Below are 111,861 nucleotides of genomic sequence, written 5' to 3' on the forward strand. Positions count from 1 at the left end.
TCTCTAAAAAAGAAATAATAATAAATTGAAAAATAATAACTACTCTTTGGGGGGGGATCTGCCTTCAAGACCGTTATCCTACCTTTAAAAAGGAAACAGGGATTCTTTAATACCAAGTACCCAAGTGTTCAGATTTCTTCAGATTTCTCTTAAAATCAGAACCGAAATAAAATCCATGGCCGTCGGTTGGTCTGTCTTTTAGTTTGTGTCCGAGGATTTAAGACCAAGAATGTGGGGCAGCCTGGGGGGCTCAGTGGTTGCATGTCTGTCTGCGGCCCAGGACGTGACCCTGGGGTCCCGGGATCAAGTGCCACGTTGGGCTCCCGGCATGGAGCCTGCTTCTCCCTCTGCCTGTGTCTCTGCCTCTCTCTCTCTCTCATGAATAAATATATTTTTTAAATAAATAAAACCAAGCATATAGCAGGAATTGAGAAGTATCGTTTATCATTTATTGTCGCAAAAAGGAAGACACACCCCTGGGAACCAAGGGGAGTCTGAAAAAGACGGTGTTAAACCCTTAGGGTATATAGGCTTCGATTGAATGATTTGGGGAAGACTGTCGGAGATAGCAGTGGAAACTTCGATCATACTTTTCGAAGTCTCAGCGTCAATAAGTATAGGTCATTCTGGATCATTTATCCCAGGTACCGCAATTATGCAATACATCAAATATGAGTTTGAGAGGGGAATAGGAAATCCTGAATTAATGTGTGCCTATAGTTTCTTATATCCAATAGCTCAAATGTAGCACATGATCATAAATTTTTTCTGGGCAGCCCAGGTGGCCCAGCGGTTTAGCGCCACCTGCAGCCCAGGGTGTGACCCTGGAGACCCCGGATCCAGTCCCACATCCGGCTCCCTGCCTGGAGCCTGCTTCTCCCTCTGCCTGTGTCTCTGCCTCTCTCTCTCTCTCTCTCTCATGAATAAATAAAATTTTGTGTTTAAAAAATTTTTTTTCTAATTTAATGATGCAGCGAGAGTCTGGAAACATTCCACAGCTGTTCATTTCAATACACTTAGACTGTAAGTGACTAATACAAATTTTATATATCATAGGACAAGAGGAACTGCAAAACCCAAATCAAAACTTTTCAGGAATCACACTGATGGTGATATATTTTATTTGTATTGTTATTCTGAGACTTGCATGTAGGGTGGGATGAAGCAAGTGAGTGATTATATTGGTGTCAATGGGAATGGAAGTTTGCAGGAGGAAAAAGGAAATAGATTTGAGTTAATGTGTTAAGAAATACATCATGAAAGAAAAGAAATACATCATGAAGAAGTGGATAAGAGTACAAGAAATTTTCAAATTAAGAAACCTATTGGAATCCCTAGCAATAATAAATTAGAGAAGATGTATGATCATTTCCACTGAATTTGAGAAAATTCAACTCATTTATTATAAAAATTCTCGGGATCCCTGGGTGGCGCAGCGGTTTAGCGCCTGCCTTTGGCCCAGGGCGCGATCCTGGAGACCCAGGATCGAATCCCAGGTCAGGCTCCCGGTGCATGAAGCCTGCTTCTCCCTCTGCCTATGTCTCTGCCTCTCTCTCTCACTGTGTGCCTATCATAAATAAATAAAATTTAAAAAAAAAAAAAATTCTCGATGACCTAAAAGGAAATTTCCTTAACCTGGTAAAAGGTATCTAACAAACAATGTAGACATCATAATTAACTTGAAACATTAGAATCCCAAGAAATTCCCAGTTTGGTCAGAAACAGGTCAAGTATACCCACATATAGTGCTCCTGTCCAGCATTATGCTGAATTGTACAATTGTGCACTGTACCTAGCAAATGTACTAGGATAAGAAAAAGAATTTGAACATGTAAGAACTACAAAGAAAACTGCCACTGTTTGTAAACAACATAATTATATACTTTGAAAACCAAAAAAGAACCTACAATCTTTGTGTCCAGAAAGGTTGCTAAATACGAGTTCAATTTACAAAATTCAGTAGTTATCTTTCATCAATAGTTGGAAACTGTAGTTTCAAAAAAGGTCTCACAACAATATTTTCTAGAATAAATCTAAATGAAATGTGCAAACCTCTACAAAGAAAACTACAAGCCTTTCTACTAATGCTTCAAGGCAAATTCACCATTTCTTCAGTGAGGTCTTCCTGCAGCCTTCCTGTTCTGTGGCCCTTAAGCACTCAGAACAGACCGTACCACTTAGTCACCATATTTCATTGTAATCAGTTATTACTCTGTCAGCCTCTTCTGCTCTTAGCTGAGCCTGGCAAGGGCAGAGACTCACTTATCCATGTAGCCCAGGTGACCAAACAGTTCTTGTAATAGTAACAATGAGAACAAAATGAAAACAAACACTATCAAGCTACTACTTAATCAAGCGTCTACTGTATACAAGGTGCTGTTAAGGTCTCTACCTATATTATTTTTACTTATATCCTCTAAGAAATGAATAGGGAGGGGGTGTCGAGGTGGTTCAGTCAGTTAAGCCTATGCCTTTGGCTCGGATCGTGATCTTGCAGTCCCAGGATCGAGCCCCGCATGGGCTCCCTGCTCACTTGGGAGTATGCCTCTCCCTCTCCATCTGCCCCTCCTCCAGCTCATGTTCTCTCTCACTCCAATAAATAAATAAAACCTTATTTGGAAAAAAAAAAAAAAAAGAAAAAACAAAACAAAAGAAATGAATGAGAAGCCAGAATTGGAATGTAGGTAGGGAAGATTGTGGAAGGTCTTAAATGCAGGGCTAAGCAGTTTGAATTTTTTTTCCTATTAAAAAATGGGAGCCATTAGAGATTGGTGGTGTTATCAAAGCACTATCTTCAGAAGATGGATTAGTAACTGTGGGTAAGATTGAAGTAACAGATGTCTGAAAGATGGGAGTCCTATATAACTCCCAGAGAAAGTTAACACAGAACAGTTACTGCAAACCACCGGGCATAGTTCAAAACTAGGGCACAAGGAATAATGAGACTTGTGAGGTTCTTGGTCTTAAAGAAGGTCATGATTGGGTAAAGAATATGTTTCAAGTGGGACCAATGAGATGTGCAAAATAGGAGCACCTGGCTGGCTCAGTTGGAAGAGCATGTGACTCTTGATCTGGGGGTTGTGAGTTTGAGCCCTACATTGGGTGTAGAGATTACTTGAAAATAAAATCTTAGGCCGCCTGGGTGGTGGGGTCCAACGCTTGGTTTTGGCTCAGGTTGTGTTCTCAGGGTCATGAGATCAAGCCCCACATTGGGCTCTGTGCGCAGCGTGGAATTTGCTTGAGACTCTCTCTCCCTCTGCCACTTCCCCCAACTTTCTCAAATAAATAAATCTTTTTTAAAAATGTACAAAAAATGTAAGTGGGGAGTCTCATTAAGCCTAGAAGGTTTCCACTGCTGGTGCTCAGATGTGTGGGGTGTGGCTGGCAGACCCATTCCTCCTCCCAACGAGGCTAAAAAGATGGACAGGTCTGAAAGTCTTAAAATGAGGCACAACATTGGAACCTCAGAAGCACAGCTTTTCAACAACCATCTTCCAACGAAAGAATATACTGCGAAGAGATGAGAGATATTCTCCATGTTATCCAGAGACACAAACTGTGGCACCTTAAGGGCCCTAGCAAGCATATCAGGGTTGTGATAAACTAAGCGTGCCCGGATTCTGACAGAGACCCCAGTGTCAGTGGAGTAGCCTCGGTGTGCCAGCGGAGGGCATGGTGTCCAGCAGAGGCAGCAGATCTATGCTGTTGAAATGCTCCACAAAATTGACTCCTCTTCTGGTAAAAGTGCTTCAGTTTCTCTTCAGGGGACTAGTTTTGACCCCCATTGCACACAGTCTTGTCAATTAAGATGCCCCAAAACTTCCCCAGCCAGAGCTGTGCAATGTCCAAAGCCAAAAACTACTGAAGCTGATTAATTCTGATGAAAGAAACCTGAGGACGGTTCTAGACCTCAAACTACTTGGGTTCCCTCTCATCTTCAGGGCCTCAATCTATGTCTTTTCATTTGAATCTGTGAGTTGTAACTTATTTTGCCTCTATGTTCTTCCCAGCTGTGGGACATTCTGGAAAAGGCAAAAGTATGAAGACAGGTAAGATGGTGATTGTCAGTGGTGGGAGCAGGATGATGAATAGGGAGAGCAGAGGACTTTTAGGACAGCCACATGGCTCCGTATGATACTATGTTGGATACACGTCATTACACATTTGTCCAAACCCACAGAATGTACGTCAAGAGTGTTGTATGTCATGAAGCCTCATTAAACTATAGATTTGGGGTGATGATGTGCCGATGCATTCATCAACTGTGACAAATGTACCGTGCTGGTGGGGATGTTGACAATGGGGGAGGCTATGCATGTGCAGGGGGCAGGGGATATATGGGAAATCTCTTTACCTTCAGCTCAGTTTTGCTGCGAACCTAGAACTGCTCTAAAAAAGTAAAAAAAGAAGAAAAAAAAATCTTCCTTTCCTCAGAAGCTGCCAACCCAGATACCGTGGCAGTCTTGTTAGGGTCAGACACTATCACTTCCTCCTCCAGGGAGCAAGAGGATGTCTATAAAACAAAGTAGACTTTTTTTTTTTTTAAGATTATTTGTTTATTCATGAGACACACAGAGAGAGAGGCAGAGACATAGGCAGAGGGAAAGCAGGCAAGGAGCAAGAGGATGTCTATAAAACAAAGTAGACTTTTTTTTTTTTAAGATTATTTGTTTATTCATGAGACACACACAGAGAGAGGCAGAGACATAGGCAGAGGGAAAGCAGGCTCCATGCAGGGAGCCGGATGCAGGACTTGATCCTGGGACTCCATGGGCTGAAGGCAGATGCTTAACCATTGAGCCACCCAGACATCCCCCAAAGTAGACTCTTTAGATTAGATGGAATTCCAGTAGCTTCTGTGCAAGGCTGGCTTCATGGGTGTGAGTCGATTTCACAGGACTCCGTGCTTAGAAGGGCCTGCACACTGGGCACCTGGCTGGCTTAGTCGGTAGAGCACGTGCCTCTTGATCTTGGGATCATGAGTTGGTCCCACCTTGGGGGCAGAGTTTACTTTAAAAGGGGAGAGTGTCTGCACTCAGCTTATTAATGTTTTGTCTTCACCATCTTGAAATTTTTATTTTTGAACCAAGAAACTCCACATTTTTATTTTGCACTGGGACCATTACTTCTTTTTTTGGGGGGGGGGGGGAACCATTACTTCTATGCCCAAGGTGTATCACTTCTCTACCATCATTACCAAACTCTTTCATTGCCTGTGTAAAAGGCAAACGTCTGCTTATGATCCAAACATATTATTATAGGGCGCCTGGGTGGCACAGTTGGTTAAGTGTCTGCCTTTGGCTCCGGTCATGGTCCCAGGGTCCTGGGATCATGCCCCATGTCGGGATCCCAGCTCAACAGGGAGCCTGCTTCTCCCCCCGCCTCCATTTGTGCTGGCGTGCTCTCCTTGCTCTCTCTCAAATAAATAAAATCTTAAAACAAAACAAAACAAAACCCAACATATTATTTCATCAATAAATACACATGGATTGTCTCCATGATACACTTAGGGGTTGGGGGGAAGAAGCACAAGCCAGAGACTTCAGTCAGGTTCCCTAAGTGGGTATTAGGTGACCAAGGTGGTGAGGATGGAGGCAAAAACAAATCAGGTCAGGCACAATAAAATATTTTGTCTGGTGATATCAAAATTCTAGGATCTGGCTTCAGTTGAACACAGAAAAACAAAACTGCGTAGGAGTAATTTTGCCTCAGAGTGGAGATGTAAGCAGCTCTGCTTCGGTTAGGTTTACCAGGACTCTAAAAATGCAGCTCCCCTTTCTTTGAAAAGGAACTAAATTCCTAAGGGATTTCTTAAGGTATTCTCCAGTCATATAGTGTTTGATCTGGAACTATCTCAGGGTTATCTAGTACCTATTTCTTCTCCCAAGTATGCTCACCATCCCTCCATCCCTCCCCAGCTCAAATAAGCAACGGGGAGGTTGCTTGGGTGTGATGCCTCTGACCCAATTCCGGCGTGTTCCCTTTCACTTCTCCCTTGCTTTCTCTCTTCCTCTGTGCGTCTCCTGTGTATCTTTGTAATACCTTTTTCTTTCCCTACTGCTTCCATTTTTTGCTTAGTGATCTTGGAAAAAAAAAGCTCTCCTTCATTTGTAAATGAATAGATAATCTGGTAATTATCTCAGTTGTAATTAAATTTAAGAATTAGTGAAAATTTGTATCGAGGAAAAGAGAAGGTACGTTTGTATGTATATAGTAAAACACGAGTAAAGCACACAAAAATGACCAAAATCATCCTTAGCAATAATCTTAAAAATTATTTTTTTCCTTCATTTAAATCTGCTTTCAAAAAAAAAAAAACTGCTTTCTTAAAATAGTGGCATTCAAACTTTTTTTTAAAATTTTGTTTATTTAATCACGAGAGACACACACACACACAGAGGCAGAGACATAGGCAGAGGGAGAAGCAAGCCCTATGCAGAGAGCCAGACGTGGGACTTGATCCCAGGACTCCAGGATCACACCCTGGGCCGAAGGTGGCGCCAAACCGCTGAGCCACCCAGGCTGCCCGCATTCAAACTTTCTAAAGGAACTCTCATTCTGTTTATATATATTTCTTATTCTGGCACTAGTTTTTAAAAATTAATTTTAAACTGCCTTAAAGAATGTATACACAGTTCTTCCTTTAAAGTCCTTATGGGCTCACCTGAGCACCAATAACTAGTTACATTATTACCTCTCTGGGAAAAAACATCCCACCCATTCTGTAAACATTTGACCTACAAGTAGCCTCTTGGAATAGGATTCATTTGTGGCCAATAGATAACTGACAGAATCAGGAGAATGGTAGAAATAAGTCTGATGGCAAGAGGTAAAAGGGATTAATTCAAGGAATTTGGCAATGAAAGAAGAAAGAACAGCAAACTAGTCTGGTTAACTTTTAAGTGTGTGAACATATTTTCCAGATTATGTTGTAAAATTTCTGATTCTTTAATTTCCATACACAGTGCTCTGATTTCTGGAACCCTCTAGTGGCCATATCAGGAATTGTCTGTGTAAAACAAAAGGTTTTTAATTTTCAAATTCACTCCAAATATGATTACATAGATAAACTCTTAGAGGCGTGTTTTTCTCACTCCTAATTTAAGACAGCAAAACGAGCATATGGATTTGGCGGTCTCCTATCTCAGGATCTTAGAGAAATGCCAGGAAAGTGGCACAAGCAATAAATCTATGGTAACACTGGAAAGAAGGCAGTGGTCTAGAAACAGTAAAAAGTCTGGAAGTAGGTGGAATCATACTAATTGGCTTACCTATCATCTCCACAAAGTACCAAGCAAAAGGTGAATTAAAGATAGAAGCTGGTCAAGCCTCAGAGAGGTTCCAGGAACCAAGCAGAGCAATAGAAAGGGGAGCAATGCCTGTGAAAAAGCAAACTGAGCAGCTAATTCGAGTAGGTGGTCAGCCCTGCATTAAAAAGCTTTCCACTGTAAGTAAATAGGTCCTTACAACTGGAGCAGTCTTTCCATGCCTGACGCCTACCCTACTGACTCTGCGGGGCTAAGCTGTCCCTGGAGAGTGGTAATACTGCCGGGGCCTCATATGGAGGGGTTACAGACCATCTCAGCAGGACTACGGCTGTAATAGATTGTGTCTTTAGGTAGACAAAGTCAGGATTAAAATGCATACCTTAAAATTTACTTTTTGAAAACTGAGTATCTTACTTTTTTCAGACTTTCTGATATAAAATTTCTTTTTGGAATTTATACATATTAACTTTTACTTGCCAAAGGGTATAAATTCTTCAAGTATTTAGTTAAAAAGTAATACAACAGTTTCTCTGAAGCGGGCTAGTTGCCCACGAACTCCTTTTTATCAATCTTTTCAACAATAGCTTAAATGGTTCAATTGTCCTCAAAATCAATCAGGCCCATTGCCTTATTTATTTATTTTTTAAAGATTTTATCTATTTATTCATGAGAGACACAGAGAGAAGGCAGGCAGAGACACAGGCAGAGGGAGAAGCAGGCCCCATGCAGGGAGCCTGACGTGGGACTCGATCCTGGGACCGCGGGATCATGCCCTTAGCCGAAGGCAGATGCTCTACCGCTGAGCCACTCAGGCGTCCCTGACTAATTTCTTAAAAAAAAAAAAAAAAAAAAGAAAAAAAAAAGATTTTAGGCCATCTTGCATCCCTGGGTGTGTGAAGCTAATCTCAGCTGGTCAGCTCCAGACCCGTTTTAGACTTTCCAAGCTACATAGTCTGTTGCAACTACTCCACTGCCGTTGAAGCATAAAAGCAGGTATAGCTGTATTCTAATAAAACTTTAAAGACACAGAATCTGAATTTCATATAATTTTCATGTGTCACCAGATAATCTTTTGATTCCTCAAACAGTTAAAAATGCAAGAACTATGCTGTGCTGCACAGGATTTAGCCCACGTGCTATCATTGCTAAGCCCTGGTCTACAGGATCTTTTTTTTTTTAAGCCTGCATGGTACTCCATCCCACTACTAAAAACTTTCAGTTATAAATATCACACATTTTTGCAGACATTTATTTCCCTCTCATGCTACCTCAGATTATTCCGAAGAGTAAAGGAACTTCACCCAATCGCTGTAACACTGAGTCCTTATCTTAGAAGTGAAAGGTGTATCTGCAAGAAAACAATTTCTTATTCTGAAGTCCAGTCTCAGTTTATTATGATTTTTAAACTGTACAAAACTATAAATCTCCTTTATACGAAAAAATTAAACATAACTAGTAAGGCTAACATTCCTTTTGAACACCCTCCACTGTAGTCAATGTCATCCATTTAGTGTACGGCCTCACCGAACTTTTTCTATTAAGTTTATATGCTTAAATGTACCCATAGAAACTATGGTGTTAGTTTGAAAATCTTCAGTAGTTTATTTTTTCTCAACATACACAGCATGTTTTGACACAAATTATCCCTTTATTTCTTTTCTAAGAAAATAATTTCTTTTTTTTCAAATGATAGAGTTGGGTTTTGCTCTTTTTCTCTTCCCTCATTAGGAAGCTTGCTTAACTCATGAAAGATAAGGAGAGCCTTTATGTTAAGTGCCTCTCCTCAAGATTACATATGCCCTTCAAAGATGCCTATGGTAAATACCAAATACATTTTCAAGATCATTGAGTAAGGGAGACTTTTTTAATGAGAATCCAAGATTTATAGATTTTCCTTTATAATGAATACACAGCAGTGTATTTAAAATTTCATTTTCAAGCAGATTTTCGTCACTTTATCCTTTTTTTCCTATCACCTTACCCTTAATCCCAGAGGATAATATGTTTAAAATAAAAATCAAACAAAGTAGGTAGTCAAAGAACACATCAGTGATTTTTTATGACATATGCTCAGAAATGAAACATTTTTTTGGAAAAAGTTGAATGAACTAAATGAATACAGAAATAAGGACATCTCCAAAAAAAATGAGCCTAAGAATTTTGGTAGGAACAGTTAGCCTGGAACAATTTAAATGCATCTGACTAAAACAAAAATCAATGGTACTATCTCTGAGATAGACATTTTAAAGATAATAATTAATGTTTACTATAAACCCTGCTATAAATGAGTAATTAATATTTTTAAAAAATTGTTTGGCTGCCAGGGCAAAAAACATTACAATTTGATATTTGTTAGAAAAACAATTTTTAAGGTAATAAATCATAAAAGTAAGCTATCTGCTTAAGTTTCTATTATCAGAAATGAATTAATGTTGAAAGCAGTTATGTGTGCAAGTGCACACATACACACTCCCATATGCACACACCTACACACATACACTCCACACACAAAACATTTAAAATATTACTCAATTGTAACAAATTACCAAATCTTAGTAGAAACTCTAGGGGGTCAGTAAACTCAGTTATCTGTTTTTGTCTCTCAAAGTGCTTCTGGATTCTTTACCAATCAGTTTAAAGATTACCTCTGGCAAATGAAAACCTGTATCAATGCAAATGAAATAAGTTTCAAATGTTAGGGTGCCAGGCTGGCTCAGTCCGGAGAGCATGTGACTCATGCGTTCAAGCCCCAAACTGGGTGTACAGATTACTTAATCTAATTAAAAAAAAAAAAAAGTGACTTCAAATGTAAATCTGATAAAAAAAATTTCATTGTAATAGACTCTAAAACTAAATATAATTTTCATAGGTCAGTGCTTGCATTATCATTACATCTTTTTTCATCATATGAATAAACAATCAAAATAATCAAGACTCGAATATAGCAAAATAATCATAATTCATGTTTCAAAAATAATTACTTCATCCTTAAATCACTAAATTATTTGAAATATCAAAATAAAATGTTTTACCATTCTTATCTTTAAAGTCCATATTTACTTTAGAACTAATCAGAAAAACTATTTCAAATACTACAAATGATATAATCGATTTAATACATTTAGAGGATCAGATTTTTAAGGCTTTTCTTTAAAATTTGGACAATACTTTAGGATAAAAAATAAAAGCCCTATTATATAGTCAAAGGAAAAATTTCCCAAAATTGTCTTATTAATAAATAAAAGACTTGTTAACCTAGGAACTTATAACAAAGCCAACAACAATTAGATTTAAATGCTTTTATTTACATATGTGGTAAATACTGTCCCCTACTAAAAAACAATGACATTGCCTTTCAATCGGTCAAACTTATTAAAAAGTTCATGTATTTCTTTTCTATATCATGTGTGGACATGGTACAGGATGCAGGATGTAAACATCAATTTAATAGACATTATTAAATAATTTTGCATATATGCAGAATCTTGGCTAAATGGTTAAAATTACAGATGAGCATTCAATGCGGGCACATGGATATTTCATGTACACCAATGTGTTTAACAGAAAATGTGTCTGCACTGGTTTCTGGAAACAACTTGGTTTCTGTGAATCTTTAAATACCCAATTCCAAATCTTCCAGCTCCTGGAGAAGGGCTTTCTCTTTTTGAATTTTCTCCAACTAGAAAAGTTTAAAACAACCAAGTTATTAAACAGGAAATGAAATAATTGTTGGATCTATAGCTAAAATGGCAAAGCAGAAAAAATTTGTAAAGAGAGAATTTCTGATACTTTAATAATAGGTCTACCAGAAAATACAATTTACAAATACAGAGAAACAAGCTCTGATTTGTTTCTTGGTAATGAAGCAGTGGGGAAAAAGATGGGTACTGTCATAAGGCAACACAGATGGTCCAATAAATTCTTCTTTCTACATTTGGGCTTCCCTTAGAAGGAGAGAAAGGTGCAAGCAAGCGGGGCAGTGCACTCTGAGATACAAGGAAGAGAATCCTAGGTTTATCGATTTTAATAAACTGCCTTGAATTTTATTTTATTTTTAAGATTTTATTAATTTATTTATGAGAGATAAAAAGAGAGAGAGAGAGAGAGGCAGAGAGACAGGCAGAGGGAGAAGCAGGCTCCACGCAAGGAGCCCGATGTGGGACTCAATCCCGGGTCTCCAGGATCACGCCCTGGGCTGAAGGTGGCGCTAAACCGCTGAGCCACCCAGGCTGCCCTGCCTTGAATTTTAGTAGCAATGGTCATCATATCTTCCCCATCCTCAACTGGTTAAGTGTAAAAACATTTTACACTTTACGTTTTACCTAACATATGGCATATGGTTTTCAAGTGTTTAAATATATGTACTCTCCCACTTGATTAAACAATTTTTATAATAAAAAGAAAAGTAGTAGTGATTATAGGAACAAATAAAATGTATAAAAATTACCTGATTTTTTTCTAGCTGTTTTCCAGCTGCTGCTTGTTCTTTCAGTTGCTCGATAGCTTTCAGTTTCTGCGAATGTCAAATATGTCATGAGTCAAGAGGAAGGAAGAGTAAGTAATTTCAGAATGCAAATTTTGTTAGTAACGGCTCAATCACACAAATGGGAAAAATGAGGAGAATCAACCATCTTACCTTTGCATCAAGGACAGTCGGTTAAAATGCTAAGGTAAAATTTTTTGTTTTTTAATTTAAGTGTAAAATTAAATATGCTAAGAACATGGGATTTGGCAAAAAAATTTTCAAGCTTTAAAGTAATGATATTCTATATGTACATGTATGTGTATGAAATATATCACCAACTTCACCATTTATTCCAGCACTTCACTGTACCTAGACAACATCTTTGGCAGCCTGGGAAGGCTCTAGAAACCTGGTTTTACCCCAGGGCCATCATTGCAAACTGGATGCAATATGACAAATTAATGAACTTTTTTTTTGTCTCAATTTCTTCTTCATCTTTAAGGGATAAATATCTCTTCCTACCTATCTGACAAATGTCTATGAAATACTGAGTATCAAAGTGTTCAGCATAGCTCTGTACTAATGATCATTTCTTATGACTCCAAAAATCAATAATAAAGACTAATATTAGCTGTTAGACATTTGTAAATAGAACTAAAATCAGTGCCATTCCCAAATTATAGTATTTCATAGTGAGAAAGCAATAATCAGAACTGCTACAAACTTCTTTTGCCTCTCTTTATGTATTTCTCACAGATCTCTTTCAATAAACACATCTGGTTTTTACTTCAATATCTCACCTTCTTTAGGTTCTTGATTTTTTTGTCTATTTCAGGGTCTCCAGAGGTTGACTGTGAGATAGTATTTCGTGGTGTGCTCTGTGGGGCAGGAGTAGGTGCCAGATCTGGACTCTTCTCATTTCTTGCTTCCTATAGGAAATATATTCAAAATTCAGTCTTCTAAAAAAGAAAACATTAAAGTACTTCAACCAACATAGCCTTGGTATATAAAATGCAGAAACCAAAATGTGATTTTATCTTTTATACTACATTTTATATAAAAGATCTGAATTCAAGGTCTCATGAAGGATGCCACATTGTCCCATGACAGAAAGATACAATATAGCTTTTAAAAAAAAAAATCAGTTTAAGGAGACATCCAAAAGGTTTTTTACTATGTAGTCATCATAGGGAATAGTTTGTTAGATCTAAAATTTAGAGGTAAAGTAGCAGAATCATAAAATAAAGAACTATATTAGTATATTAGTAATATAATGAAAGGACAAATGAAATGAAATTACTTTAACAGAAAAAACCAGGAGGTTTCTGTGTCAGCCAATAAGCATTCCAAGTTTTTGGATATCTTGGGATGTGCCACTATATTAATGGTTTAGAAAGGGACTTTTAATATAAGGTGTTTAAAGTTTCACTTTTGTGACGTCCTCCAATTCTACTAAGTATGTTTGATCAAGTACATGTAACGGATAATGTTACCGGATAAGTCCTGCAGAGATTTATTTATAATCAGATCCCTTCAGCTCTGCAACAAAGTGCCAAGGAAAACTCAAAGGGATACTATATTGCTCCCAATGGGATCATATCTCTGATTCTGAACCACTTCCATTTCCCCTAAGGTGCTGTACACCTGTTTCCCAGTCTTTGTGTGTGCTGTTCCTTGTGCCTACAACTCGAGGTCACCTGGCTGACCCTAACTTGTCCATTAGGCCTTTTGGGAAATTCTCTCCCAAACCAAAAGATTAGATGAGTCGCACAACACATGGTATGTATCCCTACTGAAACGTGTACTGTACTCTCTCCTGTTAGATTGTACCTGAGGTTTCTTTGTTCACTGTTCTGTTTGTGCCCCCAGCATAAGACTTGCTTTATTGCAGGGCTAAATAAATGAAGTAGTCAAAGAACTACTCCCCTTTTGTAATTATGACAAGACATACATTTTGACAACAGGGGGAAAAGAAGGCTTTACTGGCCCCAGGATAACACTTCTATTTCTTTCTTATAGAAATCCCAGTGGAATACATAAAGCCCCAGGGCCAAAACTCCTCCTACTCAGAGTTCTAGGTAGAATGCTCTGAACACCAAAGCATCCCATGGGGACATGAAACGGTATCATTCTTGTATCTTTATATCTAGACATGTCTGCTTGAGAGTTTTTGGAGAGTATAGAATTGGAGTAATTTTCTTTTTAATATGTTAGTTGTACTTTTTATACATTCCAATGCAATGAACATTAATTTCTAACCTTCTAGGTAAAAATGCATTACTGAACAAGCATTTAACAGAGTAGTTAGAAAGAAACTATTTAGATTCTACTCTTAAGAAGCCTGTAAGTTCTGACAATATGCAGTTTGATATTTCCATAATAGATAACTAAAGGAAAAGAGTAAAAGAAGAGATACTTTGCCTATCAAAATTCACTTTTGACATACATCAAATAAGAGTTTTTCAAATTTAGGCAACCCTGGGTGGCTCAGCGATTTAGCACCGCCTTCGGCCCAGGGCCTAATCCTGGAGTCCCGGGATTAAATTCCACATTGGGCTTCCTGCATGGAGCCTGCTTCTCCCTCTGCCTGTGTCTCTGTCTCTCTCTGTGTCTCTCATGAATAAAATAAAAAATAAAAAAAAATTTTAAATTTCAAATTTAGTTTGTAATGAGCCAAAAAAAATTTTCCTCTAGGATAGGTTAATGTCAATACATGTGAAAAAACCATTAAAGTTAAGTGAAATATAAAATATAATTTTCCACCATATTTTGAGCAACCAAGAGTACGTTAAAATGTCTGCATTATTATACTTAAATTCTGGTCATTCTCTGAAAATGATGCATATATGGTAAGATTAAATTCTTAGTTTCAATTCCTTTTGGTAAAGTTCATAATCTTATAAAGTCATCACCAGATTATAATTAAATACTTGGTTAAATTACATACATCTGACTCCTTTATCTTTGATTACTTAACTCAGGTCAGGAGTGAGAAGGTGGATCCTGTCATGGACCATTTACTTTCGTTCTATCACACAGCCATAACTAGCCAACCAGTCATCTCAATAGACATTTTTCCAAAGAAGACATACAGATGGCCAATAGACACATGAAAAGATGCTCAGCAACACTCATCATCAGGGAAACAAATTAAAACCACAATGGGATATCACCTCAAACCTGTCAGAATGGCTAAAATCAACACTACAAGAAACAACAGGTATTGGCGAAGATGCAGAGAAAGGGGAACCTTCTTGCATTGTTGGGTGGGAATGCAAACTGGTACAGCCACTCTGGAAATGTGTGGAGATTTCTTAGAAAGTTAAAACCAGAACTACCCTTTGATCCAGCAATCACACTACTAGGTATTTATCCAAAGAATACAAAAATACTTACTCAAAGGGATATATACACCCCGATGTTTACAGCAGCCTTAATTACAAGAGCCAAATTATGGAAACAGCCCAAGTGCCCATCAATTGATGAATGGATAAAAAGGATGTGGTATATACATACAATGGAGTATTACTTAGCCATAAAAATGAGTGAAATCCTGCCATTTGCAAAAAGAATGGAGCCAGAGAGTATTATGCTAAGTGAAATAAGTCAGCCAGAGACAGACCAATGATATAATTTCATTCATATGTGAACTTACAAAACAAACAAGAAAAGGGGAAAAAGAGAGAGAGAGAGAAAGAGAGAGGCAAACCAAAAAACTCTTAACTACCGTGGAACAAACTGATGGTTATCAGAGGAGAAGTAGGTGGGGGATTAAATAGGTGATAGGGATTAAGAAGGGCACTTGTTTTGATGAGCACTGGGTGACGTATCGAAGTGCTGAATCGCTATATTGTAGATATGAAAGTAATACTACACTGTATATTGTGTACACTGTATAATATATACACTGTATATTGACTGGAATTTAATTTTAAAAACTATTTTAAAAGATTTTCTAAAATAATTAATCTTCTAATAAAGAGGAAGAACTATCATTTATAAAAATAAGACTCTAAGTTGAGTAGGTTTCAGAAGGCCCTTAAATCTCAATGAGTAGAAATCTTGTACTGTCACTATGGAAAACAGTATGGAGGTTCCTCAGAAAACTAAAATAGAGCTACCATATGATCCAGAAATCTCACTTCTGGAGATATACCAAGGGAAACAAAATCATTATCTCAAAAGAGATACCTATATTCTTGTGTTCACTGCAGCATTATTGCCAATAGCCAAGGTAGAAAACCTAAGTGTCCATCAGGGATGAACGGATAAAGAAAATGTGGATAATATATATAAAATGGACCATTATTCAGGGGCACCAGAGTGGCTTAGTTGGCTAAGCAACTACTTTCACTCAGGCCCTAATCCCAGGGTCCTAGAATTGAGCCCCACATCGGGCTCCCTGCTCAGTGGGGAATCTGCTTCTCCCTCTGCCATACCCCCTGCTTGTGTTTTTCCGCATGCTTTCTCTCAAGAATACATAAATAAAATCTAAAAAAAAAAAAAAAAAAAGGAACTATTATTCAGCTATTTGAAAACTATTTGCAACAACATGAATAAACATGGAGGGATTGCACTAAGTGAAATAAGCCAGACTAAGAAAGAAAAAACTGCATGGTATCACTTATACGTGGAATCTAATAAAAATAAAGTCAAACTCTTAAAAACAAAGAGAAGAATGGTGGTTGCCAGGGGCTATGGAGTGGGGGAAATGGAGACAGACTGGTAAAAGAGTACAAACTTTCAGTTATAAGATGAATAAAGTCTCAGGATCTAATATATAACATGGACCACAGCTGATAATACTGTACTGTGTAACTGAAATTTGCTAAAGAGTAGAACTTCAGTGTTCTCATCCCTCAAAAAGTAAGTATTTTGTGATGGATGTGTTAACTCAATTGTAAGGATCTTTTCACAATGTATACCTGAAACACCATATCACATTGTACATTTAAAAAATTTTTGTTTAGGGATCCCTGGGTGGCGCAGCGGTTTGGCGCCTGCCTTTGGCCCAGGGTGCGATCCTGGAGACCCGGGATCGAATCCCACGTCGGGCTCCCAGTGCATGGAGCCTGCTTCTCCCTCTGCCTGTGTCTCTGCCTCTCTCTCTCTCTCTCTCTCTGTGACTATCATGAATAAATAAATAAAATCTTTAAAAAAAAAAAAAATTTTTGTTTAATTTTTGTCAATTATACCTGAAAATATTAGCTAGGGAAAAAAAAAATCTTACCTACTAGTACTTCAAAGGATAGTACTAACTCGTAATATTCACGGCAAATTAGAGGTCTGATAAAGATAATTCCTTTTACACAAGCAAATAAAGACAATTCCTGCTTTTACACAAGTAAGTACATGGAATAGATCATTATGCTTCGGCTGATCTAAACCTGACCCATTTAAAGATATTTCTGGAGATGAAATATATTAACTACAAAAGAGCACATTGATTCTTTTTTTAAAGCTCAGATTTTAACAGACTACATCTACCTAATGCAATTCTATATCTTAAAATAGTAATTGCCTACTGAAACATATAAGCAACCTAGAATTGTCAAAATCCAAGCATTAACAGCAAGACTGCTTTGTCTGAATCTTAAAAAAATGTGATCATGAGGATTTCATTAACCAGATACTCTTAGCCTAGCTGATTTCACTATCACCACAAACCATACACAATCATAATTTGTTAATTATTACACTGGTATGGTTTTGCAACTATAAAATCACATAAAAAATTATTTTAGAAGCGCCTGACTGGCTCAGTTGGTTAAGCGTCTGCCTTTGGCTCAGGTCATGATCACGGGGTCCTGGGATCAAGCGCTGCATCAGGCTCTCTGCTCAGCGGGGACCCTGCTGCTCCCTCTCCCTCTACCTGCCTCTCTGCCTACTTGTGCACTTTCTGTCAAATAAATAAAATCTTTAAAAAAAATTATTTTAGATCAACTCCATTGTTTTGGGTACTTCTGGTGTTTAGATTCCCAGCTGAATAATTTTTTTTTAAAGATTTATTTTTTATTTTATGATAGACAGAGAGAGAGACAGACAGACAGACAGGCAGAGGGAGAAGCAGGCTCCATGCCAGGAGCCCGACATGGGACTCGATCCTGGGACTCCAGAATCGCACCCTGGGCCAAAGGCAGGCGCAAAACTGCTGAGCCACCCAGGGATCCCCTGAATAATTTCTTATACTGATGTAATACTGATTAACAAAATGGCTTTATTGTCACATAACTTCTGATCTCTCTTAACAGATGCTTTCAGGGAGCAAACTATACCACTTCACACCGGCTCCAACAGAAGAGTCTGTTACAAGTAACATACTATACAATCCCATTAGGGTTTTCGGTTTTAAGGTCAAGTCCAGTTTCCTCCCTTCCTTATTATACAAACAGAACTACTCAGAAATTCATAGGCAAAATCAAAGGAAAGGCATTCTGGCTATTTAAGTCTAACTCTGACTATGTAACATAATAGTCAAGTCTTGGGGTGCCTGGGTGGCTGTTAAGTGGTGGACTCGATTTCAGCTCAGGCCATAATCCAGGGGTCCTGGGATCAAGCTCCACATTGTCTGTGTGTTGTCAGCCTCCATGCTCATGAGGGAGTCTGCATGAGGAATCTCTCCCTCTCCCTCTGACCTTCTCCGTGCTCGTGTGCACACGAAAGTGGGCATACACTCTTAAATAAATAAATAAATCTTAAAAACCCGTAATAGTTATATTTTTAGGACTATAATCTTTAAACTTTGAGATTTAAATTAAGCTAATTTAACTTGTTTATTTTGTTTTGAAAAGATTAGTGTCCCAAATACCTGTTTTGCAGCTTTCTTAGCCTCGTGTTTCCTTTGGTTTTTAAGGGCTGTTTTTGATAATGGCTTATCATTTCCTGCTTGTGGCTTCATATTCTGAGGTGGTTCCTCCTCATGCTGTGGAAAATATAAAATAAACAATTGTGAAATGGAATCCATGTTTTAAAAAACATTTATCATAAACTATATAATTTTGTTAGCATGGGATAAGCTTATTTTATTAAATTTATTTTAAGATCACTGGCAAAGAATATTTCAAAACTCTTATCAGTAGTAGGTATACTCCAATTGTCAGGATGGATTTAATGAGGATCTTCCTATTCTTTCAGTTATACAAGTACTAGAAAAATACAGTATAGTTTTGTTAAAATAATGGAACTTTTCTTAGTACTACTACTGACACATGCTTCTTATGAAATGAGATACTAACAACAGCTTCTTTCGGGGTCTGTTTGGATCTGACTATGGCCAACAGAAACCCAGCTGCCTCATTTGCACAAAGAATTACTTGCTAGGTCTTTACATGCAAAACCAGAGATTAGAAGGTTAAAAATAAAAGCAAACTGAAAAACTAAGACCAGAAGAAAAAAAAAACAAATAGGAAGTGGTAACTGCATATTTATAAATCCAGGATTAACATAATGAAGAGGTCCACAAAAAACTAAATGACTGGTCAGACTAAAATAATAAAAACAGATAATCATTTCCATCATGAGATATTTATACAGCCATCCATCAACTATATTCCAGAACAGAAAGGGCGGATTAAGGATAGGATCAAGGAGGAACTAGTATAAAACATACTATGGTTGATAACAATGTATTGTATAATTGAAATTTGCCAAGAATGCAAATATTCTCACCACACACACACACAAAAAAAAGAGGCAACAGATTTGTTAACTAGATGGGTGGAATCCTCTCACAATGTACACAATATATCAAATCACCATGACGTACCCTTTAAATATCTTATAATTTTACGTGTAAGTTATAGTTCAAGAAAAGAATATACATACACAGGTTTAGGTCATCTCAACAGTTGCTTGAGGCAACACAGAGCACGCATGATAGCACTACGGCTTATCAGGTTCTCATCTACTTATTGATTTCCCTCCTAACTTCTGTTATCTCAGAGTTAGCTGTCTCTTAGACTCTATCATATTAAGCACATCAGAAGAATCAGATCTCCATGAAGTTTCTTAAGTACTAGATCTCAGATCCAGGTGATACTTACAAATGCTACAAGGAAATGGGCAGGGGCTCAAACACTGAAGATACAGAAGAAGCAGGAAAGCATACTGTGACTTTATTTTAGCTGCAAGAACTATTTCAGGTCATTGAAATTCTGTGTGCGTACATGCTCTACCTGAAGTAACTGAATATGTGAAAACCTATATTTGTGGAACAGACAAATCTGACGGCAAGTCTCTTGCACTTGTTATCCACACTGCATACAGCGTTAAAGACATAGCAATATTGGCTGAACATCTATTTTATACATCAAAATTCTTTCAATAGCAGGCTCTTCTATAGTACCTTGCTTTGGGTAAAAAGTTTCTAGTCGTAAGAACTTCAAGAACATGACAAAGCAATGAAAAATGATGTAAGAAAGGATGAGTTACAAGGCTCTTCTATACTACAAACACAATGCAGTCACTAGCAGACTCATTTTAGACAAACACAAGAAATCCACACAGCTATTATGGATCATAAGCAGAATTTTCTGCCTTTTAGTACTGTGCCCACCGTATATAATTTTATCCCTGGTAATAAAACTTGTTTTTTCATTTATGTCAATTATTATGGGACTGTTTTGATGAATACATTATATAAGGGAAAATATTTTTTTGGAAAGCCAAGAAATACTTAAGTATAATTCATATGTGGATTTGTATTTATAAAAAAAAGTAAGTTTTTTCTTGAAAGAGAATCCCACCTTGTTTTCCCTTGTGCTATATAACCCTCCTCCTTTGTGAAGTTCTTTCCTAGAATGTCTTTGTTTCCAGTAATTTCTCGACAGTATTTTTTTGCCATTTAGCTCATCTCTGGAATTTGATACAAACAAAAATTTCTCATTATTGGCCATGTGGTTCCTTCAACTAAAATGATTTGATAGGATCACATAATCACTACGCCACATACAAAAAAGAAAATTAAGTGGAAATCTTAAATGTTAAAAAACAATGTTGGTTTTAAGACCTTACCAAGTTTTAGCATTATTTTCAAAGTAGATCTTTCTCTTCCTTTCCCTATCAAAATAAGTTTTATGGATCAGAGAATAAAAATATATAATTCAGAATTTATTCCTGTTGAGATACCTTACAGATATTTAGAAAGCAGGATATGTTGAGGTTACTTCTGTTTTTATCTTAGATAAGGAAAAATTTAATTTAGAGATAAGACAAATCCAAAGACTACTATATCTTTTAAATCTAAATGCAAGTATTATAAATGGGGTTTGTTCATACGTTTTTATATGTTTTTAGGAAATAATACAACAAAAATGTTTAAATAGAACATTTCAGTAAAGTCAAGAAGTTACAGACCACTGCTACATTTTGCGGAGGAGGAAGCATTATTCTTGTTTTTGTGTCTGAAAGGGTGAGGAGTGGGACAAAGGAGGCATAGGAATGTTTATCCTTTGAAAAAGTACCAACTTCCCTGAGTGCCTGATATTTAAGTGACTATATATTCCTGCTTACTTGGTCCCAGTTTACACCTATTATATGGTCACCTTTATAATACCAACGATATTGTTCATTTTTATAGAGCTACTTTATTCCTTAACATCATCCCAGAGACTCCGGTCATTAACAGATGCTTCCCCTGAGCTCTGAAATGTTAACATTTTAAAGCAGATCAGAATCTGACTGATGCTCTGATCATAACTTTACAATACAGATGGGAACTGACAGCCTAAGGAAAACAAGTATGTTTTGTTTGAACAACAGTGTTTTAAAAATCAAGAAATTTTACATAACCATCCAGACTTGTTTTGTCTTGGCAACCTGGGCCTAAATCTCCTATGGAAACTATCGGCTACTCCTGTGCAGTTGTTATCGCCTTTCCAGAGGGCATGGTCTCTCCCTTTCACCATTCTCTGCCAGTCACCAAAGCCTTACATTACCAGCCTATTCTGACAGGCACTTGAATTTGAGCCCACGATCTCCCTAAAGCCAATATGTCATACTCCATTCTTTTCCCCACAAATGTAAAATGTGAACTGCTTTAAATTGACTACTTTGTCAACTTAACTATGTTAGCTGTTCACTAACTTCAGCAGTAGGTCCTCCATGGTTTCTACTCTAGAGTTTATATTCTAATCAGGTGCTAAGTAATGCAAGAATACGCATGAGAAAAAGGTCTCGAGAACTCCACATCTGAAAAACCTTGTTTCACCAAAGTAGTAAAACTTTACTTACCAGTTTGGAATTGGTGATTGGCTTATTTCTTAAAGCTGGGGGTCTATAAGCTGTTGCAACTTTAGGTTCTTCACTGGGTACGTCACTTGGAACTGCTTGGTAAGTTATTGTTTTTACTGGAAATATTCCATCTAAAAATGGCTGCCAAGAAACCTGCCATAACTCTGCATTTGACGGCATGTCATACTTGTGCAAGACAGAGCCAGTATAATGCCAAATCTTGTACCCATTATTAACTCGTAACCTGGGAGCACATGTAGCTGTTAAAATATGCTCCCCATCAGGGCACCAAGCAAAATAGGTAGAATCAGAGGCCACTGGTTTAGAAATAAGTTTGTAGTTTTTAACATCCCACACTTCCATTTGTCCCCTCAGATTTCCAAATCCAGCTAGTACTAATATATGTCCATGTGGGCTATAGTAGGCTGCATTACGAGGACCAGTTCCAAAGTCAAACACAGGATCACACTTTAAGTTGAAAATCGTTGCTTTTGCAGGCATAAAACCATATACAGCACAAAACTCAGTAGAACTAGAATTCCAAACGACATCATAAATGGGGCCATTTTTTGCTAGAAAAAGAATATAAAACCCAAATTAGCAATAAATCATTACATAAATACAGTATTTATTAGCCAAGTTATAACTGAATACTCATAAACATATCAAGCAGTAAAAAAAATCCAAAATTTCAAGATACGTCACAATTAAAATATTTTTATATGATATATTATGGAGATTAATGCTTTATCTTAATTCCTTTAAAATATTTTGACAATGTAGGTTGATAGAAATATACATTATTAGTACCATTAATACACTAGTTTTCATTAGAAGGGGTAATGTAGGCAAGTACTAATAAAAATACAAATTATAGAAAATGATATGCCACAAAATAAGTCCATCTTCACAAAGGCAGCCCTCTACTGTATTCCTTGTATATGCTTTCAGAATTTTTTTGTTGAAATTAAGCATCTCTCTTAAACAAGATACACACACACACACACACACTCACACAAAGTTCTTTATAGTTTCATTTAGTGTACTCCATTTTGGAGATTTTTCCATATAAGCACATTAAAATCTGCCTCACTCTTTCCCAGAGGTATCATATTCCTGTATATTCTCAATTGTGAGTGTACACAAACACATCTGTAGGAGTGAACCTGGCAGCTCAAAGGCACCTACATTTATTTGATAATGCTAAAATGTCCCACAGAGAAGCTGTACCATTTTATATAATCAAAAGTTTTAAGATTATTCTTTTCTTTTAAGCAACCTCTACCTCCAACATGAGGTTTGAACTCAAACCCCAAGATCAAGAGTTACATGCTACGCCGACTGAGACACCCGTTGCTCCATCAGTAGTTCTTACGAGTTCATATTTTCCCTTCACTCTCCCTTCACACTGTGTAGTTTCATACTTTTATCTTTGCCAAGCTACGAAGAGAAAAATTGTTATCTGGTCTTCCTTTCTATCTTTTTTTATTATAAACTAAGCACTACTTAGTATATTTATATCGTTTCTGTGGTCTATTTTTTACTGTCTCATGCCTATTTTTCTCTCCAGGTATTGGTCTTTTACTGACTTACTTGATATAGTGACAAAATTCACCTTTCTCATTCATCCCTTGTCTGTCTAAAAAATTTTTTCCCCAAATTTTTATTGTTTTAATTTATGGACTTTTCTTCCCCTGACACAGAAATCTATATCTTATATATTCACTTTTATCATTTTGCCTTGTTAGAAAATCTTTTTTCACTTTTAAGATTAGAAAAAAAAGGTTGGGGCACCTGGGTAGCTGAGTCAGTTAAATGTCTGACTTCAGCTTAGGTCATGATCTCTGGGTCCTGAGATTGAGCCCTGCATCAGGCTCCCATCTCAGCTGGGGATCTACTTCTCCCTCTCCCTCTGTCCCTCCCCTTGCTTGTGCTCTCTCTCTAATAAATTAAAAAAAAAAAAAAAGAAAGAAAGAAAGAAAGAAAGAAAGAAAGAAAGAAAGAAAGAAAGAAAGAAAGAAAGAAAGAAAGAAAGAAAATCAACTTTAAAACCAATTTATCTAGTTCAAAAGAAAACCTACTGGCATTTTAATTTTTAGGTTAATCTGGAGAGAAATGACATCTTTATAAAGATCACATTTTATCCCTTAGAAATTTTAAAGTTTTCTTCCCATTAGTCCTATATACTTCCTGCCTTTTGTTGTTCTGTATGGGATCTTTTCTTCTGTTATGTATTTTAAGTGGCTGTTTATACTGTGACTTCATGTATATGCAGATATGATTGTTTACTCCTTTCAAAACTATATGTTTATTCTTTTGATCAGTTACACTGACTAGGTCTTTCAAAATGTTAAATTATGAAAGAAAGAGGACTTTCTGACTTCCTTTCTGACTTCAGAGGGAATATATAGTCCTTTGTAAGGAAGTTTATCTTACTTTTACAGGTTCAATTCAAAATGAAAAATCAAGGAGTTACCAGAATTTTACAATTGTATTATTCTACAGTAATTTAGTCATCAAAACAAAAGATGAAATGGTAAGTAACATTTGTCAGTTTTGAAGACAGTGCCAAACCAACTTACTGTCATGATAACTAAGTTCACAAAGAGCTATTATAATGAAATTACCTTACCCAGCAAGTTCCCCACTAAAGTGCTGGCATTAACTAAATTAACTGGATTTTGTCAAAATAATCGATGTCTGGGGATATTTTAAGTTTATTAATTAAGAGAAATTTTACTTCAAGGTTATGAAAATATATGAGTTTTATCATGTGATCAAGAATTTGGATGAGATCACATTTACAGTATTGTGTTCTTTCCATTGTTTTATCACAGGAAGACCCCTGGAATACTCACGCAATTGCACAACAGCACTTTCTCCATTCGCTGCAATGTAGTGCAGAGTTTGTTCCCCATAGTAGGATGCTCCCGTCTTGTCAACGTCTGTACTAGCTATTACTAACACAGCAGTAGCTAGAACAGCAAAAACTTTAGTTAGATTTAAAACACAAATTAACCTAATGCTGATAAGAAAAATATTAAAAATATAATAGCACATTTTGATTAACTAAGCATGGTATTCTTTTTTTCTAGACATACAGGAATAAAAGTCTCAAGACCTAAAAAATGAGATAAAGTATATTTGTCATACCTTTCTTATTCCATAGCATTGTAACCTTATCAGCTTTAAAGAAACTTTTATTAGCTAAAGCCGCATGAGGTCCATCGAAATTGGGGTACTGGTACAATCTAACAAATGAGGGTGCACCCTTACTTCCTGGAACATAGACAGCCACCTGAAATACACACATATAAGTCACTATTTAATTTTTTGAGTCATATAAACTATGATGGACATGTTTTTATAGTCACTAAGAACTAGGAAAAGGTTTAATCTAGTAATATTCCACATGAACAAAAACATAGAAATTACCTTGTATGGTTGGGGTCCAGGTGATAACACAAAATCATTAATTTTTTGCAAATGTAATTTATTTGCGATTGTGTCTAAAAAAAAAAAAAAGCAAATAGTGTTAGATGGAAGAGAGAAGCTAACAGGAACACAATCAATTCTGAATGCATTATAAAAGATTAATGTAATTACTGATACTGCTCCCTGTAGTCTCATTGTAGGTAAGACAGCATATTGGAGAAAACGTGGAGTGAGGACAACACAGACCTACGCTTGAATTTCCTACCCAGTCCCTTACTAGCTGGGCAACCTTGAGTAAGTAATGGGACTGCATATCTAACTCCCATTGATTGATTTGAAGAGAAGAGTGCCCTTTCTTATATAAATGGTATCACTAGATAACAAGCAGTAGATAGGGGAATTTCTCTTGATAGAAGAAATATACCTTATAAGTGATGGGGAAGCAGGGAGGCTTGGAAATCACCAACTTGTATCTACTCATGAAATGATGGATCTACGCATTGAACATTAATGTCAGGTAATCCGACAAAATTAAAGACAATAAGATGTTATATTCTTCTTGTTAAATGAAAGGAACACCACTTATGAGGTAGACTTGCCCTCATTTCCCCAAAAAAGAATCTGAAGCTGACCAGTTCTAGATTCAAGGAGCTATTTAGGGGACAGATGAACATGTTAAACTATAAGATAGGATACAATAGCAAGATTCAACTATAAGAAAATATATGGCAAGCAACTTTGTTTCTTTAATAATAAATTTAAGGCCTCAAGGTGGGGGTCAGAAGAGATGGAGAGGGAACCTATAGCTTAAAAAAACCTTAAGATATATCAATTTGCAATGTAAGGAACCTTATTGGGAGCCTAAGTTTTAAAAAAAAATTATAACATTTACAATAATTAGAATTTGAACAATGACCAGATATTTTATATAATCTGTCATAATGGTATTGTGGCTAAGTCTTAAAAAATTAAAAAGCCCTAATCTTCAAAGATACATATGGAGATATTTTAGGAAAAATGATCTGCTTTAGCAGAGTAAGAGAGATGTTAGGTAAAGAGATGTATGGATGAGGTAGCATGGGCAATGGGTTGAAGGTTATTGGGGCTAGGTGTCTACTTTTGTTTCAAATTCTACAATAAACATTAAAAGATTTTGTATCACAGAATTTCAATAGCAACTAAACTCAGAAAGAAGTATGCAAATGTCTTAATATCAATTATTAGACAATAAAAGCTTATTAAAAAGAAAATTGGGATGCCTGGGTGGCTCAGTGGTTGAGCATCTGCTTTTGGCTTAGGTCATGATCCTGGGATTGAGTCCCACATCAGACGTCCTGTAGGGAGCCTGCTTCTCCCTCTGCCCGTGTCTCTGCCTCTCTCTCTGTGTCTCTCATGAATAAATAAATAAAATCTTTAAAAAAAAATTAAAAAAAAAATAAAAGAAAATCTATATTATAATTTCTTTAGTCAACACAAGTTATTCAAATGAATTAATAAAACAGCAATTATTAAAATAGTATTTAGGAGAACCCTATGATGCCATATAAGGCAGTAAAGCTATATGCATTTATAGAAAATAATAAATTTATTTCATATATCTTTCCATACTAAAATTGTTGTTTTCAAAGAAGTGAACTTCGTTGTTAACATTTCGGGCACAGATAGTTTCATCTTCTGACCAAGATGGACACCTATGTTAAAAAGAAAGAATAAAAAAAAAAATTAGACAGGTATAATGTGTCACATGTTAAAGTTTGTGATATTGCTTACTATTTAAAGAAAAATACTTATAACCGTGATGTCAAGTCAGATCCTAATAGTTTTAAGTTAGCATTTGTACTAGAAAGATATCGTGATATCGTTCTTTTGCATTCAAATACTAAACAAAAGAAACATCAAGTTTTTACTCTATTATATGCCCACATACAAAATTCCTAGGGATGTAGATTTTGGTCTGACAAGTTATTTTCTATACGAATAGCTGAGGAAAAATGTTATACTATGAAGATATTTAAAGTATTTTGTAAATAATTAGTATTTTAAAGCATTTATTTACCAATTTTGCATTTTTTTCTGGATGAAAGACTTCAAACATGTACCGGTTTTCACATCATAAAGTTGTAGGTTGGGTATCCCAGCTGTGCCATCTTTAGAAGCTAAAATAAAAACAAATTTTTTTTCCACAGTAATTGTCTTCTAACACTAGTGAAAAGAATTCATTCTTAGAATAACTTTGAACAAGATTATTTAAAGTAAAAGAGTTGCTTTAAATCAACTTTCCTTTTTAGCTCTAATTATGGATTTAATTATCTATTACTAAAGCTACAATATGAGAGCTGTTTGAGAAAATTTCAGCATTTCTGAAATGAGTTAATTACTTTAGTTTTTAAGTATACTTAAGAGACTTGTTTATTAAGCTTGACATGGTTTGCAGTTAAATGGATTAAATTATTATGAAATCTTGAGTCTGTAAGTCACACACATAAACACACAAAGTTACATAAACTACTCATGATTCTCAATTTCCCTTTTATTTACTTGGAAATAAGTCTATACCTCTTGAAAAACCAAACCTAGAGGGCTTATAACCCGACCATGGACTATTACATATTTAACTCAACAATACCCACATTATTAAAACATGTTTAAAAAGCCCCTATACATATGTTTTATTATTCATCTATTTGAAGCAAAGCCACATAAAATGTGCATATAACATACTGTTCTATCTTTAAATGTGTTAAAAAATGGCATGCCATTTCCTACTCTGTCATACTATACACATTTCTTACATGTTGTGTCTCTTGTACTTCTCTGATTTACAATGATTATTTTAAATGTTTTTCATTTAAAGGTCATCACTATTCTTAATTTTTGAGATCTTCATCCAGTGGTTATTCACTTCCTAAAACTTTCCTAGAGCTTTTACTTTTTCTCTATCTCATGCTGGATCTTTTCACTAACTTACTATACCTTGAAATTACTTAAAGTACATTATATATTAGGGCAATACAAGATTCATTATTGAGTAAAGATATTCACAAATACTATTTACTATCTAAAGATTAATTACTTTCTTAAAGATTATAAACCTTCTCTTTTCTTCCCACTGAATTGAATGGATTCCTGTCAATATTTTTACAACTGGAAAATACTTACTAGTATAAGGCTGCCACGTTGCCAGGACAGTGTTTTTTGGCGAGAATTCAAGGCAAACTGCCTTTGGGAGGTCGAAGGAGTGCAGTAGTTTCTTGTTAGTGACATTGATAACATTTATTCTGGTTTCAAAAAGAAATTACTTCAGCAATGAAATACTGTTTTGAAATACCAAGTACTATCCAAAACATTTATACCTCTTTTCAAATATAGATTGCTATGAAGTGGTCATTTTCATAAAAGCCAATTTTCAGTTAGCTCTAGAAAATAGCCAATAAACACCTTAACAACAACAAAAACCAAGTGTACATTTTACCAAAATATCCCTATAAAAGTTTGATAATGGGAAGTACAAAATCAGCAGAAGAATGTAATAGATGATTACACTTTCAGTTGAAAAGAAAACAGGCCTTTAAGTGGACACAGAGCTAACCTACAGACAAGGTGACTGACGTGTACCAAACCAAGGGAAAATAGAGGTACTAAATCAAAAGTATATTTTTTAATTTGACTAATGAAAGTAGTAGCAGCTCTGAAATCAACAAGGAGACTTTTGATGTCTACTAAAACCTTAGAAGCAATCTCCAAATGATAAGACTAAAACTAAGAATTATTATGATATAATAATGATAACAATTGTAACAACTGTATAATAAAAGCAGTTCCATTTTTTGGGATGCTTTCTATAAACCATGTTCTGGTCTAACTACTTTACCCACATTTTCTCATTTAATCTTCATAAGAGACTTATAAGATAGGTATTATCATCTCATTTTACAAATGGTAGAAGTGAGGCTTAGAAAAATTAAATGATTTGATGATGGGTCCAAGATACTACTGATAAATGCTAGAGCCAAGTTTTTTGTTGTTGTTGTTGTTGTTTTGGTTTTTTTTTTTAGAGCCAAGTTTTAAAACCAGTCTGACCTGACTCTTATGTACTCTTTGGGGTAAAAAAAAAAAAAAAAAGATACTCCATCTTACTTTAGAAATTGCTTAAAGTTACTTTGTTCTACTCAAGTTTGCGACAGTTTTAGGATAAGCAGAAATTGTTTAAGAATGATTATTACATATTGTTTAAACACAGGACCCTTTACAAGTTACTATAAATTACGTATTTTAGAATTACATGGAACTTTCTTTTTTTGTTATTATTGATAGCCTTTAACAGTTATTCTTAGTTTAACAAAGAGTATTTACTAAAAAAAATCTACAGATTTAAGGAAAAATCAGTTATAGTTTCTAATTAATTTGACCTCAGCAAAGACCACAACACATCCGTTTCTTTTGCCCCCAGGAACATTAGATGTTGTTGTGGCCATAGCACTTTAAGGAAATAAATGCTAGAACCAGGAATAGAAAATATTCATTAAAAAAGACAGATACAACAAATGGGCACATATTAAAAGAGTTCAGAGTTGAATCCAATAGAATGCCAAGTGGGGATATGAAATATATAAAATACATAATAATTGTGAAGATGAAAACAGACCTATTCAACAAACTCCAAGCTAGTAGAATAAGGGATACATCAAAAAGATAAGATGATGAAAGGAAGTATGGTATGTCCCATACTCATAGTATACTCAAGTATAAATTAAAATATGGGTTTTAAAAAATGAAACTCAAACACTGACAATAGTTTATACCAAAAATAAGAAAATTTGAGAGCACATTCTTTGAGACTGAGATTAAGACTGTCAACACTGAGATTACTCCTTTCTGCCCCTGGACGCCGCCGAGTAAGCATCGTTAAAGTCTCCCCTCCCACCGCCGTCATGTCTAAGTCAGAGTCTCCCAAAGAGCCCGAGCAGCTGCGGAAGCTCTTCATCGGAGGTTTGAGCTTCGAAACGACCGATGAGAGTCTGAGGAGCCATTTTGAGCAATGGGGGACGCTTACGGACTGTGTGGTAATGAGAGACCCCAACACCAAGCGCTCCAGAGGCTTTGGGTTGGTCACGTAGGCCACCGTGGAGGAGGTGGACGCGGCCATGAACGCCCGGCCGCACAAGGTGGACGGAAGAGTCGTGGAACCAAAGAGGGCTGTCTCCCGAGAAGATTCTCAAAGACCCGGTGCCCACTTAACTGTGAAAAAGATTTTTGTCGGTGGCATTAAAGAAGACACTGAAGAACATCATCTAAGAGATTATTTTGAACAGTATGGGAAAATCGAAGTGATTGAGATCATGACTGACCGAGGCAGTGGCAAAAAGAGAGGTTTCGCTTTTGTGACCTTTGATGACCACGACTCTGTAGACAAGATTGTCATTCAAAAATACCATACTGTGAATGGCCACAACTGTGAAGTAAGGAAAGCCCTATCGAAGCAAGAGATGGCTAGTGCTTCGTCCAGCCAAAGAGGCCGAAGTGGTTCTGGAAACTTTGGTGGTGGTCGTGGAGGTGGTTTTGGTGGGAATGACAACTTTGGTCGTGGAGGGAACTTCAGTGGTCGAGGTGGCTTCGGTGGCAGTCGAGGTGGTGGTGGATATGGTGGCAGTGGGGATGGCTATAACGGATTTGGTAATGACGGAAGCAACTTTGGAGGTGGCGGAAGCTATAACGATTTTGGCAATTACAACAATCAATCCTCAAATTTTGGACCCATGAAAGGAGGAAATTTTGGAGGCAGAAGCTCTGGCCCCTATGGTGGTGGAGGCCAATACTTTGCCAAACCACGAAACCAAGGTGGCTATGGCGGTTCCAGCAGCAGCAGCAGCTATGGCAGTGGCAGAAGGTTTTAATTACTGCCAGGAAACAAAGCTTAGCAGGAGAGGAGAGCCAGAGAAGTGACAGGGAAGCTACAGGTTACAACAGATTTGTGAACTCAGCCAAGCACAGTGGTGGCAGGGCCTAGCTGCTACAAAGAAGACATGTTTTAGACAATACTCATGTGTATGGGCAAAAAACTCGAGGACTGTATTTGTGACTAATTGTATAACAGGTTATTTTAGTTTCTGTTCTGTGGAAAGTGTAAAGCATTCCAACAAAGGGTTTTAATGTAGATTTTTTTTTTTGCACCCATGCTGTTGATTGCTAAATGTAATAGTCTGATCATGACGCTGAATAAATGTGTCTTTTTAAAAAAAAAAAAAAAAAAAGACTGTCAACACTGTGGATAAGACCCAGTATGATTATATTCTTTTTTTAAAAAGATTTTAGTCATGAGAGAGAGAGAGCGAGTGAGTGGTGGGGAGGAGCAGAGGGAGAGGGACAAGCAGACTCTGCCAATCACACACCCGTATGCAGGGCTCAATCCCAGGACCTGAGCCAAAATCAAGAGCCAAATGCTCAACTGACTAAGCCACCTAGATACTCCTAATATGATTATATTCTTAATAATTTATGAGTAGTAGTATACTGGTTGGATTCAATAACTTAAAAAAAAATAAAGTGATTAACATTTTTAATTACAAACACTTTAGTTTCTAATTCTGCCAGTTACTCATAGTCATAAAAGTGTATCATCGGGGCACCTGGGTGGCACAGTTGGTTAAGCGTCTGCCTTCAGCTCAGGTCATGATCTCCAGGTCCTGGAATCAAGTCCGACATCAGGAGAGAGTCTGCTTCTCCCTCTTCCCCTCCCCTTGCTCCTATGCTCTGTGCTCACTCTCTCTTCTCAAATAAATAAATTAAAAAAAGCTTTTTTAAAAAAGTGAATCATCTAATTCATCACAATCTTTGTAGCATTAATTTTTAAAACACATGTGTTTAATCTGACTTTAGAATCCATCACTACTGTGTAAAAATAATTTAAAACGTACTTTTCGTACTAACGCATACATTTTTTCCCTTTAAAAAAACCTAAGATATTACATCTGCTTAAAAACAACAAAAATAACTTTAAACCAAGCAACAAATATTTAGGCATTTTCCTGGTTCTTTAAACTGAAATGTAGTAACGATGGAAAAATTAAAAAGGAGTGATTTTCTTAGTGAAATCATGAGTATTTAGTATTTTTTTTGTGAAACCAATTTTGTAATCTGAATATTTAATGAAATATAGACTATACTAACCATACTTTTGAATATTTTATAAAATACTTAAGTGACATTTTTCTAAACAATAAAACTCACAAAAATAACTAGATAATTGTTACTAGTTTAATAGCAAAGATATAAGTACTAAGTCTAAGGTAAACAAGCAAAGAGAGTTATTCTCTAAGTGTTGGTGCAAAACTTAAGAAACCCTAACCAGGGATCCCTGGGTGGCGCAGTGGTTTGGCGCCTGCCTTTGGCCCAGGGCGCAATCCTGGAGACCCGGGATCGAATCCCACGTCAGGCTCCCGGTGCATGGAGCCTGCTTCTCCCTCTGCCTGTGTCTCTGCCTCTCTCTCTCTCTCTCTGTGTGACTATCATAAATAAATTAAAAAAAAAAAAAAGAAAAAAAAAGAAACCCTAACCAATAACGCAGAGCACTATTTAAAACAACATCTCAGGTTCTCCAGCATTAAACTAATTGCCCCTTTTCAAATGTTACTTTCTAATTCTAAGAAACTAGGTAAATCAAGTCATGGCACATAAGTAGAAGCTGCTAACTTTAGAGGTATTCTATGGAAGTTGCATTAGCTAACTATATCAAGACATTAAAAGATGGACTTTATTAATGACAACCAAACACATGTTATTCAAATGTCATTTATGTTTCATACTGATGATACACACATAAAATATGTTACATAAAGAAACACTAAAAAAAAAAAAGAAACACTAACTTTTCTCCGTTGCCCCAAGCAAACAAGGTGCCATCCTTACTAAAGGTATAGACTTTGCAATTTTTCCCCGATTCCCTGAAAATGATAAGAAAAAAAGTTTAATAAGCATTAATACTTTTTTAAAAATGTGATTAAATATTTACAATCTTATTAATTTAATGATTATGAACTTACATAAATTTAAGAAGTAATTCCAAAATGCTTTAGTCTACCAAATGCCTTATCTCTTAAAATACAGTGCCAAAAGTTTACAGAGCCACTGTAAAGTAAGGTGGAAATTGATGTTACATCAACAGATCAACCTTAAGAAGAAAATAGAGGCTTTTTGAATAACTAGTTTGCGTGAAAACTCAAAAATGTAAGTGAACATGGAAGTCACTAGCTGTCAACCCTAATCTTGAGAAGGCTGAAGGATTTCAATATGGAGGCTTTGCACCAGGTCACCAGCATAACAAAACAGGTATGGATAGAATATCCTCTAGTAATCATGAAGTGCCCCCGAACTTGAGGGACAAAGATCTTCATCAATTTCTGATGTGTAGAGACAGGAAGTATAACAACAGTAAGAGGATCTTCACATTAAATAAGTGTGGATGCAGGATGCTCTATAAAAGCAGACCTAGGAAATCAGACTTCTTACCAATATTCTATCCAAGGATCAAAACTCTAAGTACTGTATCTCTCAACTGGAGATGGCTACTCTACGTACATCTCCCAGTGATAAGGAACACACAAACAGAAATGTGCATGTGGGCACATGGAGGAAGTCCGTATGTCTAGTCACACAAAACCAGAACTTCATAGCTAATAAACATTTGAATTATTAAATAATAAACACTGAGAACTGACCAGTACACTCCTTTTAAACTGGATATTATCTTTATATTAACTCACCTGAGGATATTTGTGTTTCTGTAATCATGTACTAATGATAGATTGTAGCTACTGAAACATTATTTTTTATTATAGTTTATCCTCTTCTACAAAAACAACTATGATCAAGAGGTCCTTTATCTTACACTTGTGCTACAACTTATTTAATACCCAGTCCTTGGATATGGTTTTTAAAAGCTCCCCACGTCATTCTAGTGTGCAGCCAAATTTCAGAGCCACTTACCTAAAAGCCTAAAATCAAGTTGTTTTTTTTCAACCTGCATATATGTTGAGTATCATGTAGTTCCCATTACTACCCACCAGGAGACATATAATGTCTCCTCGTTCTACTCTTAGTGATGCTGAGACTGTGGTGGACTCATTTTGGGCCTGCTCAGACTCACCTTACCTTTCCTGCTTCCGGGAATCAGCTATTCAATGAAGAGACTTGACCACCTCATTTGCTAACACCGCTGCTTGTCTCAGACTCTAGTGGTGAGGCCCACATTTTAGCATGGCTTCCATTATGGCTAACTGCTGTGGCAGGAAGAGGAGTTCTGACACTTAAGTTCAACCTGAATAGACCAAAAGAGGCTCTGGCTGCAAAAATATATTTCTTATACTTCCTCTCCACGACTGATTGTTCTGAGGCACAGTGGTTCCATACAGTCTCTCCAGACACATTTTGCGTGACTAATCATGAGTTCATATTGATATATGGACAGCTATCCTTTTATTCTGATGCTAAAAAATATTGGTTTTTAATGACGTTAATGTAATTATTTATTTGTTTTATCCTACAATGGGTTTAAAATGACAATATTAATTTTCTGTTACCAATAAAACCAATGAATGCATTTCAGAATTTTGTATGTCATCATATGGTTATGCCACCAACTTAATACTTTCATTAGTTTTCGGTTTGCCTTTTGTTTCTTTTTAGAAAAAAACATATCTATATCTATCTAGTTATATGCATTTTATATTTCCTTCCTTTCTTAAACCTTTTTCATTTTCCGATTTCATAAAGACTATAGGCAGCGGTTTGGCTATCACATCTGCAAGTTTTTCTTCATCTTCCAAGATAAGATTCGTTGAAATTAAAGGCTTGAACTCAAATATACTGTCTACACTTTTAAACATGCTGAAGCTATTACTTTCAAATCTAAAGATCAATCAGTTTTCTTGGTAAAGAATATGCATTCTTTCTATCTTCTGTTAATATTATATAACGTCCCAAGAAAGCAGCCTGTTCTTTCTTCTTCAGAATATAACAAAAAAATAATTTAGGATGTATTGTATAGTTAGTTCTCTATAACATCAGTCAACAATAAAAACCATACCTTGGAAACAAAGTGCTTTCTGTAAAATGTGGCGGTCCATTTACCATATACAGTCCTTCTGATCCTCGGACTAAAGAAACAAAATGAAAGAACCACCATTAGCTTGTTAATACTCAGTAATCACAAACATTTTAAAAAACAAAAAGCTTTCAGGGGCGCCTGGGTGGCTCAGTTGGTTAAGCATTTGCCTTTGGCTCAGCTCATGATCCTGGAGTCCTGAGATGGATCCCTGCATTGGCTCAGCAGAGAGCCTGCTTCTTTCTCACTCTCTCAAATAAATAAATAAATAAATAAATAAACAAAATATTTAAAACAAAAAGCTTTCTGTCAGAATATCAATGAAATTATTAAACATTTCATAGAACAGAATATTAGCATTAAAAGGGTACATTTTTCAAAAAATAAGCAAATACTAAAGTATACACTTTTCTTGACCCTATCACATGAAATCATGCAACTGCTGGAAAATCAATAGGTAATGCAACAGAATAAATGTTTATGTCCCCCTACAAATTCTCACATTGAAACCCTAATCCCAATGTGATGATATTTAGAACTGGGGCCTTTGTGAAGTAATTTGATCATGAGAGAAGAGACCTCATAAATGGGATTAGTGCCCTCCTAAGAAGAGCCACAGGCAGCTAGCTAGCTCTCTTTCTGCCATGTAAGGATACAACAAAAAGTTGGCAGTCTGCAATGGAAGAGAGGAAATACTAGAACACAGGGTGGCTGTGTGCTTTATACTAAATAAATAAATAAATAAATAAATAAATAAATAAATAAAATACAGAATATATTCAAGTTCCTAAAAAAATGTAAGGCATTAAGATATTTACAATTTCTCAAACTAAGAGAACAAATGGGATGAGACACATTCATTTACTAAGTTTCCAATGACAGTAATATCCTAAAAAATTAAGTGGGAACAAAGTTCAAGATTAGGGAAAAACATGTACAGAATTATGTATTTTTAAATGGCTAAATTAGAAACTTGTACAGCTCAATCAAACTGATTCGTTCATTCAAAAAATGCTGAGTAAAAAGTAAAAACTACCTCCCAGGCCCCATGTTGAGTACTAGAGATACAATAAGAGGAAAATCAGCCTTGTCCCTCACCTCATTAATTACATAATTAGTCAAATACATGGAATCCTGTAAGTGTGCTTAGTGGTACAAAGTAACGATCTATGGGGCTAATCCAATGAATAGGGAGTTTTGATCTAAAAATGGAAGGTTAGGGGAAGTGTTCTTGAGTACAGGATTTGTGTGCTAAGATCTGGAGGATGAACAACACTTCTCAGTTTTTTGGCTACGATCAAGTGTAGCATCAAAATTCTCTTACTACACAGGCAAAACAGTGCTATTTCTTATTTCTCATCACCAAATCGTTTGCTGTGGTATCATGTATCACACATTAGGATTTAGAAGAAAATATAGCATTCTTTCCTTAATACTAGAATAACAGTTTTAACAAACATTTATTTGAAGGATTAATAAAAAGTGAATTTACCAAACTAGGGAGTTAACATATTAGACTTTATTACATAAAATTACATAAAATTGTGTCAGCCTGGTGAGGCACCTCTCACAAGCTGCTCTGGTAATTTAACATATTAGGGCTCTCTTACAGAATTTACATACAGACCTAGGAAATAAAACAGCGTATCATCAGTGAAGCTCCAGTGAAGCTGTGGCATAATTAGAAAATGTGCTCTATGATGATGCAATCAAATCATGTTCTATGGCCTTAACTGATGGCCCTGAGAACATATGCCTGAAGTGACTGGAAAAAAAGAAAACGCAAAAGTGTCAGCTTCTTGCATTCTCATGAACTTGTAACTAGTGACCTTGGTCCTCTCTATTTGTTGATTTTGCTGTTATCATCAACGACAATGTTTACCTGGGGTAAAATTCAAAGCTTTTGTACATTATACAGTTAACCCTTGAACAACGCAGGGTTAGGGGTGGGTGCTGAATCCTGTGCAAATGAAAACTTGTGAATTACCTGACTCCCCCAAATACTTACTACTGCTAGCCCACAGTCTTACTGATAACATAAATGGTCAATTAACATGTACTTTGTATATGTATTATACACTGTAGTCTTGCAACAAAGTAAATAAGCTATAGAAAACCAAGTGTTACTAAGAAAATCATAAGGAAAACATGGTATTGTATTTATTTTTAAAAAATGCGTAAGTGGACCTGCACAGTTCAAACCAATGTTGTTCAAGGGTCATTTGACCTAAAGGGACAGCTATACCGCAGAAAGCATGAAGGTAGTAGCCTTCTGACCGCAGCCGTGGGAACTTTCAGAGTATTCAGGACAACCAGTACAAGGTTTTCCTTTTCTAAAATTTCTACGTCATACCTACATACAAAACTAAGACAGGTAGAAAACTTCAAAGGATCTACTGTAAACCAAATGTTTACCACCCACCTCCTCCGTATGTTGAAACTTAATCTCTACTGTGATGGTATTTGGAAGTTGGCCTTTGGGGAGTAATTAGATCAGGACAGCAGAGCCCTCATAAATGGGATTACAGCACCCTTATGAAAGAGATTCCAGGAAGCTCCCTTGCCCCTCTGCCCTATGACGACCCAGCAGACAATGGCTGTCTTTGAATCAGGAGTAGGCTCCTACCAGACACCAAAACTGCTAGTATCTTGACCTTGAACTTCCCAGACTCCAGAAGTATGGGAAATAAATGTTGTTTAAGCCACCCACTCTATGATATTTTTGTTACTGGAGCCTGAATGGACTAAGAACAGGAGTGAGGAACAAAAACTACTTAACTCACACTTTTTCATACAGATTATTAACTCAAAATTTTGAAACACAACACTTGACAGAAAAAAATCAGTGTGAAAAGTGTCACTCTTTCCTGCTCAAGTAGCATCAGTCTCATGTGGTTTTTACTTCCTGGTTTTAGTAGGTTTCTGGAGAAACAAAATCTTGAGTCAAACTGATCAACTGCTTTTCAACATGCACATGTTCACATTCTAAATAAAGACTAGTTTTAACACAAAAATCCAAAAGTTATATTTTCTGATTCCATTTATATAACACTCCTGAAATGACAAAATTATCAAAGACAGATCACTGACTGTCCATGGTTTTGGTTGGAAGGAGGGTCTCACAATATAAGTGTAGCATCTTCTTTCTTTCTAAGATCTTATTTATTCAAGAACAAAGAGAGGAGGGGAAGGGGCAGAGGGAGAAGCAGACTCCCCGCTGAGTGGGGAGCTTGATGTGGGGCTCGATTCTGGGACCCTAGAAGGCAGATGCTTAACCAGCTGAACTACCCAGGCGCCTCCTCCTTCTTTTGAGAGAGAGAGAGAGAGAGAGAGAGAGAGAGAGAGAGAACATGTATGCACCAGCAGAGGTGGGGTGGAAGGTGCAGAGAGAGAATCTTAAGCAGCTCCACACCCAGGGCAGAGCCTGACATTGCACTTGATACCATACTTAACTAGAGGAGCCACCCAGACACCCCAGGACGGCATCTTTTTGATGATGGAGCAGTTCAATATTCTGATAGTGGTGGTTATATGAATCACATATGTGATAAAATTTCTTAGTACCATATATACACACAAATTGGTGAAATCTTGGGCAGCCTGGGTGGCTCAGTGGTTTGGCGCTGCCTTCAGCCCAAGGCGTGATCCTGGAGACCCAGGATCCAGTCCCACATAGTGTTCCCTGCATGGAGCTTGCTTCTCCCTCTGCCTGTGTCTCTGCCTCTCTCTCTGTCTCTCTCATGAATAAATAAATAAAATCTTAAACAAAAACTTGTGAAATCCAAATAAGGATTATAGTTTAGTAAATACTACTGTACAAGCACCAAAGAGAAGGCTAGGTGAAGGCACTTGGTAAGACTTTTGTAAATCTTAACTCATATAAAAATATAAGGCTTTTAAAAAAGACCATCGTTTTTTATAATGCTTTGTTTATAATACAGCAAAAATTAAACCAAAGTTTGAAAAAAAGTTTTTCAGCATTTCTCAAGAATGGATTTGCTTGGGAATACCAAACAAAAATGTTACATCAAAATAAAAAAAATGAATAGACCAAGATTTTTGTACTAAGGTAAAAACAAATCCTGAAATGAAAGTACTAATCAGAGCTACTTTAAAACCAGTGATACTGTTGGTGATATTCTTCATAACAGATATGTCTATTTTAAGGGGACTAATTATCAATTGAATTCATCATAAAAATCATATTGAATCACTACATCTTGTTCATACATATAAACCACTACTTACAACAAATACTTTATTTCACACCTCCTTACACAGAAGCATGACTATGAAAAAGTGCTGTAAGACATTTTGGAAACACCAAGATACTTTACTGGATATAATCAGTTTGAGTAACTTATACAAGAATAAATAGATATACAAAGTTTATTAGAAGACACACAAAATCGGATTCATAACAGAACATAAACTGTATTACAAGTTAACAAAGCAAAAATAAATAGGGATCCAAAAGTTCTTTTCAATAACAAAAACAATTTTTCCACATGTGGCTTTCTAATGAGGAATTCATTTTAATTAGAAGTGACCAAATCTGAGAAACATTGAAAAGAATACAGAGATAGTTTAATACAGTGTACTGAGAGTTAATGTGATCCCTTGTTTTTAATGATTTTCCCCTTTAATCAAAGGCCATCTGGAAACATGTTTTATTAGGGAGAGAAACCCAAAACGCGAACAGTTCTTATCAATAAAGTGATAAATACCAGAGTTTCACACAGAAAAACTGTTTAAAAACAATCATATTAAATATTGCACTTAAATAATCTTTTTAAATATTAGCAGCCTTTCTGGTTACTGTATACCATTTATTGCTCTAGGCCTGAGTTAATGAGAAAACTATTAGGCTCCAATAAACAAGGGTCCTATGCCTGGGACATAAGGATCACTATAATGGAAAACTTTCCAACCCTTACATCCACTGCAGTACCTATCAATGTAGGACAATGACTCTATTTTGAATAAATTATCTCAGTGTCCTCAACCAGGCAAGCTGATCAGATATATGGGTTTCATATAAAGCCATCAGAATCTGGAAGATTCTAATTTTCAGGGGAAACTATCCTAAGGTGAGAACAGAATTTGGTTCTGGTGATTCAAATAAAAGTTGATTCAAAAATGAGAAAGATCTAGCCAAGCCAAGCCAAAGACAGCCAGCATGCACTGAGACTGGCAAAAAATGTGCTTCCCTTTAGGTGGCCGAGCTGGTTGAGTTCCAGGTAAACCTGGAGAATGTCAGCCTGAGAATGAATTTTGTTTTAAAAATTGATTGTTTTGAGAGAGAGAGAGAGAGAGAGAGAGAGAACGAACATATACAAGCAGGAGGAAGGGCAGAGGGAGAGGGAAAGAATGCCAAGCAGACCTCCCACAAAGCGTGGAGCCCCAAATGCCAAGAGCTAGAGCTGGATCTCACAACTTGGGAGACCATGACCTGAGCTGAAGTTGAGAATCAGATGCTCAATGGAATTAGCCACCCAGGTATGCTCTCTCTGGCCTTGTCATTTCCAATAAAAATTGTGATAACAGAATTTACTGGACAATGTCCAAATTATTCCAAACTCCAAAAATCCCACAAGTCTAAGTTTAAAAAACGATTCTGAAAGTAAAAGAATCTATTATTTAAAAAAATTTTTTTATTGGAGTTCAATTTGCCAACATACAGCATAACACCCAGTGCTCATCCCACCAAGTGCCCCCCTCAGTGCCCATCACCCAGTCACCCCAAACCCCCCCCCGGCCACCTCCCCTTCCACTACCCCTTGTTCATTTCCCAGAGTTAGGGTTCTCTCATGTTTTGTCACCCTCACTGATATTTTCACTCATTTTCTCTCCTTTCCCTTTATTCCCTTTCACTAATTTTTATATTCCCCACATGAATGAGATCATATAAAAGAATCTATTATTCACTGAAATATCTATACTAACAGTGTTTAAAGAATTAATCAGTGTGTTCAAGTAAAAGAAAAATGGACCATGGAGTTGCATGGCTGAGTATAATCCTGATTCTGCCAATTTACAATGTATCTCTGGGCCTCTATGAATATGAGAATCTAAGGGATAGACTGACTAGCTAACCTTCAAGTTCTTACAAAGTGTCTGATTTTAAGCATCGTTAAGAAAAGTGTCATTCTTTGTAAATCTGACTATAAACGAAGTGGTCATCCTTTATGAATTTGCTCTTCCATCAAACACTGAGGATGTCTGTTGTTTACCATGCACTGTACTTGGTACTGAGAAGACAGGGATGAGTAACACTCTGCCCCCACCAAGGAGTTCACAGTCTAGCAAGGCAGAAAAGCCTCTAAGCAACCAGGTAATTAACCTAAGCGAAAAGTGAAAAAAAAAAAAAAAATTTAAGTATGTATGTACACATATATATATACACACACATATATATATGTACAAAAACAGCCTGGGATTAACAGATCATATGAGGAAAGTGGAGAAAGGCTTCAAAAAGCAATTATTTTTGAAATGAATTTTATTCACTTACTTTTATTATCTATTTATTTATTTGAAAGTGAGTGAGAGAGCCCACAAGCAGGAGCAGAGGGAGAGGGAGAAGCAGACTCCCCGCTGAGCATGGTGCATCATGAGGGGGGCTCCACCCCAGGACTCCCAGGATTGTGACTTGAGCTGAAGGCAGACACTTAACCAACTGAGCCACCCAGGGGCCCCTGAAATGAATTTTAAAAGATGAAAAGAAGTAGGCCAAATCAAGAGGAACAGCATAGTCCTAGACTGAAGATGTAGATTTTTTGAGGGTTTTATAAGCAGTAGGATATTGATGGAGTACGAATTGGGGGGGGGGGGGGGAGGAAATGCAAAGAGCTTTTCAAGGATTATGAAGGGTTCCACACGCTATGCTAGACAGGATGGAATTCACCCTGTAAGCATGGAGAAGACCCTGTAAGGATTTTTAAAGGAGAGGAAAATCTACCAGATATTTTTTTTAATGTACTATTTTTTTTATTAGACTTCAATAAGCATTTAGAATTCCAAAACTGTGAATAGCATACTAGTGATCTTTATGAAGGGGCGGGGGATTTCACTTAAGCATGTAATTAAGCCTTTTAACAACATCGCCCGACATGTCATCTAACAAGTTATAGTCAGTATTTGATAGATATTTGATGAAGGAATTGCGGATAGTCAAGACTGATAGGAGCGGATGTGGTGCTTAACAACAAAAGTCTTAAAACGGGGATCCCTGGGTGGCGCAGCGGTTTGGCCCAGGGCGCGATCCTGGAGCCCCAGGATCGAATCCCACGTCGGGCTCCCGGTGCATGGAGCCTGCTTCTCCCTCTGCCTGTGTCTCTGCCTCTCTCTCTCTCTGTGTGACTATCATAAATAAATAAAAATTAAAAAAAAAAAAAAAAAGTCTTAAAACGGAGGATGCCAAAAAGTGCCACAGCTTTTTAGGATTCAAGTCTCAGGGGGACATAACCCCCATCTTCAAAAGGAGACAACCTTCCGGGAACCTGGGTGGCTCAGTGGTTGAGCTTCTGCCTTTGGCTCCTGTAGTGACCGGAGGCAGGGGGGGGGAGGGGGGCTGGGTTCGAGTCCTGCATCAGGTCTCGATGCAGGTCTCGGCCCAGGGCGTGACCCCGGAGTCCCGGGATCGAGTCCCGCGTCGGGCTCCCTGCGTGGAGCCTGCTTCTCCCTCTGCCTCCATGTCCCTGCCTCCCTCTCAGTGCATCTCTCACGAATAAATACATAAAATCTTAAAAAAAAAAAAAAGTAGACCTTTCTGTTTATAACTTTTTCCCTTCTATGTAAGCTATCCATGCCTTTTAAAAAGCCTCTACCCTTTTCTCTCCCGACCTCCCCCTTCTTTACTTGATACTCATACGAGAATCCCAGCCCTTACCCTAGTCCAGTGTCCCCGGACACAGTCCAAAACTCAAGTTTAATCATCTTTTCCAGAATTATAAACTCTGCCTCCGCCTTCAAAGTGTCAGGAATATTCTCATGTTCAAATTCGAAAATGCTCATGACCATGTCAACCTCAGACGCTTCTTTCTCTTTCTTTCTATTTATTTGTTTGTTTGTTTGATTTTCTTTACTTATTCATGAAAGACACAGATTTATTGATTTATTGATTTATTTATTTATTTATTTATTTATTTATTTATTTATAAGATTTTCTTTACTTATTCATGAGAGACTCAGAGAGAGAGGCAGAGACCCAGGCAGAGGGAGAAGCAGGCTCCGTGCGGGGAGCCCGACGCGGGACTCGATCCCGGGACCCCGGGTCACGCCCTGGGCCGAAGGCAGGCGCTCAGCCCCTGGGCGCCCCCCGGGATCCCCTGCTAGGCCGTTCCTATCACGGCCACTGCCACAAGCCCAGACCACACTTCCGTCCCTTTGAACCCACACTCCCGCCGCTCTGCTCTGTCTATTCGGTCCTGCAAGTCTCACTACAGCGAGGAGCACAGAATTCGGCATCACTCAGGTGTATTTAGTGCGTGTCGCTCGCTCCGGCGCTTAGTCGTTTGCTGATGTGTCTTCCTTATGAGAGACCACGACGTCTCCCTGTCACCTGGGTCCGTCACCAGGTAAGGGTCCGTGTGAAACCAGCGCGGCGGCCCCGGGGCAACAAGGCCGACTAGCACCTTCTGATCTTGTCCCCCTCCCTCAATTCCAGGGGAGCTTGACGCGACAGAGAGGAAGGACGCGGAGGCGAAGGGGAGGGGGCGGGGGATGCTGGAGGCCGGAGGCGGGGGGCCTCACTTCCGATTGCCACGCTGCACCAAGAAACCCAAAAGGCCCTCCTAAGCGCTTCCACAGCCCGCAAGGAAAGGCGGATCGGACACCGGCGCTTCTCGGGTTCTCCCCCACAGCGATCAACCCAAAAAGAAACCGCTCTGAAGAACAGTCCCTTACTCGGCCAGGACTCACCTGTCAGGAGCGGCGTGGACGGCGCCATCTTGTCCCGGAAAGAGAAACCCGTGCGCTTGGGTCAGAGTTCACGAGGGCCAAACCCGGCCCCTACACGTCTCCCCGGGCGTGGAAACCGCGCGGAGCTGCTTCCGGTATCACGAGGCCTCGGGGCCGATTCACTTCCGGGGGTGGAGAGAGGAAGGCCAAGGCGCCCGAAGGCGCACGCGCAGCTCCGGGGCCGCGCTTTAAAGAGCGCCGGGCGGGGCGGGGCGCGGGGAGGGGGGCGCGGGGCGCGGGGCGCGGGGCGCGGGGCGGGGCGTCCGCCTTCGGCCGCGGCAGGCGGAGCCCGCACTTCCGCGGGGCGGAGCCCGTGCAGTGCTGACGTTGGCAGCCGAACCCGAAGTAGTTCGAGGCTGCGGACAGCGCTGGCCGGTTGTTGCGTTTCCGTCGTCGCGGGCTCCACGCTCCCGGCGGCCTGCGGTCTGTGGCCCCCGCGCGCCCGCGTCTCGGCCGCCCGGTCCGGCGTCGCCAGGCCTCCCGCGCTCGGCTCGGCCCAGGCCCGGCGGTCGGAGCCAGCGCCCCGGCCTGAGAGCCTCCTCGCTCCGGCGGCCCGAGGGCAGGCGGGCAGGCGGGCGGCGGGCGGGCGAGCCCGACGGCGGCTGGGGCAGGTGGCGGCGCCGCGAACATGGTCGCCAAGCAGCGAATCCGCATGGCCAACGAGAAGCACAGCAAGAACATCACCCAGCGCGGCAACGTCGCCAAGACCTCGGTGAGGAACGGGGTCGGGCCCGGGTCGCAGGGCCGCGTGGGGGTGTCCGCAGCCCGGAGCGGGACGCCGGGGGGGGGGGGGGGCGGGGGGAGGGGCGGGAAGGTGGGTGCGGGAGCTCGGGGCTTCGGGGGGAGGGGGTCGAAGCGGGGTTTTTTTTTTTGGTTTTTTTTTTTTGCATTTGAAAAGGGAATTTCCATTTTTGCAGAGGAACGCTCCCGAAGAGAAGGCGTCCGTAGGACCCTGGTTATTGGCCCTCTTCATTTTTGTTGTTTGTGGTTCTGGTAAGTGGTTTTTGTTTTTTTTTGGGGGGGGGGGGCGGGTAGGGCGTTTGGATGTCGGGTCTGGGATGACGTGGTGGCCCGTCAGCGGTGAAGCCTCCCAGCGGAGTTCCCAGCTCACCTGCCGGGAGCCCCGCCGCAAGTCCCTCTCTCGTCCGAACCGACTCGCTTGGTCCCACGTTTGCACCGAGGGTGGTTGGTGCTCCAGAAACTTCTCACCGCCCTGGGTCGTGCTCGCAGGAGATCCGAAAGGAGGAGGTCAGGTCCTCCGTAACTTACGATCACGTTGGGAGAAATTTAGACTCAGAAACAAAAGAAAAACCTTCACGGGATGAGAATCCGGAATGTTTTTGCAGCCTCATTATAGAAACGTTTGCAGAAACGCTTATGAACGTGGACGTTGAACTTTTCATTTAACGTGTCCGGCGATCGCATGTCTTTATTATTGTCAGAGTCGGGTACGTTTTAGAAAGTGAAGCTCTTGCAGAGAATTGATTTCCATATAAAGGAAACAGACCTGATTTGGCAACTCTTAATACGTGAGACCAGTGTTTTTTAGATTAAAGAAACGTTTGACATATGGCAGGAAACCATAAGTTATCAAGTCGGCCTGCTGTTAAAGTGATAGATTCCTGCCCCTGCAAATTACAGAGGATCTTTTTTTTTTTTCCTCTTCGTTTATTATCTTAATATGCAAGTCTTCGATACTGAAGTACCGGTTTCTGTCTTTTACGCGCTGACATTCTTTTTTTTTTTTTTTTTTTTTTAATTTATTTATGATAGTCACACAGAGAGAGAGAGAGAGAGAGAGAGGCAGAGACATAGCCAGAGGGAGAAGCAGGCTCCATGCACTGGGAGCCCGACATGGGATTCAATCCCGGGTCTCCAGGATCGTGCCCTGGGCCAAAGGCAGGCGCCAAACCGCTGTACCACCCAGGGATCCCCGCGCTGACATTCTAAAGTTACTGAGGTTCCTCTTTCACCTTTCAGTTTGCCTGCCTCCTAAACTGACTCGTTTGAAGCTTTCTTGATAAATGGCCAAGAGCCAAGCAATTTATATAACCTGAAGCTTATCGAATTTCAGCTTTGTGAAAATGAGGAAACATGGTTATATCATAGTCCAGGCCTTAGAAGGACATTTAATATTTTGGGGATAAACCAAAATAATTCTTGTGCCGGAAAAACCTGTTTGCTTCAGTGCTTTAAGTTCTTTCTAAAATGTGCACTGCAAAATCTGTTAGACATTCAGACATAAAACTCAAGAGAGGCTGAAATTAAAAAAAATAACTTACAGACATTCGCTTGTTTTATTAGAGAGAGTAGGCTTGTTTTCATTTCTTATTTCAATGAAGTTATGTAGCAAAAAAAAAAAAAATGAAGTTATGTAGCATTTGCAAGTAATGCTAAAGGTGCTCTTGGATTCTTGTGAACTGCCTTAATAAGTATTTGTCAGTTGCCAGACCTATTTTATTCAAAGCATGGTTACTAAAACATGTGCTCTTTCTCTTTACAGCAATTTTCCAGATTATTCAAAGTATCAGGATGGGCATGTGAAGTGACTGACCTTAAGATGTTTCCATTCTCCTGTGAATTTTAACTTGAACTCATTCCTGATGTTTGATACCCTGGTTAAAAACAATTCAGTAAAGCATCCTGCCTCAGAATGACTTTTCATATCATCCTTCATTTGTCATTCCAAGGTTTCTTCACGAGTCATTCCAGGTTTTCTAGTCCATACCACAGTGCCTTGCAAAAGCACCACATGAATAAAGCAATAAAATTTGATTGTTAAGCTATAGTAGTGGACCCTACTTATTCAGTCAGTAAAGAGTAAATTTTTTTTGATGTGGTTATTAAAACAGTATCCAGTATAGATAATTAGAGTAAATCTATGTAGACAAGGTCTAGGTTTTGTTAACTCTAATGTGTAAATGCAATTAGCTTAATTTAAAATTTGGAGTTGGTTTTTATATGGCTAGGCACTTTATTACTATATCTTGAATTGAAAGCACACTCCCATATAGGGTCCTGTAACTGTCCTGTAATAAAGTGCTTATAAATGGAACCAACTATACAGTTAACCTAGTCTTCCCATGATCTTTAGCACCTAAATTTTTTAAAAAGCTTCTAAATGCTTAATATAAAGGGAGATGCTTATAGCTACAACTATTTTAACAATATTATTTCTGTTACACTACCTTCAATTTTGCATGACTAATTATACTAACCTGAAATGCTATAAGAAAACAATGTGGTTGAGCATTTTGTAACTTAATGAGTCACTTCATTTTCACTAAAATTACCATGGTGGAGTACAGTCAGGGAAGGTTTATGTCACCATTGATTTCACCAGAATTACTTTAATATATCAAAGGGGTCTACTATGCTAGACAGCATTTTAGGGAAAAATACTACTAAAAATGGGTGTCTCATCAGGGCATACTGATGAGTCCCAACGTGCCATAAGACATCTTAGCACGTTAATAGCACTTTTAATACCAAAAAAGGCACATCAACTAAAAAGCTACTTAGTTTGGAAATAATTTTCTAGATTGAGGATTAAAATTTTGTTAGGGTACTAGATACGTCAGACGAAGGTGCCAGCTGGAATTAAATGGATTCACTGATAAGGATCAGTCTAGTCTTCCCTTTGTTGTATGATTTTGTAGGTTAAGATTGATCAAAGTTTCATTTTACTAATGGTAAGGGTGAGAAGGCAGGGTTTGGGTTTTCTGGTACTGTTGAAAATTTTAAGTTTTGACTATTTAAATACTTGGTCATAACTTGAATTTAAAAAAGCACCTGAGAGGTGTCTATGCATCAATGAATTGGAAAGAAAGCTGCTCATTTGTTTTGTTAATCGCCTCAGGATATCTCTTTTAAAATAAGCTGTTTTAAGAGGAACAGAAGGGAAATCTGCTACCTAGTCTTACACAGTGTGAACCTCAGAGAGAGCTTCTGATACCCCTAACTATAGGGGAAGAATGAGGGAGAGGAGCAGTTTAGGATGTTTAGGAACTTAACTATTCAAGAATAGGGAAGGAGTCAGCCAGCCTTGGGCCAGCAGGTTTTTTACCTGCATTGTTACCTGCCTTTCTCACCCAGGAAATCAACCCTGTACTTGTTTCCCTCTTTGAAGCAAGTGTCTTGGTTGACTAATACTATTTTATTGTAACTTTAAAAATGAAAGTTATTGTTCTAAATTTATAGCAGGTGCCTTATTTTTGCTTTGAGTCAAACCATTCCATATTAGAATTTCCCCTGGTTTACTATAGACAATTGGCTTTAAGTAATTAGGGTTTTGGGCTGTTTTTTTTTTTTAATTGTACAATGTCTTCATTAATTTGACTGTTAAATTTCCATAGCTAGCAATCATTTTACATATGTAAAAGTTGCATTCCCTTTGTATTTCACGTGTAATTTCCTAATTGAGAACATTTTATATTAAGGATGGATTATGCATGTTTGGGTCAATGAAAGCAATGTCTTATTTGATTTATCCTTTAAAAAATAAAGTTCCCTGATTATTTGATGCCTTCTAAAAGGTATGATTTTACAGAATTCTTATCTGAGTGTGCTTTTTACAGTTAATAGAAAATTATTTTAAAGAATGCCTAGTATTGTACTTAAGTTAAAAAGTACCTTGAGACACAGATAAAAAGTTTATAACTGGGAGTAAGTAGCAAGAAGTACATTAAAAGCACAGTGGATTAAATACTTCTCTTCCTAGGATTTACCCTCATTATCCAAGTCCCATTCAAGGGAAAAAAAATCACAGTTCTTTCCCAGTTGAATTTTTATGTCATCAGTGTTGAACACAGAATGGTAATAATGTCTATTGGGGGATTGTCTACATTATCCAATAACTCTTTGTCGTTTAACATTTCAAAGAGTTGTCCATGATTTCATTGTATCTGTTGGGTTGTATATAATGTTACTCAAAATAATTGAGTGGGCTTCCAAAATAAGGAAAGATTTTCACTGTAACAGGATGTATTGTAATGGGCTTTGACTTCTATCAAAGAAGTATGTATCCTCAACTGCAGGGCCAGGGCTCTTCTCACTAAGGTTCCTGGGGTTTTGTTGGCACAAAGGAATGCCGTGTAGAACTGGATTGTGTTCTTGGGAGGTTCGTCAACAAAATTTTATCACTGTTGTAGCATCTGTATAATTTAGAACATCAAATTTTCCACTTAGAAATTGTTTTAAAGTTTGTCTTTGAGTACCTTTTTAGTTTTTAACTTACTGTTTTAAGTAAAAACCAGAACTTTAAGAAGCAGGAGTTGGGTTCAACAGCAAATTCAGTGTCACTTCGCAAGAGAATCATTTCCTGTCAAAACTTCATCCTACTCCAGGTACTTGTACTGCTTTATCTTCAGGTTGAATTAGGACAAAAATGTCCTATTTTGAAGAGTACTAATGAGCAATAAAAGGCTTAGAAGACTAGCTGAAGGGGAAAAATCAACTGTCTGGACTTAGATAATACAAAGTAAATTCATGCATAGCACAGAATCATAAAAATAGAGACATGGGCAGTTTAGTCCAACTGTCTCAATTTACAGATTAAAAAATTCATTTATTTTGTGAATATTGAGTTACGTGCCAGATAGGGAGGTAGAGCTGTGACTACAGGGTCCTGGCACTCAAGTATTTTTCAGTCCAGTAGTGGGAGAAAAGATAATAAAATGAAAATTGTAATCATGATCAGTATTTTAAAAGAAAGATAAAACCAGGTAAATAGCGTATGCTCTGACAGAGCTAGTTGAGGTAGAGCAGAAATTAGAAGCAAGTTTCTGGACTCAACAATACCCTAGAGAAACCATAAGAATGATTGTAGAATGTCCACACAGAACACTTCTGTTTTCATGAGCTCTTTACTTCTGCTTTTAGAGAAACTTGTAGTTTTAAAAATATGTTTGCATGTTGCCAACTCAAAAAAAAAAAAAAAAAAAAAAACTTGTCCTTTTATAGATGCAATTTCTTTTGAAAATGAATTTAAGTGACAAATTTACTATTGATATTTCCTGTACAGCACAAAAATAGATCAAATCGGTAATGTTATCCACTGTAACATATTCAAGAGTACATTTTTAAAAAGTATTTTGTTATATAATCTTACTGTATTTTGTTTTAAAAATTTCCATCTGTGATGTTGAAAAATCTTATTTGATAGTCTGGTAGCCAAAAAAAAAAAAAATGTAGTCATGTGCTCTCCATAGATTCTTTTTATTACGAAACTTCAGTGAATAAATCATGTGTGACTTTTTTTCAGTGTGCAAACTTCTACCTTGGGATGCAGAACAAATCTACAAATTTAAATAAAACTATGATTTCAATATCATTAAAAGCATTAGTAACAGGTTTTTCTTCTTTTCTCATCGTTATGAAGAAGTCTGAACCAGGGGAATGAAAATAATTGATTTTAGAGCCAGAGGGAACTTTTAGAAATTACCTTGGTAACCCATTTATTTTACATTTGAGGAAATGATCGAGTGAAGTTATCTCTCCCATCACCAATGAACCAGTAGCAGAACCAGGATTAGAAAACTAGTTTTATGGTGACCAAATTGGCTCTTTAATATGTCGAGTGCCAAGGAATTCTGATTCTTTAGGCCTGTCTCCTTTTAGTTTATATATTAATCTCATAAAACCCCATTAGAGTTCTCTGAAGGTATAATCGGAGTGTTTACTAAACTTCAGTGGCTTACCGCTGCCCTTGGAATGAAATAACTGTAGTGTTGAATTTTTTCAGGAGATTTCACAGCCTGGCACAGTCTACTTTTCAGCTTTGCCCCCCACTGCCTCTCTGTAGCCAGGTCAGCCCCAAAAGTCTACTTTCACTTTTCTAATACCTTGTGCTCTAGGTGTTTTTGCTCATTTTCTCTACGTTACAGTACTACTGATCCTTTGAAGTCTAGCTTAAATTTTACCTTTCCCTTGTCAGGGGAATTAGAATCCCTGTTTTTGGGATTGATCACTCTGGATGAGTTAGCATTTATTATGTTGCCATGTTTATTAGTTTTCTCCGTTTCTCGGCTAGAGTATAGAATCCTTAAGAACAAGTGCCATAACTTTTTTTTTTTTTTCATCTATTCTCACCAGCCTTGAGGCTGCTATGAAACTACACACTCAAGGGGAGCTCAACATTTTAGATGAAAGTGATAGAGCACCAGATGCCCTATCATAAAGTAAGAACATGTCTTGTAAAATAATGCATCCTTGATACGACAGTCATCCCAACTACTTTCGATCTTGGCAACCTCTGCTTAATGGCCGGGCTCGGCACCATCATCCGAGTCTAGCCTTGAAATGAACTCTCAGGATAAGCTTGATATTTGGAAATACATCAACAGTGGGATTTGTCCTTCAGGCATATTTGAGAACGGTTCATTATAAGTGTCATTGAGAAAACTATAAAAAGTGCTTTATAAAGAAAGTCAACACCTCACTACACCAGTCTGTCCAGTTATAAGTCAAACAACCACACTGTTCAGAGCAGGTGCCTGTGGGCTGTCAGCTGCCCTCTGTCCCGGGCCCCTAGATCATAGGGAAGGGACAAGGATGTCACAGTGGTGCATCTTTCTCCAAACTAGACCACAAACCCAGATGGCTCTGTTCCTCCCAAATCAGATCCAGCCCCTGAAAGGGAAAGCTTGTTCTCTTCACAAATTCCCTATGGCAAGGCCACACCACACTGATGAGCATTTACGGTATCATGTGGTTACCAAACCAGATCTACAGTAGACCAAGGAAACTCTCAGGGTCCACTGGGAACATGCCATCCATTCGGCCATGTGGAGCTCGGGAAAACCACCTAACTCCTGGCAGCCAGGAGTGCCACAGGACCAGGATGAACCACCAAGGGCCTACAGATTTGTGTTCTGTTACTTGAGGCACCAACTAATGAACAACTGTAGATGCCAAGGTCCAAATGCACCTGGATAATTTCTGACAAAGACTAAATCATAAAGCTAAATAAACTCTGGCAGTATCCAAGCGTGTTTCCACCTAGCTCCACCCTCGGTGACTTGTGCACAACTTCCTGTTCATTACAGACGAGTTACACGAAGAAGGAAAGTGTAAACAGTCATGTCTGCTCGATTGAGAACAGCGTCAGAATGCTTTTCAAGGAAGGGGGACCTGGCTGGCTCAGTGGTAGAACATGGGACTGAAGCCTGGGGTTGTGGGTTCGAGTCCCATAATGGGTATAGAGATTATTTCAAAATAAAATCTTAAAAAAAAAAAAAAAAAAAGGTTTCCAAGGCCAGATCCCTTTCTTTGCTAAACATTAAAGTCCATCTACACTGACCTGGGATGCACGGGGAGGTTGGACCCACAGAGTTTAACACCCAGCCTGTGTCAATGGTCTATTATTCAGAGTGTGGCCCACAGTAACCTGGAACCTTGTTAGGAATACGGAATCTTGGCCCTCACCCAAGGCCCCCTGAATCAGAATTTTCATTTTCACAGGACCCTTAGGTAATTCATATACAAATGAAATTTGAGAAGTGTTGAAGAGGGCTCAGAGTTCTGGTTCCATGGCGTCAAACAAATAGCTAACTTCCTTGGCCCTTGTTCTCTTTGCCTACAGAGAAGGAAACACTTGCCCTCCTGTTTCATGCAACTGTTATGAAACCTTAATGGGAAAATCATGTTGAAAATCTTAAATGCTCTCCGTAAATAGGATTCACTAACTTTGTAAACTGCAAAACCAAAACATCTCTCATAGGGTGAGGGACCTTCCTCATCAAAAACAGTAACAGTAGCCTCTGTATTTGACGTGGCAGGAAGTCACCTATTTTTTAGGGTCACTTGCCAGTCACACATCTCGAACTATAATTTTACTTTCCCGAAGAAGATCTATAGCATTTGGAAAGCTGAAGAGAAACCTTGGGGTTTCCTTGGGATACCTTGGTCTCAAAGACCGCTTGTCCACACAGTAATCCCTGCTCTAGAGCCTCTTGTGACCTCCCTTTTATTACCTCACGTTGAAATTGCCGTAGCAGTACAGCAGTACAGTACATGTCTACCTCAGACATGAAAACGGCCCTTGGTAAATATATTGGCTCATGAAATTTGTCCTTTGAAAAGACTTGAATCCCTGTTAGAAAACAGAAAAACACTTAGAGAAAATATATGGAATTTGATACCTTCACTTATTTCAAAAACAGATTTACGGAGAAGTTGCAAAGATACTACAGAAAGTCTCTTTGCACCTTCACTCAGCTTCCCCTAATGTGAACATCTTACATAACCACGGTCTACTTGTCGAAACTAAGACTTTAACACTGGAGTGACATCATTAACTAGATTAGGACTCTATTTGGATTTCACCAGTTTTCCCACTAATGTCCTCTCTCTGTTCTAGAATTCAGTCCAGGCTACCACATGGCAATTTAGCCTTCACTCTTTTTTTTTTTTTTTTTTTTTTTAATGAGCAAACTGTGCTTAATATAGGATATTGTGCTTTGGGTTTTTAAATACTGTGGTTATAAGAAATTTCCAACATACAAAATAACATGTCTACGTGCCATCATCAATATGCCACAGTTATTAAAATTTTGCCACATTTGCCTTAAATCTCTTTTTTAAGGTATAAGTAAAATGTTAAAGATAGGACAAAACACCTCTTCTTTGCCTTATGAAGTCAACGTAGGTCATTCACATGTATTTTTGTACCTTTACTACACATAAATAAATAATACATACTCTTGTGAACTTTTAAGATTTACATAGGTAATGTCAAACTGTACATTTTATATGCAATTTTACTTTTGACTCAACGTAATTTTGAGGTTTCTCCAGTAGATCTGATTCATTCATTTTAATTGCCACCTGGAGTATACTCATTATGAATAAGCCGCACTTACGTATCCAGGCTCCTGAGATGCTGAGGCTGTTTCTACTTGTTCATTGTTGTACTCTGGGCTGTAATGAATGTGGATGTTTATACATTGTTCCCTTGTATAAATATATATAGAATTTCTCTCATCTAGGAATGAACACTGGGTGTTATACTATATGTTGGCAAATCGAACTTCAATAAAAACAAATGAAAAAAATAAAAAAAAAGAATTTCTCTCATCTAGAAGTGGAACTTTTTATAAGATCTTATTTATTTGACAAGGAGAGAGAGTACAGAAGGGAAGGGGCAGAGGGAGAGAAAGGATCTCAAGCAGACTCCCCTCTGAGCATGGAGCCTGATGGAGGGCTTGACCTCAAGACCCTGAGATCATGACCTGAGCCAAAATCAAGAGTCAGATGCTCAACTGACTGCGCCACCTAAATGCCCCTAGAAGGGGGATTTCTGAGCATGAGGTATGTGCATCTTCAAATGTATTAGGTATGATAAACTATCCAAAAAATATTCTGAAAAGTTAAGTTTCTTTTTCTTTTTTAAGATTTTATTTACTTATTCATGAGAGACACAGAGAAAAAGACAGAGACACAGGCTGAGGGAGAAGCAGGCTCCCTGCGGAGAGCCCAATGCAGGACTTGATCCCAGGACCTAAGCTGAAGGCAGATGCTCAACCACTGAGCCACCCACGCGTCCCAAAAATTAAGTTTCTGTCAGCAATATGTAAGACTTTTATTTGAGAGCTCACTAAAATTTTATTTTGCCAGACATTAACTTTTGCCCTTCTAATAAGAGGGTAAAGTTGGCTCAGAGTTGTTTTAATATACATTTCTCTAATTACTAGCAAGGTTGAGCAACTTTTCAAGTGCTGATTCTGAAGCCTGGATTTGTACCTAGTTTTGTTTTGTTTTTGTCACTTTATCCCTGTCTGATCTTGGGCAATCTTTTTGATTCTATTTTTTCAATTACAAGTGAATTACATGAGCAAATACAGGCAAAGCACATAGAAAAGAGACTAGTATTTTGAGATGCCCCAGATTCACCTGATATTTCCTTCCCTAGACTTGGAACCATCTGCCATGATTCTTTTTACCAGGGTATGGTATTTCGAGATTACTGTCTGAACTCTAGGAGTGCTTATTGCAATTGTTTTCTCATTGTATTCACATTGTTTCTAAGGCTTTTAGCGAATGAAACTAAAAAATATGTATTTTTAAGGAAAGTACATCACGATTTTATATTGGTATTTCTAATTCAAATTTAAGATGACACATTTTCACTTGTGTCTCGTATTCTTTTTTTTTCTTAAATTGAAAATCTTGGTTCCTAACAACAATCATGTGATTACTTAGTTGCTTTATCCTACTAAATATACAGCAGTTTCAAAATATAATAACAATTTTATTAACAATATGATTATTGAAAACAGTCTTCTAAAAACGCGGTCTTTGCAGTTCTTTTTATAACTAGGCAGTGTTTCATGAGGGATATGGAGCCAAATTATTAGCTTTTAAATTATGTGAAATTTCTCTGTGCAATTATGCCACTAACTCGATATGCACTTAGGTTCATATTTGGCTAATCTTTTGTTCTATTTGGCTTTTCTTTTCAGTATTTTTTTTAAACAGCATTATTGATATATAATTCACTTACCATAAAATTCACCTATTTAAAGATGCACTTAAATGGTTATCAGCATATTCAGTAGTGCAATGATCACCACAGTAACATTTTCATAGCTTCAAGAAGAAATCTAGTACCTCTTGGCTATGACCACTCAACATTTCCCCACAGCCCCCACTCCATAACCTAATGCAACCACTAATTTATTATGTCTCTATATTTGCCTATTACGGACATCTCATATAAGTGGAATAATTTAATACGTGGCATTTTGAGACTAGCCTCGTCCACGTTAGCACGTATCAGAACTTCATTCCTTTCTAAGGCTGAACAATGTCCCATTATATGGATATGCCAAATTTTGTAGATCCATCCATCATTTCATGGAGATTTAGTTTTTTTCCACCTTTGATGATTATCAATAATGCTGCTATAGACATTTGTGTACAAGTTTTTGTGTGGACATATATTTACATTTCTCTTGACTATATACCTAGGAGTAGAATTGCTTGGTCAAATGGTAACTCTGTGGTTCAACTTTTTTGAGGACCACTAGAGTGTTTTCCAAAGTGGATGTATCACTTTACATACCAGCAGTGTATGAGGGTTCTGATTTCTCTATATCCTTGTCAATTCTTGTCAAAAGATGTCAACATCCTTTGTTATTATTGTCTTTGTTATTCTAGCCATCCTAGTGGATATGAAGAGATATGTCACTGTGGCTTTGATTTTCATTTCCCTGATAGTTATGTGCATTTCTTCTTTAGTGAAATATTTTTGGAGATCCTTTGCTTATTTTAGTTTAGTAAGAACAATCAATATAAGATTTCTTTGTCCTCTTAAAAATTAAGTAATTTATTTCTTGTTATTGAGTTGTAAGAGGCCTTTATATAATTTTAGATACTAGTCCCTTATAAGATATATGATTTGCAAATATATTCTCTCAGTGTATTGTCCTTTTAACTTTTTTGATAGTCTTTTGAAACACAGAGTCTGAAGTCTAGATGCAGTTCAATTTATCTATTTCTTTTGTTGCTTGTGCTTTTGTATCATATCCAAGAATCCATTGCGAAATCCAAGGTCATGAAGATTTACCCCTATATTTTCTCCTTAGAATTTCATAATTTTGCCTTTTATGTTTAGGTCTTTAATCAATTTTTAGTATATGTGCTGCCGAAGTGAGCACTAGGTCTTTAATCAATTTTGAGTTAATTTTTGTATATAGTATGAGGTCACGGTCCAATTTTATTATTTTATGTGTGGCTATCCAGTTGTCCCAGCACTATTTGTTGAAAAGGCTACTGTATCTCCATTGATTGTCATGGCATCCTTGTTGAAAACTCAATTGACAATATATGGGTTTATTTCTGGACTTTCAATTCTATTCCATTGATCTATATGGCTAGCTTTATGCCACTAACAATGTCTTGATCACTCTTGCTTTGTAATAAGTTTTGAAATCAGGAGGTCTGATTTCAGACCAATTTAGGTCCAACTTTGTTCTTCCTCAAGATTATTTTGGCTATTTTGGTTCCTTTGCATTTCCATATGAATTTTAGGATCTGCTTGTCAGTTTCTATAAAGAAGCCAACTTGTATTTAGGTAGGGATGATGTTGAATCTGCAGATCAATTTGGGGAACATTTCCATTTTAACAATATCAAATCTTCCAATCCATAAACATAGGACATCTTTTCATTTATTTATATTTCTTTCAACAATGATTTGTAGTTTTCAGAGATCTTATTTTATTTTTTTAAAGATTTTATTTATTTATTTGACAGAGAGAGAAAGAGAGAGAGCGCAAGAAAGGGGAGCTGCAGGGAAAAGGAGAAGTAGGCTCCCTGCTGATCAAGGAGCCCGATGCAGGACTGGATCCCAGGGCCCTGGGAACGTGACCTAAGGTGAAGGCAGACACTTGACCGACTGAGCCACCCAGGTGCCCCTCAGAGTATATATTTTAAACTTTTGTTAAATTTATTCCTATTATTCTTTTTGATTTCATTATAAATTGGAACTGTTTTCTTAATTTCATTTTTTATTTGTTCAGTGCTACTGTATAAAAATACAATTTCTTTATATTGACCAGTGTCCTACAATCTTACTAAACTCATTCATTAGTCCCAATAGTTGTTTAGTAGATTCCTTAGGATTTTCTACATACAAGATTATGTTATCTGCAAATAGAGATGGTTTTACTTCTTTCCTTTCCAATCTGAATGCCTTTTATTTCTTTTTCTTGTCTAATTACTCTGGCTGGAACCTCTAGTACATTACTGACTAGACATGGCAACGTGGCTATCTTTGCCTTATTCCTGACCTTAGGAAGGCATTCAGCCTTTCACCATTAAGTAGGATGTTAGCTGTGGGTTTTTTGTAGATGCCTTTTTTTCAGGAAGAGATTCTTGTTTGCTACTATTTTGTTAAAAATTTCTGCATTGATATTTATAAGAGGTCATGGGATAGTATAATTTTTGTTTCTTGAGTGTACTTGTCTGGTTTTGGTATCAGGGTAATAGTGGCATCAGAGAATAAAATGGGAACAGTTCTTTCCCCTTCTATTTCCTGGAAGAGTGTATGAAGAATTAGTATTAATTATTCTTTAAATATTTGGTAGAATTTTCCAGTGAATTGTAATAAGTTTGCAATATATACATACCTCAAATCATTATGTTGTACACCTTAAGTTTACATAATCTTCTATGTCAATTATATCTCAATAAGGGGGATCCCTGGGTGGCTCAGTGGTTTGGCGCCTGCCTTTGGCCCAGGGCGCGATCCTGGAGTCCCGGGATCGAGTCCTGCCTCGGGCTCCCAGCATGGAGCCTGCTTCTCCCTCCTCCTGTGTCTCTGCCTCTCTTTCTCTCTATGTCTATCATAAATAAATAAATAAATCTTAAAAAAAAAAACTGGGGGAGAAAAAGGGAATTCACCAATGAAGTCATCTGAGTCTGGACCTTTCTTTGTGGGTAGTTTTAAAATGACAAACTCAATCTGTTTTCCATTCATATTTTCTATTTCTTCTTACTCAGTTTTTGTCTTCTTAGGAATTTGTTCATTTTATCTAAATCATCTAATTTTTTTAGCATATAAATGTTTATCATATTCCCTTATAATCTTTTTTATTTCTGGAAGGTGAGTAGTAATGGTCCCTCTTTGATCTGAACTTTCTCTCTCTTCTTCTTGATCAATCTAGCTAAAGGTTTGTCAACTTTGTTGTGCTTTTCAAAGAACCAACTTTTTGGTTTATTAATTTTCTCTATTATTTTTCTACTCTCTACTTCTTTCATTTCTGTTACATAGCCGCTGATATTCTTGGCTTGCTTGTCTCTGCATGGAAACTCTGCTTTATGAATGAGCTGGGGCAAGAGGAATCAGACCCCAGTACTTTTGGTGTGCCAAACACAACATAGAGTCTCTGTCTCATGAGTGGGAGCTGGGTAGGAGAAGGAAAACCCTGTGTTTTTGGCTGTATCCATCTGGAATGGAGTTTCCATCATTCTGAGTTTCAAAGGAGAGGGAGAGGGTCATGGTTCAGATGTCACAGATTCTTACTGTTATTACTAAGCTTTAGCGGGTTTTGTTGAATAAATGTTTCTTCATTTGCTAAATGGCCTAATGACCATTTCTAGAGAATGAAGATTTAAAAGTGATTTCCACCAATGTCACTGTGGAGAGGGAACACAGAGGTCTTAATATTGCCATGCCAGAAGTACACCCTTAAGGGTTCCTTTTTAATTTTTAAATTTGATTGTACAAATATATCACATATTTACACAATTCTAAACTTAAATCTATTGAACAAAATATATTTAGAGAAATCCATTCCTATTCCTGCCCTTTCCACTCTGTTGCATCTGCCTACTGATAAAGTAAATTTTTAAAATTGAGATATAATTAATATGTTTTAACATTCATCCTTTTTAAAGAGTACAGATTCAGTGGGTTTTAGTGTATTTTAAAACTTGTGCAGCAATCGCTAACTAATTTTAGAATACTTCACTTTCACCAAAAGAAATCTCCTTTAGCAGTCCCCTCAAATTCCCCACTCCTCCCAGCCCCTGGCAATCACTAATCTACTTTGTTTCTTTGTGAGTTTGTCTATTCTGAACTTCTCAGATCAATGGAATTATATACAATATGTGGCCTTTTGTGATGGACTAATTTCACTTAGCATAATGTGTTCAGTGTTCCTTTTCCATGGCTGAATAATATTCCATTGTGTGGATATAGCACAACTGTTTACTCATTCATAAGTAGATGGACATTTGGGTTGTTTCCATTTTTGGCTATTATGAATAATTCTGCTATGAACATTCATATTCAAGTTTCTGTGTGGACATATGGATGTTCTTTTCTCTTCAGTATATATCTAGGAGTGGGAATTGCTCTTTTTTTAAAAGAGTTTTTGTTTTATTCCATTAATTCTATCTATCCTCTACCTATCTAGATATGCATCACATCTACTTTCTTAGATAAATGGTAGCATTATACACATATGCTTTTCTTCACTTTCTTTTTTTCATTTAAATCATATCCAGGAATGGGGCACTGGGGTGGCTCAGTTTGTTTAGCATCGGCCGTTAGCTCAGGTCAGGATCCAGAGGTCCTGGGATCGAGCCCTGCATTGGGCTCCCTGCTCAGCAGGAGAGTCTGCTTCTCCCTCCCCGTCTGCCTCTGCTCGTGTGTACTCTCGCTGTCACCCACTCTATCTCTCAAATAAATAAATGAAATCTTTAAAAGAAATAAATAAAATATAACAAGGAAGACAAAATTAAAAGTATACGTGCTGGGCATCAGGCCATATCAGTATATAAAGATATTCCTCACTTCATTTTACAGCTGAATGATCAGGATGTGCCATGATTTATTCACCTTCAACCAAAAACCTTTTCATAGATATTTGTTTTATAGTCTCTTGCTATTAAAAAATGAACTGGAATAAATTGCCTTATAGTATATGCCTTTTGCAAATGCATATTTTCATTCAGTTCTTAAATTTTATTTTTTATTTTTTTTAGTTCTTAAATTTTAATTCCAGTATAGTTAACATATAATGTTATGTTAGTTTCAGGTGTACAACAATTTTTTTTTTGGTGTACAACAATTCTATGCATGACTCAGTGCTCATCATGATCAGTGTACTCTTTAACCTCATCACCTATTTCACCCATCCCCTCTCCAACCTCTGCTCTGGTGACCATCAGTTTGTTCTCTATAGTTAAGAATCTATTTCTTGGTTTGCCTCTCTCTATTTCCTTTGTTTGTTCTTTTGTTTCTTAAATTCTACCTATGAGTGACATCAAATGGTATTTGTCGTTCTCTGACTTATTTCACTTGGCATAATACTCTCTAGCTCCACCTATATCACTGTAAATGGGAAGATTTTATTATTTTTTATGGCTGAATAATATTCCATTGTATCTATATACCACGTTTTCTTTATCTAGTCATCTATCAATGGACACTTGGGCTACTTCCATAATTTGGCTCTTGTAGATAATGCTACTAAAAACATCGGGGTGCATGTATCCCTTTGAATTAATATTTTTGTATTCTTTAGGGAAATAGTAGTGCAAATGCTGGGTTGTAGGGTAGTTCTAATTTTAACGTTTTGAGCAACCTCCATAGTGTTTTCCACAGTGGCTATATCAGTTTACATTCCCATCAACAGTGTAAAAGGATTCTTTTTCTTCACATCCTTGCCAACACTTGTTGTTTCTTGTGTTTTTGATTCCAGCCATTCTGACAGGTGTGAGGTGATATCTCCTTGTACTTTTGTTTTTTTTTTCCTTGTACTTTTTTTTGTTTTGTTTTGTTTTGTTTTTTCCTTGTACTTTTGATTTGCATTTCCCTAATGATAAGATGAGTGATGTTGAGCATCTTTTCACGTGTCTGTTAGCCATTCTTCTTTGGCAAAATGTCTATTCATGGCTTCTGCCCATTTTTAAATTGGATCATTCATGTGGGAAATATCAGAGAGGAAGACAGAACATGAGAGACTCTTAACTCTGGGAAACGAACAAAGGTCAGTGGAAGGAGAGGTGGGCGGGGGATTGGGGTGACTGGGTGACGGGCACTGCGGGGGACACTTGATGGGACGAGCACTGAGTGTTATACTATATGTTGGCAAATCGAACTCCAATAAAAAATATACAAAAAAAAAGAAAAAAGAAATTGGATCATTCCTATTTTGGGTGTTGAATTTAAAGTTCTTTATATGTTTTGGGTACTAACCCTTTATTGGATATGTTACTTGCCCATATCTTCTCCCATTCAATAGGTTGCCTGTAGGTTTTGTTGATTGCTTTCTTCATTGTTCAGAAGCTTTTTATTTTGATGCTTATTTTTGCTTTTATTTCCCTTGCCTTAGGAGGCATATCTAGAAAAATGTTGCTGTAGTTGATCACCGAGATATTACTGCCTGTGCTCTCTTCTAGGATATTTATGGTTTCACGTCTGACATTTGGGTCTTTACTCCATTTTGAGTTGATTTTGTGTATAGTGTAAGACAGTGGTCTCGTTTCATTCTTCTGCGTGTTGCTCTCCAGTTTTCCCAACACCATTTGTTGGAGAGACTTTTTCCCACGATATATTCTTTCCTCCTTTTTCAAAGATTAATTGACCATATAATTGTGGGTTTATTTCTGGGTTTTCTATTCTGTTCCATTGACCTATATGTCTATTTTTGTGCCAGTACCATACTATTTTGATTACTACAGCTTTGTAATATACTTGATGTCTGGAATTGTGATACCACCAGTTTTGTTTCTCTTTTTTAAGATTTCTTTGGCTGTTCAGGATCTTTTGTGGTTCCATACGAATTTTAGGATTGTTTATTCTTAGTTCTGTGAAAAATGCTGTTGGTATTTTGGTAGGGATTGCATTACGTCTGTAGATTGTTTTGGGTAGTATAGACACTATAGCAATGTTTGTTCTTCTAATCCATGATTGTGGAATGTCTTTCCATTTCTTTGTGTCATCTTCAATTTCTTTCATCTTTTATAGTTTTATAGTTTGAAAAGTACGGGGCTTTCTTCTCCTTGGTTAGGTTTATTCCTAGATATTTTATTGTTTATTGGTGTAATTGTAAATGAGATTGTTTTCTTAGTTTCACTCACTGCTGCTTCATTATTAGCATATAGGGATACAACATATTTCTATACATTGATTTCATATCCTGTGAATTTACTGAATTCATTTACCAATTCTAGTAGTTTTTTTGTAGAGTCTTCAGGGTTTTCTATATATAGTATCATGTCATCTGCAAATAGTCTAAGTTTTAAGGCTTCCTTTCCAATTTGGATACCTTTTATTTCTTTTTGTTGTCTGATTGTGACTAGTACTTCCAGTACTATGTTGACTAAAAATGGTGAGAATGGACATCCTTGTCTTGTTCCTGACCTTAGGGGAAAAGAATACCCCATTGAGTATGATGATTGCTGTAGGTTTTTCATATAAGGCCTTTCTTTTGTGGAGGCATATCCCCTCTAGACCTGCTTTGTTGAGGATCTTTATCATGAATGGATGTCCCAAAGACTTTGGACCTATGTGTTTTCATTTTTATTTGTTTCCATGTATTTTTAAAAGTTTCTTTGATTTCCTGGTTGACCTATTCTTCGTGTAGTAGCATGTTACTTAACGTTTATGTATTTTTCCTCTTTCCAGATTTTTTCTTATACTTGATTTCTAGTTTCATATCATTATAGTCAGAAGGTGCATGGTAGAACTTTGTTCTTTTTTAATTTGTTGAAACTTGTTTTGTAGCCTAATGTGTGATCTGTTCTGGAGAATGTTCCATGTGCAATTGAAAAGAATGTGCACTCTGCTGTTTTAGGGTGGAATGTTCTGGATATATCTGTTAAATCCATCTGATCCAGTGTGTCATTCAAAGCCACTCTTCCTTGTTGATTTTCTGTTTGAATGATCTGTCCATTGATGTAAGTGGGGTGTCAAAGTCCCCTATTATTATTGTATTACTATCAATTAGTTCCTTTATGTTTGTTATTAGCTGCTTTATGTATTTGGGTACTCGCATGTTGGGTGCATAAATATTTACAATTGTTACATTTTCTTATTGGATTGTCTGCTTAATAATTATGTGGTGTTCTTTGGCTTTGGTTACACCTTTTGTTTTAAAGTCTATTTTTTCTGCTATAAGTATTGTTACCCCAGTTTTCTTTTTACATCCATTTGCTTATAAAAGTTTCTCCATCCCCTCATTTTCAATCTGCATGTGTCTTAGGTCTGAATTGAGTCTCTTTCAGGCAACATTTAGATGGATTTTTTTTATTCATTCAGTCACCCTATGTCTTTTGATTAGAGGGTTTAGTCCATTTACATTCAAAGTAATTACTGATAGGCATATATTTATTGCCATTTCATTATTTGAGGTTGTAGAATTTCTGTGTTCCTTCTTGTCCTCTTCTCTCACCATATGTTGGCTTTCTGTAGTGATATACTAGGAATTATTTCTCTTTTTGCATATATATTATTGGTTTTTGATTTGTGGTTGCCATTAGGTGTGTATATAACATTTCTTCATAAAGCGGCCTATATTAACTTGATGGTGCTTAAGTTTGATCCCATTCTTTTGTCCTCTTCTCCCCACACTTAGGGTTATGGTGCAATACTATATATCCTTCTATTTCGTGAGTCCCTGGACTGATTTTTACAAATATATTTAGTGTTTTTTTTCCCCCCTTCCTACTTTTCCTACTCTAACTTATGGTCTTTCCTTTTCACTCCAAGAGTCTCCTTCAACATTTCTTGTAGGGCTGGTTTAGTGGTCATGAACCTCTTTAGCTTTTACCTGGGAAACTCTCCATTTGTCTTTCTGTTCTGAATCACAGCCTTGCTAGATAGAATATTTTTGGAAGTCCTGTCAGCACTTCAAATATATCATGCTACTCCCTTCTGGCCTGCAAAATTTTTGCTGAAAAATTTGCTGATAGTCTTATGAGATTTCCCTTGTATGTAACTATCTTTTCTCTTGCTACTTTTAAAATTCTCTCTTTATCACTACCTCTTGGCATTTTAACTATATTTTGGTGTGGACCTCCTTGTATTGATTTTGTTGGGGGATCTCTGTACCTCCTGGATCTGGATGTTTCCTTTCCCAGATTTGGGCATTTCTTTAAATGAAAATTCTTTAAATAAATTTTTTATCCCCTTTTCTCACTTCTTCTTCTGGGATCCCTATAATGCTAATGTTATTATGCTTGATGAAGTTGCTGAGTTCCCTAGGTCTATTCTCATTTTGTATAATATTTTTCACTCACCTGTTCAATTTGGTTACTTGTCATTACTCTTTCAGGTCATTAATTCATTCCTCTGCTTCTTCTAACCTGCTATTTATTCCATCAAGTGTATTTTTAATTTCATTTATTGTGTTCATCATTGATTGGTTCTTTTTAATGTTTTTTTTAAGGGTCTCCCTGATGTCTTCCACTCTTTCCCCAAGTCCTATTAGTATCTTTATGGTCGTTACTTTAAATTCTCTATAGGGCATATTACATACACCTGTTTCACTTATGTCTCTTGCTGTGGTTTCGTCTGTTCTTTTATTTAGGACATGTTCCTCTGTCTCCTCATTTTCTCCACCTCTCTGTGTCTCTTTCTCTGTGTTAGGAAAGTCAGCTACATCTCTTGCTTTTGAAGGTAATGGCCTTATGAAGAAGAGGTTCTATGGTGTCCTGTAGTGTAGCAGCCCCTGTTTCCTGAGACCTGGCAATTCAGGGAGTATCTCTTCTGTGTGTTGTGTGTACACTGTTATTGATTCCTTGCCTCTATCCTTTAGTTCAGTCATCTGCAGAGGCTGTCTTTGCCTATTGAGGGCAGTGTTTGCTCCCTGCTGTGTGGGGCACATTTTCACAAGGTGTGCACTGGTATTCTTATGATATGAGACCTGTCACCATTGTTGCCAAAACAGAGGTCCTGCAGAAGGCAGGTCAGAAGACAGTGCTGGTGAGATTTGTGCTGGTCTTCTGGGAGGGTCTGCAGTGCCAGGACTGAGGCAATCATGACTGGTAAGGGTGGATCTGCCAAAGTGCAGGGGGGCGGAGCTTGGTGTAAGCAAGCAAATGCTTGCATTAGGCAGCGAATGTTCACACTGCACTGGTTCCTACAGGTGGCCCTGTGCTCACATTGCAGGGCAGGGGAGGGAAATGGCACCTGCCAGTTTTTTAGTTCCCAGAGGGGCCTCCCTGTGATCCCTGCTTTTTGGGGCAATGCGCAGACATGAGTAAATCACTCTCCATCTCACACGCCACAGATGTTTTTCAAATTGCTGCTTCTATGCTGTATCTCTGCTGGCTGTGAAGCTGTCCCTTTAAGGGTGGGGACCCCACTTCTTAATGCCCTCTAGGTTCTCCCACAGCCCATTAATTTCATAAAGTTCCAGGCTTTAAGTTCTGCTGGTTGTAAGAACTCATGAATTTCAGCACTTCTTGCCTTCAAGGCCAAAAGTTATAGGGAATTGTCTTCCCTGTGTGGGCTCCCTGGTATGATAGTCTGTTTCTCACCCTTCTCTGAGACCTGCTTGTGTCTCAACCATGAATGGCCATGGTCCCTTTTGCTCCCAAACCACATCTTAACCCTTCTTACCTTTTTCAATATGGCCTCTTCTCTACCTTTAGTTGCAGAGTCTGTTCTGCCAATCTTCAGCTCATTTTCTGGGTTATTTACACTGATGTGACTGTTACCTAGTTGTATCCATGGGATGAGGCAAGCTTAGAGTCCTCCTTCTTTGCCATCTTCCCAGCATTCAGATGTGTAAATATATTTTTGGGATAAATTCTTAGAAGTGAGGATTTGAGGTCAAAGAATATATCCAGTTGGACATTAGCAAATTTCCTTCCATTCTATTTTACATTCCTAGCCAGTATCCCTATGTAGTTACCTTGTGATATATAGGATTGGAAAATATCAATGTATTCTCTATTTTTGGTGCCAGTCCTATATTGTTCCTTTGGTCAAATTGTTAATTATGTTGTTAAGGAACGTTTTTTATTAATTTTTTAACTTCTTGGTAAAAATTTATGGGTCTGTAAATTTTTAATGTTTCTGTACACTTTTACTCTAAATATTTTGAGGATATGTTAGGTGTATTTTAGTTCAGGAATATCTTTTTGATAGTTTTTTTCATTATGTAGTATATATACTAATAATGCTTTTTGACTTAGTCTATTTTATTTCATTTTGTGTGTAAAAAAATTTCATTCACCTTTGTTTTGGATGTTGTTTGTGTAGTGTCTTTTTCTATCCCTTTATGTTCAATCTTTCTATAGCATTATGTTTTGTGTCTAGTTTAAATAGCATATACTTGAATTTTGATTGTTTTAACTTTTGTTATCATCATATTCATTGTTTTATTTTGCTTACTTTTAACTTCCATTCCTACCTTCTGTTGGATTGTTTGGGACTTCAGATTCCTGGGGCTTTTTAAGGGTAAAATATACCTTAGTGGCACAAAATTGTCTTTATTATAATTTTTACCTGTGGCTCTTCTATTTCAGAAATTGGAGACTATCTTTTCATTAAGTTGTAGTTCCTTCCTCCTTTTCCAGCTTAGGGAAAATTTGAGAAAAACTTATTTTGTAGAAGTTATTTGAAATTATTTTCCCTTTAAGTCATAGTTTAAGTGTACATAAAACACACAAGTATCTTACAGTGTATAAGACTTTTGGAAAAAAATAACATTTTTATTTTAATCTTTTATACTCTATAAATATTCTATAAATACCATAAAAAGGACTCTTGAATATTCCTACTAGGAAATACACACTGAAATATTTATGGGTAAGATTCATGATATATGTAACTTATTTGAAAATGGTTCAGGAAAATAACTATACATACATAGATTTATTAGAAAGAAGGGGAGAGAGGGAATGATAAAAGTGAATGGTATATAAGAAACAAGAAATGTTGGTGAGGATGTGAAGAGAAAGGAACCCTCTTGCACTGTGGGTGAGAATGCAAACTGGTGTAGTCACTATGGAAAATAGTATGGAAGTTCCTCAAAAAGTTAAAAATAAAACTACTTTACAATCCAAGATTTGCACTACTATTTCCCTAAAGAATACAAACATACTAATTCAAAGGGATATATGCACCCTGATGTTCTTAGCAGCATTATCTACAATAGCCAAATTATGGAAGCAGCCCAAGTGTCCATTGATAGATGAATGGATAAAGAAGATATATGTAGATACAATGAAATATTATTCAGTCATTAAAAAGAATAAAATATTCCTATTTGCAACAATATGGTTGTGCATGTTGTGCATATTGCCCAACTGCAAAATAAGTCAGGGGAGGCCTGGGTGGCTCAGGATTTGAGTGTCTGCCTTTGGCCGAAGGCGTGATCCTGCGGTCTGGGGATCGAGTCCCACATCGGGCTCCCTGCGTGGAGCCTGCTTCTCCCTCTGCCTGTGTCTCTGTGTCTCTCATGAATAAATAAATAAAATCTTAAAAAAAAAGAAAGAACAAACTGATGGTTACCAGAGGGTAACCAATTGGGTGGTGGAGATTAAAGAGTACACTTGTCATGATGAGCAGTGGATAATGTATAGAATTGTTGAATCACTATATTGTACACCTGAAACTAATATAACACTGTGTGTTAACTTTGTTGGAATTAAAATAATAAAAACATTTTTTTAATTAAAAATTTTTTTCTTTAAAAAGTAACAAAAGTAAATAGTATAAAATGTTAATAATAGGTGAATCAGAGTGAAGACTATATGTATGTTTTGGATATTATTTTTATTTTTGCAATATTTTATGACTTGGAAATTATTTCCAAAGGAGGAGTTCTAAACTTCATACTTAATAAAAGGTTAGAAAGGTAGTTCCTTTTGTGAAATTTTTCATTCATAGCAAGTGAAACAAAAACACCAAAAACCAAACCAAAACACTAATACATTAATATTTTTGATGATTGGGTGCCACCCAGTGTTCAATTTCTGCAACTGCGAAACTAACAAACCCAATTTCTCAAAACTGTTTTTGGAAATAGCTTTTGTTGATTTCTCTATGATGGAAACATAAGATTATGAAAAGAATGTGTGCAGTATCAAAATTAGTAAAAAAAAAAAAAAAGAAAAAGACACAAGCTACTAAACTATGAAGAAAAAATCCATGTATTGTGATATCAAATGTAGATTTCTGCCTCCTTTAAATTTTATCAGTCTCAAGAAGACATCAACGTAAATAGAATATTCAGAAGGACTCTGATCAGTGGACAAACTAGTCAAAACGAAAGGTTTATACATAATCCATGACAATTATATGGCCTAGAATTTCTTCAAAACATCCATAGACTCAAGGTGAAGTGGCCACAGCAGGAAAACTAGTAGTACGTTTTTTTTTCCCCTAAATGACAGATGTTGTGGGATATTGGCCTAAGTAAATTCCATTACAATACAAGAACAAAGTTAACATTTGATTGGAAGTTAATTTAGTATCATAAATTTTTAAAGGAACAGAATCCTTTAAAACAAACATCGAAGATCAATCTGTTGAACCAACTTCGCTCAGGGCAGCAATGTTTCAGGCTTCTTCATGGATCGTGGGTGTCATCCAAATTCCAACCCTCAGAAAGACCAGAATGTAAAATGTGGAGTTCAATTTAGATACATTCAGTGTCTTCACCATCATCCCCATCGTCAAACAGGATTCTGGCACCGTCTCCAGGATCCGGCCTTTGACTGTAGCTTGTCCTGGAGGTTGAACATATGCCTTCACATCTCTGGCTTTATCAGCAATACAGTGTAAAATCCTGTAACTCTGCTGTCTAGGAGTCTTGGAAACTCACTGATACAATGTCTGAAGTTCTTATCCTCACCTTTCTTTTTTATTTTCTTCTGACTGTCAAAACCTATTGCTTCCCATTGCCCATTTCCCAGCATTTAGATCACGTGGGCCTACTGGTCCCTTGTCCTTGAAGGCTACTTCTCTTATTTCAGGTCCACTCTCATTCTGACCTCTGCACCTCTTTTCACCTTTGTTATTGGGCAGGGCTGCAATGGAGGTCTGGGTCTCTAACTCCCTCCCTTGTACCAGAGGAGCAGCAGCCATGAGGGGCTGCGTGCCTGGTAGGGGAGAGCTTCCAATTAGGGCTTCCTTACTCCCCATTTGCGCCACTCCACGTTTTTCAGAGTTAAATCTTCCTTTTCTGTTGTTTCAGCAAACACTTTGAAAACTTAACCTGGTGTATTTGATGAAGTCTAAAATTAATCTTTATTTCTACCTTCTCGAAGGAAGACCTTAGAATGCTTTGACTTCAGTCATCTCCCTCTTCCATAATTTATGCTAATATTGTAGAGTGAAGTCTTGTGCTTTTCTTTCCCCCCAAATTAGTCATTATTGTTTTGTTTTGTTTTTTTTTAAAGATTTTATTTATTTATTCATGGGAGACACAGAGAGAGAGAGAGCGAGAGGCAGAGACACAGGTAGAGGGAGAAGCAGGCTCCTTGCAGGAAGCCGGATGCAGGACTTGATCCCGGGTCTCCAGGATCACGCCCTGGGCTGAAGGCAGGCGCTCAACCGCTGGGCCACCCAGGGATCCCTTCATTATTGTTTTTTGATGAGCGTGTTTTTACACTGCTCCATGTTTATCAATTTCTTTGCTCACTGTTCTTTCTTGCATCTCATTCCTCCTGGGTTCCATTTCCTTCTTCCTGAAGTACATCCCTCTGTAATTCTTTCAGCAATTAACAGTGAGTGATAAATTCTCTTTTTGTTTATATGAAAAGGTTTTTATTTTTTCTTCTCTCTCGAATGAGTTGGTTTCTGATGTCCACAGTGACACTTATTTCCCTCTCACAGTCAGAAGACAGTGTTCTATCATCTGGCCACTCTAGCATTGCTCTTGTAAAGTCAGCTCTCAGCTCATTGCTCTTTCTTTGTGAGGTACATGTGCTTTCTCTAAGGGATCTTAAGTCTCAAAAGACTTTCTTTGTGTTTTTGGTGTTTTCCAGTTTCACTACAGTGTTTTTTTCCTGATTTCCATATCAGAATGATCCTTAAATCTGGGCATTTATGTCTTTTAACCAAGACTACACATTTTTCTGCCATTTACTTCTTCAAATTTCTCTCTCTTCATTCTTTCCTTCTAGAATTCCTATTCCAACGATGCTTAGCCTTCTCACACTATCTTCTATGTCTCCTCATTTTTTGGTCATAATCCCTTTTCTTTATCTCTCTGTATTTATCTTTTACCTCGTTTTATCTCTCTATGATATTTTAGATCATTTTCTCACATCTATCTTCTAGCCTGATAATTATCTCTTTAGTTTTGTTTAATGGATTTTTTTACTTATCAGTTGTGTTAATATATTTTTTTTATTTCAAGAACTCTTTTTCACTTCTTTTTTTTTAAAGATTTTTTTATTTATTCATTCATAAGAGACACACAGAGAGAGGCAGAGACATAGGTAGAGGGAGAAGCAGGCTCCCTGCAGGGAACCTGATGTGGGACTCGATCCCAGGACCCCAGGGTCTCGACGGGAGCCAAAGGCAGACGCTCAACCACTGAGACTTCCGGGTGACCCCCTCCCCTTTTAAAGATTTTATTTATTTATTTGAGAGAGAGAGAGTGAGCAAGAGAGAGAGCACAAGCCTGGGGGTAGAGGCAGAGGGAGCAGTAGATTCCCCACTGAGCAGGGAGCCCAACATGGGGCTTGATCCCAGGATCCAGAGATCATGACCTGAGCCACAGGTAGATGCTTAACCTACTGAGCCATCCAGGCACCCCTTCTTTTTTACTTCTAAAATTTCTATTTAATTCTTTCTCAAATTTTCTCCTCAATCTGCCTGTTTTTAATAAATATTTATTTAGTTTTGATTATTTAAAAATATTTTTAATAATTTCAAAGATAATTATTTTATTCTGCTTCAGTTTGTCTTTTTAGTCATGTTTTTGAGTCCAGAACGAAGACAAACTTCCTTGAAATCTGCCTGAGTTGGTAGACAAATTTCATTCTGATCCACTCTTTCACCCTTAGGGATCCCTTTTAAAGGGCTCAATGTATTTACCTCTACCTCCTTCACCCATGTGGCCCATGTGGAACCAGGTCCCTTATAGCCTGTAAATGTATTGGATTATTTTTATAGTTTATTTAGAAATTCTTTGATTGGAAGGGTAGATTTTTCTAGTCCTCTTTTTGGAAATGAGAGACTGGACTGTGTTACAGGATATTTAAGACTGATGAATTACTGGCCCCTACCTCAGAAACTAAAAATGCATTGTGTGTTAATTAATTGAATTTAAATAAAAATTGGGGCACCTGAGTGGGTCAGTGGTTGAGCTCTGCCTTTGGCTCAGGGTGTGATCCTGGGGTCCTGGGATCGAGTCCCTGCATCGGGCTCTCCGCAGGAAGCCTGCTTCTCCCTCTGTCCCTGTCTCTGCCTCTCTCTCTGTGCCTTTCGTGAATAAATAAATAGAATCTTTAAAGAAGAAAAAGACTTTAAATAAAAATTAGATAAAAAGGCTAAAATCAGAACTTTCATGAAGATACAATATGAGCACATATTAAAGACTTATTCAACTTATTGTTAATGAAGTAGTCAGTGGGATGTTAACTAGTTCAAAGAAGTCAAATGAGAACAAATTTATATGGAATAAGGCAATGTTTGAAATGAATTTACAAATGAACAGGAAAACTGGCTTTTTCCATGGAAGGGAGGGAAATCAATCCCAAACATCCGCAGAGTATGTTTGCGTTTCTATAGACAAGACCTACTTTGCCCAGCTATCACTAGTCCACGGGTTTAGAGCTGTAAAAGAGCCGAGGGGCAGTGAAAGGCTGGAGTCAGATTACCTGCACAAGGGGGCTCTAAATAGGGCTTAGTTTTGCCTTGAAGAATCCCAATCATCTTTTCTGCTATTTCCAAATATTCTTAAAACTGCCAGTCTCTCTTTACTGAGTCTCCTCTCAAGTGTCTTGTTGTGGACTGCATGCTGCATCCTCTGCAATCCAGATGTTGAAATTCCACCCCCCAGGGTGATGATATTAGGAGGTAGGGCCTTTAGGAGGTGATTAGGACAGGAGGGTAGAGCTCTTATAATGAATGGGATTAGTGCTCTTATAAAAGAGGCCTCAGACAGTCCCATGACCTCTTCCACCATGTGAGGACACCTTGAGAAGATGGCCATCTCTGAACCAGAAACTGAGCTCTCATCAGACACCAAATGTGCTGGCACCTTGATCGTGGACTTCCCAGAATCCAGACTGGGAGAAATAAATGTGTAAGCCACCTAGACTGTGACATATTTTGTTGTAGCAGCTCAGACTAAGATATCTCTTTTCAGCTAGCATATGACTTTTGGGCTCCTGTGTTTGCCTCTTCATTGTTCAATTTTAGCAAGAGTCCTGCTAAGTTAGTTTGGCCAAATCCCCTATCCTTGATATGGGGTTGGCTTCCTTGGCCTCCACCATCCCCCACGTGATGTCTGATTACCCAGCCTCCCTTCAGCAAGAATCCTGCCAAGTAGGCTTAGCCAGAGTCCCCCTGACCCCTGATGTTTCCTCTTAGCAATTTTCCATTCACTGACTGCTTCCCACCCCATACTTGGCCATAAATTCCCACTTTCCCTTATTTGGAGGAAACTGTATTTGGAGCGGAGCTTGAACTCTCTGGCCCCCTGCAAAACCCCATTTCAGTGGTCCCTACAGCTGTAGAAATGGTCCGAAATAAAGTCTACCTTATTGTTCTTTGATGAGTGTCATGAATAAATTTTGTTAAACACAACCTTGGATTTTAAGAGTAATTTTGCAGAGAAGACCTTACCTTCATAATGATTTCTTTATCTTCATAATAAAACCACCAGCAGTATGTCTTCAATCTTTTGCTCAGTCGACGGAACCTAACTTGAGGGTGGGAGTCAGGGATAAAGAAAGAAAAGGAATTCCTTTAATATTTCTTCCATTGTCCTCCTGAAATTTCTGAGAAAATAGAATACATCAAATAAATATTTGATTGTAGTCAATCTTGGGACCTTAATATATCAGGTTCTTTATTTATAGAAGAGTGGGTGACAGGCAGCAGGGGGGCAATTGTTGGTTTATAGAATACACACAGGGTACAAATACTTTAGGTTCTGGGGACAGACACTGCATTCTCCATCCACCTACTAGTCTAAACCATTCCTTGTGAAGCATATTTTGAAAACCATGATAGGAGTTTGAGAGATGAAATTGCATTCAGGGTTTTCCTTTAGATTTCAGGGCTGGACCCTATGATTTTGTTTCTAGGAAGGAGGATTAAGCAGATTTGGCTCCTATATTATTACCAGAGGGCTGAAAGCACTGCGGGGTCACCCTTCCTGCCCAACCCTGGGAACTCTAAAGAAATTCCAGGGATGAAAAATCCTTGTGGGGTGGGATAAGTCAGGAGAGATGACTTCTTCCTCCAACAATGGGAGAGCAGTGGGCACTGCTTTTCACTGATTTTATGCCTTTGTCTGTGGGCCAACAGCAGCGTCCTGCTCAGAGAGGCACTTGACAGAGGCCAGTGGTAGTTCAAGTAGAAGAGATTAGGGGATAGGGTCAAATGTGGAGGCATCCCGTTTTCTTAAATGGGGGGAGCAATGAAAAATTGACAAGAGAAGACTGTTAAGTTTGCTCTGAACACGTGTGTGAAGTAGAATTCCGAGGGGCGGAATTATGAGGTTGAAGGATCTGTGCCGACTATAATCAGTTTCCTGCAGACCCTGTGAATTAATGTAGGAACGTTTATAGGGTAACATGGAAATCATTAATAAGTGCAAAGAGCAGGATGTAAGATAATACGTGTACTGATATAGCCATACTAAAATGGGAAAGAAATGTGGATACCAGTAGCTTGGGTGTTGTTGTTTTTTTTTTTTTTTTAAGATTTTTTGTATATTCATTTGAGAATGAGAGCCAGTGCAAGCACGAGCAGGGGCGGGGGCAGAGGGAGAGGGAGAAGCAGACTCCCCGCTGAGCACGGAGTCTGATGATGATGATGTTGATGATGATGATGATGATGATGACGATGATGCTGCTGCTGCTGCTAATACTGACCTGATCCCTGGACCCTGGGAACATGACCTGAGCAGAACGCAGACACTTAACTGACTGAGGCACCCAGGTGCCCTCTTGGTTTTTTTGTTTTTTTTAACCAGAATAGGGTCATTTGCATATTTTAAAAAATTATTTATATTTTGATCACTGTGATCAAATAATAAAATGATAATTTTAAATAGCAAAAATAAAGCACAAGAAAAAAACATGCATTTGCTTATCGTTATCCTAATTATGACCTAGAGTGCCATCTTCCACATTCTGCCCTTGCATATAACCTTGACGTCTAACGAATAATACATATCAGGCTATCTACGTGATAGTGAGAAATACCTATGGCAAGATAATATATGGAGTTTAAAAATCATGTTTGTTCTGTCTGAATTTCAGGTCCTTAGGGCTTTGGGGCTTCAGGGATTCTTGCAGGATTAAATGCAGAAGCAACCAGAAGTCAATGTCCTTCAGTTCTTTTGTAAGAGCCTAGAGGAGCAATAGAGCCAGGGGTTCAGGAGGGTGGGAGTGCCCAGAGGCACGGCTCCCTGGGGTCCCTCGGGCTGGCAAGGACCCTTTTGGAGGAGATGGCTCAGTGCTTTGCTGAGAGCCTGAGCAGACCCACTGCCAGTGAGGACCCCGAGGGAATCAGTGGGGTTGTGATGGACTGAAAGTGAGACCCATTTCCAGTTCCATAGACGCTTCTCAGGAGCTGCATCCTTCAGGAAGGGGACAGACCCCAAGGTGACCAAGATGGCATCTCCCTCCACCGCAGTACTGCTGATGGTCTGAATGAAGCTGACAGAAAATAAAATAAGCCAGGGTTTGTGACTTGAATCTCTTTGAATTGAGATCCAAACTGCAGAGCAGATACTTTGGCAGGGAACTAGGAGAGAGAGTCTGAGAGTCTGTGTCCAGTGGGTGTGAGCTGAAAGCAGATGCTTGAAATGTTGGATCATCGATTATACCCAGAGGTCACTGGGTACAGCTGTGGTTCTCCAACTTGCGGGTGTTCTGGAATCATCTGGAGGGCTCCTTAAAGCATAGAGTGCTGGGCTCCACTCCCAGAGCTTCTGCTTGGGAGAGGTCTGGGTTGGGCCTGAGAATTTGCGTTTTTAACAAAATCCCAAGTCTGGCTGATGGTGCAGGCCGCAGGGAAATACTCTGGTAACTGGCGAGTGTAACGTGTTGTTCAGATACTTTGATATAAAACATCTTGACGCTGCCACTGTCTAATGCGACGTGAAAGTAGTTTTACCGGACATTACTGTCCCCTAGACTTGGCTTATTTTCAGATCTCAGAATGGGACTTTTGGAGCTTCTTAGATTCATTTCAAAGGCCCATTTTGGAGGAAGTGGTTGCAGGGCTTTCACTGCCTTTATAAAGGACCACAGTGTTAGGAGACTTCGATGACATAATGAAAAGGGTCATTTGTGGGACCTCTATCGGTGTGTGAAGCTCTCACACATGCTACGTGGTCAGGGTATTTCTCTTAATGTAAACTTTCAAAAATATGTCTTTGGGTCTTTTTAGTAGCAGTCCCATGAGCTAAACCCAGGAGTATTTTTTCCGTTTTATGGTCATAGTCACAGAGCTGGGATTAACTCCATGCTGTACGTATAGGTGTGACATCAGTGATGCTACAAAGGGGGCATGACCAGGGAATAATGAGGGGGGACCCCACACACAGCAAAGGCACCTGAATCACCTACCTCTGTAAAGAGGCCTCATAGACCCTGGCTTCTCCAGCCTGTCTCCTCCCAACCGTCTTCCTGATAAGCCTTCAACTGGAAAAAGGAGGAGGCCTCAGCCACAGGGGAAACACTCTCAGATCAATTCCGACACCTCAGGAACGATATTCCAAAACTGAGTGGGGCCCACCACTGTTTCCATAACCCAGCCCGTCCCCTGGAAGCTCCGTGTGCCCTGTTTGTCACCTCAGGGCCTCTCTGATACCTCGGCGCCTGCCTCCTGGCCAGCTTGGGAATCAGAACCCCACGCGTGCTCTAGTCTTGAACTGAACAAACACATACAGGGTTGGCCTTTTCTGCAGGTGGAGGCAAAGAGCAAACATAGGGGAAAGGGGCCCAGCGAGCAGCAAAGAAGTCGGTTTGGATTGAGGGGAAACGGAATGGCTTGGCCTAGCGGAAGGCAATTCCAAAATTTCATTCACTACCTGAGCTCTGAAATGTGAAGAGAAAGGACTCGAAGGCAATGGGCCGTTCCTAACATTTCATATAAATGACATCACACAGCCTGCGGCCCTTTCCTTCACTCAGCATGTTTTCAAGTTTCCTCCGTGGTGTAGCAGATAGACCAATACTTCTTTTTATTGCCAAAAAAAGATTCCATTGTTTGATACACCACACTTTACTTTTCCATCCATCAGTTGACTTCCATCTCTTGGCCACTATGAATAATGCTGCTATGAACATTTGTGTAGAAGTATCTGTATGGACAGTGAATATACATTTTTTTTCCTTGGGTTTATTCCTAGGAGTGGAATTGCTGGATCATAGGATAATCCCATGTTTAACTGTTTGAAGAATTGCTGAACCGTTTTCCGAAGCAGCCACAGCATCTTACGTTCCCACCAACAGTGTGTGAGGGCTCTTGTTTCTCAGCGTCTTCACCAACCCTTGTTATTATTTGTCTTTTGGATTTTAGGCATCCTAGTGGGTATGAAATGGTATCTCATTCTGTTTTTTTTTTTTTTTTAATTTTTATTTATTTATGATAGTCACAGAGACAGAGAGAGAGAGAGAGAGAGGCAGAGACATAGGCAGAGGGAGAAGCAGGCTCCATGCACCGGGAGCCCGATGTGGGATTCGATCCCGGGTCTCCAGGATCACGCCCTGGGCCAAAGGCAGGCGCCAAACCGCTGCGCCACCCAGGGATCCCTCCCATTCTGGTTTTAACTGACGTTTCCCTGATGGCTAAGAATGTTGAGCCACCTTTCAGGTGCCGGTTAGTCATTTCTGTATCTTCCCTTGGGGAAATGTCTATTCAGATCCTTTGCCTATTTAAAAAAAAAAAATTAGTTGTTTGCCTTTTTATCACAGAGTTGTAGTAGTTTCTTGCACATGCTACGCAGAAGTCACAGAAGTCTGTTATCACATATAGGATTTGCCAAAGTTTCAACCCACTCTGTGGATTTTCTTTTCACTTTCTTGATAATGTCCTTTGAAGCACAAAAGTTTTTCATTTTAATGGTGTCCACCTCATTTATTTTGCCCTTTGCTACTTAGCTTTAGGTGTCATGTCTAAGAAACAAGCCAGAAAGTCTTATGTCTCTGAATCATTTTAAGAGTTTTACAGTTTCAGATCTTACATTTAGGTGTTTGATCCAATTTTTAGTTAACTTTTGTTGATGTTGTGAGGTGGAGGGGGAGATGCTCTTGTATGTGGATATCAACATGTCCTGGCATCATTTACTGAAGACTATTCTATTCCTATTTAGTCTTTTTGGGACTCTTGTTAAAAACCAATAGACTGTAATCTTGAGGGTTTATTTCTGGGACTCTCAGTTCTACTTCATTGATTTAGCATGTCTACTCTACACCAGTACCACATTGCCTTGATTATTGTAGCTTTGTTGTAAGTTTTGAAATCTAGAAGTTTGAGTTGTCCAACTTTGTCTTTTTAAAGATTGTTTTGGGGCAGCCTTTGGGTGGCTCAGCGGTTTAGCACTGCCTTCAGCCCAGGGCGTGATCCTGGAGACCCAGGATCGAATCCCATGTTGGGCTCCCTGTGTGGAGCCAGCTTCTCCCTCTGCCTGTGTCTCTGCCTCTCTCTCTCTCTCTCTCTCTGTCTCTCATGAATAAATAAATAAAATCTTTTAAAAAAATAAGGATTGTTTTTGCTATTGTTGGTCCCTTGCAATTCCATATGAATTTTTAAATTTTTGCAAAGAAGCCACTTACTACTTTGAATTTTTTGCCTTGAATCGGTAGATCAGGGTGGAGAATGCTGCCTTTTTAACAATATTAAGTCTTCCGACCCATGAAAACATGATGTCTTTACATAGGTTTAATTAGGTTTTCTTTCATTTCTTTTCTATAGTGTTTTGTAGTTGTCAGCGTCTAAGTCTTACATTTTTGTTACATTTATTTGTAACCATTTTTTTCTTTTTGATGCTATTGTAATAGAATTGTTCATTTCATTTTATGTTGGCTCATTGCAGATGTATAGAAATATAATTAATTTTTATATATTGATTTTTGTATCCTGTACCTTTTTGAACTCATTTATTAATTCTCATAGTTAGGATTTTCCACATATAAGATCATGCCGTCTGCAAATAGAGATAACTATACTTCCTTCTAATCTGCATGTCTTTTATTTCATTTTCTGGCTTAACTGCTCTGGCTAGAACAGTGCAATCAATAAAATGTTGGATGGAAGTGTTGAGACTGGACATCTTTGTTCTCTTCTTGGTCTTAGGAAAAAATCACTCAGTTTTTCACCATTAAGAATAAGCTGTGAATTTTTTGTAGATGTCTTTAATCAGGTTGAGGAAGTTCCCTTCTATTCCTAGTGTGTTAAGTGTTTCTATCACAAAGGGCTGTTGAAATTATGAACATTCTTGTACATTACTTGGGCTGAACCTGGGTACGCATTAAGGACTCACTTCTGTTGTGTACATACCAAGAAGTGGAAATGCTGAGTCATAGGGTATGCGTAAATTTAGCTTTCATAGACACTGTCAAACAGTTTTTGTAAGTGCTTCTATTAATAAACACGCCCATCAACATTATATGAAGATTCCAGTTGCTCTATGGGATGGTGCTTCATTAAACCACTGGCTGAGATCTACTTCCTCACCTTTGCCATCAAAACTCCCTACTTCCTAGTCTCCCTGTGTGGGCAATGGTGATGGGAAATGGTAACCAGACTTTGACAAATGTAGGAGTTGCCCTCATTCACCACTCCCATGGCAGCTTTGGTGGGAATTCAATCCATAGGATGGAAGAAAAGGGTTTATAATATCTGCCAACACAAGATGTGAAAAAGAAGTCTTTTAATTTTCTATTTTTATTAGTACTAATGTTAAGACAAATTTTCATAGTTTTGTCATTTGTATTGTGTGATTTTTCTGTTCAGATCTTTCACTTTTTAATTTTTTTTAAACAAAAATGTGATTTTTGAAATAGCTTTAAGCCCTCTTTATTTATAAAGACATTATCTATATTTTCATATTTTAAAATAATATTTTTCCAGAATCACTGTCTATCTTAGTGGCTTTTCATTTTTATGAGTGTAGATGTACCTGTTGTTTACTTATGATTTTTGGCATCGGTGCCATCTTAAAAAAGGCCTTTCTCATCCACAGTTATACAAAGATTATTTTTCTTAGTATTCTTTATGTGTGTTTTAAAACATTTATTTTATAATGTAACTGAATTTATTTTCATGCATGGTGCGAAGTAAAGATTCAGCTTTATGTTTCTTTAATATGGTGTTAAAATTTTGACAGTGCAAAGAATCCACAATGGTCTGTGACTTCATCACTTGTGATGGGGGCCAGGGTAATCTCTGTGCACTTATTAATAATAAGAGAGCATTGCTGCAGATTGAGAAGGGGGTCTTTTTTCCCCAAGCAAAGTAATACGTGTTCATTGTAGGAAATTTGAAACCATGGACGTAGCTAAAATCTAAGTCAAAAAGGGGAAATTACACTCACCCTTATTGCAGCCTCGTCTCAGGCCTGGCTCTGCTCCTGTGTGTTGCTCACATACACACTATAGTTGTGTTCCATGACACCAATTTTAACTTTTCTTCCCTGTTCTCAGGTGGATGGGTAACTGCAGTGGCTCCTGCTGACTTCAGCCTAAGTCCCTGAGGATATGAATCACCTTAGTTAACAAAAGAATTATGGAGTTAAAAGGGACTTGATGAGGGGCACCTGGGTGGCTCAGTGGTGGAGTGTCTGCCTTTGGCTCAGGTCATGATCCTGGGGTCCTAGACCGAGTCCCCCATCAGGCTCCCTGCATGGAGCCTGCTTCTCCCTCTGCCATGTCTCTGGCCCTCTCTGTGTCTCTCATGAATAAATAAATAAAATCTTAAAAAATGAAAATAAAAAGAGACTTGAGTGCTTTTTCCCTTTTGACCTTGCATAGGATTACGCTTCAGAAAAACTTTGTTCCAGAGAATTCCAGCACCTCCCTCCAAAACTCTTCCCTGGCTAATTCTGGAGACAGCAGTTTCTTGCAAACATTCACCCCAAAGCTCTCCATGAAATTCAAGCTCACCCCTTCTGGTTCCTTCCTCAGATCAAATAGGCAGCAGCTGCTGACCATCCCTCATAGGATATTCATGCACACACATCCAGATGGTAGCTGTGCTCAGGGTCAGAGGCACAGTCGTCCCCTCTCTGCAGGGCAGCAGTGGGGGCCCTGGATTGACTAGTTTTTTTTTCTTTTTAAACTTGTCTCTTTTTTTCATAGCAAGAGCATTGTTTAGCTCAACATTTACGAAAACAGATGCTGAGGCAGACTGCCCAGGTTATATTTTGAGGGCACTTCAGTCAGGCTAACCGTTCTTCCTCAGCTTCTGTTTCTTCTCATTATTCCATTAAAAGCCACTGTCTAATAGGACTTTTTTGGAATCCAGGTATAAAGAAAAAGTACAGCATTTTTATGTGGTACTTTGGCCTTTTGGATTATTTCTAATTTTTTTTGCCTTTTATTTTTAATTGTGGTAAAATATGTATAATTTACCATTTTAGCCATTTTTTCAAGGGATGCCTAATTTTTTTTTTATTAAAGGTATATATATTTTTTTCATTAGAGATTGAGAGAGAATGTGTGCACAAGTGGAGGGAGAGGCAGGGGAAGAGGGAGAGGCAGGCTCCCAGCTGAGCAGTGAGCCTGATGTGGGGCTTAATCTCAGGACAGGATCGTGACCTGAGCCAAAGGCAGACACTTAACCAACTAACTGAGCCACCCAAGCACCCTGAATTTTCTTTTTATTGTAGTAAATAACACATGGCATAAATCCACCATCTGATTTTTAAGTGTACGTTTTAGTAGTGTTGAGGACATTTGCAATGCTGTGAAACAGACCGCCAGAATTTTTTTATCTTGCAAAACTTGAACTCTATATTTATTAAGCAATAACTCCTCATCTTCCCCTCCTCTCAGACCTTGGCAACCACCATTCTACTTTGTTTCTATTAAGTTGACAACTTTAGATTCCTCATATAAATGGATCATATTATAGTATTTTTCTTGTGGTGACTGGCTTATTTTAACATACGTTCTTAAGTTTCACCCATGCCATAGCATGTGCCAGGATCTCCTTCCTTTTTTTTTTTTTTTTTAAGATTTTATTTGTTTATTCATGAGAGACACACAGAGAGAGACATAGGTAGAGGGAGAAGCAGGCTCCATGCAGGGAGCCTGATGTGGAACTCGATCCCGGGACCCCAGGATCTCACCCTGAGCCGAAGGCAGATGCTCAACCACTGAGCCACTCAGGCCTCCCATCTCCTTCCTTTTTAAGACCACCATATGTCTATACCACACTTTGTTGAACCATTTATCCACTGATTGGCACTTGATTTGCTTCCACCTTTTGACTTTTGGGATTTGTTTTTGCTAGAAGGAGTATTTTTGTGTTTGGGGACAAGATAGATTTGAAGGAAAAGTAAACAGAAAAGGGAGTCTAGGCCACAGAGGTTATTAGTGTATTTACTCTAAGCAGCTATAGAGCCTTAGAAACTCTTTCCGTACCAGTACATTGGGCTAGACTTTGTGGGCCTCTGATCATTTGTGTTACCAACCTGGTATAGTCTCCAGTTATTCTGTGCTTAATGTCTAACTAAACATGACTCATTTGGCTAAGTTGGGACAATGCAGCCGAGAACAAAATGAACAGTTAACACAGCAGCATCAGATATGGACACTTAATTAGAGGTACTATTTCTTTCTAGTTGAAATTTTATGCAATACTGCATGTTTGCAAAGTACTGTGTGATCAGTTTGGCCAGGCAAGCATCTTAAAAATCTTCTGAGGATTTACATTTTAATCAGTTCAATGCCCTACCTAGGACAGTGAAATTTCTAGATCTAACAGGAGATGAAAAGATAGGGTTACTCCTGGCTTGGCAGCGTTGGGGGTGTGTGGGAGGGGAGAGAGACATGGGATGGAGAGGGCCTTCTTGATACTCTTTTGTGAAATTTAGATGCTACAAAGCAAAATTTCCTCCAAGGCCACAAAAAATGAAAAAGCAGCATTTGGACACATCACTTTGAGTCTCTAATCAACTCCTCAGCCCCTGTCTAGAGTTCAGTAAACTCTACTTTAAATCATTTCCAGTGGCCATTCTTCATCATCACCAAGGGAAGCAAATATAAGTCAAGTGCATCAAAAGAATGACAGCCAATGTCCAACTAACCCAGGTCAGATAACCAAGGAAACTAATCACACATTTCCAGGAAGGAATTCATCCCCAGACCCTAGAAGGTAGCAAATGCAGCAGCCTTAGTAGTTAGCCACAGACCTTGTCAATATGTTGATCACCAGTGACCTCGATTTTAAAGGCACCTGTCCCCAAAGAATAACTAAACAAAATTCACAGTAGGGCTCACTGTGAGCTAGGGAAGTGTTAATACAACACAATTTAGCTGCTTTGACATCTCTGGCCATTTCATCTTTTCTCTGGCTCATTTTGCCTTCTTACCTGCTTATTCACTGCAGTAGCTGTAATCACGTGTTACTGTTACACTCTTACCATCGGATTTTCTAGCTGTCCTTTAAGTACTTTGGGGACTTTGGCTTCCTGTGGACTTGGCTTCTCTTCTTCATGCAGCGTGATCTTTACTACACTCTGCTTTTCAATCCCTTGCTCCTTCTAACTTAAGTGCAGTGTTATCAAGCTTTCAGAGTAGGCCTGCACAAGACTCTAAATTGACTTGCTGTCTCCACTGGCTCTTTCCATCATGCTAAAAAGCTAAAGAGCAGGAAGCTGAAGAGTTAGGAATCTAAACTTCATCACCACAACTATAGGGCTAGTCCCCTATGTCAGCTACTCTCAAATTTTAGTCTGCATCAAACCAGCTGAAGGGCAGGTTGAAGCAAAGGGATGGAGGCCCCACTCCCAGAATTTCTGATTGAGTAGGTCTGGGTTGAACTCAGAGAATTTGCATTTCTGACAAATTCCCAGGTGATGCCAATGCTGCTATTCTAGGGACCATACACTAAGAATTAATGCTCGAGGCTAAGAATATTAATATCAGAAAGAACCACATCTCACAGTTATTGGCCACTCATTATATGCAAGACACTATTCTAAGTGCTTTGCACATTTGTCTTTAAAACGATTTTGATTCTTTTCTGTTTTCAAATGACAGCACTGAGTCAGAGAGGTTAAGTAGCTTTCCCAAAGTCACACAATGAGTAAGTGCTGGTGCTGGGCTATGAAACTTGGTAGTCAGTTTCAGAGCCCACAGGCTTTAAATTAACCTCCATAATATCAAGCAAAGCATCTGAGGGCTTCAAATGAATATATTTGCATACATTTTGTATTTACCTATGTATGAACCTGTAAAAACTCAGAAATGATTAAGAAAAACAATCACTCTTAATAATAAGCCAGTTATTCCATTTCCCCCCAATTCTGTTCATTTTACTTACTATTCCCCTCCCCCCGTTGTGGGCCAGAATGAATAAAAGAGGAACATCATAAAATTTTCTAATTGAAACATTTAAAAAGATTCACCTGTCAAGGTAAAGAGCATCTGTACATATTTCTTCTTCCTTTCTTTCAAATCTCCCATCAATCTTTAGTCATAGAAGCATTTCTTGCATGGACTTTGATCACTTGTGAAGATGTGGCTTATTATTTTGCTTCTTCCCAGAGAAGGGCCTTTTGTCTCTCTCTCTGCTCCACTGATGCTTTAATCTGAGCTTTTCCAGGAGCTGAAACTGAAAAACATTATTGATTTGAGAGTTTGCTGCTTGAGTGACTGTAAATTGTGATAAATTAGCTCCACTTGGGTCTCCACACCTGTGACCATGATAACTTAGAGCAAAACTAAGGTCTTGAACTAATACTAGCCGTATTCCCTCAAATCTAAGATGCCACTGTTTGTAGGAAGGACCATTATTTTACGAATCACTAAGAATGAAAAAGAACGCTGCCAATTAGGCTGTGGCAAAGCTGAAGTCCTTATGCAATAACTGAGCACACAAACCTCTCGTTACTTTGACAATTCTTTCATCACTTGGCAAGATCTCCAAATTCATTCAGGTGCGTATCTTGGTGTGCGAAATGCCAGTGCTTCTCAGACTTGACTGGGCACACGAATCTCCTGAGAGTCTTGTTAAAATGCAGATTCTGATTCAGTAGGTCTGGGATGGAGCTGAAATTCTGCATTGCTAATAAGCTTCCAGATGCTGCTGCTGCTGCTGCTGGTTGTACACCAATTTTGGGGTAGCAAGTTGACAAGCAATCTTTACACAGACCTCCTTAACAGAATGGAACTTCTCTTCATCTGTTCATGGATATCTTCCTTTCTTAAGTCTCCTAAAGCCCTTGCTTGTTGCTTTGCAAGAAAATGTAGAGCTGCGGGGCACCTCGGTGGCTCAACTGGTTGAACTCAGGTCCTGGGATCAAGCCCCTTGGTGGGGCTCTCTGCTCAGTGGAGTGTGCTTCTCCCTCTCCCTCCTCTTGTTCTCTCATTCTCAATCTCTCTCTCCCACATCAAATGAATAAATAAAATCTTTAAAACGTATTTTTTTAAAAAGGAAAGAAACTATAGAGCCGCAGTAACTCCTCCAACAACAAATATTTGCTCTACAAATATCAGACTTAAGTCCCACACCTATACCACGAGGCCTTCCTTGGTAGACAATGACTTTTTGTTTCAGTATTGAATCGTAGTGTAAAGATTTTGAAGACACTCTGAAAGGCAATAAAGCTTAACACATCTAGTAGGACAATGCACACAACTCAACAGAAGTGAAGGTAATATGGACAGCCATGACCAAGTTCATTAACGCACGGGCCGTGACAACTATGTCACAGCTGCTGCCAGGAAGATAGTGAATACAAGATGCCATCATTTCATAGGACTCATTCTGATCTCTCTGCAATAATAAAATATGAAAAAATAGAATATATGAAAAATATAATGATAGTACATTAAAAGAACAAGAACAATGGGAGGGCAAGGAAAGACATTGGACATGAAACTGTATATCAAACCTTGCATTTATCCATTTGTTCACGATAGATTTATTAAGTATTTAGTACAGATAAGGCACTGTGCTTCGAGAAATTACAGTGAACAAGCAGAGCCACAGTTCCTGCCCTCATGTAGCTTACAATTCAGCAGGGAGGCTGATGTTAAAAAAAAAATACGGTCGATCCTCCTCAGAAACACAGTCAGTTCTTGTGGATCCTGTATTTGCAAATTTGCCTGCTAGGGCCATTACAAAATACTACAGAGGGGACGTTTAAATAGAAATTTGTTTTCTCAGAGTCCTAGAGGCTACAAGTCCAAAATCAAAGTGCTGGAAAATTCCATTTTTGGTGAAGTCTCTCTTCCTCGCTTGCTGATGACCAATTTCTCATTATGTCCTCACACGACCTTTTCTCTAACCACCTGCAAAAACAGAGAGAGGGTGTCTCTTCCTCTTCTTATGAGAGCACCGGTCCTATTGGGTTAAGGCCCCACCCTTTTTTTTTTTTTAAAGATTTTATTTATTTATTCATGAGAGACACAGAAAGAGAGAGGCAGAGACATTTAGGCAGAGGGAGAAGCAGGCTCACTGTGGGGAGCCCGATGCGGAACTTGATCCCAGGACCTGGGGATCACAACCTGAGCCAAAGGCAGACACTCAACCACTGAGCCACCCAGGTGTCCCAAGGCCCCACCCTTATGATCTCATTTAATCTGAATTACCTCCTTAAAGGCCCTAGCCCTATATATAGTCACATTGGGAGTTTGGGCTTCAACATATAAATTTTGCGAAGTCTCAATTTAGTCCATAACAGCCTATTTCCTAAAATCTATCTGTAACCCCCAAATCAATGCTTGCCATGCTTTCATAGTCATTAATAGACATGCAGGGCTTCAAAAAATTTGTGTTGTGAGGCACATGTTTCCAGTTGAAGTTGAACAAGGTGACTGCTGTCTTCTTGTTTCAGTACTCATACTCGGAACAATGTCTTTTTCATGGCCTCTTAGGGCCACTATTTTTGCATTTTTGTGCTTTTTGTGGGTGATTCTACTGTTTGAAATGAACTTTAAGTGCAGCATTGAGGTGCTGTCTGGTGCTCTGAGTGCAAGAAGGCCGTGATGTGCCCCATGGAGAAAATGCATGCGTGTTAGATGAGCCTCGTTCAGGCATGAGTTGTATGGGTCCAATCTTAACGAATCGACAAGATATATTAAATAAGGTGTCTTTATTTATTTTTTAAAGATTTTATTTATCTATTCATGAGAGACACAGTGAGAGAGGCAGAGACACAAGCAGAGGGAGAAGCAGGCTCCATGCAGGGATCCCAATGCGGGACTTGATTCCAGGACCCCAGGGTCACGCCCTGAGCCGAAGGCAGATGCTCAACTGCTGAGCCATCCAGGTGTCCCAAAAAGGCGTCTTTAAAGGAAATACACGGCACACAACATTATATATCCATCAGTTGATGAAAATGTGATCCGAGTCTGGCAGGAACCTAACTCTATACTTCTAGGAACAGCGGTTCGGTATTCACTAATTCAGAGTTTATGGCAACTTCATAGACCCTAACTAGGAGACTTATAAGAGGGATCCCTGGGTGGCGCAGCGGTTTAGCGCCTGCCTTTGGCCCAGGGCGCGATCCTGGAGACCCGGGATCGAATCCCACGTCAGGCTCCCGGTGCATGGAGCCTGCTTCTCCCTCTGCCTGTGTCTCTGCCTCTCTCTCTCTCTCTCTCACTGTGTGCCTATCATAAATAAATAAAAATTTAAAAAAAGGAGACTTATAAGAATCGAAGTAATTACACCATTAATTATTTAGTTATGATTGTGATATGAGGAAGCATCATAAGTTTCTGTGAGAAGGCTCCATAGGCCCTCATATAAGGGCCTGTATTTAACAGAGTGTTCATTCAACATATTTGTAGAATGAAAGAAAATATTGCATACCAGGAACACAGAATAAAAGGATAAGAGAAAAATTAGCATTGGAGGCTCACTATGCAGTATATATGCTCCCTGCATTCGAAACGTGGTGGTCTTCCAAAGATATTTATTTGTTCATTTATTTGTTGGTGTTTTCAACAAGAATAAGACTTATACACCAGTAGGACTTTCAATGCTGTGTGTTTTGAGTTACAAATTTTGGATCTCCATTAAAAACTATAAACATATCCTGGGGCACTTTTAGATGAAGATTGGTGGTTTGGGAGACTATCAGACTCTGGTAGAAAGTAATCCCAGGAGTTGAAAAATTAAGATGCCTTCCCCATTCTTGGTTCCTATAAAGAAGCAATGAAGAAGAAGAAAAGAAGAAGAAGAAGAAGAAGAAGAAGAAGAAGAAGAAGAAGAAGAAGAAGAAGAAGAAGAAGAAGAAGAAGAAAAGAAGAAGAAAAAGAAGAAGAAAAAGAAGAAGAAAAAGAAATAATTAAAAAAAGAAAGGCATTGATCAGTCTTTAAAATTTTTCATATTTAATTACTTTTTCTTTCCAGTTTGAAAACATTTTCTCATTAAAGAATTTGATCTCATATACCCGAAAGAGGAATTGAAACAATTGGTTTTTCCAGTTCCATTAATGGCTTGTGTTTTGATTTCCAACCACCAGGTGGAGACCAAACAAAAATAATTAAAGTATTTCCAGTGTCTTCTGCTTGATAGGGAATGCGAGCGATTCCGTAATCTAAATTGGGAGCACAGAGAATTTTTTTTCCTCTTGTGAATGAGCCCCTGATATCTTAGGGAATAAAATCTCATAGATCAGAGACCACATGCAAACTCAAAGCAAACATAATTTTTGGAGGAGAACCATCAGGTGTTCGATGGATCACTTTTAAAATTAAAATCGGAAACATGTATATTTTAAATAAGTTTAACAAAAGTAAACATATTTACATTTCTTGCTACATTATGGCCAGCTGGAGGATGGGCGAGATGAAGTAGAAAAAAAAAAACAGAAAAAAAAAAGAGAAAGAGGAAGAGAGGCAGAGAGAGACAGCTACACAGAGTGAAACACAGAGCGGATGAAGGCTGAGCTGAAACACGGAATAGGAGCCCAGTCGGGCTGTGGGTCCAGGGGCCAGCCCCTTGTTGGTCCTTCTTGTCCCTATGCACGGAGGGTACCCAGGTCAGCAATCCCATAGAGCTCTTTCAGAGGCTGATTAACCTTCAAGCATCCTCTTTCGGAACTGGGATTTGTGTTTTATTGGCAAACCTCAGAGTTCAATTTTCAAGTGAAGATTTTTTTTTTCCCCATCAAACTTGTAAGATCTTCCCAGCTCATATAAAGAAATCCTTTGAGTTTTTTTTTTTGTTTTTTTTTTTTAACTTCCCTCTGTAACTTTACAAGTGTCTTTTGGGGTAAGATATTTACTATTCACAAGCAGTCAGATAGCTTTCTGGTTTTTTTTTTTAAGTTAGGGGTTTCTCATCCCATCATGTTTGAAAGTTATAATTAATTCTAGTGGCCACATAATTATTCTGAGTCTTATTGCCAATCAAATGTATTGTCTGCGCATGTGTGAGAGCCATAGTGGGTCACATGCATGCTGCCTAATTAGAGCCTTATGAAGATGTTCTATGACAGGAACAAAGATAAAATTTCTCTTCTCGGAACATAGAGTAACAGCAGATCCTGCTTCCTGCCTCTTGGGGGATCCAAAAGTTTCAGTCACTACAGCTTACCACAAAGAGGGGGAAATGGCCCAATGTCTGTAGCATACTTCTCCTTATTTACCAGGAACTGGACACAAGAAAATTAGGAGCCAGATCCCAGCTATGGGCAGAACTTCTCCATGAGGGTCTCATTGTTCAGATGAAATGTAGCCAACTCTCTGGCACAGTTGTCATTGTAACTAGAAAGTAGTGGGGACACTGGAACCAGTCTCATCATTTTAGAAAAGCCCATCTCATAGGTACTCATCTCATAGGTACTCATCTCATAGGTCACCACCATGTATCACATTTAATGCTTCTGTGAAATTACATCATATGAAAGTTGGTAGCCTTTTTAAAAAAGTGGTATGGTATTCACATATCTTCCTATACCTTTTGCAGATTTTTAAAAAAGGAGCAAAAAAAAAAAAAAGCCACTCATTATTTAACCAGCATCTACTTACTTTTTAAGTCCTTTAAACAAAACAAAATTGCCTTATCAGAAGCCAGTTGTGTGGCATTGGAAGTTTCTGGGCGTCTGAGTCTCCAAGGTGGAGTAGTTTGGGAAGATGATATACTCAGAAGCCGGAAGAAGTGTCAGAACCTTTATTTGCATTTTTCCCCCATCTGAAATGTAAAGGAAAATATGAAGCTCTACTAATATCTTATATATGGATCATGAGAGTACAAGTATATAATTTACAAACGTACAAATTTGGCGAGTGCATGCTCAAAAATGTTTTACTTTTAATGCATGTGATCAAAAAAGTGTGTCACTGATCTAAACCTTTCAAAGATTAGGTTAGCTTTAGGTTTTTTTTTTTTTCAAATTGCTGACTGCAGCCTATTGCTGGGACGTGCAATTCATTTAGTGGATTTTTAAAGAGTGAAGTAAAATATAAAATACCCGAGTGTACTGCTCATAGCAAGAATAGCAAGAATGAGTATTTTTCTATGAAACTTTTCAGGTCAACACGTGTGGGCACGGGGTCCAATGTGAAATGTTTCTCCCATTGTGGCTTGTGGTTAAAACAGGGGGAAAGCAACTGGACTTGAGTGGTTCTCAGAGTCATCCCTGGGGCCGGCAGCAGCATCATATGGGAACTTATAGGCAAATCCTTCAATCCCACAATTGCAGATTGACTGTATCAGAAAGTGGGAATGGAACCTCACCATTGTGGTTTAACGAATGCTCTGATAATTCCGAGGTTCTAAGTTTAGAGCCACTGGCCTAGAGCATCTCTAGGACACATCTGGTCATAAAAATTTAAGACCCAGCTAGATATTTATTAAACTGAGGCAACATTTTTCACATTCACCTGATCCTAAGAGTCACCTGGGTGACCTAGAATGGCTTCAGGGGTCCTAACCAAACAGGTCGGTGATGGGGCCTTGGGATCTTATTTTTAACAAATGTGTCTGGTGATGCGTGTGACCAGATGAGTTTGGGAGACACTTTACCAAGAAACGTGGAGAACAGAGCCTGCAGAACCTATTCTACAGAGCAGAAACAGTGTTGTTAGAGAAATCAAGGCTAAAGCAGGGAAATAAAGCAATTCAAACTGGAACCCTATAAACTAAGAATTATCTAAACATTTCTAAACTGAACGAAATGACTTTTCTTTCATTCTGAGTGAGCGGAAATGGAGATTCTCTTCTGAAAAGCTTGCCCTGGAGTTCTGTGCAGCACTTTGGCTCCTGAACACAGAGGATGCTAACAAAGTGCTAATGCATCAAGCCTTGCATTCCTACGACATGTGGTCCCTGGGGAGGCAGGCAGCTCCTGGACTCAGAGTTTGGAGTAGATGTTGGAGGAGATGGTCTCAAATTCCTCCACGGCTAAAGCAGGCAACATTTCAAATATATTGGTGGGATAGACTCCCTTTTATTTTTTGTATTATTATTATTATTAATCCTTTTATTTTTTCTTAAAGATTTTATTTATTTATTCATGAGAGACGCACAGAGAGAGAGGGGGGAAGCAGAGACACAGGCAGAGGGAGAAGCAGGCTCCATGCAGGGAGCCTCATGTGGGACTCGATCCAGGGACTCCAGGATCACACCTTGAGCCAAAGGCAGATGCTTAACCACTGAGCCACCAAGGTGTCCCGAGACTCCCTTTTAAAAGTAACTCTCATAATCGACTTAGTTTTGCTACTGCTAAAACTACATTCACTGTTGATTGTAATTAAAAATAAAGTGTAAGTCAGAAAAATAATGCCTGCACATTAAATATATTTAATAAAAATGTGTATAAAAATCTGAAAATTCTCTGACATCCTCTCTCATTTTCAGCCCCCCGGTCCCCAAGTAGCTATTGCTAACAATTTGGAGGGGATTTTCTGGCTTTTTAGTATACAAACATATAGTCTTTAAAAAACAAAATTACTGTTGATGTTATTCTATAGTTTTTCAGGAGACAGTTGATCGTGAATGTTTTCTCGTGTTCTTTTCATATCTAGCCAAATCTGAACACCAGCGGATTTTAAATGTCGAATTTCATATACCAAACTTACTTTACCTCAGAACACTTTTAAAATTAGAATATATTTTGACTGAATATCCACAAGAACTCAAGGCAGCCAACATGTGCTTGGATTAAAGGAAGCAGCTAAACAATGTCTCCTGAACACATTAATACTGCAAGAAATGATATAAATTTAATTTATTGCATTAAACAAGTTTATAACAGGAAGAATAATAAGAGTGGAAAAAATTAAATCATTGCATTTTACAAAGAACAAAGCATACTAAGATTAAGCAAAATGTTTTCATTTTATATGTTGTTATAAAATGTGACATAAAAAAAATCTTAAAAATACCATTTTGGGGTTATTTTACGACATAGCTTAATAGCCTCAGTACCGTTTTGGGGTAAAAAATCTTACATGTGATAAAAGATCTGTTGCTAATATGCTGTCTCAGCACAATGTTTTAGAAAATCCCATTTTAATTTTTTCAATTAATTTTTAAAGATTTTATTTATTTGAGGGAGAGAGAGAGTGCGCACACAGGAGAAACCGAGCACGTGGGGTTGGGGGGAGGCAGAGGAAGAGGGAATAGCAGACTCCCCCTCCCCCTGAGCAGGGAGCCTGATGCAAGGCTCCAGGACACTGAGATCATGACCTGAGCAGAAGGCAGATGCTTAATGACTCAACACCCAGGCGAACCTAAAAAATCCCATTTTTAAATATAGGAACATTGTAACCAAGGAAAGAAGTGCATAAACAGTACCAACATTTTACAGTCTCTGTATTTTTTGTTTAGATGCTCTGAAAATCTTTCATTATCTCCTGTTTGATAGCTCTCTGATGATTTTTCTAGAAACTGTACAAGCATTCATTTTTATGTTGACCTATTCAAGCACTTTGCTCTTTTAATTTGCACAAAGCCTTTGAATCACAAGACTGGTTTTCATTGGAAACTTTCTTTTTCAGCCTTCAGCCCATAAGGAACAATTCCGTATATTGTAAGTGCTTAATAATACCATAAACAGCAAATAAAAACCTCAAATGTGCATGGCAACTGTGAGATAAGGCACTGGGAATGGAGCAGAGCACTTGTCATCCAGGAGAGAATGTGCGGAGAGATGGTCGGATGTAGGAACTTCCCAGGCACGTACTTACACAGGAAATCTATTTCTCCTGCAATTTCTTTGCATTCTAAGGTAGGAAGCAACCTTAGTATTCGCTGAAGTCTTATGGTTTAAGGACACAATTGTTATATTTAGCAAGGGAATAAAAAAAATGCTAATAAGAACCTGTGGATTTAACTTTTGGGTCGTCTTTTTCTGATATTAGAATCCAACTTTTGAATCTGGATAATCATCTCAGAACTCAGGCCCAAGGGGGAGATACTCCTCTACGGAGATGTTTGTTATTAATTCAATTAATATTGAGGGTGGGGAGGAGAAGAAACACTCTAACATCACTTTGGTTTTTTTTTTTAAGATTTTATTTATTTTTTTGAGAGAGGGAGAGGGAGAGAATTAGCAGGGGGACTGGCAGAGTGAGAGGGAGAAGCAGGCTCCCCTAGGAGCCCCAAGTAGGCTTGATCCCAGACCCCGGATCATGACCTGAGCAGAAGGCAGCCACACAGGCACCCCTCCAACATCACTTTAAACAAGGCCTTATAACTTTCTTTTATAGTTTACAGAGCATTTTTCTATATAGTATTTTATTCAGCCCTTAGAAACAACCTATAAAACAGGTTTCATTGCCTTTTTACAGATGAGGAAACTGAGACTCAGAGTGGTAAAGTGATTTGTGCAAGGTCCCTAAAATTCAAATTTGTATTTGTGTGATGTCAAAGCCTATGCTTTATCCATCGTGGCAGGATTTCCTATGCTTCAGTCATTTGCCCACATTAAAGTTTCCATTGCATGTATTACTTTATTACTGAAATACTTTATTTCATTGCATGTATTAGCTTTATTTCTTGGTTAAGAACTTAAAATATTTAAAATATTTAAATATTAAATATGTTTATTTATTATTATTTTTTAAAAATATTAAATATTTTTAAATTGATTCACTTTTTGGTGTGTTTTACATAAGTATATATATATATATATTTTAAAGATTTTATTTATTTATTTATTTGTGTGAGAGAGCACAAGCAGGGAAAAAAGGAGAGGGAGGGGAGCAGGGAGCTCCCTGTTGAGCAGGGAGCCTGATGCAGGGCTCAATCCCAGGACCCTGGGATCATGACCTGAGTCAAAGGCAGATGCTTAACCAACTGAGCCACCCAGGCACCCATATAAGTGTATTTTAAAAGGATATTTTATATTAGTGATCTTCAAAGCAGCAAATGAAGACTTTATACAGGAAACTAAGCAAAAATACTGGTAAGGCAATTAATTTCCAGATTCTCAACTTCCATAGTATTCTTTTTTTTTTTTTTTTTTTAAGATCTATTTATTTACTTGTGGGACAGAGAAAGAGAGAGGGGTGAGGGGAAGAGGGACAAAGTCTTCAAGCAAACTCCCCTCTCAGGGCAGAGCCAGGTGTCGGCTTGATCTCATGAGCCTGAGATCATGACCTGAACAGAAACCAAGAGTCAATCTTAACAACTGACTGAGCCACGAGGCGCCCCTTCCGTAGGTATTCTTTACTAATATGAGTCTACCTGGGGACAGACACGGTCTCCCCTTCTCTTCTCTCCCTGTCCTACTCTTACTGCGAGGGCTTGCTCTGGAGGATAAAAATCTCTGGAGTCTAAACAATTTGAAATATCAGCTTACGTATTGTTTGGGTAACAATTCCCTTTGCAAAGCAGGAATTTCTCTATTTTTATTTCAGCAAAATTGAAGAGAGACCTAATGGAATTTTCAACATTGATCACCAAAAATAATAACCAAGGAGAAATCACTATGTGGATTTTGAGGTAGAGCTCAAATGAATTCAAGGATTGATGATCGATGTCGCCATAACAAAACTCTCATTCCCATCTACTTATGTCAACAAGGTTTTTCAGAGCTGGCATCTACAAAAATGAAAAATAAAAATGGAACTAGTACTAAATCTGCCTCAAGCAACAAGTAAATAATATTCACCCATGGATACATTAATTAACTTAAAAATGATCAGCAATAGTGCTCTTATTAAGATAGTCCAGTAGAGCTTTTTAAGTTTAAAATCTATCATGATTTTTAATAGTTTTTTTGTTTTTTCTTTATTAATTGTATACTGATACAATGATATACTAATAATTGAAAAAAATCTTAACACCTAGAACTTTACAGTCATGGGTAATAAAAATTGTTTCAGTCTGTTCAGGCTGCTATAAGAAAAATACCTTAGACTAGATGGCTTGCAAACAACAGAGATTTATTTCTCACAGTTCTAGAGGCAAGGCGGTCCAAGATCAAGATGCAGGCCCATTGAGAGTCTGGTGAAGACCCACTCCTGGTTCATAGACAGCCATCTTCTTACTGTGTCCTTACATGGTGGAAGGGATGAGCGATCTCTCTGAAATCTTTTTTATAAGAATATGAATCCACTCTTATGACCTAATCACTTCCCAAATGATGCCATCACACTGTAGTTAGGACTAGAACCTATGAATCTGGGGGGGACACAAACATATAGTCTATAGCAAAAATGTATTTTGATTCTTATAAGCATATTTTTATTGCAGTGAGTAGGGTTATAAAGACTTTCAGGCATAAGAATGTATTAGGTGGAGTCAGGTCTCTTAACCACAATACATTATGGGGCAGTTAATTCTCTGTTGTTGCTTTCCTGTGTTCTTAAGAATAATTAGCATTCCTGGCTTCTACCAACTAGACATGAGTAGCATACCCCCCAACTCCCCAAGTTATGACAACAAAAAATGTCTAGCTATTGCCAAAAGTTCCTTGTGGCACAAAATCACCAGTGGTTAAAAACCACTGCATTACGATATAATTTTGTGGGGGGAGCGAAATGGAAAATGGAAATTCAAGAGAAATCATGTGCAATCTCTGCCTCTTAAAGGAGAGCTTGTTCATCTTTATTTAATAATGGATATCTACTCACTATGAGATTTAGATTCTACAGCTCTATATCACCATGTAAATGGAAAACCAATTTTCTTTGCTATTATGGGTTAGATTGTGTCTCCCACCCCCTGCACAAAAGATATGTTGATGTTCTAACCCCTATTCCCTCAGAATATGACATTATTTAGAAATTAAGAGACCACAGAGATAATCAACTTAAAATGAAATTATTAGGATGGGTCCTAATCTAGTCTGATGGTTTCCTTCTAGAAAGGGGAAATTTGGACACAGACACAGACATACACAAAAGGAAGACAATGTGAAGATGGCCATGTGTGATGGGAAGCAGAGACAGGGCTGATGGTAAACCAGGGAACGTCAGGGATTACTAGTCACCATAGGAAGCTATCAGAGGCGAGGAAGAAGTCTACCCTGAGTCCCAGATGAAGCAAGACCCTGCCAACACCATGATTTTGGATTTCTAGCCTCCTAAACTACATGGCAGTAAATTATTATTATTTTTTTGATCACCCAGTTTGTGGTTCCTTGTTATAGCAGCCCTTATAGACGAATGTACTTGCCATAAAAATAAAACCATAAAAACGAATACAATAAAAACAAGACAAGGCTCTTAAATGTTATTAAATTCCAGCTAGATGCTTAGGAGTCTACTAAAGACAGGCCTGGGCCTTACTACCTCTTTATTAAGAGGGAAGCATGGCCAATGTTATGACCATGTTAACAGCAGCATTATTTGCAATAGAAACAAGATGGAAGTAACCAGAGTATCTGGATGATAGATGTATCCATTGTATCCACTGGTGGATGCCTGGACAAACAAACAGTGGTATATACACATACAATGGAATTTTATTCATGCTTAAGAAGAAATTCTGACACGAGCTACCACATGAATGAACTTTGAGGGCCTTCTGCTAAGTGAAATAAGCCAGTCGCAAAAGGACAAGTACTGTATGATCCCACTTACATGAGGTTCTTAGGGTAGTCCAGTTCATGGAGACAGAAAGGAGAGTGGTGATTGCCAGGGGTAGGAGGAGTGAAGAATGGGAACAGAGTTTCAGTTTTTCTTCTTCTTTTTTTAAAAATATTTATTTATTTTAGTACTTTATTTAAAAAAAAAATTATTTATTCATGAGAGACACAGAGAGAGAGGCAGAGGGAGAAGCAGGCTCTATGAGGGGAGCCTGATGTGGGATTCGATCCCAGTCCCCAGGATCGTGACCTGAGCCAAAGGCAGATGCTCAACCACCGAGCCACTCATGTGCTCCAGAGTTTCAGTTTTTTCAGATGAAAGGAGTTCTGCAGATAGATGGTGGTAATGGTAGCAAGCAATGTGAATGCAGTTTATGCCACAGAACTGTACTCTTAAAAATGGTTAACACGAGGGGGCACCTGGATGACTCAGCTGACTAAGTATCAGACTCTTGATCTCAGTTCAGTTCTTGATCTCAGGGCCATGAGTTCAAGCCCTGTGTTGGGTTCCACATTGGGTGTGGAGTCTACTTTACAAAAAAAAAAAAAAAAAGATTAACATGGTAAATGTTATATTGTGTATTTTAGCACAATTAAAAAGAAAAAAAAAGAATAGCCAATGTTAAAAGAGATGTTAAAGGCTGAGTAACAGGGAGGCCTGGGTGGCTCAGTTGGCTGAGCGCCTGCCTTTGGCTCAGGTCGTGATCCCGGGGTCCTGGGAGCAAGCCCCTTGTCGGGCTCCCTGCTCAGTGAGGAGTCTCCCTCTCCCTCTGCTTGCCCCTCCCCCTGCTTATGCGCACTCTTGCTCTCTTTCTCTGTCAAATGAATAAATAAATAAATCTTAAAAGAAAAAAGACCTGGTAACACAAACTTGAGGTGACCTCATCATGCAAATTAGAAGTTAATTGAAATTCAAATAACTTTTGATGTGGGTCAGTATTATTTTTTTGCTGGATGAATGTCTACACAGTACGCAAATTCATCCCACAGGGTGGAAACGCTACCCTACATCACGTGGTAACTTCCTCTGAAAAGGGTTTTAAGCCATACAGAGCCAGAACCAGGGCTTGGACCTAGGCCTTTTGACCCTTTTAGTTCAGTACACTTCCTTCCCTTTCTTTCTTTTTAAAATTTGAATATAGTTGACATGCATGTTACATTAGTTTCAAGTGTACAACATAGTGATTCAGCAAATCTGTGCTTAGGAGTGTGTAGCTCCCATTCGTGCCCATACAACACTATCACAACACCATTGACTACATTCCCTATGCTGTAGCTTTTATTTGCATGATTTTTTCATCCAGTGTGCTTTCCCTGTAACACAAAAGAACTTCTATTTTGGAATAATCACACCTGGACCTCAGATATTGGACCAGAGAACAAACTGTGAGCCCAGTAGCCCTCTGTTAGGTTGGTGGTTGGCAGTGAAGCATGACATAGGGAAGGTTAGACAAAGGAACTTTTGAATATTCAGTTTCCAGGGAGAAGTCAGGGGGCTTTGAGGCAAAACTAAAGTGCCAAGGAGAGAGACAGTGACCAGAAAAAATAAACATGGTTTCTCTTGTTTCATTGTGATGTAATGGAGGTGGAGAAGTAAAGGTCCATATGTGAAGATTACCGCAGGCCTCTTGGAAAAATGAAGTTATTTGATAGTTTTCTGTATCACTCCTGTTTTGTTTGATCATTCTGAGGTGCCTTGCAGCTTGGGTAGTTATTAAATGATAGCTGGAGACAGATGCTTAAAGAAATTTAATCTAGAATTAGGAACAAGAAAGATTGGGGATGAATTTGTTAAGTGTGAACAGGAGTAGCAGAATGCTCAGACCAAATATTATTTGAAACACTAATTGTATGCCTGGATTTAGAAGACACATTTTAAATGTGGGTTTGACATTAGTTTGGGAATTGTCTTTAAGCAGGGATTGTATAAATTATTTGAAAGCTGGGCCTCATTAAAAATGCATTAAGTAACAATCAGATACTGTGGGTCTGCTAATGTGATACAGTATGAAGCACAGAACATCATATAGGAAGCTGCTCGCCAATAATGTGGAACTTGAACCTGAGCAGGACTCTGGAGATGACTCCTATTTACAGGAGACAGGGGAGGAAGGAGGGAAGAAAGATTCAATAATAACATTTGAGCTAAGATCTGTGTTAAAATACTTTAGCAAGGAAAAAAGTAAAAGGAATGTGCATTAGTTTCCTGGGTTTGCCATAACAAATCACCACCAACTGGGTGGCTTCAAACAACAAATTTCTTCTCTTTCAGTTTTGGAGGCTACAAGTCCAAGGTATCGGTCGGACAGGATTTCCTCTAAAGGCTCTAGAGGAAAGTTCATTCGTTGTCTCTTCCAGCTTCCACTGACTTCCGGTCATCCTTGGCTCGTGGCTTTATCACTCTGAGCTCTACCTCCATGGTTCCATTGCCTCCTCCTCTTCTATGGTAAAATTTCCTCTCTTTCTTGCAAGGATACATATGATTGCATTTAGAGTCCACCTGGGTAATTCAGGACATACACCTCCTCTCAAACCCTTAACTTAATCACACCTTTGCTGTATAATACACTTTTTCATATAAGACAGTATTAGCCACAGGTTGAGGATTAGGATGTGGACATGTTGTTGGAGGGCCACCATTCAGCTCACTGTGGAATGGAAGGCGAAATCTTGATCATTGATAAATTTTATTATTTATTTATTTGTTCTGCTTCATTGAGGAATGATGACAAATATATATATTTAAATTCTATAACATGATGATTTGATATACCTATACATTATGGAATGATTACCAAGATCAAGATAATTAACATATCCATTGCCAACTTACATAGTTAATATTTCTTTCTTTCTTTGTTTTTTGTTTCTTTCTTTCTTTCCTCCCTCCCTCCTCTCCTCCTTTTTGTAGTGAGAACCTATAAGATCTGCTTTCAATGACTTTCAAGTATACGACACTGTATTATTGACCATAGTCAACATGTTGTATATCAGGTTCTCAGAACTTATTCATCTTGATGGTTAATAAATTTGAGTCACAGACGTAGAAGAGGTTTCAGTTTGGGACAAGGTTGTACATTTTCAATATGTAAAAAAAATTGGATTTCCACCTCTGGTAATGACAAAGTAACTGAGATCAGATTTAGCCTTTTGTTAGAAACAAGTAGAACACTAGACATAATAGATGGTTAAACAATTGTTCCCAAATGCTGGACAAAGGACATTGTAGAACTGTGATCCCTGACAGAAGGAAAATAAATGAGATGAGCCCTGTGGTCACCCTAATTTTCTACATAGAGGTAATTTTCAGACCATTGCACAGGAAAAGAAAACTCAAATAGGGCACAGCAGTCTCAGTGAGAAGACTGAGACTGGAGTTTGGAGAAGGTGAGGTGGTTACAATTTGTAGAGCAGAGTGCTGATGAGAAAGGAGCTAAATGGAGACATAGCTCAGAAAATTGCATAGAGGTCCTACTAATATATTGCTCAATACCAAATTGTACACCTGCAAACAAAATTCTGTAAGAGAGGCAAGGAATCACCAAGACGCTGAGAAATAAACACCTCAGAACTCATTCTGAATTCCAGTCAACCAGGGTATTAAACTGTCATTGAACATCCAGGTCTTCTCATACTTTAGAAGTGGGGCTAAACTAGCTCAGAGTGAAGGCTACTCTAGGCCTTCCTTTTAAAAAGCTTAAAAATCAGGGGCACCTGGGAGACTCAGTGGTTGAGCATCTGCCTTTGGCTCAGGTAGTGATCCCAGGGTCCTGGGGTTGAATCCCACATCGGGCTCTCTGCAGGCAGCCTGCTTCTCCCTCTGCCTGTGTCTCTGTTCTCTCTCTCTGTGTCTCTCATGAATAAATAAATAAAATCTTAAAAAAAAAAAAGCTTAAAAATCAGCCTAAAAAAAGATCAAGCTTTTCCTCAATCTGCTTAACTGACTGTCAGAACAAGTCTGATTTTTTTTAGGGAAGTCAACAAAATCTAGAAGTCAAGAATGTAAAATTTACAATGCCTAGTATCCAGTCAAATATTACTAGACATGTGAAAAAGCAGGACAATGTGACCCTTAATGAGGAGAAAAGTAAGTAAATAGAAACAGACCTGGAAAAAAAAAAAAAAGAAACAGACCTGGAAATGACAGACAATGTAAGTAGCAAGCAAGGATTTAAAATATTCATTATAAATATGGGCGAGAAAATAATTACATAACTCTGTATGGTGATAGATGTTAGACTTATTGTGGTGATTGTTTTTCAGGATACATGATATTGAATCATTATATCATAAACCTGAAACTAATATAATGTTATATATCACATCTTAATTTAGAAAAATAATAAAATTTTCTGAAGCTTGACTTTTACCACAAATAAATGAAAGTGATGATTTAGCATATCTACACTACATTTGAAGATTATTACTTGTAAAATTCTTTGCTTTTTGCAAGATAAAATTTATCCTATTGTTTTAATTCTGCATGATTTTGCATAGCATGCATATGTACAAACCAAACAAGAAGAGCTTAGATCAAATGGCAAATATTTTCCCATTATCAGCCTGTAATAAGTCCCAGGCAAGTATTTTGAAAGACTTTTTAGAAGGTGACATAGCATCAATAGGGAAGAATTCCTCAGAAGCCAAGAAACAGAATAGCACAAGTGCATAATTACGCAGTTTGTAAAATAAAACCAAAAAAATCCCTAAAGATAAAACTCTGGTTTTACCTTTTGTGAGTCTCAGTTCTCCACTTTTTTTACAGTGAGATGAGTTCATGGCCACAACTCAGCAATCCTCTTGTCCTAATCACCTGGTGTGAAGGCAAAGGATTCAAGAAATGTTGGCTAATGACATTCTGAAGAAATTCTCATGCGATTGGACAAAGATATACAGATAAACAATTTTGGTTACAGGAAAAAATCAAGTGCCAATTGTCCACTAATAGGGAAATGTTATGGCGTAAACAATGCAACCATTTCAATAGTAAAGATGATCTCTGTGGTGATATAGAAGGATGTCCATTGATTACTATAGATTTGTGGAAAGCAGGTTGAAGAAGAATATGTTTGGTATGATCCCATTGATGTGAAAAAACTACACACACGTGTCTTGTGTGATGCACGTATATTTGAATTATATGCAGATTAACTGCAGAGTTAGCAGAGATTAACTCTGCAGAGTAGGGTTGAGAGTGCGTAGGTAGGGGAGATTTGGGCTCTTTAAAAAAATAAGCTTTTGGGGGGAATTTTTCAATGATCATGTAGTACTTAAGGAAATACACATTTAAGCAAGTTTTAAATTATTATTTTTATTACAAATTATTGTTGTTGTTGTTTTTAAAGTAGGCTCCATGTCAACAATGGAGCCCAATGCAGGGCTTGAACTCACAACCCTGAGATCAAGACCTGAGGTGAAATCAAGAGTCAGTTGCTTCACCAACTGAGCCACCCAGGGGCCCCAGGAATACACATTTTTTTCTTTTCTTTCTTTCTTTCTTTCTTTCTTTCTTTCTTTCTTTCTTTCTTTCTTTCTTTCTTTTTTTTTTTGATTTTATTTATTTATTTGACAGAGAGAGGGAGACAGAATACAAGCAGGAGGAGTGGCAGGCAAAGGCAGAGGAAGAAGCAGGCTCCCCGCTGAGTCAGGAGGCTGATGCAAGACTCCATCCCAGGACCCTGGGGTCCTGACCTAAGGTGAAGGCAGGCATTTAACAGACTGAGCCACCGGGTGCCCTCGGAATGCTCTTTTCTTTTCTTTTTTTCTTTTCTTTTCTTTTCTTTTCTTTTCTTTTCTTTTCTTTTCTTTTCTTTTCTTTTCTTTTCTTTTCTTCTCTTTTCTTTTCTTTTCTTTCTTTTCTTTTCTTCTTTTCTTTTCTTTTCTTTTTTCTTTTTTTCTTTTCTTTCTTTTCTTTTCTTTTCTTTTCTTTTCTTTCTTTTCTTTTCTTTCTTTTCTTTTCTTCTTTTTTTTAAAAAAGATTTTATTTATTTATTCATGAGAGACACAGAGAGAGAGGCAGAGACCCAGGCAGAGGGAGAAGCAGGCTTCCTGCAGGGACCTGATGCGGGACTCGATCCCGGGTCTCCAGGATCAGGCTCTGGGCTGAAGGCAGGCGCCAAACGCTGAGCCTCCCAGGGATCCCCTGGAATACACATTTCTAACAAATGAACAAATAGCACCTCTCCCCTGCACCGAGGCTGCAGAAGTCGGAGGTGTCAGTGAGCTGACTGCAGTGTGGTTGGTATTCCAGGGTTGGCGACTTACCTTTCTTCATTCCGAGGAGGATATATTGTCACGTATTAGTCTCACTTTATGTATCCCATGTGGCCATCTTTTGAATCACAGAGCTGCCTCAATGAAATAAAATAGATGAATCAATGAGTAGGAATCATTTGTATGCAGCTTCAACATTATTTGTTCCACAAAAGGAATGCTCTTTTTCTGGTGACTTCCAACCCATTTGAGTCCACCAGGGAGAAAAGCATGGGATACGGCAACCACAGCCTGCAATCTAGTTCTACCACCAACCTGATCTGACATCTTTGGCGGGTTACAAGCTCTCAGGATTCCCTGAACCTGTTTCCCCATCTGAACTGAGCAAAATACTTGCGTTTCCAAACCTTACAATAGGATAGTTAGGAGGAAGAGATAAAAGGTGAAAAAAAGGTTTTGGAGGTGACCGAATTATCATAGGTGCTATTTCCAGGGCTTCAAAATCACTCAGCCTTTTCCCTAGACCTTTTGGTCAAAAAATGATGAGGAAACAGAGCCTGGCCTCTGTCGGATGGCCAACCGGGGATAGAAAGGAAAGCAAGACAAACATTTATTGCACGTATCCAGCAGGCCAGGTCCCAGGTGAGTGTGTACATATTTCATACTGTTTAATCCTCACAACAAACCTATGATCTGGTTATCTCAGGCTGCATTTACAGACCAGAAAACTCAAGAATAAAGAATATTTAACATAAATGTGAATCCTCATTCATTCGTCCACGTAGCTCTCCATCCATTTAATGAAAGTACTAAGTACTGCAACTGTAAATAAAAAAGGAGTCTCTGCTCTCACTCAGCTACCTTTGAGGGAGGCCTGGTTTGAAGTTGCCCGGCTATCAACGGGCAAAGGTAGATTCTCATTTAGTTCTATACCTCTCAGCTCCCGGCTCTAGGCGTTGGCAGCCTTCTGTGCCATGTTTCTTAGTTAAATTTTAAGTACATATTGGCCCCAGGACCCTGATGCCTTTTCTTCTCCTCTGACACTCTCTACATTGTGCCAACATTTTTTCATCTTCATTTTTTCATCTCTAACATTAGATCACTTTTTCACACCATACACAAAAACAAACTCTGAATGGATTAAAGAATTAAATGTGAGACCTGAAAAAAAAAAAATCTTGTATTAACCAGTGTTTTTCCCCCCACCCCCCACAGTGTGATTATCTAAGCAGAGGAAACTTCCAGGAAAGCTGCATTCCCGGATGAGTCAGCTGTCATCACAGGCATTGCCTAATGCCGAAAGGGGATGGGTTCGGGGAAGCTGAAGTCAGTGAAAAAGCCAAGACTCACAGGTTTGGAACTCGAGGTCCTGGAAGCAAGAAGGCGGATGTGTCTCTGCAATGGGGGCCAAGTCTTCACTTGTTCATTTTTTTTTTCTGGAGCACAGGACAGAGTAGTCTTCAGGAGTCCCATGTATTTTTATTTTCTTTTTAAAGATGTATTTATTTGAGAGAGAGTGTGTGTGTGAGACAGAGAGTAGGAATGGGGGAAGGGGCAGATGGAGAGAGTGTCCAAGCAGACTCGGCTGAGCAAGGAGCCAGACCTTGGCTGATCTCCAGAGCCATGAGAGCAGGACCTGAGCTGAATCCAAGAGGAGGATGCTTAACGGACTGAGCCACCCGGGCGTCCCCAGAGTCACATTGAAAAAGAGGCTGATATTTCAAGGAAGGAGGTTCTTTTTGATCTTAGTGAGTGCTTCAGGAAGACAGTCAAAGGGGGGGGGGGGCAGGATAGGATGGAGGAGGAAAGGGGAGAAGCAAGGGAGAGAAGTAGGACCTAAGAAGGGTGGATGAGAGGAGTGGTTGCTAGGAGGGCTGTACAGACCTAGGTTCTTGTGTCCACCACCTAGGTTCTTAAGCTGATGTCCCAACACTGAAACCTCTTCTTGTGTCTGGGGTAATATCATGAAAATGATAAAACTGAGTCGCAGGAGAGTCAAGACAAGGTTAATAAAGATGATAGGACACATGGGCACCAGTGTTGCTGCTCTTCACTGCATTGCTTAGAGGACATGCTGCATAAGCTAAATATCCCTCATCCCATGCTGTGTCTCTTAGGAAACCTCCCGACTTGGAAGGGTAAGCATCTCCAGGATCCATGCGGTCGAAAGCAAACACACAAAAGTCCGCTGCTCATTTGTGTAACTCTTCATTCTCTGCAGGCTCAGGGCACCCTGCCCTGATTTTCCTGTCTGCCCAACAGTGCCTCCGAGCCAGCCCCCACCCTGCCCAGAGGTGGACTTCCTACCTGTGTTCTCTCAAGGTACTCCCGTTCAGAAGTTACACCCAGACTCAGCTGAAAACAGGCAAGTCTTTAGGTTGCCATTTCCCATCTCCCAGCTTTTTGGGAGTTTCCTGGCTTCTCTCTACCAACACCTGAAATAGAAGTCCTAAGTCAACTCACTTAATTCTCACTTCTCAGAATAAAGATCAGAGTAAGTCTTCCTTAATCACTCCTTATTTATTTTTATTCCTTTGTAGGTGTGCAACTCATTGTTTTGAAAACTGAGAAATAAAAGGAAAGACTTATGTCTCTGTCTTCCTTAAGGAACCATACCTCTGTGTAACTGAATAGCTCATAAGGGTGAGTTTCTTCTTCGAGAAGTGACTTCACTTATGAGTAAGAAGGAATGATAGAATTAAAAGGTTACTGGTCTGGACAGTGATTATTAATTGATACCCAAGTCACAAAATAGGGACAAGCAGACATTATATGATGGAAGTGTACACCACCACTTATGAATTAATCTGGGCAAAATATGAACCTGAATCTCATTAGGCTTCTAGATCTAAACTAACTCCAGGGGACAGATGATTGTACCAGAATGTAATCAGGAAAAAATGGAATTTGGAAAAGCTACAGGACAAATGACACTGATTTTTAAAGAACTTCCAGGGAAAAAGAAGGGAGTAGGGAATCTCTAGATTAAAAGAGACTTCAGAGGCATGACAACCAGTTGCCCTGTATGGACCTTACTTTGATCCAAATTCTGATAAATGCACTATAAAAAAATTTAAACAAGGAAATGTAGACATAAACTAGATTTTTAATGGTATTAAGGAATCGTTAATTTTGAAGTGGGATAATAGCATTATGGTTATGTTTTTTTAAAGAATTCTTATCTTGTAGCAGTATGTGCTGAAATATAATAGGAATGGAGGAAGTGTCATGATGTCTTGAATTTCTTTCAAAATAATCCAGAGGATAGTGGGCAAAATTGGTGCAAGTGTAAATAATATGAGATTGGTCATGAGTGGATAATCGTTTAAACTGGGTGATAGGTATATAGGAGTTCATTATATTGTTTACTTTGTACACAAAATGTTTGACTCAACATTTTCACAGCAAGACGATAAAAAAAATCTAGAACATAAACCACTGGAAGAATGGATATGGAATGTATAACTTACCAATGATCAGAGAGGGAAAAATGAATGAGAAAACAATCAGTTGAATAAAAGCCAAAAAAAGGGAGAAGGGGGGGGGTAGAAAGCATTTTAAGGAGAAAACACAAAATAAGATGGCAAAAATATAGCCAAATATGCCTGTAATGATAATACATGGAAATGGATGAATCTATTAAAAGACAAATTGCAAATTCAGCTCTCTCATATATATATGTACATATATGTATAATTTTTTTTTTACAAGAGGAACCCCTAAAAAGATGAAAAGAAGGGACATAAAGGAGTCGACAACCATCTTGAAGAATAAACGGATGATAATAAACCAAAATTAGGTAAAAACGTTCAATAAGCCAAGGGCCGAAACTCACTGGATGGAGTTAGCAACACAGGGATCATTGGGGACTGTGTGAAAAGGGCTTTGGGGGCACAGGGGGGGCTCCTACCAGGTCAGGCTGTGTGAGGCCAGCAGTCAGTGGAAGAGCAGAAACGGAGAAGAATTGGTAGAAAAAGCAAGTGGGGAGGGTTACTTATTTATCATGTATTTACGTATTAGGCCTGTATAAACACGGACTCTGGTGAAGTCCCAGGAGAGGGGCAAGGCGAAGAAATGAGAGAGAGGGAGAGGGGAGGGCAGGAGGCTGAAAACAGCGAGACCCAGAGCACCGGGGCGGGGGGCGGGGGGGCATTAGCAGAAGACAAGAAGAAAACACTTTCTATTTTATTTTATTTCTAATTTATTAATTTGTCATTACACAAACAATACATGAATGCATACTCAAAAACATCGAATATTACAGTTAAAGCTAATGCACTCCACCAAACTACTGTTAACAGTTTGGTTAGTATCCTTCCAGACCTTCTCTGTACATTTTTATAATATACAAATAGGTACTTAAGAAGTACACTATACAGTATTTGTGTGTGTGTGTGTTTTAAAATCAATGGTATCACATGTATTGCATGTATTAGCCTTCATTTTCCCCCAAACTTAAAAAAAATTATTGTATCTTAGAGACCTTTCCATGTCAGTATGCGTATGAATCTTACTCTTTTTCATTGATGCCCAGTATTGTATATTGTTCCATCCTCTTGATTTTTTTTTTAACAATTTTATTCTATTACAAAGGTACACTTGACACCATTGTACACGCCACCCTGTGAAAACAGGTATGAAAAGTGTTTCATTAAAAAACGGAAATGTTGGGTGAGAGGGCATTTGAATTTTAAATTTTAGTGGGGACCATTCGATTGCCTTTAAAGGTAGCTGTGCCAATTTACACATTCCCTAACAATGTAGGATTCCTGTTTTTCCACACCCTGGCAAGACTTGTGACTTACATATATTTTAAATATTTGCCAATTGGATTTGAGATACTTTCTTATTTTTTTAAGTAAGTGCATTTCCCTTATTCTGCTGAGGTCGGGCCTCTCTTCATAATTTTGTAAAACTTTTTGCTTATCCGCCTTTTCACAGGGAGATTTCTATAAGGGATATGTGACCAAAAAGCCTAAGACCTCCTGCTTGTCTAGCTGGAATTACTTTTTGTGAGCTAGAGATCTCAATTTTTTTTCCCCCAAATAGTTATGTCATCTCAATACTATTTGTTGAATAATCCATTCTCCCCCTACTGATTTGAAATGTTACTTTTATCCTTTACTCAGTACAAAGTTGTTTCTGGATTCTCAGCTCTATCAGATTTATTTTTGGCATCAGGCACCTGAGTTATTCTTAACTTGGTTCGTTGAATGGTAGCTGATTTTGTCAGCCAAGATAGTGAGTGTGTTCCTTATGAGACAATAGATAATATAACTCATGACACACAAATTCTATTCTAGTTAAGTTTGATTTAAATCAGTTCCATTATCTACAAACTTAGAATATTAAAAAATGTGTAAACTTCTCTCTTTTAGGGGACGCCTCACAGGCTCGCTGTAGAGATAGGAAGCTTTTCACCAAGTCCCCTCGTTTTAAAAGTATTGTTTGATGTTAAAGCTTTTTGGTGATTTAAAGTTGTTTCCTGGCAATGTCAAAGGGTTTCATGTGGCATGGCAATATCCCTGTTGATTTACATGAACCTTTCATTCAACAGATTATATGAGGTCCACAAACCATGACACATACTTTGAATAAGCAATGGCACTTTAGTTTTTGCTTTTACATTGGACGATAGCTCCTGGAGTGCACAAATCATGTTCCATTTATCTTCCTATCCCCCAATATCTAGTCCAGGGTGCAGCACCTGAATTGAAATAGAATTGAAGTGCATTTCGACAATGTTTCTATAAAATAAAAAAATAAAACCCAAACTTCTCAAAAAGCAAAAACCTTGAGGGGATTTACAAAGTTACATGTACTTATTTTTCTGTCCATCAGACACCTGATTAAATTACATATTATTATGTATTTTAGTAGAAACACTAGAATAAGACACTGACCTGATATTATTTCATGCCAAGTGTGAGAAAAATATTCCTTTGCTGTCCATGGACGTCCTCAGGTGTGATCTATCTATAGATGAGATGCTTGTCTGTGAAACGATAAGAAGTGTGATCTGGAAAACAGTTGGATTGCACTGGGCAAGAATACTGTACAGTTGTTATATAGAAAAATGAAAAGGTAACAACTTTTTTTTCTGGGGGGGGGAACAGAAGTGCGGCATTTGCCCTATTTTAAAATTCAGTTACTTTTATGATCTAAGTTGGCACACCTTTTCCTTCCCCCTATCAAGGAGGTAACTGGCTTCTGTGGGCAATGTCTTAGTCCGTAAATTTAGATGCTCTGTTTTATAGCTCAAACCATGGCATCAGATCATGGGAAAATGCTCAAAACTGCCCAATCTATCAGTTTCTCTGGTGAGAAGAAGAAAAAAAAAATAAAGCTAACTCGCTCTGTGGAACAAATTTTATGACCAAGTAGACTGTGTCGGTGCAAAATACCAACTTCATACTTTACTCTTACCAATCCTGTCTTACTTTTATTTATGATGATTCTTGAAAAAAAAAAAAAAGTCTATGACCTTTAACTTGCTTTGTACAGTACCTCACTTAGCATCTTTCATCTGCGAACAAAGCAGGTTAGACCAATTATATCCCACCAAGGAGATCATTAAATAGCACTTGTGCAGTAATATTCTCTGCTGACAAAGGAATACATACATTCAAAGAACACATTTTGCTATAGAAATTCTGTGACTTCAGCATAGAAATACATGTAACAGGGAAGCAACCTAGACGATTGAAAAGGAGAAAATAGGGCGCAAATATACGTCACTAAACAAGAAGTCCTTAGTATTGCTAGAAAATAGAAACAGGAGTTCCGAGGTTTGAGGCGGCCGGAGGTGGGGAGACAGGTGGTTTTGCTAGGCAGCAGACTCCCAGGAAAGAGAAGCCCTCCTGGGTCGAACCGTGTCAAAGAATGAATTAAAGTCGAAGCCAGCAAAACCTATTTTGACTTGGGTTTCGGTATCTGCAGCGGGGCCAGAACCCGCATTCTCCTTTTTGGGGAGGGATAGCCCTGAACGGCAGGCTTGGGACTCCTGCTTCTGGGCCGCTCTAATCCTAGTCACCATAAAAGGACTAAGTTTGGTTTACCTGCGGGGATGAACTGACTGAGGCATAAATGTGATAGCCAGGGTTCCTCCATTCTCCTTACCCTTTTGCCAAATTTGTGAAATTCCCCTAAACAAAGACTTTCAGTTCCTAGAGGTATATGGTTGTTGGAAGGAAAAGTTTTGACTAGAACATTGTAAGACTCGGGGTTCTCAGATCTTTCTTTGGAAGCAGAAAAAATAGGCACCTGACATTGGGAATGGTATAGAAAGATCCAGGACAAACTTCCTCATGAGTATCACAAACTTATTTATCATTTTGCAATTTTGCCTATTCATTTCTGGATTAGTGTCTTTCCAAAGTTATTTTTCCACTTGTGGTTTCAGCTCCCCAATCTATCTCCCATCTTTGATAACTAGAAGGATTTTTTTTCCTAATGCTTATCTGATCACAATCCCACTGCCTAAAATCATTCAATAAATTATTTTTACTCTAGATGCCAACCTACTGGGGCGGATGAGTCAGCCTTTGCCTGTCTCCTGGGAAACAATTCTGTGGCTATCCAACCTTTTGGCTCTCCTTTAAGCTTTTGAGCACTTTTCGTTATCAGGGGTCACCTCTTTGAGGGGACCTTCCTTCACAAAACCATCCTTCCCTGTGTTTATCGCATTGTACATGTTGGTTCATCTATGCCCTCCAACTGTTGGTAGTCTTTAGAGCTTTGTCCTTTTAACAAAATTACTGAAGAGAATGGAGTCATGTTACAAAGTGCCCGCCACTGAGCCTCCTTAAAAAAAAACAAACAAAACCTCATGACTTCAGATCATCTTAAACATCTGTTCCCCTAAAATCAACTGGTATTTTATTTCTGGTTCTACAGAGATACATTTCCATGATGAACAGGTATTTTTGTTACTCTAATTTTAAGGGCTTTCCCTCGCTCTTTTTAAATAGCTCTAGGAATGACTAGAGTCTGGAGCTCGGAGGAACATCACAATCTCTCATCTGTGACAATTCTTTGTGAATAAAAGCAGTTATGAGTACTCATCTCTAGGGACTTGATGTTAAAGCATGGTCTTAATACTTCTTAGGTCAGAACGTCTGTAACAGAATTGGAAATATCCAGTTATTCTGAACATATAGCTATGAGTTAAAGTAACTGCATACTTAATACTTCCTAACACTTTTTTGGGGGGATGGGGTGTAGCAGGCTGTAAAATCACATCATCAACTACCTAAAATAAATTTCTGGGGAAAGTTAGGTTTGTATTGCAGACACGTTGCCATTATCAGAAAAATTTTCACCTATGATTTTCTGGTTGGCTAAAGTAACCAACAGAAAACTTATGTG

At 38.3% G+C, this 111,861-nt stretch overlaps 3 protein-coding genes and 3 long non-coding RNA genes across 7 annotated transcripts; 4 read left to right on the forward strand and 2 right to left on the reverse strand.

Annotated features, from left to right (window-relative positions):
- Positions 1–10,552: 10,552 nt before the first annotated feature.
- EIF2A (eukaryotic translation initiation factor 2A) lies at positions 10,553–44,569 on the reverse strand. Its single transcript, XM_072792292.1, has 14 exons — positions 44,420–44,569; positions 35,480–35,549; positions 33,264–33,338; positions 28,558–28,676; positions 27,455–27,554; positions 27,007–27,089; positions 25,399–25,472; positions 25,117–25,261; positions 24,822–24,938; positions 21,964–22,535; positions 18,542–18,655; positions 12,534–12,662; positions 11,716–11,781; positions 10,553–10,947 (listed from the first exon to the last, which is right to left on the reverse strand). Exons 1-14 carry the CDS (start codon positions 44,445–44,447, stop codon positions 10,882–10,884), a joined length of 1,758 nt encoding a protein of 585 aa, XP_072648393.1. The 5' UTR covers positions 44,448–44,569; the 3' UTR covers positions 10,553–10,881.
- Positions 27,576–31,649, forward strand: LOC140613836 (heterogeneous nuclear ribonucleoprotein A1-like). The gene has a single exon (XM_072792293.1). The coding sequence runs from the start codon at positions 30,543–30,545 to the stop codon at positions 31,290–31,292; it is 750 nt and encodes a 249-aa protein (XP_072648394.1). The 5' UTR covers positions 27,576–30,542; the 3' UTR covers positions 31,293–31,649.
- LOC140613838 (uncharacterized) lies at positions 43,704–44,421 on the forward strand. The gene is made up of 2 exons (XR_012014726.1): positions 43,704–44,076; positions 44,166–44,421. It is a non-coding gene; the product is annotated as an uncharacterized lncRNA (long non-coding RNA).
- A 257-nt stretch (positions 44,570–44,826) lies between the features above and the next one.
- SERP1 (stress associated endoplasmic reticulum protein 1) lies at positions 44,827–48,992 on the forward strand. Its single transcript, XM_072792294.1, has 3 exons — positions 44,827–45,170; positions 45,376–45,451; positions 46,962–48,992. The coding sequence occupies exons 1-3, from the start codon at positions 45,087–45,089 to the stop codon at positions 47,000–47,002; spliced, it is 201 nt and encodes a 66-aa protein (XP_072648395.1). The 5' UTR covers positions 44,827–45,086; the 3' UTR covers positions 47,003–48,992.
- Positions 48,993–65,854: 16,862 nt separating this feature from the next.
- Positions 65,855–97,039, forward strand: LOC140613839 (uncharacterized). Its single transcript, XR_012014727.1, has 4 exons — positions 65,855–65,955; positions 93,245–93,474; positions 95,108–95,346; positions 96,559–97,039. It is a non-coding gene; the product is annotated as an uncharacterized lncRNA (long non-coding RNA).
- Positions 77,671–106,046, reverse strand: LOC140613840 (uncharacterized). 2 transcript variants are annotated; one of them, XR_012014728.1, is made up of 6 exons: positions 104,845–106,046; positions 103,546–103,628; positions 90,272–90,434; positions 84,693–84,898; positions 80,655–80,809; positions 77,671–77,990 (listed from the first exon to the last, which is right to left on the reverse strand). It is a non-coding gene; the product is annotated as an uncharacterized lncRNA (long non-coding RNA). The 2 variants fall into 2 exon arrangements; XR_012014729.1 differs by lacking the exon at positions 90,272–90,434 and having other exon boundaries at positions 104,845–106,043.
- Positions 106,047–111,861: the final 5,815 nt, after the last annotated feature.

The sequence above is a fragment of the Canis lupus genome, chromosome 22 (assembly GCF_048164855.1).
Source record: "Canis lupus baileyi chromosome 22, mCanLup2.hap1, whole genome shotgun sequence".
Classification (NCBI taxonomy): Eukaryota; Metazoa; Chordata; class Mammalia; order Carnivora; family Canidae; genus Canis; species Canis lupus.

Bases quoted from the DNA above. Each gene is read 5' to 3' on its own strand.
- LOC140613836 (XM_072792293.1), top strand. From the start codon at position 30,543: ATGAACGCCCGGCCGCACAAGGTGGACGGAAGAGTCGTGGAACCAAAG.
- EIF2A (XM_072792292.1), bottom strand. From the start codon at position 44,447: ATGGCGCCGTCCACGCCGCTCCTGACAG. The intron at 35,550-44,419 runs GTGAGTCCTGGC...TTGTTTCTTTAG, and splicing joins GTCCACGCCGCTCCTGACAG to TCCGAGGATCAGAAGGACTG. The intron at 11,782-12,533 runs GTGAGATATTGA...TGACATTCGCAG, and splicing joins AAATCAAGAACCTAAAGAAG to AAACTGAAAGCTATCGAGCA.
- SERP1 (XM_072792294.1), top strand. From the start codon at position 45,087: ATGGTCGCCAAGCAGCGAATCCGCATGGCCAACGAGAAGCACAGCAAG. The intron at 45,171-45,375 runs GTGAGGAACGGG...CCATTTTTGCAG, and splicing joins GCAACGTCGCCAAGACCTCG to AGGAACGCTCCCGAAGAGAA. The intron at 45,452-46,961 runs GTAAGTGGTTTT...TTCTCTTTACAG, and splicing joins TTTTGTTGTTTGTGGTTCTG to CAATTTTCCAGATTATTCAA.